The sequence below is a fragment of the Manacus candei genome, unplaced genomic scaffold, assembly GCF_025592945.1.
Source record: "Manacus candei isolate 608988 ecotype Guabito, Panama unplaced genomic scaffold, ASM2559294v1 h1tg000033l, whole genome shotgun sequence".
In the NCBI taxonomy this organism is placed as follows: domain Eukaryota; kingdom Metazoa; phylum Chordata; class Aves; order Passeriformes; family Pipridae; genus Manacus; species Manacus candei.
In genome coordinates this window covers 3,080,967-3,225,145 of record NW_026138081.1, presented here as the reverse complement: position 1 = coordinate 3,225,145, position 144,179 = coordinate 3,080,967, and positions in this window count along the sequence as shown.

The following is a 144,179-nucleotide window of genomic DNA, read 5'->3' as shown; positions in this document are numbered from 1 at the left end:
AGCAAAAACTTCCTTTTTTGGTAGAACTGTTAAAATAATCCAGGTTTTTATATCCTGAAGTAGTATTGAATAGTTCAAATAAATCAGTAGTAGCAGCAAGATTTTTATTTTGGCTGATCTTGCATATGAACTATGTGTGATAGTCCCTTTTATGCCAATGGTAGCTCTGCTCATGGACCAACTGCACAATCTGTTCCCACATGCAGGATGCAAGGGCTGTAGTGAAGGAGATTTTAAAATAGCAAAGTTATTACCTGGTGGAAAACTGGCATTCCTCTAGCTCTGCAAATCTGTAACTGCTACTGCATAAGGCAAAGAGCGAAAGGCAATACATGTGAATCTGTGAGATTTGGGAGAAGTGACAAGGTTTGTAAAGGTGTTTTCTGTTGTTACTCTGGTAAGAAAGCAACTATAGAGAGCTATTATATGTCAGGGCAGACTTCTACTGCTTCATTTTTAGTTTTGTCTGTATCCATATCTTAGGAGTTTCCCATACAAAGTTGAAGGAAAAAAAAAATCCTCCGTAGTGTGAATTATATCTAAGGATTCAGTCCTATGCTCATACAGCATCCTGTTGTAGTCACTTGAAGTCAAGCCTGTAAATAAGGCAAGACTGGCATGTAATCTGCCTTTAAAGAATGTTATTTGTTTCTCTGGAAATTGATTAAAAATAAAATGAAAAATTATGTTTTTTGCCACTGGCACCAGCTTTACAAGGCATCAAAGCAATGAACTGCTTGTAATCTCTAGACATTTCCTGACTGACTGCAAAGGTCATCTTGGAGTGACAGAGGGAATCTGAAAAAGAGTTATCCGAAGGCCAAATAAGGTGAAAGTTTCTGTGGCTAAAGTTCAAGTTTATTTACATAGAATAAAAAAGACAAGTGAAAAGTTTGCTTTTATTTTCTAAAGCTTTGGACCGGTTCACATAAAAAATAAAGTAAACTAAAAATAAAGGGAGTAGAATGTACAGTGACACAATAGAAATAGCAGTTAATAATTATCCCTGGCAACTTTTTGTTTTCCTTATTTATCTTATTCTAACCCAGACAGTGGTATCTGTGATATTGCTGTTATTTTCTAGCTTAGGAAATCGTTGAGGTTGGGACCTTCTATTTTTTTTTTCAGCTTGGAAAAGTTGCCTAGCACAGTCTTGCCACTATGGAAGGAATATAAAATCTATACAAGAAGTGAAAATAAGGAAGTGCAGTTTCATGTAGGTTTATTTCTAGTTTATGTTTATAACATAATTCTGAACAACAAAATAATCTGAGATTCTCCTGCATTCCTCACAGATTTCCACAGACTAGTGACAGCATATTATGGTAGTCTGACCTTGGCTGAATGCCAGGTGCCCACCAAAGCCACTCTATCACTACCCTCCTCAACTGGACAGGGGAGAAAAATATAAAAAAAGTCTCATGGATTCAGATAAGGGCAGGGAGAGATCACTCACCAATTATCGTCATAGGCAAACCAGACATGCCTTGGGCAAATTTATTACCAGTCAAAGTCAGAGCAGGATAATTAGAAGTAAAACAAATCTTAAAAATACCTTGCCCGCACCCCTCCCTCCTTCCTGGGTTTAACTTAATTTCTGATTCTCTACCTTCTCCTACCCAGTGGCACAGGGAGGCAGGGAACTGGGGTCACAGTCAATTCACACATTGTTTCTACTGTTGCTTCCTCCTCAGGAAAAGGAGTCCTTCCCGTGCTCCAGTGTGGAGTCTCTCCCACGAGAGACAGTCCTCCATGAACTTCTCCAATGTGAGTCCTTCCCATGGGTTGCAGTTCCTCACAAACTGCTCCTTGCCATGGGTCCTTCAGGAACAGGCTGCTCCAGTGTGGGTCCAGCCTGGGGTTACAAGTCCTTCCAGCAAATCTGCTCCAGTGTGGGCTCCCCTCTGCATGGGGCCAAAGGTCCTGTCAGGAGCCTGCTCCAGTGCAGACTTCCCACAGGGTCACAGCTGCTTTCTGGCATCTACCTGCTCCATGGGCTGCAGGTGGGCCTCTGCTCCACCATGTACCTCCGTGGGCTGGAGGATGTCAGCCTGCCTCACTATAGTCTTCATCACAGGCTGCAGGGGAATCTGAGCTCTGGCTCCTGGAGCACCTCCTCCCACTCCTTCTCCACAGACCTTGGTGTCTGCAGAGCTGTTCCTCTCACATGTTCTCGGTCCTCTCTTCTCTGGCCGCAATTACTTATACGCAATAATTTTTTTCCCCTTCTTAACCATGTTATCCCAGAGGTGCTGCCACCGTTGCTGATGGGCTTTGTCTTGGCCAGCGCCGGGTCCATCCTGGAGCTGGCTGGCATTGGCTCTGTCAGACATGGGAGAAACTTCTGGCAGCTTCTCACAGAAACCACTCCTGTAGACCCCTCACTACCAAAACCTTGCCATGCCAACAGCCAACACAATACACGTGTGCTGAGTATTTTAGTCTCAAATTCTCTGCTAACTGGCTGATTATCTGCTGTCAACCAGAATACAAAATAGCTGAATTCTACTTACCAGTCTCTCCCAGGGCACTAATTTGAGTCTCTCTCTTCTATTTGCTTTAATGAATTTTGTAAAATTCATCTGTTTTTAAGATGTCCACTCCATGTTCAAACTTTGCTGAAGATGGCCAGAAGGATCAAATGTTCCTGGAATGAGTGCAGATACACAGTATTGATCACTTAGTTGTCCCTTCTCTAGAAGACCAGACTAAAACCAGTTTCAGGTTATTGTTCACTCTGGAGATTACTTGTTAGCTGTGACTATTGACAGAAAAAAAATTCATGAACATTCATCAATCTGTCCTAAACACTAAGCAAATTTCTGTATTTTATTGATTATTTACTTTTTTAAGATAGATCAGTTATAAAGGAGAACAGGTCCTTAGTGTTCCTATATACTTGTTTTGACTACTGTGATAACTACAATTTAAATTGTCACCTTAGGAGAAAACCCATTATGAGTCTTCAGGGAAACAAAGTTCAGTAGTTTGTTTTTACACAGAAAATTACTGTTTTAAGGGATAATATTAGGTAAAAAGAACCTTAATTGCTGTCTAATTCCTATTTCATTATGACTTACTTTGTATGTTTTGGAATTCTGTCTATAAATAATCCTCAAATTTGATGGAAATTTGGTGCCAAAACTGATAAAAAATGACTCCAAAGATAGTTCAGATGGGGTACGCTGGTGAAAACAGTTTACTCTTTAGCGCAGCAGCACAGAGTAATAGTGGCAAAGCTTCCACTGGCATAATCATTAATATATTTGTATGGCAAGTTGGACACGTTAATATCATCAGAGAATATGCTGAGTTGAAGGGAACCACCAGGATCATTGAGCCCAACTCCTTACCCGGCACAGGACCATCCCCAAGAGTCACACCATGTGCCTGAGAGCACTGTCGAAACACTTCTTGAATTCTGTCAGGCTTGGATCTTAGGACTGCCCATATAGCACCAGATATTTGCTAATCTTGCTTAGCTTATTTATATTAATTGATTGATACTGCAGTCTTATAACAGTGTTCAAGAAAAAAAAGTCATAACTGTCAAATCTAAGCAGTTATGCCAGTGTGGATGACATCCTTCCTGGAGTGTAACACAAAGCCCTTCCCTACATGTATGCTTGTGCTCCACTGAGACACCTGTGTTGGCAAAAAAGAAAGCATCGAGGCCGCAAGGGACAAATCTTACCAGACATTCTTTCTCCTGCAGCTTCCTACCCCATTTCCATTAACTGTGATGAACCAGTCCAAACCAGTATCTTTGCACAAATATAATAGGTGACTGGATATTGCTAAGAGATTAAACTCCACTAGTCAAACCCAAACAGGACCACAAGGAGTGCAGAAGGCCTCTTGCTCTGCTGACTGTGATTTCATCCTGAAAACAGCAAGCCTAACATAGATTGTTCAGGTAGTGATTTTAGTCCTGTTTCCTGCTTGCCAGCTTGCCATGAACAGACTGATTTTTCTAAATCTGTGAACTGTTTCAGCTGTTGAACACACACTGCACCCAGTATTAAAGAGAGACTTCTGCTGAGTACTCACCTGTGTGTGGCACCCATGGCTGGTGGGTTGTTTAGGAGCTGTTTATAACTATGAACCACACGAGTTGCAGGTTTGCCTGGCTAAGCTGTAAGGTAGTGGTAATGGAACCTCAGCACTTAGAGTGTATGTCTTGCCCTTACCATATTGACCAAAGAAAAGTGAAGAGAAATATGAAGGAATGACAGAGCTTTTACTTAAGTTTATTCATGTCAGATCATGCCAGGCACAGCTGCCAGACTGTCCTAAAAACTTGGAGAGAGAGACTGGAACTGAGTTATCTGTGGTATTGCATCACTACATGTCTAGGAATGGCAAGCTTTTGAAGTCCAGAAAACCATTTTAGTTACAGTGTTGTTTACAGAGTTGAATAGAAGGATTGGAGGTTCTTCCTTCCTTCCTTCCTAGCTTCTTTTTCAGTCTCTATAGAAAAGAATGTCAAATATCTGGGCGAAGGTGAGGGAAGGTGTTTGGGAATATGCATCAGGAGGAAGTACAAATGGAAGGATATCTTTGATATTATTTCTGTTGATAAAAAGCAGGACCAATTAAATAGAAAGACTAAAAAAAAGAGAGGAGGGAATTAAAAGGTAGATGAAAAAGGAAAAAATCAGATGGAACCCCCCCCAACTAAACAGATGGAGCCCCAACAACAGCGGTCTGTGAAAGGCCCCATGTTTTCTAAAGCTATTTTTGTCAGCATGCTGAACTTGCATCTTATCTTGGTAGTCCTAGCAGTTTTTTGAATTGTTTCTTGGGGATTTGGAGGCTTTCTATAAAGCTCAGTGGGGCCATCAGGGGGATAGATACTAGCTGAAGGCTCTTCCCACATTTTCAAATGTCTGATCACTAGGGTCTAATTCTGAGAGGTCATTGCAGCATGCAAGTGTGCTTTACAGTCCCCTGGTTCCTTACAGGAAGCTTACTGAAATATTATGTGCATGGGCAGAACTTAAGACAGAAACGGGTTAGATCTGTAGTAGGTATTTATTTCTGTATGTCCTTGCTTAAGCTTGTAGTGTGTTGTTGCAAAATCATAGCTTAAATTCATAGAATTCCCTGAGTTAGAAGGAACCCACAAGGAGCATCCACTTCAAATCCTGGCCCTGCACAGGACCATCCCCAAGAGTCACACCATGTGCCTGAGAGTATCATACAAATGCTTCTTGAGCTCTGTCAGGCTTGGTGCTGTGACCACTTCCCTGAGGAGCCTGTTCCAGTGCCCAACCACCCTCTGGGTGAAGAACTTTTTTCTAATATCCAACCTAAACCTCTCCTGACTCAAGTTCAGGCCATTCCCTCGGAATTGCGTATAACATGGTGAGAAAAGCTGTTTCATTGTAGTGCACATAGTAAGAGCAGGACAGCAAAAAAAAAAGCAATCTAGGTGGCAAAGCCCTACCTTAAGCGCTAAAGATATGGAGTGCCTCAAGATCAGGAATGCTGTACTAAATGTCAATATCTATGATATATTAAGTCATTCTGGGGAAACAAAGGAACATCTCTCTAATGGGTACAGATGCAAACACATTCAAAAATCCTTCTTAGTTCTAATAATCCCCTTGATCTTCCCCTCATTCTACGCCAGGGCACCTTATGTCCTCTGAACTGGTGAAAATGGCTTTTCCCCATGGTTCAGTGCAATGAATGCAGAACAGATTGCATCCATTGGCCCAGTTGTGGGCCTTGGTTGCTACTGATCTCTACTTTTTATCATTTATGTTTTTACATTCTTGACTGGCTTGCACAAATTTTGCCCAAGTATTCTTTTTGTTATATAAAATTATAAATAAGGAGAAATCACATCAGGGAGAAAATTTTGCCTAATTTATGTCTAGTTTCCTATACCAAAGACAGAAATGGGAGAAATTAATAAATACTGATGATTTCACATGAGCTCCAGATTGACTAAATTTTTGTGGCTGGCTGTTGCACAGGTGCTGTGTGTGCAGTGAGTGGCAAGAGAAGGGCTAAGTAGTGAGCCTTGAGGGTCCTCAGCTGGCTGCTGTGATTGCTGTGGGGCAGGAGGGAGCTGAGTCTGGTGGGGGCAGTTGCGGCAGTACTTTGAGGGATGAGGTACTGCCTTCAGCGGGGAGGACAGCCACTGCTCAGAAGAGCCTCTCTTGGTAAGTTGGAGTGGGACCTCATTTCTGGGGGAAAGAGGAAGCTTAGCCACACTTGGAAGTCTCCAAGAATATCTCTGTCTTCTGAGGCTCCACTCCACAGCACAGGGTCAGTGGAAAAGTTGCAGTGATGCTTTCACTGAGCCATTGCAGTAGTTTTGCTTATCCCTTGTGTTCACTGGTTGTGAAAAAGTGAAATTTGTTATGTGACTCTCATAGTAGGAGGGAGGTGGACTTCTGTGTAAAAGTGGAGGAATCCAAGCAGTTGCAGTCAGCCCAAATAATTGAACAAAGGGGGAAAGTCATGGGACTTTTATGTCTGGTACTGTTCTGGAGCTGGGATACAGTAACTGCAAGGTACCTCTCACAACTATAGTAATCAGGGAACAGCTGCCTGACCTGCTGCTGCTTGCAGGTGCAACTGGTTCAAGCTCTGCCACATACCCTGCTAGGGGCTCAGCAGAGCTGAAAACAACTGCTATTTGCTTTTCAGGTAGGTGTATGGGGCAAGAAGTCCCAGTCCTGGTTTGAACATGGACTCTGGGAGGGGCAGGAATAGCAAACTACTTTAGAAGAAAAAGGTAAAATTCTGGTAATAAACTTTGGACCCTGATGTTGTCCGTACCTGTGCATGTTTGGCTGTGAATCCACAGGTGTATAGCACAGTGTTAGGAGTGAGTAACTTGGAATACAAGGAATATTTGTGGCTCTCTGTAGGACCAGTATGAATCTTAGTTGCTGATGGCTTTTTCTTTTGGAGTCTTAATTGTGAATCTTTTATCAGATTGATTTTACAGGAGGTGAGCTCACAGTGTGACCAAGTTGAGCTGTATTTCCAAGATGCTCTTGTATGATTTTCTGTCCTAGATATTCTCTCTCAATCATGGAGCAGAGAGCAGAATGGCTGCTGTACAGTAGAGAAACACTGCTGCCCCTGGAGAGAGATTCTCACCTTTTACTCTAGATGTGTTTGTATATAAGGCTGCTGTTTGGTCCTGCCAAAGCTATCTATTGAGCAGACTGGACAAGGATGATTCCCACAGCCTTTCCTCACCGGGCAAGTGCTCCAGCCCCCAACCATCTTGGTGGCTCTCTGCTGAACTTCACACACTTTTTCAGTGTCTTTCATATACTGAGGAGCCCAGAACTGGATGCAGGATCTAGATATTGTCCAATGAGTGCTCTGAGTAGAGAGGGTGATGGCTTCCCTTGCTGTTCCAGCTCTGCTCCTGTGAATAAAGCCCAGATGGTTTTGGCCGACACTGCTGGCTCACGAGCTGCTTGACCCCCCTCCCTGTCCAATGGGTCCTTTTCAGCAGCACTGGTTCCCAGTCAGTCAGTCAGTCACTCCAATGGTGTGAGTCTTTTCCTTCCCAGCTGCAGGTCTTTCCATTTGTTCTCACTGAATTTTATGAAGTTCTGTCAGTCCTTTCTCCAGTCTGCTGAGCTTCTCTGTATGTGGCAGCCCTGCCCTCAAGTGTGTTAACTGATTTCCACTAGTTTGGTGCCATCTGCCAAACTTGCCTGACCTTCTTCATTCCATCGTATCCTCCAGATTGTTGATGAAGATGTTAAAGAGGATGATCCCAGGACAGAACCCTGCTGTTCACCCATCTAAGCCACCCACTTATTCAGACAGTAATGTCCCTACTTGGGCAAAAGAATATTGTGAGGGAGAGTGCTTGAAAACCTTGCTAAAGCTGAGATAACTAATATCCCTTGCTTTCCCTTATCCACAAATTCAGTCATTTTATCATTGAAGACAACCAGATGGGTCAGACATTATTCACCATTAGTAAATTCGTGCCTTTGCCTGTTCACAAGTAGAAGCAGTCATTGCTTGCATGAAATACCCACTTTAAATACCTGAAGGGAGTTTATGTCAATTTTACAAGAGGGGAAAAGCTGCTTTTTTATGTTTTTTAAACAGCTCAGTCACTTCAGTGTTATAATTATCCTGTGATGATTGGTGCATAAAGTTATAAATATTCTGTAGGGAGTTTTTCAGGCTTGCTACAGATTCAGGCAGACACTAATGAATTGGTTACCTGTACTCATATCAGTATGCTGTTAAAAAAACCTTAAAGAAAGTTTGTATTTTTGAGCACAAGTGGAATCAAATGCTAGATAAAATTTTGCCAGAATGCTTCTGAAAACAATGGTTTTACAGCTTTTTCTTTCTTTCTCTCTTTCTTTCTTTTTCTTTTTTCTTTTTTTTTTTTTTTTTTAATGAGTGGAAACAGCTCCTCTTTAAGACATAAAAGATAGTTTTAGTCTTTTTGGGGAAATGGTATGTGAGTGCATGCAAGAGGAAGAGAGGTTTCTTTATGCTATTGCATAACCTGAGAAGCTTTGTAGTTAGATATCCTATTTCTGTTCATAATTAGACTGGAATGTGATGTGCTAACCAGAAAGTAATCATATTCTGCCCAAAGCATTTTCTATGAGCTTGAACTGTGACAATTTACTTCCTTGAGGGTTCTCATCATCCAGGTACCTGTATGCTAAGTGAAGGAAATAGATAATTCACAATTTTTTTGAAGGTCCTCTTCGCCCTTCAACCTTTGAGAGTGTGATTCACCAAAGAAAAGAGAGAATGTGGTGAGAATCACTGAATGGCATCCAGTCAAGGTGCATGAACAGAAGTTAATATCTTTCAGGCCTCATAAAGCATGCCATAGGAATGCTAAACAGCAGAAAGATTTGGGATGTATATACTAAGTAACTTGTCACATGCCTAGAGCAGCCCTACAGTGGTTTTCCCTCTAACCAGTGCTTTATTGAAATCGTCCTTTGCTTTCAGCTTTGTTACTGCCAGCTTGTCTCCTCTTTCCAAACATCAGATTCTGTCAGCTTTAGTGTATCTGCACAATGCTGCAGCAACTTTGATTCCATGCTCTCAACCACAGGCTGCCATCTCATGGTCCCTTCAGTATCCAGCCTGGAGGAACTTATAGAGGAGAAACTGCAAAAAATCCAATAGTTGTAGTGGCAGGAAGCCTGAAGCATCAAGCTGGAATTCTCTCTAGTGAATTTTTGTTGTTGTTGTTGTTGTTTTTTGGTTTTTTTTGTTAACAGGTCTTTAAGTCAAAATACAGGATTGGGTAGAGCTCCTCCTAGAACCTGCCAGTCTTCAGTGGCTGTTATTTACAGATATGTGCATAATCTTTTGAAGTAAAATGGTTTTAAATGAAAATGAAAGTCCAAGGAGGGATTTCTTTAAAAAATGAAGTCTGAAACTTTTCATAATATGGTTGATATTTCCATTATTTTAAAAATGGTTTAATTACAAAAAACCAAAAATAAACCCCAACATTTGATCTTGGGATATATTATGAAAACAACAAGAAAAATAAGTTAAAAGTGTTATGAATGACTGACTTTTTATTATTGGCTTTCCTGTGGCCTGCTTAAAAATTACCAAATCTACCTGTATCAAATCAGCCAGAGAGGTAAATCCTAGATTTAAAGACAAAGAAGGTCTTGGCTTTGGTTTGTTACTACTTGAATCTGAAGGTAGTAGTGAAAATCCAGATAGTGTGGACACATTGCTGTTGGAATACTGCCCTCATTAGTACTGAACAAAACTCTTATATTTATCTTGAATATACAGTGTGTGCTGTAATGTAATGTTAATGTAATATAATGTAAAGATTATGTAATATTGTTCATAATGTTTTTATGAGCAGCAGTCATAATGTTCAGACTTAGACATGAGCAAAAAAAATGCAGTCAAAGCTTAATTTTGAATATTTACATGCTTTTCTACTCCATAGCTTATTTGTTACCTTTTTTTTCTGAGTTCATTTGTAGTCGTGTTTTTTTCACATTATGGCATTCATATCTGTTTAATTGGAGAGTGAAATTTTACATTATTTAATTACAGAAGCTTCAGTAAACAAGATTTATACCTTATTATTTGCTTCTCCTTGATCTTCAACTCTTGTAATAGGTTTTTAATACAAATAAACTAATACTATCCTTATAAATAACGAAGCCAGAAGTCTGTGAAATGGTGGTTGGCGGTATTATTAGGTTAAATCTGCAGCAGCTGTTTTCTGTCTATGTGAAGTTATGGGGTAAGCTGAACTAGCCTTCACCCTGGGATTCTTTCATCTCTGAAATGCAGTCAGGAAGAGAGGTACTGAGAACAGAAAGAATTGTGACAATAAGTAATAACTATTTATTATTACTTGATAATAATTATTAACAAACAATCACATGTGCAGTAAAACAGTATTTATTTTGATACTTTGAATTTCTTTCCTTTTTCTTCATTGCATCTGACAAATGACAGGACAGGTTTGTTGCATGGACTAGTGCCTCCCTCAATAACAGGAAAAAAAACAAAGCTGTATTTTCTTCCTTCTTTCACCTGTTTGTAATCAGAGGGACTGTCTGTCTCTATTCTGCTTAATGAAGCTGTGGTAGACTTGCAGACGTAATTATTGGGCATTATGTTTTCGCAGTTCATTCTCAGCACTTGAGAGACTGCAATACTTCACTCTTTTTAGAATAACAAAGGTGTTATATAATTTTACCTGTTCTTTTGTTTTATCTTGCTAATGTGGAATAAAGTAATCAGTAGAAGTCATAGCAATGAATAGAAAATCAGGTTACAGAACAGTGATTTAACAAAGTACACAAGTCAAAGAGCTGAATCGTGAAAGATTGTTTACTTGACCTATTAGTTCAAGAACTGCCAGTACCCTGCACTAAATAAATAAAACCTGTAGTCTGGACGTGGACGTGATAGTCTGGAAAGGAAAACAGATAATTAGGAGACAGAAGGAGAATTGGTAAGAATCCTGCCTGGAGAGGAAACAAACAGGAAGGAGTATACTTGGGTAATGATTTAAGAGTGTGAACTTATGGTGTGAACAACCAGTAGTGAAATTATTTTTGTGTGTGTGTGTGTCCTGTTGTCTAATTCACTAGTGGAATTTGCCACTAGTTTACCTTGTTTCTCACATGTGAATGTCTCTTTCATAGGTTCAGATTTCCAGTATGATTTTAATTAGCATAGCAAAATTCCAGTGTGGTTTTGAAGCCCATAACTTCAGTACTGTTCACTCCTGCTGTGTTGAACAGCTTAGGTATCATACTGTAATAAAGTTGTATAGGTTACTTACTTAATTTCTTTGTCTTTTGAAGTAGATACCAGTTGCATAGTAGATGAATGTTCAGCATGAGTTGATTGTTTTCGCATTGCAGTAAAAGGGCAAGCCACTGCAACATATTATTAGAATGTACTTCTTAATATTTATCAAAGCAGAATATGATAAAATACTGCATTTAAAATGATAACAAGCTAGGAGTGAAAATTAATGTGTATAATAGACTCTTCAAGCTCTTGATTTTATTTTTGAAAGTTTTTGTAATTTATTCCCTTCTAAAGTGATTTGATCACCCTGACAGAAGTATCCTGAGTTTCCTTGCTTCATGATTTAAAGTGTAGCATAGTCAAGAATATTCCTTCAGTGACATATATACTCTGGGACAGCATATTTAAAAATGTAGTGAAGACATTAAAAAACCCCAAAAACTCTTAAAAAAAAAAAGAAGAAAAAGAGAGAAATTCTTTCTCCTGGCCCAAATCCATGGTAATATTTGCCCTGCAGTACACAGTGAAGCGTCAGCCTATGTAGGTGTAAAATTTGGTGACGTCTTGAACACTGGAATGAATTAGTGTAGTAGGAATGGACATTCCTTTCAGCAGAGAGTGGATAGCAGCCTGGAAAACTTGATGAGTTAAAGGGAAAGCATGTATGGCAACACGTTGTACGTCATAGGAAGTTACAGCCCGTGTTTCTACATATAAGGCCATAGTTCCGGTGGAAGCAGAGCATTTGTAGAAAAGCAACATAAACAAAAAGATAACCCATCGTTGAATCTTTGAGCATTCCCAGATTACATCTGTACATTTTCCAACAATTGGCCTACATGTGTCCCTGAAATATGGAGATTCTTTGGTTGTGCAGTCATGCTTTGGCTGATAGAAGACTTCCTGTGAAATCTGTAAATCATCAGTAGTGAGATAACAAAAAGAAAACCTAAAAAGATTATTTAAGTTAGTGTTCTCCCAAACAGGATATCTCCCTAGAGCATTAATGCATTTATATACAGTATCACAGCTGCTGTACTGGATCAGAAATGATTAGTGACTGAGAAACTGGCAAGAGTAAAAGGACAACAGTAACAGTTTGATGACTGCTTATAAGTAGCAGCTGCATTTCCTATTCCTTCAGTTTTGTGTTGTTTTCCAAATGAAACCTCATATTACTGCAACCTGACCATCCTAAAGATTTTTTTTCTAAAGCTGAGCTAATAAACTGACCTATGCCTAGCTCTCAGTCTGTTCTCAGCTGGAAGTAATTGCTATTCTTCATGTCAGTAAGAACACGGAAGGTAGAATCAGAAGGGGATGACCAAACAGTTGTTGAACTGGCCCCAGAGGCCAAAGTTGTCTGCTTAGAGATGATAAATGCAAGAAGATGCCATGGGTAAACCTTAGTTGTGGTTTGCTATGCTGCCTCTAGAGAGGACTTCAGTCTCCACTGTTGGTATTCTAGAACCTCTTATTAACAATCAATTAAGTAAGAGATTATTCATTCAAAATGGAATTGTGGAGTCCTTTGGATTTAACTGTTTTAGCTGGAGCCAAATTAATGTACTAGCAGTGGAAATAGACTGTGGTAAGTTCTCGGCCACCACATTTGTCACCCTAAATAACACAGGAATAAGTGTGTTGACAGATGAGCCACAGATAATCTTGCTTGGTGGTTTGAAAAATTAAAGCCCAAGTGCTCCTATTGTTGGTCTTTCCATAGTAGGTTCAATGGGAGAGAATGATCTAGTTCTGCAGCTTGGAGGAAATGGTCAGACTTTGTGCAGGGAAGACTGAAACGTGTGCTGATGTTCTGACCCACTGCTTGCTGTGGAAAGAGTACTGCCATGAGGCAGTTTGACAGCATTCGTGTATTAAGACTAAGAAACCCTTTTTGCAATTACTTGGATGTTTGTCATTCTGTGTTAAGGTCTGATCAAGAAAAGAACTGATTAACTCTAGCTAGTACCCAATCCTGTTTGAATCAGTTTTGGTGGTATTGTATATTTAATCAAAGTCACACTGAATCACTTATCTGCCACAGAGATGAAAATTTACTGTTGTATGATATCAATGCTTCAATGCTAGTGACTAAATAAAGTAAAATTATCCTCTGGGTAGCACTGCTGCATTGTTTAACAGTTTTATTGATGTTTTACAATGTAACTTTGCTGGGAAGTTACCCTCTTAAAACAGAAATCTTACCAAATATCCTAAGAATATTATTCAGTTAGTTAATTGAACACAACTTCAAAGCCCTGAAGTGTGGAAGTGTACAGCGGCTCAGGATGCAGCATGACCTTAAGTAGTAAAAACTTTGACTGACCATACTAAGTTTTAAAATATCTGTCTATATCAACCTTGATTTGAGCAAAACATGCTTCTGTCATATAGTTGTGACATGATGAAGAGCTACTTTTCTACTAAAATTTTCTACTAAAAATTATCATCTTCAGGCTGCATTTATCTTTTGTTCTCTAATATTCCATTCCTACAATTTCTGTGTTTCAGAATGGCAGCATGGTGTACAGATTCTACTGATTTGTTCACCAAGTACCTTTGTTGTTTGCATAATGTTGCTAATGTGGAGCTGCTTGATGAAAAAGTTAGTAGTGGTTTATTATAATATGGCTTAATAGTAGTAAAATGCTGTGATAAATAGTGTCTTTTTATTTGCAGCTTTCTTTAGTAGAATATTCTCTTTATGTAATTGATAGACATGGCCACATGACCTAATGAATTCCAGGGTCTGGATTATTACAGCTGTGATTTTAAAGAAACAAAAACCAAAACCTCAAGAAATCCTGTACTGGACGCTAAAGTAATATGCAGACAACATGAACTCAAGAAACCTTTGCTTAATAAATAAATAAAACAACAAGGCAGTGAATTGTCACAAATATCTTTCCCTTGGTTCTGCTTATTAGTACTGACTAACATTAGTAATGAACAGGAAAAAATTTCCCCGTGCATTGTTTAAGCTGTTGAATATGATGACTCATGTGTTTAGAATGCATCATGCCATGACTTATCCCTGTTATAGGTAGATTTATATTTGGGATTCCAGATGCATGAATAATCATTGATGAACTCTTTGTAACTGAAAGTTGTAACTGTGAAAGGAGATATCCCAATTATTGTCTGTAGGACCTGGACTTCACCTGTGAATGACCATATCATAAAAATTTGGGTATAAATAACAAACCTATTTTTGGTAACTGCTTCTTTTTGTACATCTTAAGAGTCCTTTTCATGCTAATGTTCTCAAAGCCATTCCTTTCCTTCCACTGCCTCCTTGCTCCAGGATGGCTTAGTGATAAATCATTTAGTGAGTAGACTGCAGTTACTTTTTTTATTCTAGTGAGATTAACTGCTAGCAGTGTACACAAGATTCCAAGATCATCATCTTTGTGCATACAAAAAGCATTTGTGAGATTTTTGAAGTTACTTGTTTTTTTTTTTTTGCACTTCAGAAAGACCTTGTGTGGTGATATGGGTGTTAAAAATGGCTGACATCCTCTGCAGCCAGGTATATTTACATATCTTCTACTTTGTGCTGTAGCAGATGCTGTATTCAGTTCCCTTCTCTGAAGTGCCTCACATGCTGGCTTATAGTGCACAGCTTGGTTACTGCTGACTTCTCCTTCCACAAACTATACCAATCTTATTTGGCTTGACATCGTGGCAGGTGGTTGTAATGACATCTGAGGCAACTCTTGCTTTTAGATGGATATTCTTGGCTTTGCATGTCTAGTTTTAGTCTGTTGATTAGTTTTCTATAAGATTTACTGAAAAAACTTCTGAAGTCATAGACAAATGCCAGAATTCTTACAGGATTTTTAGTATACTGAAAAGTTTTTTTTATCACATAGAAAATTAGCCTTTCTAACCAGATAGGGGATGGCTAAAACCACTCATTCTTTTGTCTGTGACCTCTAGAAACTGAGGATGTGATAAATAGGTCAAGCTCTTTTCAGTATCCAACTCCTCCTTTTTTCTTGCCTAACAAAAGAGTAAAATAGCTGTTTCCCAGAAGAGAAATGTTCTTTAATCCAGTTATGTGAACGACATTATGATTTCATTGCCTTGTTTAAAAAAAAAAAAATTCCGGGAGCAACTCATTAAAGAAGGTCATCAGAAGAACAGTGCCTTAGCACACTCACTGGAGAACTTGCAGTCCTCTGCTGTTTGTGGCTTGTCGCGGTTGGAGGAGTCTGGCACGCAGATGGTGTGGTGCAGAGCTTTGGCAGACAGATAGTGAGAAGGCCAAGAGAGTCTAGGAAGAATGACAAAGCAGGATGAGCAGACCAAACATCTTAAAGATGTCTCACACATGCTCTCACCGCATGAGATTTTGTCAAATGTTCTGTCATGTGCCTTTACAAATAATTTGGTGGAATGGATTATTTGGAGAGACTCTAGGGGAAAGGTTTCAGTCTATAAAAAGATTCTGGAACTTCAGCCTTAACTCTCCTTCTTCACTTTTTTCATCTTCTGCGTCAGTTCGATTCTTCTGTGTCAGTTTAATTCTTGTGTGTCAAGAGCTTCGACTAAAGGTGATGTGAATACTATTCTTGTGAAAGAGTCCAGTCTTTTCAAAAGTAATGAAAGTCATATTTGCTTTGGTGGCAACAGGCCCGGGCTGTGTTTAGTTCCCTCACATTTTGCAATGTGAGGGAAAAGTTTTCATTTTGCCAGAATTGTTACTAAACCCACATTGATATCAAGGATGTAGGTTGCCTACTATCTAAGGGGTTTAAAAAATTGATAAAAACTTTAGACTGGTAGGAAACCACTGTGGTCTTTTTTTTGTATCAACCTGTGAATTTTGTGAAATTGGTTTTTGAAATGCACAATACAGGAAGCAGGACTTGGGTATCTGAGGAAAGCAGAAAGGCATCTTTTGTGTTGTACTGCATTTTGTATTAAGAAGAAATGATGATATACCTGTTTCTCTTTAACCTTCCATGAGTCTGATGACCTAAATGCAGATTTAAGAGAAGACTTTCACTTCATAAGAGGGTTTGAATTAACTAAGAAATTTTGTCTTTCCAAATTCCATGATAGCAAATGTCTAATAGTCTGGAAAAAAATTTCACTATCTTCCCATTTTGGAAAGTAAACTCATCTATCTGGCATATGGCAGATATATATTTGGGGAATACCAAATGTGTAACTGTGCAGTATGATAGCAGCCAGAAATGCAGTCTTTTATTTCTTGTGTGATTTAGTTATATTATACTGGAAAATCAGTCACTTGATGCAATAAACTGTTTTTTAGTACTATGTTCTTCATGGTTTCTGTTGCATTGCATGCTGTAGCTGGAAGGAGTCCAAAGTCATCTTCCATTCTGGTCACAAGACTTTTGTTTTTTTCATGACATCTTCAACTTCCCTGTCCTTCCCCATCCTACCCCGACAACTTTTTGTTTGCTAAGATTAATTTTGTTCACATTACTAGTCTTACTGCTTTACTGTGTACCTAGCATTCCAGTTCTTCTTGTGTTGTCTCTATAGCAATTATTAATATATATATATTTTATAAGAATCCTTCTTAAATTATGAACATATGGGATGACAAATATTTAATTCCTTTCCATATATTTTTTTCTGTCCCTTTTGTTTTTTCTTCAGGGAATATTAAAATGATACATTAGCAGAAGTGTTTCAGAACTGGATTCCTCTGAAAATTGTCATATAGTAGAGATCATATAAAGAGCAAATACCATTGTAAATCTGTGAAAGGAGCTCTCCTCTTCTAGATTAGATTTGTGGTTTTTTTCCCTATTTATTTATGTTTTATTTATTTATTTAATTAATTTTATGTACTTGCAGTATCATCACAAAGCACGTCTGAAGTATTCAAAGCAATCATTGTCACAACTGGCATGATCTTTTCTATAGTTTTTTAAACTTTTAATTATTTCCGGTATTAAAGTACAAGCCTACTGCATTGCTTTTAAGTCTTTCTGTTTTCATGTTTTTCTCATTTTTCCCCCTTTTTGGGTACTTATGAGATCTCCCTGATTGCATTGAAGATCTGAGTCTTTTTTCACCACAGAGAAGAGATCAGTGCCTGCCCCTCCTCTTCCCCTCACAAAGAGTTGCAGACTGCAATGTGGTCTTCCCTCAGTCTCCTCTTCTCCAGGCTGAACAGACCAAGTGACCTCAGCCTCTCCTCATATGGCTTCCTCTTCACCACCCTTATTGTCCACTTTTGGACACTCTCTAAGAGCTTAATACCTTTCTTATATCGTGGTGTCCAAAATTGCACAAAATATTCAAGGTGAGGCCACACCAGTGCAGAGCAGAGCGGGACAATCCCCTCCCTTGACTGGCTGGCGATGCTTTGCCTGATTCCCCCAGGAATCAGGTTGGCCCTCCTGGCTGCCAGGGCACTGCTGACTCATATTCAACTTGCCATCAACCAGGGCCCCCAGGTCCCTTTCTGTGGCACTGCTCTCCAGCATCTCATTCCCCTGTTGGTACGAACATCCCAGGTGTAGAATCCGGCACTTTTCCTTGCTGCCCCATCCCAGGTGTAGAATCCGGGACTTTTCCTTGCTGAACTTCATGTTGTTGGTGATTGCCCAGTCCTCATTATGCCTGTGACATTAAATGGAAATAGTTACAGTAATGGAGTTGATAAGCCCCTCTCCCTTGTCTGTTACTTGCAAATTAAGAGCCGTACTGCATGCATAGCACCTAGCTGCTTAATCTGTTTTTTATGACCTGGCCACTTGCTCTGTTTTGTGGAACTTCAGGGGAAAAAAGTCATTCACAGGTAATTTGAAATAGAGAAGGAAAAAGAGAGGTTTTTTTATACTAGGGGGTTTTTTATACTTTCTTTCTAGAAACTGTCCAATTAACCTTCCCATCAAATTATTATTTTTAAACCTGTGGTTTCATGTATGCATCCCACTCTGTAAAAGGAATGCAATCTGTTTACATCCTCCTTATTTTTAGAAATGTAAATCTCATCCAGCAACTACTTCTTTGTTTTTCCCTGCTTTATTTTCCTCCTTTTTTGGCAGCAATATTGGACCTGGATTGCAAGTAAGTTTTATACTTTTTTCATGTCAAGCCCTCTACGAAGTATCAAACCAAAACTGCTCTGTGTGTGGGTGGATGGGAGGAAATGCACTGAAGGAAGCTTCAGTCCAGTGTGGGAGTTAGATGACTGGACTAGATGGCCATTTAGCCTTTCTTCTGTTTTCTTGAGAGAATTTTGAATCCTTCATTTAAAGCTGAAGCTTTGGCCATTCTCTCTTTTTGCTACCATTTGCTACTTTGTTTCTGAGGGTAAATATCTTGCTAATTAATCTATTTATTCAGTAGAGATCTGGGGAGGTGGGTTCTGATGTGAAGGGAAGCTAACGGGAGATAAAAAACCAGATTCCTGTTCTGCTTCCCTACTTTATTTCACTTTTCCTAAATTAGTATCTAAAACAAGCTACTGTCATAGGCCAAAGGGGAAATTTGACTCCATTTCACAATTTTGCAGCTCCATTTCCATCCACAGCATTTGGATAGGCAAAGCCCCACCGAATGGAGACTGTTATGTTTTTTTTTCATGGAAAGAAGTTTCAGTCTGTTGGAGGACTAGTACTTAGCGGGACTGTTTGAATCTAGAGTGAGTAGCAATAGAAGAGGTAGCTACTATGTAGATTTAGAAAGATAGCTCTTACAAAATAGCCATTGGGGAGGCATGAGATATAAAAATGTAACAGTAATATCAAATATTTGAATAATGTAAGAATATTTATTTTTAGATGTCTGTTTAAACATAATCACTTTAGAATTTGCTTCTACAGTATGGGTATCTGTGTTGTGTATAGATGTTCAGTGTTTAGTCATACACAGTAAATTGAAAATATGTAATAATGCAGCATGGTGTTGTAAGAATGTGTAGGAAAATTCAGGTTGGAAAGGATCTCCGGTTGTCTCTAGTCTAATCTCTTGCTCAAAGCAGGGTCAACTATGAGGTCAGTAACCAAGTAGTTCAGAGCTTTATCCAAGCTTTCATCTTGAAAACATCTGAGGCTGAAGAGGACACAAACTGTCTGGGCAACCTGCTCCACTGCCCGATTGTCCTCAAGGTAAAGATAATCTTCCTTATATCCAGCCAGGACCTCTCTTACTTCAAATGATGCTTCTTGTCTCTTGTCCTTCCTCGTGTGCCACTATGAAGAGGCAGGCTCTGTTTTCTTGATACCTGGCTCCACCCTTCAGGTACTGGCAGGCTGCTGGAAGGCCTCCCCCAAAACTGTCTCTTGTGCAGGCTGAACAAGCCTGATTCCCTCAGCCTTTCTTCACAGGGCAAGTGCTCCAGTCCCCAACTTCTTGGTGTCTCTCTGCTGAACTCGCTGCCATTTATGAATGTTTTTCTTCTATTGGGAAGCCCAAAAGGTATTACTGTAAGGAGAACAGAAAACTATGCTTTATCAGTTCCTTATGTTTGAATTATGTTTCTTCCTTCTTCTCTACTGCTGCAGGATATAAATTGTTCCTTTTATTTTGTTTCTTTTTCTTTGATTTAATGGATGTTAAAGTTCTTTCTTCTTCATTGTTTGGTTTTGACCAACAAATGAACTAATGGTAAAGCCTTCGAGATGCTGGACTCTCTTTTCCCCTCTACAGTGGATATATTGAGAGGAGGGCTGGGCATGAGATCTGTTATTACCTAATACTTGGTTTACAGATGCCAATGTTTTGTAAGAATGTCCATGACAATACATAGACAGCAATACTCATTTCAGTGTTCTCTCATTGCCCAAAATAGTTTTAGGGCAGTCCATAAAGATTTCACTTGTCCTTTCTCTTAATCTGCAGGATCCACAAACTGATCTGTCCTTTGCTTATAACTGTTTAACAGTAAGGGCATCTTATTGATGTTGTGCACGTCTTGGATTCTTAACTGACCATCATTAATGGGAAAACCTTTGGGGGAATTGAGTAATGTGAGAGACTGGAAAGATGCTATTACTCTTTTGAAACAACTCTGCATAGGGGAGGAGGCAAATGGGGTTCTGCCCAGGTGGAATGGTGCTCTGCTCCGTTAACCTCATAAGCCCACCTCCCTGAGAGCCTCTAGTGCAGCTGTCAGTCTCTGGCCCATGTGAAACCCCACACCAAACTGCTTGGAGGCCCTAACCCAGATCCTGAATGGCTGGCAGACCAGAAGCCCCACCTGGAGGGTGAGTGGCCACAGGAGTCCAGAGCAAATAAAACCAGCACCACGAGGTCTCCATGTTGTCGCAGCCCTATTGTCCTTGGACTTCCAGTAGCTGGTTCTATGCTGAATCTAAGGTGGTAGTTATAATTCTCCCCCCGACCCTCTCCACCTCTTTCTTTGCTACTTCTTCTTCTCCTAATTTCATTTTCTTGATATTTGGGTAACTTAAACCTGTATGGGTTGGAATTTGCTAAGTCAATGCTTTGTGAAATGCTTTATATTAATTGAATATTTGCTTTAAACTTTTGCCAAGTTGCCTTATTTTCCAAATTTTTTCAGTAAAAGTGTGTTATTTTGCCCTCCTGAAAACGTCATCACGTTTCTCCTGTGCACAGCCAATAAATCCATCCATTTTTTGGCCTTATATCTTCTTGACATAAAACCCCTTTTATGAACTTGTGGAGGTCTTACGGGTCTCAGCTTTGTCAGCCTGTGACTTAGCCTGTCCTGAGTCTTTTCATGTGGATCATGCATGTGATGGCATATAATGAAGCCTAACCATGGGACTTGGACCAGCTTTCTGATCCTGCTCAAAATAGGAGACAGCCAATCAACCCTGGCTCATCAAGTGCACTTGTGTTCTAGGGAAGATGCCTCTAAAGCCTTAAGTCAGCTTCCTTGGGAACACAAATGTGTGGTCTAAAGTTGTCCCTACCTCACATTTCCCCACATCAATTTTTTTCTGCCTTTCATCATATCACACCTACATCCAGGTCCGTCTCATTTCTGTTTTGTTGCATTTGTTAAGGTTTATTTCATTTTACCAAAGTAAACACTTCTGCATGATAAAGAACTGTGATACTTCAATTAGAGAAAAACTGTTTAAATCTGGGCTATGATATCCTGGCTGTTTGGAATCTGATTGTCTCTGTGAATATCCCATTCACAGAACAACTGTGTGTTTGCAGTTGGAGTTCACAATTTAGCAGTGCCACTTCCCTCTACTTAGAATTTTCATGATTTTGGCTGTGCTACATGATGTCACATGGAGCTTACCAGAACTCTGGAGAACACAGAGCATAAACTATGGTCTTGTAAAGTGAGGAGATTCATTGGTACTCCTGTTGCTGACCTGCCTAACACTGGGTGAATCCTTGTCCCTATAAATTATCCTTCATGCTCCATGAGCTTTGTTTAGTGAGTAAGTGAGCTTGCTTAACTGCTGTTAGCAGGCTTCAATTTACTGTAACAGTAAACTTTTTTCCTTTATGGAAAAAGGTTGAAGTTTCTAAACCTTAAAAGATTTAAGAGCAAAAGGGTTATAGTATATTCACATAAAAGTATACGTACAAAATCTTGCAGGCTCAGGTTTCATAAGAGACTTGACCTGGAATAAATAATTTCTTTATACTAAATGTAAGCTACTAATTGATTGTTTTGATGCTGCTGTGACCTTGCTTGACTCAATCTAATATGCTATATTTTAGTTGGAGTTTTTTGTGATGTAAAAAAGGGTATGCATATTTCAGTAATGTTGTCATTCAGAAACCTCATGCCTTTATAAGCTGTTCCCTGTTTTTGGCTAAGGGTTTTGTGGAGAACTTGATGATCTACCCAGTACATTCTGTTCTTTGAACAAGAACTGCAAAACCCCTTTCTTTGAGATCAGTTTGAACAACTATCCACATAGATCAAATAGTAGTATGGATATTCCCTTCTGAACCACCTACATGATAAACTTTGAAATAACAGATTTTAAACAAACATTGCACAATGCAGAAGATACAGAAAGGCTTTTGACTTGGAATCTCCGGATGTCCAACATACCTTTGTACATCAATGAAACGTTTAAGATTCTGGAAGTGTTCCTTAGAGTGTACTCCATTTATTTTTTTGGTGGTGGGGAGATATTGACTTCAAATTGAGTGGATGAAATGACCTGAATTCAGCCTGAAATGGTTAAGCTGATATTCTCTATCCATTCTTCAAACATCACAGTCTACAATACTAAGTATCGACATTTCATCTGCCATTCTTGACAAACTTCATGGGCGACAACATAAACTGTAGACTGCTTTCTTGTAGAGAAGGTCTTTTTAGGCTTTCACTGGCACTGAGAAGGATGTCCAGTAGGATGTTAGCAATAGCTTGTTGTACTAATAGCTTAAGTGGTAGCTTAAGGAGACCTGCTTTTCTACTGCCTACAAAATATGTTTTTCTGGAAAGAAATTGATTTTCTACATACCTTTCTTTTTGTTTGTTTGTTTGTTTTTTTTTTCTTTTTTTCTCATCTTAACTGTGCATTAACATATTTCTTTAGGATGTTTAGTAGTGCTTGTGATTTAATTGTGCTTCAGTGTTTAAGCATGAATGTTGCCCTTTAGAGACAAATCTGAGAGAAGCAGTTCCTGGCTGCTCTCCAGCATAAAACTAAAACCATTTCTGAGAAACTCTTGTTGCTATCAGCTAGACTATTTGGACTGCTTTCACCCTCAGCTACTGAGGGTAAAATACAGGAAATTTGGTTCAGATATTGCAGAGGAAAAAAGAAGCACATGCCCAAGAAGTGAAGCAAAGCGAAGTTGTTCTGTGGGTCTTATCCCTGTGCACTGAAAAAAATGAGGCTCACAATTTGCTTGTTGAACTAATGAACTAATAGCAGCAGCAAGTTCCCATGATTTGTGTAAAGCTCTCTGAGTCTTCAGTTCTCCTTTCTGAGGACCTATTGTTGATCATCTCAGTAAAAAGATGAAGACAGTACGAACAAAGAACTGAAAAAGAGTAAAAAGGAGACAAAAGTACTAATTAACACAGAGGTCTTGTGATTCCTTGAAAAATATGTGCATTGTGTGCATTTATAAATTTAATTAAGATTTTCATTTTCCATTTCTGATATCAGCAATACTACAGATGACTTTTAATGTGTATTTGATAGAATCTCTAAATCACAGCTTCAGAATACATAGTATCACACTGTAAAAGAGGGAAAAAAGGACTTTTTCAAAGAACTGTAAACAGAAGACTAGAAAGAGCTGATTAAAGACATCTGGCACTTTCTTGAGATAGAGTGAGTTAACCCTAAGCATACAATAGTCAAAGTAAGAGAATAATTTATGATCATCTACTGGTACCAATCATGAAATGGCATAAGGAATAAGATATTTCCCAAAGATAGTGAAATATAAGAAAATGTGTTCCTTACATGTTTAGCTTTTTTAGACCATAATCTTGCAAGCACGATTCTACAGGCTACTGATGTGGTAGAACTCACTCAGACTTTTCATTTTACTCTGTGCATGTAGATAGGCAAAATTGACTCAGCAGGTATTTCTATTGTTTATGTCTTGGGAAGAACTTGAGACCAAATCTAGATGTAAGTCCTAAATACTGACTGAAGATATAAATTAAAATTATGCAGTAAATATTGTAGAATCATTGCTCAGATGTTTTTGAATTGGAAATATTTAACAGAAGTCATTTAAATATGCTTCTGGTTTTTTCTCCAAAAATTTAATGTATCTTTGACTCAATCAGAAGTATCCAAGGCAGGATTAAATGCCTTCTGACATTGTATGAGGATTTTTTAGGAATTACTTTTCTAAAGGATACATTGTACTTATTTTTTTTTTTTGTCCCATAGATAGAAAACATGGCTTTCTTCTTAAGAGAACAAACTTTTTATTTTTTTTGTGAATTATGGCTTTGGAACTATCCAGGTCACCTTTTTTTATAAAAAACTCCACTCTGCGCTTGACAAAAAAATCTAACTATCTTCCTAGTTTAAAGATTGCTTTTTGAATGAAGGGGTGTCCTGATGAACAGGACACTAGTTAGCTGGTCTTGTTGGTTTATTATTAGCATTTATTAAGAATGCTTCACTGAGACTGGCATGGGTTCTGTTGATGAAAGAAAATCATCACAAAGTATGGTAGAATTAAGACTATCCTATAAACTTTCCACTCCAGATCTCAAATCATGGTTCAAGAATGATAAATTGTTTCTAGTGAGCCTGAATTCAGACATTTGCCTATTTTTTTCATTGTTTGCTGAAATTTCTATTTTCTTTTTTAATGCCCTGTGAATCTTTATGGCAATGAAAAAAATTGTTGCGACATATATGTCTAATGTAATTCTTCAAATTCAACTGCCAGGTGACCCCAGGCTATGTGTACTAAGCTCTTTGACGATCTGGCTGTCCACACATACGAACTGATGTAGGTTAAAATAACCTTGGGAAATAGGGGAGTATGAGGATTGTAGATTTTCACCCAGAAAACCAGTAAGTGCAGTAATCTAAATGTCCATACTCATGGTAAGGAGGTGATTCCTATTTGGAGCAGAGTTTAGCAGGACTGCTAAAACCATCTTCAGCTAGTCGTAGAAAGATGGTCTTCAATCTTGTGGAAACCTGTTACTTAATATTTCTATGCCTTCTCCTATCTTGACATCAATTACTGGACTATTTTCCTCTTAATAGGAACTTATTTTTACTATTAAGAGTAAAACTCTTAATAGGAGTTTTACTCCAAGCAGCCTTTAGCCTTGGGAACTCTTGAGGCCCCTGGTATAACTCTCAGATTAGGAGAAGGGATAGTGCTTTGGGAAAGCCAATGGTTCCAGTGAAAGAAAGTCCACACCACACATTGAAACTCAGGCCATGGGCACTGTGAACCACCAGGACATCCAGCAGAGAAGCTATTCAGGCTCTAAAGTGATTAGCCAGATAGAGCCAGATAGAAGAATATGTCAATATTGTTGATCACTGACAACAGTGGAAAAAACCCCCTGCAAAACAAAAGAACATGTGCACAGCTGAATGTACATCAAGAAATTATCATGTTAAATTAGGTCTGACAGCAGGGAGCAAATGAAAAAATTCTCCACAGATGATGAAATTTAGAGTTAGTGGTGTAAACTGGTACAGCTCCACTGACTTTGCTCCACGTTATACTAGCCAGCTTTACAAACAACTAGGTTAAAAAATGTTAATAGCATAATTAAAATTGAAGCACACTGTCAAGGGAAAATCATAACATCTTTTTTTCTTGTCTTCTCTCTCTTCCTCTAAAATGCTGAGATCTGAAGTCATCTGGTGAAAAATTGAGCACTGTATTTAATTTTAGCACTGTCTATGGACAAGGTTTGATTAAAAGTGTACAGTCCTGCAGAGGCCCAGAGATCGATAAAAGTCAGTGACTGCAGCTTCAGAGATGAGGTTCTGAGGAGCTCTTCAGCCCTGCCTCCAGAGCCAGCCAATTCCAATCACATCAGCCATTTGTTGTAAGTACTGGCATACACCTCGGTGCTCTCAGTGCTCTGCAGCTCTCAGAGTTGGAGTTATCTCAAAAGCATTGCTTCAAGTACAAACTGATCACATAGTGGATTAAAAGTTCTTAGATGTGGCTGTGTTCTCAGCCTTTCAGTGACTTACAAGTACGTTATACCCAAATCAGGCATGGCACCTACATAGTCCATGAAAAAGGACATTGCAGAAGCTCCTGATCATGTTTTTTAGAGGGACTTTATTGAATTGTTTTCCTAGCTTTGTTGTAAAATTAGCCTAATTAAAATCAAATTTAAAACAGTCTTTCCTTACCACTTTAAAAAAAAAAAATCTATTCCTCCATGTTTTTGGAAATGGTACAATAGCTTTGAGGCAGGTCAGGTAGTATTATTTTCACAGCAATATTTTTTATACACAAGAGTGCTTTCCCAATGCTCATGGACAAGGAGAACTAAAAATAAAGAGCCCTTGTTTCATTATTAGCACATGCAACAGACTGTAATCTAACTTTTTCTTATTACACAGAGAAATTTACTCTAAATAATTCAAATAATAATTAAAAAAGTGCATATAATATTTCATGAACCAGCCAGCAAAGTTAACATAGAAAAATTTCAGATAGCCAAATAGCAGTTAGCAGCTAATAATACTATTGCTAGAATAGTACTGAGACTCCCTGCTCTTTTTATAAGTTTATGCCCAATTGAATAATAAAGTACACAATGAGAAGCATAGTGTCTACACACTAAACCACTCTGATCAAATAAAGAATTGCAGGACAAAATGGTGTCAATTGACATTTTATGAAAAGGATAGCCCAAGCCTTGATTCAAACACATGGCTGAAGAAATGGTAGTCTTTACTCGCTTTCAAGGGCTTTCAAGTATGATTTATACAGTTGCAAGGCAAGTGACCATATACGTGTTGCTCCATCATGCCCCAGTGCATCCAGTGCATGACTGGGCCTGTCTTCCTGACTGTACTTAAGGGCAAAAGGAGTACTGATAAATCAAGACAAGCAGCATTTCCTAATTAACTTTTCCAGATGACAAACTGAATGGGCTGTACATACTGCAATTTGCTGAACACTCAGAACATACGTCAGAAACTGAAAGCAGACCAGAGTCACAAAAATGCGTTCTCCCCACCCAAAAAATATTTTTGTTTCCTGTTACTATAGTGGCAATCTGGTTTAATATTCTTGACTAGCTACTATTGATTTTGATTTTTTTTTAACATATTTTTCTAATTTCTCGATCAAGAAGGGAGGCTAACAGTAATAAAATAATAAGTATCTGAGGAACTCAACATATATTTTTATGTATAATTTAGACTGATCCAAAGGTTTATTCAGGGGAGTCTGAGCAGTCTTATGCTTTGGGAGTTTGCAATGTTCATGAGAACTTAATAAAAATCAATGTAAATGGCTACTGGTGAGTACAATTCAGCTTTTGGAAGGAGCAATTTAAAACAATTTAGAGAAGTAGAAATAGAAAATCACATTGCGGACAGAGGGTTCTATTTTTGTGGTCAAGAAGTCATTTATGCCAGTAACATTTGAATTAAGTATTACCATTTTCTTACTCAAGACTTTTTGAGGGATATTCTCCTTTGAAAATATGGGCAAAAAATCCAGACACCACCTCGGGTGATTAGTAGCAAGCAAAAAAAATTAGTTGAGAGTCACTGAACCAGTGACTTAGAGTATAAGGCTTAGAGTATTTGAATTTGGTTATTGCGCTCAGCAGCTGTAAAAATGATTGAACTGAGCTATAATACACTTCATGGTTTATTTTCTTTCTGTGAAAGCACTGAAAGCAAAATATACATCTAAATGATGGCTCAGACCCTGCAAAACGAGTCAGACTTTTTCCTGGAAATAGGCATCTCCTGATGTGGCTGTTACAGGTGACTTCTCCCTCTGCACCCCTAAAGCTTGTCTCAAAGACCCCTTTATAAAGGAGACCACAAGTAATACTGTGAAACATTCCTGCTCTCCAGCTTTCCTGCTTTACAGTCTCTGTAAGCAAACATTAGCTTAAATTAGAGAGTGTGGACACAAGATAACCCCTTCTGCAAACAGTGTATGACTTCTAAAGCTAACACAGCAAATATGTTTCCCTCTCTCTGGACTCTTCACTGGGGTGAAGGGAGTCTACTCATAACTCAGCAGTTAAAGGATTCCTTGATGTGTTTGTGCCTCTGTGCTGAGATGCCTGCTCGGTGACATGGAAGTGTTTAGGAGCTCCAGCTTTATGAGGCTGAAGTGTCAGGTCAGGCTGAGGCATAATTTGGAAAGTTTGCCAAGACCATGTCTGATCTCAGAGTGCCTGTGGAACAACCAAAAAAGTGCATCTGATGTACTGACGTGTACATAACACTGCAATGGCAAGTGTCTTTGATTGCATAAAGGGGTACTTTGCAAACTCCTGTGCCTGTGACTCAGAACAGATACTTTCCAAATGTCTGGGGCTTATTCTTTTAGAAAAATCAAAAAGCAAGAATTTTCCTTTTATGAGTCCAAAGGAACATTTCACAATAAAAAATACTTTTTATTTTTTTAAACCAAATCACACTGATATTTTTAGTATGTCTCTGAGCTCCTGATTAAGAGCCTAATCCAACTTTTACTGAAGGAAGAGGGAGGTGTCTTTAACTGTTTTGAAAAGAAATGCATCTGTATCTATAGAGCTATTTCTAACTCAGAAAATGCAAAATTCTTGAATGATGTATATTCTTTAAAGGGTCCTTATGATTTATTTGTGTATATCCTTGCACTTTACTTCACTGTAGTTCTGTTGCTTGTCTTGTATATAAGAATTTTTTAGGTGTTGGTTCTTTTCTGTTTATTGCTTTCATTCTTAACTAGGATTTTAAATTACAAGGGGATTATGAAAAATCTAGTCCCAAAGTAGGAATCTAAAATTTGGTCCTTTTTCCCGTGTATAAGTTACTTATATAAGACAGGAATGGCCTGATTTTCCCTGTAATACATAAAACAACTAAAATTATGAAGAGAAATGGAGAATTAACCAAATTAAAAAAAAAATCTATTTGTATAAGTAGACAGCTAGGCAACATTTATTCTTGGGTGAGTCTTTTTAAAACCACAATAAGAAGATAATTTGGACTAAGACAAGAAGATCTTAAAGTTGTTGTTAGTGGTATCATCAGAGTCCTCTACCTCTGAGTTAGTCCAGTCAGTAGAGCCCTGGCTACATCACCATTTTTTTACTTACTATGCTCTAAATTCATCAGAGTTTGGGAACTCCAGAGTCCAGATACACCATCATCTAATAATGGTGATTTTAAAGGAGAAGATGAATGAACTGTTCTTTTAAATTGTGTGCAAGTGGTTTGATGTCTGTGAGATTTTTGTGTCAAAGATTATTTTTCCCTCACATAATCACCTAGTATTTCTATCAGACAGTGCTCTGATATTCATCCCAAGTATTCTATTTTCATTAAAAAATAAGGTTTTGATAAAACCAGAGTTTTCACAAGAAGGGTCCATGAATTTGCAGAGTTGAAAATAGAGCATGCCATACATGCAGCCCCTTTATGGCTGGATGTGTAGCTTCCTGGACTAATAGAATTCCTAAACCTGTGTTAATACAGTTCTTGCAGCACATTGCTTTGGAATACATTTCCATGATTGCATTATCTTCGTTGACTTGACCCTGGCAAGGTTTGTGGAACACCTGTTGAGGTAGCTGCAAGTTTTTCAAAGCTTCCACTCAAAGCAGCATTGAGAATGTCAAGGCTCGGCTCAGAGCCTTCATGCTGCAAAAGCAGGCAGTCCTGAGAAAGTGAAACCATACTTAGCAGGTGGTATTGTGTTTATTTCTCAGAGCCAAAAATCTTCTTCAAATCATATCAAATCTGAGATTAAATCAATGCAATTTCCCCACAAAACCACTTTGAAACACACCAGGCTACCGCATTCTAGTAGTTCTGCAAACGACTGAAACTAGCTATGTGGCTTTGATTTTTTTATTTAGAAAATTGCACAAAGCCTTTTTGTTCACTTGGCAACTCTTCCTGAGGAGCTGAGCTCATTTGCTTCAACTCTATGCAGTAGGTGATAGAATGCCCAGCTTAAACATCTTGGGAATTGCTGCATAAATCTGCTTTATCTTCATTTCTTTATCTCAATTCCAGCAAAAAATCAAATGTAAGAACTTCTACACAAGGACAATTTCAGACTCAATCCCTAACAACTGCAGTTATTTCTGCAGAGGCTTTTAGCTATAGACAATATTGGCTAGACAAAATAAAAAGTAGTTTGCTTTTTCTTTAAATAAAAGTAAACTCTAAAAATTTAAAAAGTATTATGAGATCTGACCAAAACTAACAAAATCTAAGTAATTCCAAGATAAGGTTGATTGAATCAGAGCAACTTTGCTCTGTTCATGCTGGTCAGAAGTATGCAAATGTATCATTAGACAGACAGAATTGAATTTGACATAAAAGTTAGAGCTTTGCTTTTTGCTTAAGGTCTTATTTTTATTTTTCAGAGCTTTTGATATTTTGGGGTAAAGGTGTTATGACTAATGCAAAGTAGTTCACATACAATCAACAGAAGGAATAAGAGTTAGCTTCAGTGGTTCTACAAGCTAATGAGGTCTCTATTTATATATATCCATTATTATTTGAAATGTCTTCACTAGCAATTTTCTACACCATTTAAGTACTCTATAATGATGTGATTCTTATATATGACAATATACCACCAAACACTGTGTTATTTTCTGTTCAGTTCTATTGAATTTTTCCATGGGACCCTTGCATTGCAGAAAGGAGAAAGAAAAGTGGACAATTATGGGGGAAAAAAAGTGGAAGTGCACTAGATGACATTTTCAGTGTCACAAATACATTTATGTTTAAGAGCATAATACCTCTTTGTATCTGAAAAACTTTAGTGTGTACTGGTGCTGACTTCATTAGCTTCTGATCAAAAGTAACACATTCAATGCAGAGAATTTGGCTCCAGTATTAGCTAAACCTGGCTTTTGCCAGTTTTCTCCAGCTGGGTATGTTCTCTAAACAGTTTATAGAGCTGACCCATGAAAACTTATGTCAGTTGTTGCAGACTGTGGTGTGGGAATGCTTTTAAGAGTAAAATATTCTTCATATAGAATTGCTACATCTAGTAGTCATATATTGAAATTACAATTGGCATCAATATAAGCTATTTTTTATCCAAGGATGCCCTCACTGTGGAGTTGACTGTGGTTATGACCCAAAGATTTCTTCTAGCATTGGTTTTGTCCTTATGCAACCACTCAAGAGTCTGCATCTCGTAGGAACAGGCTAGCCATTTGGAAACAAAGCTGCTTGGGCTGTAAGTTCGCATTAGAACAGTTTACCAGCACTAACACCATCGTGCAGCCCAGCTCAAGTGAAATTTTGCAGCACGACTTCTCTTGCCTAGCTTACATTAGTATAAAATTGAGTCATATTTGCAGGGAAGAAACACATGCATCTTTCTTGATTAGTTTTTATCTAGGTTTCTCCCTTACCTAGCTCCCATTCACAGGGGAAAAATCCTCTTCCCCAAATAGAGTGATTCTTTAAATTTGGGCTGTCTGGCCTGGTTTGGGATGTAAATTAGAGATTAAATACTAATTTCATATAGGATAATAATTTTCAGTGAAAAAACTGACCAGGACATTACATGCCCATACTGGTCTGTCTGCCTTCCTGCTGCTGTTTTTTTTGAATAGCTGATTTTGGAATGGACTTTTGGAGATCATCTAGTCCAAACCCTTCTGCTGAGATCAAGGTCAACTAGTGAAAGTTGCTCAGGGTTGTGTCTCTTTTGATCTTAATATTTTCAAGGACAGAGGTCTCAGTTTGTGGCCATTCAAATCCTTTCACTGTGGCTCTGTCACCTTTATTACCACCATCAGATATTTGTACACACTGTGATAGGATTCTCTCCTAAGTCTGCTGTTTTCCAGACTGAACATTCCCAGCACTCTCAACCACTCCGTGTATGATGAGATGCCATATGAGAGATTCTTTAAGGTCTTAGAGATATTTGTGGCCCTTTGCTGGACTTGTTTCATGTCCCTCTTGTACTGGACTCAGCACCCCTGATGTGGTCTCACCAGTTCTGGTTACAAGGGAAGGATCACCTCCTTCAGCCTGCTGGAGATGCTGTTCCTAATGCAGCCCAGGAGGCTGTTGCATTCTTCACTGCAAGGACGCCTTGCTGGCTCATATCCAAAAAATGTTGAACATGAGAAATGCTGAAACTTTTACTGAACAAGTTTATTGAAAATTTTAAAGCCACTTGTTTTGCTGAAGGGATGTTCCCAGAAGTTTTACCAGTATTAGGTGGGTTTCAAGTGCATTAATGTGCAGCATAACTACCCGTGCCTTAATTTGGCTACTCCAGTGGTTATCTATCTAACAATCCAGCACTGGAGTCATCAGGATATCTTCTACACTAATGTGTATAAAAGGAGAGGAGGAGCACTCCAGGTGTTCCACGTTACACCTGATTGCAAAACAAAGGCAAACAAAAATAATAAAAAAGAAAGGTTAAGTCTGCTCTTTATCTCACTTTATCCCTTTATCTGTCACTATCTGTTGCTTCCTCTTTGTTCTTCTTGGAGATGAGGCCATGGAAGCAAGAATGGTCCTGTGCTTATAAGGTTCACAACCTTTTAACAGTAAGTCCTATAGAGCCAGATTTTAATATTGTTTACATGCCAGTCTGAGGTTTTAGTATCCAACTAGTGCTAAAAAACTGTGGGAGTTTTTTTGTTTGTTTTGCTTTTCCTCCGTATGCCTCAATTTCTCATCTGTAAAATTCAGGCAAGTCTATGTCCTTACTAGAGGGGAACAAATCAGAAACTATGAAAAGCAATTTTGAACAAAATAGAGAATCTTTTCTGTTTCCACTTTTTGGACTCCATCTTGTTCTGAAATGAAAACTTTGTCAAATAATGCTTCACTCTGCTGCCAGGATTTAATCATATTACTTAAACTCTCTATTGGATTTTAAAGACTTTCTAATTTAAATTTTTCAAAGTTTTCCCTCAGGACAAACTGAATAGGATCTTCAGGATCTAATCCATTATTTTATATTGATATTTCTTAAATCTCTTGAGGGTACTTTGCTCTTAAGTGCATGTTTGTTTTTGTACACTAATACTGCAGAAGGGTTTATCTTTAATTATATTTTTATTAGTCTGTGTGTTTTACAATTTTTTGGTATTTAAAACACCTAATTAATTTACAGAACGGTAGCTCTTTCACCCCTTTTAACAAGTCACTCTGTGTGATAAAGACAGGACTTTATTAGGAAGGAATTAGACTCCTCCTCCCCCTGCTAATTTTCGTTGGGAGGATAACTCCTGAACTTTGAAAAGTTGGGCTCTTTGGGCCTTCTCTCAAGTTCTGTGAAGTCCACATTTTGTTGAGCCCTGAAACTGGAGGTGTAAGTGCTTATCCTGTAGCAATTAAAGAGAAGTCAATCTATCCCATAGGTCAATATTAAATGCTTATCTCTCTGATGTTGATTTTTTAAAATTTGTGTGTGTTTGATTTGACTGATGCTCAGGTTGCTTTTCAGAGTGATCTTTGTAAGAAATGTCAGCAAAAATTGTTTTAATTTCTGTGTATTAAGAACATTCCTCCTAGCTCATTTTCCCCCTTCTTGCACTACCTCCTATGCCGTGTGACATTTTTAGATAATTTTATATCTACTTTTCTTCTTCGTGGGCCAATTAATATCCTCACATTGTTTTACTTCTACGCTCTGCTGTGCTGAACTAACCATTTCTGAGGGTCATTCTACCATCAGTGCACATTTCTAATAAATGATGGCCCTTTTTAATATGTTTGGTTGAATTGATGGTGTATTTTGAAAGAAAGTTACCTCTTTATACTGTTATTGAAATGATTATTTTTTTATTTTTGAATTGTTGGAAGAAATAAATGTTAGCCTGGCCGTGATATTAAATAATTCTTATGTTCCCATAATTATTTTCCAATTTTCATTAGACTAAGCAAACTGAAAGTCTAACATTGCTGAGTTTTGTGTGTGTTTCTCAGGGCAAGGTATTTAATTAGAAGTACTTTGCTTTACCTTAGGCTATTTTACCTAGGAAATTTATTGTTGCAAAATTCCTGATATTGAGCTATCATTCTGTCCATTACTCCAAACCTGAGTATGTTTTTGACAATCAGAACAAAAAAACTAATAGATTCCTTGAATTTTTTGAAGGTATCTATATATACAAGTAGCAATCCTGCAAGGTATTTGCAGCTCCCTTCTTAATTGTTTTACAGAAGATTGTGCCATACCTGCAAGGCAAAATCCATTTGTTTATTTCTCATGGTCCTTAATCTTTCTCTTTTTCTCATGATGTTCTGTCGTAGAGCTCTTTCTGCATCCAGGTAATGTAAAAATGCTTTAAAACATATTCATTTATCCTAGGTGTTCTTTCTATGTGCCATAATCTGCAATTTTGCATTTACAGGTGTAGTAAAATGGGTATATATTAATTTCATAATTATATCTTGTTTCTACAAGATATCAAATCTTCCCAGATTTATGCCTGAGTTACAGATTTTAAAAAAGTGTGATAGACTGTGTATCTATTTTATTCTCTATCTAGATAAGTATATTTACTGTATATTTTTTTCTATATATGCCTAAATTAGATGACAATAATGTTTTCAACAAGACTGAGTTAGTGTAGAACCAGTTATTGAACCAGAGGGTTTTAAGCAAGGAAATGCAAATTCATTAAATAATTCAGTAGACAAAACCTCTGTTAGATCAGATTGTGGAAAAGGCTTATAATATAAAGGTTTGTTTTCTAATGGGCTGCAACTCCTGGATGAAAAATAGCCCCAGTGAAACCAAGAACAATTTGTTTTCATTTCAAGTCATAGAATCATAGAATGGTTTGGATTGGAAGGGACCTTAAAGATCATCTAATTCCAAACCTGCTGCCATGGGCAAGACACCTTCCACTAGACCAGGTTTCTCCAAGACAAAGATGTCATGAGAGACAGTGTCAAATGCTTTGCACAAGTCCAGGTAGATGACATCAGTCACTCTTCCCTTATCTGTCAGTGCTGTAGCACCATCTTAGAAGGCCACAAGATTTGTCAGGCATGATTTTCCCTTACTGAAGCTATGATGCCATGTTGGCTGTCATCAATCACTTCCTTATTGTCCACGTACCTTTACATAATTCCAGAAGGATTTGCTGCATGATCTGGCTGGGCACCAAGGCGAGGCTGACCAGCTTATAGTTCCCTCAGTCTTCCTTTTTCCCTTTATAAAAATAATGGCTATATCATTGTCATAATTTTCTAATGGAACTGAACCCTAACAGAAAACTCTGTCTTCTTCTTAGGTTGGAAAAACAAGTCCTTATTGTCATTTACACTTGAACACCTTTGTATCACTTTAGTGGTCTAATAGAGGTCTAAAGGACCCTGAGTATGGATAGGAAGAAAGGCTTATGGAGATTATAAAAAGTATTAATACTATATAATGCATCACCAAAAAATTAGATATTTTTTTTTTTTTTGCAAAATGAGGAGTATCAAAATAAAGAGAACACTGCGCTTTGCTGAAAGTAATAACTCATTTCAGAGCAATGAAAAGCTGAGTCAGAATAGGCATGCCTTCACTGTACTTAAATAAGGAGTATGTAAGTAAACTCAAGGACACCTGGAAGATTCTCCAGTTTTATCTTTGACAAGAGACTAGAATATTTACACTTTTAAAAATCTATCAAAATCTCCTTTTTAGACTATCTGTCTTTGAGAAATGGAAACAAAACAAAACCAGATTGGTAAATCAGTTAAATAAAATAAAAACCAATAAATAAATTTTCTACTAAAAAAATACTTGCTATCCAATGGCTTCGGGTTTTTTCATAGACTAAACCTCCTGTTTCTGCGATCATGAAATGGCATCATAGCTCTCTAGATCTGCAAGACTAAATATTGCTCAGTGTCAGCATCAGGCCAGAGTTATTTTCTGAGAGAAATTTTGTATTTAGGGGGAAAGTAGAAAGCATTTTTGTGGCATGCTGATGTTTGGAAAACAATGGTAGTTTAGAATTGCTCAGAGGAGTGGAATGTCAGTAGTCTGGAAGAAAATGGATTTCTTGGCAGAAAGCAGGCAAAATGGATGAAGCCATGTGCTAAGTGCAGTTTGTGACATAGCTTTTTTTATTTGTGCTATACCTAGTACTAGTTCACTTGTGGATCTGGTTAATGTGCAGCAATATAGGCTTTACGATTTCAAAATGTACATTTAAAATGTTGATTGTCATAGCCAGCAGCCAGATGTTAAACTGCTGTAACATTATCAGCATATCTAGAAAAGACTCAAACTTTTTGACTAACAGAAAATTTGAATTGTCAATAAACTTGATTTGCAAAATGTTTTTTCAGTACGTTTTTCTGACTTGCACCGTGGAAAGCTGTGGGTTTTGAACTGAATAATATAAACAACACTGAAAGTTCCAGCCTGCATGATTCTTGGTGGGGCTTCAGTGAATGAAATTGGAAATGGATTAGTTCCATGAACCTACATTTGGAAACAGGAATAGGAATACTAAGTGCCACCAGATTGCTAAAGTAAAAATCTAACCACAGTTACATCAGGACAGCACCAGATAAGTGCCATTTGTTTTTCACTTACAAATGCAAGCAAATCTTAGCAGTTTCAGAAAAATTCTTGAGCTTTCAAACCAGAAAGATAGTCAGTAAAGGGAGAGGATTGGGGCACTTTGCTATCTGGTAAAATATTCAGATGGCTTCTTCAATTAGATAACTGGAACAGTGTTTTGTGTGAAGAGTATGATTGCTTAAGAAGGACTTTACTTTATTGTTTAATATCAGAAATTATAATAAAAATTTTGAAAGTATCTGAGGTTTTTTGGTATTATTTTCTTACAATCATGTCTGCTTATGTTTTCATGTGGAAAATCTGCAAAACTTGGAAGAAAAAAAAGAGAGCACTTTTTTATTTCTCATAGTTTAGATTTGATTGAGTCTCAGACTCAAAATAATACCCAGGAAATGTGATGATGTCTTGGTAGAAGTACGACTGAGTTTTATTTGACTCTGAGAAAATGAAAAAAAAAATAGATTGCTCTGCTATGTTAACCAGCATCTGCTACATCACAGTAGATGGATCTGTCTATCTTTGGGGATACTCAGCTTGTTCACTAACTTGGAAAAAATTTAGCTGTGCCCACTTTGTCAGCCCCTTTTTAATACAGCTGCTGTGTTGAATGAAACATGATGCTGCCGTGGAGAATCAGACTATTATTATCTTGCTTCTCTGATTATCTACGTTTTCTCACTAGGTGATAGAGAGAAACAGGCATTGTGTGGCATACAGTGAAAAGAAGCAAATAATACAATAATACTGTAGTGAAGCAAAGTGGTGCTCAGGCTAGTGTATACCCAGGGGTTACCTGGCCCTTGAGTCATTACAAGTGGGGCTTGTGGAACACCCTTTTGCTGCTCTGCAGAAACCACGTCTGAGATTGTAGACTGTCTATGCAGACTTGCTAACACTTCAGTCTTACTTTGCTTTAATTTGATTCACATACCTCTCTTTAATTTGATTTCATAGAATCATAGAATTGTTAAGGTTGGAAAAGACCTTTAAGAGTATCAAGTCCAACCATCAGCCTAGCACCTTCACCCTGTGCACCATTAAACCATCTCCTCAAGAGCCATATCCACACATTTTTTTTAACGCTTCCAGAATGCTTACTCCACCACTTTCCCAGGCAGCCTGTTCAATTGCTTCAGTATTTTCAAAGGCATATGGTGATCCTTTTACACTTTTTTAAAACACCTGATCTATTTTTGTGCAATTTTGAGGGAAGGCTTTGCTAAAGAGTTAGACTTCTTTGTGGTGATGTTGAGATTTCTAGGAATGCAAACATGATCTCACAAAAGCCATAAGCAATTCCAGCATTTTTCCACTTTTTCTTTCACCCTTACTTTTTCAGGCTGACATAGAGAAGGGAAAAGTTCCCTAAACACTCTCCTGACAAAAACACAAAAATAAAACATAAAAATGTGAGGAACAAAATGTGGGCAAGGGATTATTACTGTTCCTACTACCATCATCATCATTGATAACTGAGATTGTATTATTGCTACAGGTTTCTTGCTATTTATTATCAGTAATTAGGTGTGTTGGCTATTTCAATGTAAAAGTTCAATGTTTAAAATCTTAACCTGTTAATGCTCAGAATTTTTCAGCATGCAAATACAGTCACATAACATTTGAAAAACAGCTGCATTTTTGTGATAAGTAAGAGGTCCTGCTTTACCTTTCAATTGCATGAGTACAAATCTCCTATTCATTGAAGCCTGAAGGAATTCTCTTGGGGTGAACCAAAGGCTGGTGAGTCCTGTGATTTCAGAAGTAAGTGCATGGACACAGCTATTTCGAGTAACCCAGGTTTAAGTTCTGAAGAACCTCCAGATAGGTCTTACCTGACTTTCAGAAACCTGGAAATTCATCTGCTTCCTGCAAAGTGCCTTCTCCATAGTCATCAGGTTACCACTCACCGCTCTTCTGCAACTTTTGCACTTTCAAAACTCTTCTCCAGTGTACTTGTTTGTAAGCTAAAACTTCTGTACATGAGAAGAGAAACAGCGGCAGCAGTCTTTAGGTGATCTTAAGTGGCTGTAGGCAACTTCTTGCTTTCTTCAGTTGATTATTTTTTCTTGCTTTTTAAGAATTTTTTTGTTATTCTGTCTCCTACAGCTTTCACTGTCATTGGAGATGCAGTGCCTCTTCAGACCAGCTAACCAGAAAAGCTCTGCCTGCTCTGGATTAACATACTAAGCCTAAATTATTTCAAGACTAGAAGAAAAGGGGGTTTAAGGCATTTGAATCCTTTAAAGAGTTGGAAAGCTATCCCAGAATTCAGATTATGTGATCACTAATAGGTTATCATTCATCAAAAAATGCAAAATTTACATCAGATGAGAAAATTCTAGTCAAGGTCTAAGGGTACATCTCCTCATTTTTCTCTGTTAAGCCAGAATTCCCTATGAAGCTGCATCTCTCACGATGGATTGTAACTATTTTTTCCTATGACAAACTGGTGTTCATAGAGTAGGAGGAGACCCCTTATAGTGCTTGCATCGCAGGCACAGAACAAACAGGCCCGTAAAGGGGAAAGGGAGCCTGAGGTCTGAAATTACAATTTCTACAAAGCATTTTTAAACGGCTATTTCTTTTTATTTAGAACCAAAATTTACTTTCACTGAAAAAAATCTGTCTTGCTTGGCATTTCACGTTAATTCAGTGGTTATATGGTACCTTTCAGGGTGCTGTTCCCCATGCACTGGGGAGCTGGGAGCCACAGGGCATCTCTGTGGGGGAAGCAGGACCTGTTAGCCAGGTCCATTCCATTGCCTTAGCCAGGAGTGGCACAGCAGAGGGAGACCCATTCCCTGATATAGGGTACTTCCCTGGAGGAAGGGATAGCCCAAGCTGGGACAGGAGGTTAGAGTGAGGGTATGATAAGGTCTACATCAATGAGCTACATGCTGCCAGGCTGAGGAATGGCTGTGGTGCAGCTGGAATGGCAGCTTTGGGACCCAACCCTTAACCAGGCACCTACAGTAACTGTTTTACAGAGAATAAGGGCTCAATTGTATTTCTTTTTTAATGAGGCTATTTAAAAATGAGGGTGTAGAATGTGGAATAACCTTCTTTACTCCCTCCTTGCAGGTGTGTGCTTCAACTCCTTCACTTGTAGATGGTTATTACAGTCCTTGTAGGACTATCCCTCTAACAAGAGTTCGTACCAGACTTTTGTTACAAATTTTATAGAATATGTATTTAACACCAATGTAGTCAAAAGCTTTTGAGTTGAATGTACCATTTTGGAGGTGAAGTTGTTAAACAAACACACTATAAATAAAAAATGCAGATCAACTCAAAACCAATATTATATCAACATCATAGGGCACTATACAGATACACCTAGAAAACTACATATACTGTTCTGGCTCAATGGCTTTCATAGGACATTCTTAAACAAAAATGTTGCATTGTAGGAGTGATGTTTATACCAGGTGCAAGAATTTCTTTCATAGATGTTACATTTATAGTGCACATAAAACCCTATTCCATTTATCCTTCTTGACACCCATCTACTTGCACTTCCTTAGAATGAGTTGTTTTCAGCAAAAAATAACTCTTGGCTATAGATATTTTTATTTTTCAGTAATAGTTAATATTTTCTTTGGGAAATAAATCCTTGTCTTCGAGATTACTTTTTTGTCACTCACTGCAAATTACTATGACATGCTAAACCTGCAGATTCTTTGAATGTCCAGCATAGGAGCCAGTGGTTAAAGATCACTTATGTTTTAGCAAATAGGTGTTACTTGGTTCCTACAAGTGTTATAAACACTTTGTTAGCATTTGCTTAGAAGCATAACCTTTATAGAATTATGTATTTTCTTAACACTTGCACTTGGTCTTTCTGATTATAATTTTTTTTTCTGAAAATTGAGGGTAATATAAGTCACTATTCATGAGCTTTTGAAAGATTAATGTTTCAGCTCTGTGTTGTTCATTATGGACTTGCACAGTCACTCATCCATCTAAGTCTAAACACACACACACAAATGCAAGATGCCTGATATTAAAGGAGCAGTATGATATTTGCAAAAGTTAGGGAATGCCAGAATTAAACTTCAGTCTACTTATGAGCAGGCATATGCATATTATTTTTAGTCCTAGGGAAAGAGGTTCTTTAGATGCTTTCATTCACAGTAAAACCTAACTACCCTTTATTTAACAGGAGGATTATTTTTCATTTTTATCATACATTACAATTGGATGGATGGCCTGATGTTATTTTAATGTATGCTATTGAAATTCTCTTCTGTATAGTGAGTGCTTGTTTTCATAGTGGATTTCTTCTTATCTCCACAACTGTAGTCCTGGAATGCCTTGTTGATTTTCACAATATCTCCATAAGAGGAGAGAAGGGAATTATTAGACAAAGGAAATTGAAATGTGGAATCATTAAGATTAGAAGCTTCCACTCATTTTGGGCACAGTATTCAAAAACATGGCATGTGGTTTCATTTTTCTTACAGGTGAATATAGTACTCACTGACAGGAATGGGCGAAAGTAGGTTCTTTGTAAAACAGAGTGGAAATAGAGAAATTTTATATTCCGTCATGTCAATACCACCATTGTTTACAAGCTTTTTGATTATAAGTATGATCAGAAATCAGAGAAACAGCGGTATTCAGAGGCCAGGGTTCCAGTCAGCACCTTGTACAGGAACATCCTCGGAAAGATGTTTGCTCTTCTGTCTGGGTTTTACTAGCTTCAACTCTGCTGCTCATCTCCTTCTTTGTTGCAGTCCTGTCTCTCCCCTACTACAACTCCTTGTCTAGTCCCATTCCTTTCATTTAGTCAGATGCAGTTTCTGCTTTTCAGTTTTTTAATTTCAGCCTCATTCTCTTCATTGTCTTTTCATAGATTTTGCAGCCAAACGCCAAGTCTCTGTTCTGGTTCCAGCCCTTGTGTGGTCACTACTATCCAATTTGTTCTTGTCATGTACTGCCTCCCTCTGAACCACCCAGCTCAGTTTAGTCTTACTTCCAAATTCTTGCCCTGGATTTCTCACCCAGTTTTAATGTTGATTTCTCTTACCAGTTTGCATTCAGACACCATTTAGTGCCAACCAGCTTTGCAGTGTCAAGTCCTGCAGGGTTGAAGGTGTCCAGAGTGCTAAGAGAGTGCTGTATCAGGAAGCATGTCTGCTCAACTATGCATTCCCACTCAGAAAACATGAACCATGTATTTTTATTTTGACCAAATGTGAGTAGATTCTTGCTAGAGATCATCTAATTCTATCCTAAGTCATAATAAAAGGGTCTTCTAAAGTCATAATAAAGGGTCTTCTTGAGAAATGAGAGAGCTTTCAGTTCTCTGGCTCTGCCTTTCTGTGACCTCTCAGGCAGCATAGTTCTACTTTGCTTTTCCTGGTCTAGTAGGGGAGGGGAGGACAAGAAACACCTCCCGCCTTTCACAGATGACAATGTAGTGGAGGAACTGCTGCAATAAGAGAAGCTGGAGTGGGAAGCCATTCCTCTGCACAGGCCTTAATTCCCTGTTGGTCTCTTCTGTAGCAGCTTTTGTTGGCTGCAGCCTGTGAAGACTGCTGGAAGTGCTCCCCTGGGGCTTGTGCAGGGGATACAGATCTGTGAGGAGCATGGCGGTGTTAGTGACCTGACTTTTGCTGTCATGGTAGAGGCATCTACCTCAGCTTGTTCTGCTGTCTGTGTGCTAAGCCAGCCACCCAGCCAGTACCCTCACCACTCCTTTGCCTCGTAAGTCCAGAATGGAGTAATCATGTCAGCTGACAGGAGCAATATGTGGTTTGGGCAGGGGGGGCCAGAGCACCTCATGCTCACCCCATCCTCCAGGGCCCTGGTCCCTTCTCCTTCCCCTTCTCTCTCCTCCCTGTGCCAGCCTGTGCTGCTCCTCTGCTTGCCAAGCCCTTGATCTGGTGGCAGAATCACAACGGGGCAGCCATCAGACCGATGCTGCTGCCGAAGGGTGCCCCGCAGGCGACAGCCTTTCTGCAGATCTCTGTAAGTGTTGGCAGAGTTTGTTTTAAATAAAATGGAAATGCCTCATTTGCACTGCTAATTTTCAAACCATAAGAGGTTCTGAATCTGTTACTGTACAAAGAAGAAAATTTCAAAGTCCTAAAAGAAAGCAAAAGTCAGACAATAATGACAAGGAAGGGGAGAACAATTCCCTGACCAGGAAATCAAAACAAATCAATAAACTGCTATTTTAATTTCTCACAGTTTGGGGATGAAAGATACCAAAACTTCAATAATTACCAGTGTGCAAGCACTTTAAGAGGTGTCTCAAAAAAAAAGGAAGCTTCAGGTGTCTGCTTTTATCAATCATGCAACTTTAAGGTGTTACTCAGTGTTTCTGTTACTGACAGGCCTCTCAGTCATGTGTGCATGCTTGGCTTTCTGAGTGATACAGGTCAAGGGCAAAGTGCCACGCAACAGTTTTAAATTTAGTGACTCCCAAAACACAATTCTGCTGATGAGGTATCCACCATAATCTGTGCTTTGTCATTTTATAGACTAATTCTTAAAAGATTAAAAACTTTTAAAATTTGGAAGAGACAGTAAGACATGAATGTTTGGCAAGAATTTCCTAGATCCATCAGTTAGTCAACCAGACAAATCAATTTTGTTTCCAAGGGCTTTTTGTTTTGTTGTGTATTTTCATTAAGTGTGGCTGAAATATGCTAGATTAACAGCTTTATAGAAACTGGAGTTCTTTATTATTGAACATATGTAGCACCATTCAAGACCCAACAATATAATTCCATTTTTCATTATTGAACTTAACTTCAGTTTAAGAAACTACCCTCAGTTTGACAAGTTTGAGGCGTTGACCTGTGGGGCATTAAATGAATAAATAAAGTATTGCTAAGGTTACCAAACACTGTACTTGAGTAAACAGATGTTTCCAAGCGCTATAACTCAGATACACTTTAAAAGAAGCAGTATTGCTCAAATCATGTGAGTGCTTGATAATCTTAGATTCCTGTTTCAAGTTAAGTACTGTGGTGGACAACTTTCTGAATTGCATATTTTTGCCTATTAATGCTTTATTAAGAAATTAAAGTCTGGAAAACTGATCTGTTTGAGATTAAAGTATTTCCCAATACTTACATAGAGAAACAACATAAATCATAAAATACATTATTTTCTCAAAGGAGGCCTTGGCATATACAGACATCCAGCTTCTTTTGCAATGAATCACACATACAAGCTGAACTGCTCACTCCTATAGTGACTCATTTTAATATACTTCTTTCTCAGACCTCAGCTCATGAAACAAAATTCACCAGCATAAGTTTGTCCCATCTCCACAGTTTATTTCAATCACTGTTGGTTCTTATCATGTCATGTTTTGTGTGATGGGGAGACCCAGATGTCTGAAAATGAACAGAAAGCAATGTGTAGTATGAATGGAAAGAAACCTTTTTTCCTTTTAAACTCATGCACCAGAGCAAAAAACATTTCTTATTGTGTGAAAATTTCAAGGAAATGTTTACCTGGCTTGGTATAAGGAGCACAGGTTGCCCTGTGGAAATGAGCATAAATTGTTTTGACTCTATTTCAGTTCAAAAACACTTTGGTATCTGAAGAAATCTACATCATATGGCCAAAGATAGCATGATTTCTATTTCACTTCATTGTCAGGAAAAAAAGGGGAACGTAACATCATTGGGTCACTGACAAAAGCTCAGGCTCATAATACTTTCTGATGCTGAAATTGACAGTTTGTAGATTGTAGCTATTTGGATATTACTATAATCCAAAAAATGAGAGACTAAGTTAAATATCCAGTCACTTTTTAAATGCTTTCTAAACCAGTATGGTGTCTGTGAATATGCCATTGTTTTCTATTCTGTGCAGGCAGCTTGAGTTGGAGAGTCTGGATATAAATAACTATTTGTATTTACCATCTTTTTTTTTCCTCTTATCTCATTTTTGTGTGTTTATTTGAACATATATGTAGGCAACCTCTGTAAAGGCCATCAGTTTTGCAGTATTTCACATCTAAGATAGTTTTTCATATTAGATAGCTGTCACAAACCAGTCGAACTACCCCTACCTTCCTTTATTTTAGAGAATCCATGAAAAAGAGTATGTTTTCTAATCTAAGACTCCATATTGCTTGTATTTCTCAGATATCTTTCACTGAAATGAGTTCATACCATCTCTGCATGTAGAGCCTTACATGATGTTGTAAATTACACATAAGTTATGTTGGAGTCATTTAATATCATTTTATCCTTATTAGTCTCGTGTAGAAGTGTATCTTATATGAAGTTATCACATTTACTCCTTTTTTTTCTCATTGTAAGATGTCAGTTACTTATCCTTTCAGTGTTTCCCTGTGGAAATGAATGATTTAATCTAAATCTATCTTTTCTGCCACATGAAATGACAGACCACGGGAGAGGCTGGAGGAAGAGCTGCTGACAGAGATGGGAGGGAATAGGGAATCTGGGGTGGCTGATTTCTATGCCAAAAGATTACAGCACAATTTTCTGCTTCAAATATGATACCTTAAACAACAGTTTTGGATCATGCTTACTCCGTGATTGGATTGTATCCCTTTTGTTGTGCAATATGCAAATCTCCAGATAGTGACAATACCTGCCAGAAATAATGTCTAGTTACAGGGCTGTAAATTTGGGGTAATTGGGATAATGAAATACTCCAAAGAATTTCCAGCAAGACCTGTTCATATTTTTGGTTAGTCTGATGAAAATCTGTTTAGTCTAAATTTTATTCATTCTGCTTCCAGACTACAAGGAAGAAACAGTAACTTGCAAGAGGTGAGGGGAGGAACGCAGACATAAGGATTAACCTCTCCAATCAAAAAATATGCTCAGAGTGGGTCTTTCTGTAGGATTGTAGCTGGATTGTTTTGTATATTTCCTGCGAGTTCACTGAATTTGACTTAGTAACACTTGACATAGCTCAGAACTATCCTAAATCAAAATGCAGTTGTGAGTTTGGGGTAGATATCAAAGATTAAATAACTCAGAGAATGAAGTCCATTCTCTTTCTCCAAGATGGTATTTTGCCATATTATGATGTAGGTATATTTTCAGGCATGTGCCTTATACAGAGTTTTGGCCAAATAAAGATCCCTATAAATGTAGTGCTTGTATATGCTGACATTATCTGCATATTACAATAAGGATGAAGCATTGAGGGAAAAGCGTTGTCAAATCATATGTGCCCAGCTGTCCTGACAGTCTCCATTTCCCCTAGTGTACTGATACATACTCCAAAGTTTCATTCTACCTGATGTGTCATTTACTGAATCACTGTACTCTCAGTGTATGAAGAAATTGTGAAGAGGATGTTTGTTTTTCTGATTAGGGAGAGACATATGTGATTTCTCTGAGTTTACTTTGTTAATTTGTCATTCCTTGCTTAAGCTGGCCAGACTCAACATAGCTGAAGGTGACCTGATTTTGATCCTGACAAATTCCATTGACTGTGATAGAAGGAAGTGCTGCAGGAAATATACAGTTGAGTGGCGGGACATAATTACTCCAACCACTCAAGCTAGGTATGCACAATGTCTCATCCTAGAGATAACACAGTTGCCTTATCTTGTTTAGTGATTTTTTTTTCTGCAAGTTTCCAAACTCCTCCATTACGCACAGTAGAATTTGCACAGACTACGCAGGAGTGGTGAGAGTCTATGACTATTTCGCAATATGATTCCATATCCTGTCTAGCCATAATCCTTAAAGTCTTAATTTGAGAGAGTTACTACTAAGACTTCTAATCAGGTATCTGAACATTACATATTTCAAAAATTACGTCAGATGTACTGAGAAAGAATACTGTCTGATTGTAAGTGAGCACTACATTTTTGTTCCTGATCCAGAGTCAACCTTCTGTGAAAAGCAATTGACAGCAACTGATTAGAAGAATGTTAAAAAGAACATGTGCAATTGCTGAGAATTGTTTTATTTAAAGCACTTTTCCCTTCCAAACATTCAGACAAGTTAACTGCAACATTGATTTTTTCAAATCTCATGGGCTTTAGATAGGTTTCCATTTTTAAAAGTAAAAAGTGTGTTATTGGACACATCTTTTCAACTGCCCTTTTGTTTTGAGTGTGCTCAGTTTACAGTTTTTCTCCCTAAAAACAGACCAATTCATTCAAGACTGTGAGAATCACTGTAACTTTGCAGTTTATGCATCATGTTCTGTAGGAAAGCCAAATTTTGTCACCAAAAATGCAAACATTTTAAAAAAATCTCCCATGCTACTTTGCAACATCTTCTAGCTCTGCTTTGTGAGAAACCATCAACCATACATTTTAATTCCAAGAAAAAACCCCTTGAAATTCCCAGAAAAATCTTGAAGAAATGTGAATCACATTCTTGTTTTAGGGTTTAAAAACATTGCCTTCTAAATGATGCACTGCTTTTGTGGAATTCTTTTTTAGTTGCTTAACTCTGCAACACCTTGGAACACAAACTGAACTGCCTTGTTCACAGCTATCAATTCCCTGAGGTGATGGAAAGATAAGCATTGTGACAATGATGCTAAACCCCTTTGTGGATCAGTTCCATGGTAAATAATTCTGTTGATGGTACAGAACAGTGTGCAGAGAATCCTAGTCTTCCTCCAACACTTTTCAACTTTCTGGTACATAATCTAATTCCATAAGTAGCGAAATGTTTGTTCTTGCCCCTTGAGGCAGCTTTTCTTTCTTCATTCTGGAAAACTCTATGCCTTGCTTTTACAATTAGCACCTAGGTGCAGTCTGAAATGCCTGTCAGGTTTTTGAGCTGCGTCATCCTTTTCCTTTATAATCTGTGTTTCAGTTTTTTTCTGTGTTCAGGAGAATTTTTATTTCAAATCCTCTACTGAAAAACAAACAAATCAACCAAAACAAAAGAAGAAATGTGGTTGAAAATATATGATACTTGCACCCTCCTGCCAGAATTTGATTCAAATCAGTGGTTAAGAAAGCAGTTCCTTCCAAGCTCATGGTGCCAGCTGGTAGCTCATCAATGAAACCTTTCTTTTTTAAGGGATTTCAAAATGTAAGATATAGGGAGTGAGGAGGGATTGTAAACTTATTTTGTAGCAACAGTGTATGTCCTTCAGGTAATTCAAAATTCAGTCTTAATAGGGAACAGAGTCTGTATTCAGGAGAGAACTGTCATTCGGTCTAATAAAAGTATATGTAAGTGTTCTCATTAAAACAGAGTGGTTCAAGTCCGTGCTAAAAATAAAGCTTGTCTGTACAAGTTTTACTGAATCAAGAGTGGTTTGCTGGGAGATAACCCCAGTACAGTTGTATCACTGCTATGCAAGTGTTCAGTAGTAGGTAGAAGAGCCCAAGACTTTTATTCCTTTAATTCCCAGACAGATGCAAACTTATCCTCTCACCTGGAGATTGTTTCAACTGGGTTTTTTTCATAAGTTTATTACCCAAAAATGTCTCATCTGTAGCTTCCTGCTGCAAAATTGTTCTTCGTTTTTATACTTAAAATCAGTGTATATACTTCCAAGCATTTCTTTTTATACAAGTGCCAGACCCTATTATAATTAATGATTTGCCCCAGATTGTTATTGGTTTTTAAAATAAGTTAATATTTTTTAATTCTACAGAATTTTAATGCTATACTATACTCTTGTAATATTCATGTTCTCTTCCTGTGAATTTCTGCAAAATTAGAACTTAGCTTTACAATGCTGTAACAAAACAGATTGTTTTACATAATTGTCATGAAATCAAAGGGGTTAAACCTGTCAGAAGAAAATATAATATGTAACTCAGCAGCTGAAATTATGCTAGAGTGAAATAAAATTCAGATCTCACCAACTTAAATCAGATAAGCTGTGGCTGAGTAAATAGAATGATTACAAGCAATATTATCTTTGAGAAGGCTTTTATTTTTTTAATAATATCCATGTATGTTTTAGTTATCTCCTGGGAAATTGCTTAAATAATTGCAGGTAGAATAATGTTAATTTCAATAAAGTGCTGAAGTCATCTTTCTCATGCACATATATATATATATATATATTAATAATAAATTCAGTTTGTTATTCATCTGAAAAGGATACTTCAGACTTGAAGTAACCAAGAAGATTAGTGTCCTCGTTGAATTTATTATTCCAGATTATACAAAATGAGCTGTTAAAATACTTTTAGTTAAAGTTTGAGAAAGAAAAACAAAGTCTTACTTTTATTACTTAGTTGATAAAAAAATGGGTAAATAGTATATATAAAGTGCCTTTACGCACACTTTTCCTGTAAATCCATGTTGCATATCTCAACTTTGGTTTCATTTTGAGCCTCTCCAGGCTGAATGGAAGATCAAAAGTAATGTTAGCAACACATGGTTTATCATAGAGCATAGATACAAGTGTACTGGATAAAACACCAAAAGGATAGAAACAAAATAAAATAAAAAAATTATAGATTTATTCAGGTCCAACTCACTATAGTGTAGTGTAGACCTGCCCTTGAATTCACATATATCTTTGTGCATACAACTGGAAAACACTGGGAGATGGCGGTAATCCACTCCTGTAGGTCAGAAAATTACAGGTGAACTATCTTTTTCAAAACAGTAATTGCTTTTATTAAAGTAACTGAAAATAGTTTAGATATTCATCCCTTGCTTTTTAAGGTACTTCTCAGGGTGAAGAAAAAACATTTCTACAGGTTTAATACAATATTTTTAAAAATAATTTCAAAATCATGGTCAGAGAGATGAAAGGCAGAATTTACCATTAATCTTTTTGTATCCTAACATTCTTAATGCTTTGTTTATCACATCACAGCTCATTCATTAGTTATCCCAAAATCATGTTACTGTGGTGGCAAGCAGTAATTCCATACAACAGCAGGTGAAACCTTTCTTTTATACTTTCATTGTTCTGTTTCATTTAACAGGTGATCTTTCAGTCACATTGAAAAACAAACAAAAAAAATCCCTAAAATCTTTAAAAAATCAGGCACTAGTCTTTCATATACATTAGAAATAGAGCGAGGCATTCAAATGCATAATACCAGGCTGGGATGTCTGGCAAGGGTACCAAATGCAGAACTTCAATTTATGGATGAAAAGCAGAATGAGTGGAACCATAGTATCTGGAGCTCATCAACTTGTGGGAGGCAGCAGCTACTAGAAAACTGGCTCAAAGTAATTGTGGTCTCTGAAGATGTCACAGCCTCATGGAGTGCATGCACCCTCAGTTACTGCTTGGAAAGGTGACTTTGTGAAGGAGCATAACAAGCACTAAATTTAGAAATCAAAATGCGTGTCCAATACACTACCCTTGGAAGAACATGAGCCACTAAGATCCAGAAGGCTGAAGCAGTCACAGAAATTGCTCTTCCAATGTTGGCACAAAGGATTATTTATAGAGACCTTTCATCCCTGCCTTTCCATGCTGTCTGTCTGTCGAATATTCTTAGAAGATCCTGAAGATCACACAGTGAAGTGGAGAACAATATGGCCTCTTTACAAGAGAGAACACCTCTCTAACTCCTTTGCCCTGTAGGATAAATATACATTTTGCTGAAGTATTTGTTAACAATTTAGACATTTTGATTGGAAATAATATAACCTTTTTTTTTTCTGATGTGATTGTATCAAAACAGGTCTACTTCTGCATCTGGTTCTAGATTCTTACAAGGTTTGTGCTGTTTCTTTCCAAATTTTGAGGAATCCTGACATAGTTGAAGTGCTGGAGATGACCTCAAAGCCACTAATTAATACTCCAGAATGTTAACGGCATAGCTTGAGGAGGAAAGTGGGTTACTAAGGAATGGCAGTAATCACTCAGTAACTGAAGTTGTGCCACAACTCTGTTATAAATTTTCATTTTGACACTCTACCACCATCTCCACCCCTGCACCCACAATATTCTGCTGAAAGAGAAATCTTGGCATTCCTGAAATTTAGCACACTCCTTCACAATACCAGAGAAGGTTGTTACAAACTAGGAAAATAGGTTTAAACCTAGGAGGAAGAAGGGATATGAAGTCTCGTTGTTCTTAGGATTGGCAGGATTTGATTAGTGTATATGAAAATTTAGTTGCCTTTGGTTTGCTTATCCTCTCCCCCCAGTGGTAACTGACTGCAAGTGTGGGAAATATAACAAATACAGCAAATCAATTAAAGCTTGAAAGAGAGTATACTGGCCTCTGCAGCACTTCAGCTAAAAGGTAAATGCTCTGTTGGGACTGAACACGCTCAGTATCAACTGAATCCTCGGTGAGGATCTGTTGTATTATTGCAACCTTCTCTTCAGCATCGTGGAATTGATATTAGACTGGTCTTATTCAATTGAAACTTTGCAGACATCAGAATCTCTCAGATGGTAATAACTGAATCATCCTGAAGCAAACATCCAATATTTCAGACAAAACAGTTAATATTTACTGAATTCTGGAAGAATTAAAGAAGGGTGAAATGGTGAGGAATGTTTATTTTGGAAAGTAATTCAAACTTTGACAATCCTAAAAGGACATAGAGAAGTTTGTCTTAGTAATTTCATTCATTAAATGATTACCACAGTACAAAAATTTAATTTTTACTTATGCTAGTAGCTTTTTCTTATTGTCTGTTTGTATATATTACTATGTCCTGGAGGTCTCAACTGAGATTGTAAACTCACTGTACTTGACATAACTGCGACACAAAATAATGATGGGCCCAAAATCTGATGTGGACAATCTATCATCTTTCTCAGTCTGTGGGGTGGAAAGATTGAAGATCCATAAGAACAACATCCTTATATGTTTGCTAAATTACAAAAGTGACCCTATTTCTCCTCAGGCCATTACACTGCTCTTAGCTCAGGACCGTTCTTCTTCCATGATTTCTTTCAGTCATTTTTTTAAGGTATTATCAATGCAAGGCTCATCAGATACCAGGAATTTACAGACAATCCCCAATGTCATCAGAAAGAAAGCAAACTTCCAATAGGTTTGTACACCTCATGTCACTTCAGTCTTAAACTTCCCTGGGAAATTTAGTCAGCAACCAGATTAAAATAAACATTTAAACATTTTGAAAATGTCATTGCAGCTCTGTTTTTTTCAAAATTCTTGTTGTGTTCTTGGCTTATAATATCATTGACATGACTTGGTCATGTTTTGTTAAGTTGACTTAGCCGAGGAGAAATGCAACTTTGGGACAAGGTTAAGAGGCTACAAGGGGTTGTTTTTGAATGTACAAAGATCATCGTTTGTCCTTATAAACAGTGCTAGATTTTAACTGATCCCCTTCTAATTCCGGCTGCTGGGTCATGGAAAAGCTTTGGTTTCCTGGCAGAAGAATCAAGAAAAATGCAGAAGACAGGGTGAGAGTGAGTGTGTTTGGTGAGTAGAACGGAGATTTCTTGAGAGGTCAAATAGTGCAAGGATTACAAGTTGGACAGGATATTGGAAGGCTATGAGAAAATGATGTAGGTATAACTTGTCCCAATATGGTGCAATACAAGGGACAGACCATGTATCTGCCAAGGACCTGTATAGCTGTACTGTTTGATGAGGAAAGGCAAACTCCATAGTGTATTTGTGTCTTCTTTCTGTTCCTTTTGACCTTCATTCTTTCAAAACCATTTTTAGAAAGCTTAGTCATTGTGTGGCGTTAGCAATATAATTTTCTGGGAGTTCTGGGACTTTTTGGGTGTTGCAACCTTAGATATTTCTTAGGAAAGTGTTTTATTTATGAAGCATCTTTAAGTAGTCAAGTCAATGTTCTACGTTGGAGGAAAATCTTCTTTCTTGTCAACGTGAAAGTATTCCTGTAGTATTATGCGATTTTCTCTTCTTGACTGTAAATTTTCTTCATGACGATGGTAACTTGCATATTGTAGAAGAAATAGGTTATATCTCACTAAATGTAATCTCAAAGAAGTGGCAAGAAAAATGTATCAGTCAAGATAAAAACCAAACATGGTTAGAAATTGCTGAGTTTATTTTACTGTAACTGTATGTATGTGTTATGCTTTAAGTCCTCATGATTTGTTATTGGAGGAAAATTGATTTTAAAAAGCTACAAGACCAGAATTTTTGTTATATTCTTTTACAGAGTTCTATCTCCAAATGATTGCTGGGAAAGAGTCAATTTCACACATGTAAGACTATCCAAAATATTCTATATTTATTTATAATTATATAAATATATATTCCACATGTAAGTATGATATTTCCAGGAATTGCCATGGAAAAACCAAAATTAATACCCAATGTTACTTAATTAATGGTAAAAAGTGTTACTTAGGAGCAAAAGCATCAGGAAAGTCCTCTCGAGCACTATCTGCAACACACTTGCCATCTGCGTTTACTGTACCAATAACTGAGTGTTCAGTTTTCAAAACTGAATGTCTACTATGTTTTATGATGTAATGATAAATTACACACAAATGTACTGTGAACAGATGCATAACATTTCAGTGAATCTTGTCTCCTATCCAAATTTTCATCCAGGGAAGAAGAAATTATAGACTAATTTAGTTTAGATGAGGCCATAAGAAAAGTTAAGAAAAGAAATTATATTGGGTTTGTAACTTGATAAAGTACTTTAAGTGAATTTGATGTGAAGGAAAATAAAGAGAAGTCCTGATAGAGTGGCAGCTTAATCATCAGTTAAATGGTTGTGATGGAAAGATCTGGAATATTGATATCTGAAACAGAGGCATCAATGCTGTGTTTACTACACAGACAGCAAAAAATCCTATTTTGTGTTAACTGGAATTGCCAAGTAATTATTGCCATAAGGACAAATCTCAAGTTTTTAACACAGAAGATGCTAACACAATTTTTGAAACATATTGCCATTTATAGAAACTGTATTTTAGACAGTTAAAATTTTCTTTATAGTTCCAATTACAGAAACATTTTTAAATGCTATTTCAAATCTACTTGACAGTATATCTTTAACTGGTTGTGTTTTCTTTGCAGAGGTGACTTTAGATATACAGAACTCCCACTGACTACCAAAAGTTTTGTCTGACGTAAGAAGATAGAAGTAAGGGCAATAATTAAACTTTAGATGTAAAAGTATTTCTGGCACTAAAACAGTTTTCAAAGGCATTCAGAGCTGTGGATTTCTTAGGGGAAAATACATTGCTAGAATAACCCCCTAAATCAAACAGAAGTTCTTTATAAAAGAAAATTTTCTACTAGTGACTTATTTGTTTGTGACTTGTTTGCTCTTACCAAATTCAAGCTACGGCAGTTTTGACTGCCTGGCTGTTTTATGCATTAAAATGATAGCTACCATGTAGCTACCATGTAGCTACCATGAAAGTTTGATACAGTTGTTCCTTAGAAGTGATCACAGATGTATCGTAGCATGTATAAAGCTGCATCTGCACAAAATGAATATTATTCAAAGGGAGATGTTACTGTGTTTGCATTAAACTTCTGAAAGACTGCTTGAAAATATTCTCAGTGAGAGAGAGTTTTGCTTTCTTCCTTGTCTCAGACCTACATAAATAATTGTATGCATTTCAGTACAAGAAGAAGGGAAGACTGACCATGGGGCAATGAAGAGGATCTTAAGCAAGATTTGCTCATGCTGCTATTTTTTTCATTGCAGTTTGTTTGCATTGGGGTGCCAAGAATTTTTAGTATACATTAAGACGAACTGTGTGCCTGCTTACTGTCTGCACAATCAGATCAGACTTGTATGGTTTGTTTATTATAATACAACTGGTCTTCTAAAGTCTGCAGTTGAAATTACTACAAGAAGTGAAATGGTATGTTGCTTTTCACAGCTTCATGCTATATTGCACAGAAACTTTTAAGCTGCTTACAGATTTTATTGAGGTATAGAAGCAAGAACAGATAGATATCTGTTTATTTGCATAAAAGGAGTTAGTCACTTTCTGGAGCCAAAACCTCTTGGTGGGAATTCTTTGGCCTCAATGACTTTAAACTTTCCTGTCAATGTAAAAATGCTATTTGTCTGAATTACCTTTTTTTTTTTTTATTTTGCTATGCTGCTTTTTTAAAATGATACTGACAGCAGTATAAAATAAACAAGACCATGATTGTCAGTACTAAACTAGCAAACATAACTGATTCTTGTTTTGCAGAAAAAATAAAGGTCCAAATAAAGGTTAAAGTTGACTGAGAAAGTCATAATTAGAGAATCTTAGCAAGAAACCTGATTAAATTTTTAGGCCAAGGAAAGTTAAAATCACTCAATATTAGGGTCTTTTCTGTAAGAGGTGAGATATAGATGCATGAATCCATGAGATAGACAAGTTCAGGTATTGTAGCCCTGGATGCTTGACACATGTTTCTGGCAACACACCACTTGCTTTATCCACCTATTGCAAGTGGTGTAGAAACCCTGAAAGAAACATCTCAGTGAGCCTACATGTCTTTCACATATCTTTGTTGTGGAGGTATGTTGAGTCTAATATTTTTTGACTCACAAATATGGACAGGAATGAATGCATCAGTGTTTCTGTGTTAATGGTGGTTACTTCCATGGTCTCCTTCCATGAGATGATGCTTCATGGAGATAGAGTGAGACTGGACGTACAGTTGTGGAGGACTTTGATCTTTTTGCTCAGGTGAACACCATGAAGAAAATGAACCTGGGGAATTTGTACTTAATTTATTGTCCATTAACAGAAATTTCTGATCAATATTTTGTGTATTAAGAAGAAAAGAACATAAACAATTAAACAAATAAACTCTTTTCTTCTTCTTTTCCCAAGCTCAACTCCGGGCAAACACCTTTCCTCCCACTTCTTAGTCTCAAGTTCTCTCATTTTTAGTAAGGGTTACACTTGGTCCGTACAAATTCCTCCAGTGAGGTGAGGAGTGGTGCAGGAAGCTGGTGGTGTGCATGCAGATTTTGGTCTGAAGCTCTGAGCTTCTTACTGGTCTTCTGCTGCTGTTCTTACAATTCTACCCCTACCCTTGTGTATTTTGCCTGTGCACTGCAGCCTCTCAGGGCTGTCTATGGCCAAGTGTGAGTTGCCCATGTACTGCAGCCTCTCAGGGGCAACCCTTGTCTTGGCAAGGCTTGTGGCATTTGGGAACCCACAGGCCAACACACAACACACACACCCCCCACCCCCCCAATGTGTGCTGTTGGAGGTGTTCTTTTCATTTGATGCATAAAATGTTCTTTGAATGTACTTAGGGGATGGCTCCTCAGCCATATTGGAGACTTGTCTGCAAGAAGAGTGACCCAAGTTCTGCTTTGACTAAAATCTAGTTATTTTACTTTACAGATTAGAAGAGCTTTAGCTAAGGAGGCTGAGAGACACTTGGCCTGAGTGATTCCTAAAAGATACTTGAAAGGCAGGAGTCCTTGATCCAGTCTCATCCTTGATGAGTCTGAGACTGAATTCAGACATGAATTCAAACTCGAGACCCTGTATGCAAATATGAGTGATCTGATCCCTAATCTTCCACATCTCGTGTAAATGCTTTCTCATCCAGCTAGTTAACAAAGTGAAGTCAGTCACCACCATGACTGTGTGTCTGCAAGGAGCCTAATCCTGTCATTCAGCATACCTTTAGTTCAACTATTGGATTTAGGTGCCAGGTGGTCTAATCACTGGTTTTCTGGAAATCTCAGGTGGGAGTAATGTCCCTTGCCCAGGTCAGAATATTTCAGGAATGCCAGTAGCACAAGACTATAGTCATGTAGGTACATTTCAAGCCAAGAAAGGATATGCTAGTGTTTTCAGGCACTTTGAACATGAGGTAGATATCTGGGATATTCTGAGATGCTCAGTTGGTCCTAAAGGCTTAAAATCCCATTTTAAGCACAAAGGGCATGAGTTTATACATGGAATTCATATAACAATTTTATGTTAAATAATAAAAGAAATTACAAAAGACTGTGGAAAAATAGGGTCCTTTTGAGAAGGCCTGATGATAAACAAACTGTTCATGGTTCCAGATGTTTCACGATTAGAAGAGCCCTATTATATCCTTTTTTCCTGGTAAGATACTCTATCAATCATGATAGATTAAAATAAGTTGCTGAAGGTTTAAATCATTTCATAACCTGTAGAAATATCTGGCAGAGATTTTTTTGTGGGGGTAAATATGTTCATAGGAGCTGCTTTGCATTTCCTAATCCTTCCAGTTCATAAATGTAACGAGAAGGAGCAATAAAATATCAATGTGATTGTCCAGAACATTGAAACAATTGCAATTCAGTTTGCTGGACCACACACACAATTTCTATCTGTTAAGTTGTCAAGGACATTGTAAATTTTCAATTATGTCTGATATTTTGCAGTGAAATACGTACGTATAATTTAAGTTGTCAGAACCTTTGTTTCTCTCATTTTAACTTAATAAGACAAGAATCCTTTCTTTTTCCCTCATAGAATATTATAGTTCTGACTGAGCTGCACTTAGAAAATACTATCAATTATTTTCAAACCACTCACATCTCACATAAAGAGTACTATGTTGTAGTTACTTTCTATTCTTATGGTAGATACACGCTCAAGGTCATTGTATCCATTGCTCAGTGCTTAAGAGCTTTCTTTAGTGACTACATTTGCAAGTGCTGAATTCTGCTACTGATAGATGTAGGCATGAAACCACTTAATTCCACTGAAATCTATGGGACTACTTGTGTCCTTATGGTTAAGCATGATTCAGTATTTTGCTGGACTGTGGTCAGAAAGCTCAGTGCTTTTTCAACCTGGTTTATTAGGCACTGATCATGCACTTCTAAAATCTTAATTTAAAGCTTAGCTGGACAAGGCTAGATTTCTATCAGGTAATGCAATCTGCTTTTGATCCTCTCTTCAGTTTCCAGTGTAATGTTAACTTGTGTACAGGTAAAAGTGCAACTGGGGCATTTGTGTAGTAAATGAAGGGGTGCCCAAGTCATAGAGTAATGTATTGACAATCCATTTAGCTAACAGATTTAACTCAATTTTTAAGAGTCCTAACTGAATATCGTGTATAGACACAGACATATCTGATACCCATCATGACTCATGTTTACTTATTAATATAATCCTGGAGATAAGGTATTTGACTAGAGCATGCCTTTTTGCATGCTGAAACTAAGATGGTTATATAATACCAGGAGTAGCAAACAACTTTTTCAAAGTCTCATGGAAGCCATTCAGGAGTGGGAACTGAATGCCAATTTCATTATCACCTATAAGGAGCCAAACAATGAGGTATTGTAGCCTCGCAGACTGTGCTCAGAACAGGAAGCTTAAGTGCATCAGCCAGTAGGTAAACTCAACCAGGCTAAATCCTGTCAGATAGAATACATCTGTTAACAGAGCCATTAGGTGTATTTTAAATGTTTTAAAACTTTTGCGAGGAATGTTCATGGGATGAACAAGGGAGAACGCAATGCTCTGGGCAGTTCATAGTAAGAGTGGGTTCATAATAGTATTTTATCCGCTGGCCTCAGGACATTTTGCCATGTAAACAGCCCTTTTAATGTGCATTTTATGGACCTGAAAATGAAGAAGGTAGAGGCTATGCTGAATGGGAACAATAACATTTTAAATTAAGGAAGGAAGATTCTAGAGGGGTAGAGAGGAAGTGATAAAAATGCTTTTTGATTAGTGCTTTTTTGGGGAAAAGAATTCTGATGATTCTAGTTCTGAATAAGTACTGGTGTTGTAATTTACCAAGTTACTAGTTTTATTTCAAAGTATAAAAGTACTGATAAAAATTTATTTCTACAAATCTCTTAGGCATTTATAAGAAAGTTCTGTTCATTCTCAAACAGTTAATTGACCAACTGTGGGAAAAAAAATATCAATGAGTGGGGTCAGTGAAGAAGGATTTTCCCTTTGCTTAGTTAGATCTAGCACTTAAATAACAGTATGAAGCAGCTGGATTTAAGAGATAGAAGAACCAGGATGGATCTATGTAGAAGTCCTACCTTGAAAGAGAAACCTTCTGGAAAAGGTTTTCAATATCCTTCAAAAAATCACAAGAGAAATAGTGTCCTGGTTAATGATAAGGGCTACAACTGTGATAATTCTAATTATAGTAGAACTTTTCTACTGAATACAGAATTAAAATGTTTTGTATGTCATGGTACCCTCTAACTATGCAGAATTTCTGTCAAAAATAATCTGGGAGAAAATGTGTTACATCAGTACCTCCTCCCTTTTGCTTTCTATACCTTCAGATAAAAATTACAAAATACAGACAGCTGTTATTCAAACTCAAACAGTAATTTGAGAAAGGAGTCAGAATTTCAATATTTGGAGTCTCTCTTATGCTGGTGGAATATTTCCTTCAGGCATTTTCTGAAGAAGACAGAGGCAGAGCACTACTGAGTAATACCTGCAGTGCTATTCAGGAAGTTCTGCCAAGAAGCAGCTCCATCTCTCTTCCTGGCCGAGGTGACAAGAAAGATTTTCATCTCGAATTTATTTCCCAGCAGCAGTTAGTGTTCACCTTCCCAACATAGCAGATTGCATTCATTAAAAATCATATTAAAAAATGTTGACAAGGAGAAGGAACTTTGCTGCTGAACTTTTAGAGATGTGCTGATATTCACATGCATCCCTCACACATTGCAAGACTAGCAGTTACATGTAATAAACATCAGATTGTCCCTTAGTGATGTGATTCCAATGTAATTTTTTATACTCATTAAAAGGAATAGTTCTCTAATTTGAATCTAATTGGGGTGAATCATAACACTCTTCACAAGTGAGTAGTCCCATTCTTACAGAAAACAAAACCCAGAAGAATTTGTGATTTGTAGAAGGTATTGCACAGCTGTATGGGATAAAACCACGTGCAGAATTTGATACTCTGACTTTTATTTCTGTATACTGATGCAGCTGTGCTTCACCAGCACCTCCACAAAGCAGAAGAGTGAGAGAAATTGTGGGTGGGGTTGTTCATTTATTTCTAGGCTTTTCCAGTGAAGATTCTGCCATTCAAATATAGGTCTTATCAGTCTTTAAAATAACATCATGTAAGGGAGTTTCCAATATATTTTTGTTTCTGTTTGTTTTATTTTCACAGGTTCTCCAGGGAATTTTTGTCTTTAAAATTCCCAGCATGACCGAAAAAAGTCTGATGACAAGTTATTACAAGAGCCTTCTTTTCCTTAGTAGGAATTCATATATGACAAAGTTTGAAAATATTTTTTGTATTGGAACTCAGACATTGTGGAAGTTCGGAAAGCCTAAAGGGGTCAGGAAAACCCAGCTAACATCCGTTTCACATGAACGGTAGAATCCCATCTCTCATTTTCAGGAACAAGTGAATTTAGATCCAGATTGGGACTGAGATCTAACTGTAGATGTAAACTTTCTCAAATGGTTGTTTGTTATTTCTGTGGATCCATAAATCCCCATTGCTGTGTAAATACAAATGTCAACAATAACAATAACAATAAAACAATAAAATCTGTAGTCCTGTATGGCAAAATGAACACCCTACATAGAGGCCTGAAATAATTTATCCATAAAACTAGAAATGGAACACAAAATTTTTATGCTTCATGTACAGTTTCAGTATTAACACAGCATGTAGCCATTGTGAATACCAGAATTCATATAGTACAGTAGGGAGGGCCAAAAAGTTCATAACTTTAGACTGAATTTAATATTTGAATTGGGCTATAGTAAATTACTTTATAAGATGTCCTCATCTCAAATTGCTTCTAGTGTCATCTGAGTCCCCTTCTTAACTCAGCTAGAATAACCCTTCATGTTTTTATTCCCCGAAGACCTGTCATAATGTGACATGGGACTGAGTTATTTTGCTCAGACTAGCAACAGATGCTAGTATTAGGATCGCTTCTTATCTCCTTGCCACTTTCCCCCACAGATTTCACAGACTTGTGATTCTCAGATTGAACTTTCAGCTTAGATGTTCCAGTCTGTGACCTAGGGAAGACAGAAAATGTAGCTGCTTTAACACAAGCATGCTCTTATTCTGTCACCACTGACTTAAACAAAGCTAATAAATGTTTCTTAAATTGAGTTTTTCTTCTTGAGAAAGATTCAAATTTTATTGTGTAAAGGGAGCTGGATTCATGTTTATTTCTGAGGTACTAATTATGTATTTCAAGGAAAACTAGCAAGCTGTGAAGTGAATCAATCTTTTCAAAATTTGCGTCCTTATGTAGGGTCCTCCTCTGAAAATGTAGTTTATGTGCCTGACCTTTAAAGCCACCTTATTATAGACCTCTGGCTGAAACACTCGTTGTGTAATCAGCCTAGGATTTGGTTTGTTTTTCTTCTGTTAGTCATGAATGGGTTAGGAATGAACTAACATGGTTTGCAATGACAGATTTAATATGTTGTTTTCCTCCAGCTTCTTCACAGAATTCTCTCTGTGTGTGTGTTTATACGTACACATGCTTGCAAGAATCAGAGTCTAGATTTTTCACAGTGAGAAGTCAGTAGTGTCTCTGTTGGAGACTGCTCGTGTTTGTCTTCAGTTGTCAGTGTTTTTGTTTAGCCACAAAACAAAATTAACTGAAAATGCTTGTTGCAATTAAGAATTTTGGCATAGATTGTTAGACCAATTTTCAGGATATCCAGATGAAAAGAAATTTTGGTTTTTGCCCCAGAATTTATTTCCATGCACTTGTTTTCAGAAGGTCAACATAAATCAGGGTTTGCTATACAAGACAGAAGGTTAAAAAGAAGCAACTTTTTAAACACTCCTGCTTGTCTTGGCAAGTCAGTATGGAGCTGACTATCTCTCTCAGTTGTGAACGTTCTCCTGCCACTTTTGTTGTCCTTTGAGCCCAGGTTTTACTGGTGTGATAATATTAACTCTGTATAAATGGTGTCATGCATTTTTTCAAGGTCCGTTGTTAAAACCCAACCCTATATAGGAATGCCCTTTTATTCCTCATGCCAAATTTTTCTTGGGACAGAGGTTCTAAGTACACTTGCTTTACACTTTTAGACTTGAATGCCTCTTTTTATAGCAGATATATCTCCTTTTTTTTACTGTGGTAGCTGTTATTTTATCACAGATCTGTAGGTTGGCAGCAGTTTCTGTCAGCTGCTCACATGATTTTTTTTCATCATTTTGCATGTCTCTGTTTAACTGAAGTTATGTTCTAGTCCAAGCCAAAATTCATTATGCTGACACACACATGGTAGTGTTATGATTATCTCTTGGTATTACTGGGAAAAGGCATCGAATAATGTGTGAAGTGTTGTTTTGAGTTCCTTTCTGTCATAAATTCGGTAAGTAATGTGGCAACTGAAGTAAAGCAAGAACATTTGCAAAGTTGCATAGAAGATAGTCAAAATGTCTTTTTTTTTTGTACTTTCCATATTCCAGAAAGTCGTAATTCATTCTTGCTCATTTTCAACTGTCTCAGATAGTGATGACAAACCAAGAAATTAAGAAAATGGCAGAACTTACATGGTATTTCAAACAGTAAACTTTTCTCTTATCATAGACTTATCTTGCATATGCTGTTTTGCTTCCCATTTCTGTATGCAAATGAAATAGATGAAAATATGTACTGAGTTGGATTCCTTTCTCTGATTGACTTTTGGATGTAAGTTGGGAGGCAGGATGATGACAGGCTGTTGAGCCCTGTGAATTACTTGAATTGCAATCTTATTTTTAGTGGGCAGTTTAGAAACTTCAAAACTGAAAAATGTGCTCAGTTGAAGATGGAGCAACAGAGCAGGTGTCATAACTTTAGTTGTCCCTTCACCAGTAATATTTTTCTCCAGATAGCAGTATGTAGAAGATAGCATGTAGTAGGCTTGATGGGCAGTATGTGGATTGAGTTGGTGGATGTACATTATCATAATTGTTTTCTAAATAATGTCTAAATGTATAGTTATAAGAATACTTTTTAGCTCTCTGATCCGGGAGTGCAGACCCAGCCTATTTTCCAGCCTTCTGTCAAGGCCAGATCCTGTGTCCACCAGTCCTCCTCCCTGTGCCTAGATTTTTGTAGAAATGAAGTTCCATGCATGGGCTGGAAGGGAATTGAGGCTGTATTTCAGCATATCCCTGGTCTGCACAATGGGAGAACCGTATTCCAGGGATCTGGAAGGAACTGTGTATCAATTATTGATGTAGGTATTTCGAAAATTTTCTATGGGTAAAAGCAGACTTGGGAACAGGAAAAGTTCTTTTTCCCTCACGGGAATGTTTGAATGACTTATTGGTGCTTGTAGACCAAAAGTGGGGAGTCAGATGACTGTGGGAAGCATAGATGTCCTTGAAACACATGGGCTTACATTTACAATAAAATCTGCAAAAATATTTATACACTGATGTACCATCTGTTTCGTATTGGTACTTGAATATCTTTGAGGGTCTAGTCCTTAATTGCTGTAGTGGAGGTAAACAGAAACATAAAGAATAAGACAACCTGAGTTTTAAAGAGTCGGAATATTTGCAGTTATTATCAATGTGACAGGAACTGGATGTTTGGTGGCAGGAAAGTGGAGACTAATTTGTACATGCAAGAGAAATCACAGTCTATGTAATAAATTTGTCCATATGAATAATTTCTTCATCCTCAGTGTTTGATGTGATTGTCTGGACATCACCCAATCCTGTCCTTTTTCTTGTGAAGTGAAGGTTATGGAAGAAAATTATTAATAAGATTTTGCTGTTTAGATGTTGATCCAAGGTTGTGATGCAAAGATCTTTAGAATGGAGGAGAATAACAATCTTACCTGAAAGCTGTTTCCACACTTAATTGGTGATGCTTCTTGTTTATTCTCATATTTTTCAGGTGAAGTGTGCACTTTATAATTTGATTAATAAGATTGGAGTTTCCTCCTGAAAGTATTTTAGAGGGCTAGATTTATCCACTTTTCAATGCTTTCCTGATATTTTCAAAATTTTTTAAAATTTGAGACCTCTGCAGTGATGATTCTAAATCAGTACCTACATTTGTCTTCCAAGAAAACCCATCGCTTCTCTATTTCCCTTATTTTTGAAGTCTGTCCATGCTGCTATTCTTATTAGACCATTTTCTTTTTTGCAAGACAACATATAAACTGTTGCTTTTACATATCTGACGCAATAGTAACTTCAGTATCAGCCTCAATGAGCTGGAATTTCCTGAATAGTGGTGTGTGACACTGAAATGGTTTGTGACATAAACATTATTAAAATCACTGAAGGACTTTTGTCCACTGTAGCAAAGAAGAAACTGCTCACAGAAGCACCCTTCCATCCCACTGGTAAAAGTTCTCCATGAACTGCTGCAAAGTGAGTCATTTTCCACAGGGTGCAGTCCTTCAGGCACAGGCTGCTCCAGTGTGGGTCCCCCACAGGGTCACAAGTCCTACCAGGAAACCTGCTCCATCATGGGCTCTTCTCTCCATGAGTCAGCAGGTCCCTGACAGGACCCTGCTTCAGCACGGACATCCCACGGGGTCACAGCCTCCTTCAGACACCCACCAGTATGGGTCTTCTCCACAGGCAGTAGGTGGATCTCTGCACACCCATGGACTTCTGTGGTTGCAGGGGCACAGCTGCCTCACCATGGTCTGCACCACGGGCTGCAGGGGCCTCAGCTCCAGCACCTGGAGCACCTCCTGTCCCTCCTCCTCCACTGACCTTGGTGTCTGCAGAGCTGTTTACATGTTCTCGCTCTGCTATTCTCTGGCTGCAATTTTCATCTCTGCAATAACTTTTTTTCCTTCTTAAATATGTTATCACAGAGGCACTACTATCATTCCTGATTGGCTTGCCCTTGACCAGGGGTGGGTCCATCTGGCATTGGCTGGCATGGCTGGCATTGGCTGGCTGCCAGCTGCCTAGCATTGGCTCTGCTGGAAATGCTGGAAGCTCTGGCAGCTTCTCACAGAAGCCACCCCTGAAGCCCCCCCACTACCAAAACTTGGCCATGCAAACCCAACACAGTTCCTTAAGTGACCAGATAAAACAGAGACTTTCTCAAACTGCTGCTTCTGTTACAGAATAAACACCACTTCCACTATGCAGCCTTTCCCAGGCAGTCTTCAGTATGCTTTTTCAGAGCCAAATTGCCTGAAAGGCTGTCCCTTCAACCTCATGAACATCTCTGCTTCAAAAGATAGACCCATGGTCTCTAGCAGTAACATGAGGTTACATATACACATTTGTGCACTGTCCCATCAGGTCTACCAGATTCTGCCCCTTTACTCTGCCCTTGTGAGACCTGGAGTACTGCATCCAGCTCTGAGGTCCTCAGCACAGGAAAGACATGGACCTAATGGAGCAAGTCCAGAGGAGGGACATGGAGATGATCAGAGGACTGAAGCACTGCTCCTATGGAGATAGGCTGAGAGAACCTGGAGAAGAGAAGGTTCTGGAGACACCTTATTGAGACCTTCTAGCATTTAAAGGAGGCTTATAAAAAAGTGGGAGAATGATTTTTTACATGGGCAGGCAGTGATAGGACAAGGGGGAATGGTTTTAAACTGAAAGGAGGGATTCAGGTTAGATATTAGAATGAAATTCTTTACTGTGAGGGTGGTGAGGCACTGGAACAGGTTGCCCAGAGCAGTTGTGGATGCCCCATCTGTAGAAGTCTTCAGGACCAGGCTGGATAGGGCCCTGAGCAGTCTGATCTAGTGTGTGGTATCCCTGTCCTTGGCAGGGGGTTGGAACTAGATGATTTTTAAGGTCCTTTCCAACTCAAACCATTCCATGATTCTATGATGATCTGAATATTTGCTCTGTTTTATGAAGAGAATGTTGATAGAGAATGCATCCTCTGAGATAACTCCAAACACCAAAGAATACTTTTTCTGTTGCTAAAACTGTCATTGATATCACATCCTTTACAGGGTACTGAAGGAACTGAGGTAAGGCAGAGGTCTGTGGTGGTGCCTGACTTGCTCATCCCTGAAGAAAACAGAACAGTTTGACTCTGTGCTCTTCTGAGTGATCTGCGTTAAGGTCTTACACACCAGTGCTTTAAAAATGTCAGCAGACACGTGGAGTTAAGAAGCTGAGCAGAATAATAAACAGGATTTGCCACACTTCAAGTCACTGTCTTTCTTGTATTATGTGACTAGTGAATGAGAAAGGTAAACTGGAAACACCATTTCATGCACATAGGAAGGAGATGAAGGCAGGGAGATGTGATCTGATGAGGTGATTTTTCAGTTCTGAAGGTAGTGGAAAAGGTCTGTTGTCACATTATAATGATACTTGTCCTTCCAGATGGAAGAATAATGTAAACAAGCCTGTTAAATAGTGCTGCTAACTGCCCCAGCTGTATGATAGAACTGAACATTCTGTTGAGAATGAAGAAATTAAAATAGTGCAGGTTCTGAAGATGATCTTTGGCAGGATCACCACTACAAAAATAAAACTCCTTTCTCGTGTTTCCTGGCATGCATGTAGCTCAGTCAATTCAATAAACCCTTATTTTTGACAGAACTTGAAACAGACATATATATATATATATATATATATATATATATATATATATATATATGCAGATAAGAATAGATAAGAATTATATAAGAATAGATACATGTCTTATGAGTGACACTGAAAATTCCCCTTAATCATGAGAAAACACAAGCAACTCACTTGTAATGGCTCTACAGTCTTAGTAACAAAGACACTTAAATTGTTGTCTTATGGTCTCACAGTGCACAGGTATATAAAATATACTTAGGTCAGTGATTACTGGATGGATGTTTTTCATGAATTAACTTGACATAAAAGGTGACTGAATAGGAAATAGATGCACAACATATTCTTTAGAAAAGTTACTTTGGAAGCAACAATGTCTTTAGTCTTGTGTCCATACCATGCTCTTAAGGTTCATGCTGGATTTCTGAAATTCAGAATGGGATGAAAGAGCTTGAGTCTGCACAACACTGGTGAATTTTTCATAAAGAATTTTTCCGCTAATTATTTCAAGACTAGGCTAATCTAGAGTAATACAACATGTGATAGAAATGGAATACAGATTGTTAACAGATAGAAAGAATTCCAGCATTGCAACAATGCCCTCTGCCTTGCACACTTCACTTCCAAAGTTTTTGAGTGCATGTAATGGTTTCTGCATTATACTTAGCTAGAAATTCCATACCTCTGACAGTGCCAAATCCACTATGAATTGAATTAAATATGTCCTTTATAATAATTTATTGCTTCCAGTCTGTGAATTGCTGCAACAGTTTCAAACATCTGGACCTGTCATATCGTATTATCTCAGAACAATAACCATAAGATGAGAGACTGGTCTATTTATGAGAATGGTATCTGTGCAGGACCACAAAATCACAACCAAGAACATTCATACTTCCCTACTTACTGCTTTATGCTAGAGCAATTTACACTGTACTGTTTTGTGCCTTCATTTTAGATCTTGAGTGGAAATTGATTTAACATACGGGAGTGCTTTGTTTGTGGCTGAATATCTTTGAAACATAGGCATGGACAATTCTTGAGCAGGGCAGGAAAAGTTAGAAAACATTCCTCTACTTAATTATCTGTATGTGTGTGGTGGGTATTATTATTTTTCTGAATTATGAATACCTAAATTCTTTTTACAAATTGTTATTATGATAACAACCTACTGAAGAGTATTGTGGGCATATGGAAACACTGTATAACCCCAAACCTGGAACATGCTGGGTGAGCGTAATGCTGGATTGTGTCCACAGCCCACCTGTAGTTCACTGGCCTCCTTCCTTACTGATGGCAGTATAACTGCTGGATAAAGGGCTTACAGAAGACTGAGGAGGCACTCAGGCATCACATTGGAGTGCATTTTGAAAGATAAATGGGAGCTGTGTAAGCCTTAACTAGGGTTTTCAGAAGTGCTGAATGTTTGTGCTGACGCAGACATATGCAGATAGTTTCTGTGCTCGTGTCTGAACAGACATACATCATGTTGGGCTTTTGTGTGCCAAGGCTGCTTGCCTGTTCTGTACACTAGGTGAAATACAGTGTAATGCTAATGTACCTACCTGGCTTCTGGTCTGAACTAGACTTATGTTTGTCCAGGCAAACATGCTGGGCCATAAACATGCTTGTTTACACCTGCAATGCATGTTCATATTATGTCATACTAATTTTATTGACTGTAAATTTTCAAATTACATATACGTCTCTGAAAATCTCACTCCTAGTAGACTATGAATTTGATTTTGCATTTTCAGTATACAGTAGAGAACACACGTCATCACACAGATGTGATACTGCCTCTGATTAGGTTTTCAGTTGAAAGGTATTTTGATTTGCTTATACTTCATGCTAAAGTAACTAGAAACTTTTCTGTAACTAACTGAAATGTTTCATACGAGTTTGCTTTCAGAAGATAGAGAAGAAGAAAAAGTATAGTTGTACAAAAATGTTTAGGTATCTTTGGTATTGCTTACTCTTCTTTTTTGAATAATTAAAAATGATACCTCTTCCACAGAGTTAACGCTCAGGTGATTACTGAAGCAGGTATATTTGCAGTGTATGGAGCCTGCCTTTTTATTTAGCATCTTTTAGTCAGACAATATAACTTCTTCCTTTTGTTAGTTCTTATGATTTCCTCACATTTCAGTATCACTCAAAGGAAACAGATGACTTAATTAAATTAATTTTATTTTCTAAAATTAGTGATGAAAAACCTTTTGGAGAATAAGAATTAAAGGTACAATCAAGTTGTTCTTAGTTGTTCTCCATGTTCAGATCAGATAAAATCTGAATAAAAATTGTTTGAAACTATGAGAAATCTTCACAACAGCTCTTTCTCAAGCCTTACCCAACCCTGATTGTAAGCTCACGTGCAACTCACCTCACAACTCATCTTTCCTTCCTTCTAGACATGAGCTCTGCAGTTCAGAATATACCAGTAGCCCAAAATAACAAGCTCTCAATGAATGATGTCTTCTTCTGCTTTCACGGGTTGTGGAACCCAAAGAAACATTTCCTGAGACCCCCTTAAGGGCTTTACCTTAAAAATTCTGCACCCTTCCAGAGCCAATGAGTGTGCCCTGTGCTTCAAAACCGGCAGACCATATTCATGCCATACTCCATCCTACTAGTGCTTATATAGAAAAGATTTCTTCATATCTAGCTAATGATGAACTTTACAGAACTTTTTGCCTTAAAGGCCACTTCCTTACCTGAGCTTCAAGTGCAAAACTAGAGACATGAAATAATATTATGTATTGCCAAACAGTCTCAAAGAAAAAGCCACACTTAAAAGTTTTATTTCATGTGTACAGTTCAGCACAGTTTTAAAACTACATAAAATAAGATTCAAATTGTTTTGAGCTCTGTGGCCAGGTTTTGTTGAAAGACTGAATCTCTTCAGCCTGAATTCTGCATTGGGAACAAAGCACAATCTGCCATAGTGTTCCTCACTATTGAAATGCTACAAGGTTGACTGATTCAGCCTTCCCATGTTCATGTGATGAATGACCAGATTAAGACACTTCCTGATTTATGAATGAGGGCTGGTCACCATAAGGGTAAAATGGATGACCACTCATGCTGGAAATGCCCATTCTGTTGTAGGAGAACACCACACTTTTTGGTTGAAGAGTCCACCCATCTTGTGTTTACTAGAGTATACACTTGAATTATGAGAATGAAATATTTTATTTTATTTTTTTTTAATTAGGACATGTAAGACTCTCAAGTGAGACCATCAAATTCTATTTCGTAGCAGAAGTTAAACTGACATCTTAATGACTGTCTGATGTGTTTAGATGAAAAGCACTGAGAGGTCCTAGAAACCACAGTTTGTTACTACCCACAGCAATGGTTCTTAGGTTAGAAAGGATTCCACTGTAGTTTTACCATTTTTTTCATTTTGTATATCAACAACTGTGGTCTGTTGAATGCTACAGAGCAGTCTCACCAATGAAGCCAGATTGCTAAATTTCTGAGAAGAAGCAATGAGATAATTTGTATATTCTTTGTGTCTCCACAAGGAAGCATAGAAGAGTAACAAGGAAGAAATATATTTTATCCAATGAGTATCTCTGTATGTAGCAAAAGTCTCTGTTCTTCTGTGGACAAAGTAGCTTAATTAAAAAGATTTTCCATCCATCTCTGGGTTAAATTTACTCAAATACTACACTAATGCAGGATGAAGAACTGATGCTATACTACTGGCAAACACCACAGTCATAAGCAAATTTTTTTCTTATGCATATGTAGTTGCAAGGCTCCCTACCATCATTTCTGTGAATTCTGGGGAGGGAGAGAGGACTTGGCAAGTGTTTATTCATGCCTTGACAGTGGTCAAACTTCTAGCATAAAAATTAATAATGATAGTTCCAGAAATTAACTGTTAGATATTGTAGCACTGTAGCAGGGTCCAGCTGACTTCAATTTTTTTTCTGTTTTTCAGGAAATAGTTTTACACAGAGCATGTTTAGAAATCTGCTATACTGTGTCACATTAAAAGGCTGTCTTCAAAAATTCTGTTAAGAGCTTCATACTATCTTGCTAGCAAAAATCGGATTTACTTATCTGTTTCATTATTTATATAGCAGATACTACTTTGACAGCTGCTGCCACAAAACACTAAAATGTCTTAAAAATAACACAGTAGTAACATCAATACACTGCATAGAACTTTGCTACAGCTGCTTTGGGATTAAACACAAAACCTCCCAAATAGCTGCAAAAGAAAACAAAACAATATGTGCTGATTTATGTTGCATTCAGAAGGCCAATAAAACTGGGATCTGTCAAGGAGTACAGGAGAGCAAATTCCACAGATAAGTGGTGTTGCCATTGCTGCAGAACTCAACAGCAGAATTTGACAGTAAAAAATGTCCTTACTGGTCTTTAAATATTTAATTAGCCACTAATAGGCAACATGAGAACACAAGAGAGTATTTAGGCTTATGTTGGTGAAAAGCATCTGGTCAAATGGTCAATCCAGTAGGAAATATTTATAGCTTTCAAAGTTATGTCACATCCACAGTATGTGGGTGAACTGTGGAAGACAGATCTCTCTGGGAGCTCCAGCTGCAAAGCGTTGCAGACCTTGGCCTGTATATGTATCATGGAGTCACCTGAGGATAGTCCACTAGGTCCAGTTTGTGTCAGTCGAGATTAACACCTGGATATGTGTTGCAAACAAATAATTATTCCACTTCAGTTAGGAATGAAGACAAAGGATGGCTCACCTCTTGTCCCTGTTTCCTGTCTTCACATGACAAAATACACTCTTTAATGGCCACAGTTCTTGGTGGCCTCAGCAGAAAGGTCAAGGATAGGTTAAGTTCTGAAGTCAGAACTACTTTTTCAAATTTCTTTTAGAAGCGAGGCCTGTGTGACACAATGGAAACATTCAGGAAAGAAAGCTGAAGGAAGTCAATATATCTCCTACATGTAATACTTGGTCTAGGACTAGATAGCAAGTCTGATTTTTGTGCATGGTCAGAGTCAGGTTGGCTATAGCTGTGAAGTGTTCAGGTAGGCTTCACATGCTACACTGGAAGAAACTAACAAGTAGGGAAGCCAAAGGCTTCTTATTTCTCCCCCCAGTAGTAAATCTGATGTTGATCACAGTCATATGGGGGACAAGGGTTGGGAGGAAGCAATTAAAGTATCAATTTTTTGCAATTCTCCAATCCACAGCAGCATCTCTACCTGCACTCTTACATTGATTAAAAAAACCCGAGAAAACATTGTCATGCATTTCCTAGTTTGCAATATTTTAAACTGTAAATAGGATAATGACAAGTGAACACCTGCAGACATGGGAATAGGCTCTTTTCATCACTTGACACTGAACTGTGGGTGTTCCCTTGACAAAGTGCTTTGCCTTGTATTTAAGTTAAATTTGGAATAATCTGTACTCTTGTGGTCGAATTTTATAAATAATTAAGCACAGAAGTAAACATATATTAGGAACACAAACTGATTGTCAGGAACATCAAATATGTAAAGAAAGGTATTTTTAAGTGGCAAATATTTGTAACAATACTTTGAATGAATAAGGTTCTATTTTGATAGAAAATGTGGCAATTGTTGATACATATTTAAAAAGAAGTATCTATATCAAGAAGTAGGACAGTGCAAATCAATCCAAGAATTGGTAATTGGAAAATAGAAAGGGAGGCTAAAATTGCTTGCTAATGTTTCTCTAATTTCAGTGGTGACAAGGCTGCAGACAGTTTATTTTAACCTTATCTAAGAGCTTATCTTGTCTATACGACAAGAGGGCAAAGTAAATAAGTATTATGCTGTAATAGCTGTACACAGAACATTTTGAGCTCAGTTTTTTTTCTTACTATAATTGTTAATTGCTCTTTTAAAGTAATGGCTGCGATTGATATTTTCCTCACATTTGAAGGACTTCAAAATATTGAAATACAAAAGATTGAGATTAATAAAAGGTAAACCTTAGAAAGAAAAAAATCTGAAGTGCACATGGGGAAGTGTGTAAGACAAACATTCTGTGGGAGGAAGCCTTTTAACTGCAGACATTGTTTTGGACAACCCTGTAACCCAGAGTTTGCAATTGGCTATAACATCCCTCACCGCAACAAATCCAAAACGCACATGCACAGACAGAGATGTAACCTGACCCTATGCAAGGAACTGGGGGCCAGCAAGTGGGCTTGTACTCCCTGAGTCCTTACCATTACACTTTTTGAATTTCTGTATTGTTGGCTCTTTGCTTGCGATCAGCTGGGCATTGGAAGAGCTGGGTTCACTGTATTTGCTGGTAAACTGGGCTGTAATAGGTTTTTGTATGCCCAAGAATGTTTGCCTGACCCACAGGAATGATGCAAGTGAGAATTCCGGTGCTTGAGACCCCTCTAACAAGTTCAGGCTGCAACCAGATGTGAGAACATGTTTGCCTGTTGGGCAAGTTGGTATCTGAGGATAGGCTCAGATTCCCACTCCATTAGGAATTTTGACTTGGAGTTTATAGCCTGTGGCTTGTGAACTATTTTTGACTTAAAGCCTAAAGAAGACAATGAAAAAAGAAAAGCAGCCTACTGCTGCTAAGCTTATATTTGCTCCACAGAGCTTGTATTTGCTCCACTTCTGGTCAGTCCCAGAAAGATTTGCAGGCTCTAAAAATTAAAGAAAAACAGAAGAAAACAAAAAAGATTGATTGGCCCGACTTTTCCATGGAGATTGTAATTTAAATGGTGCAGTCAGTAACAGGAAGACATTTGAACTACTTTCAGGGACTTGTAAGAATGATGATTTAAGTACCTGAGAGGAAAAATTCTTTAGGTAAAACATATTAAATTCAATGGGAGCAAGTTCAATCCCAAAACTAAAGAAGATTAAAGAAAATATGGTATTCTAATACATGTTCTGTGAAATAATATATTTATCTATTAATCAGAGAAATTTGAAGATTTTTGGAAAAGATAATTTTAAATTAACAAAAGCCTTAAATACCCCAAAACTAATCAACTGGAAAGAAAAACTTAGTTGTTTTCTGTTGTGAATGGCCAGTGATAAATATGCAATGCAGCTGGGTTTTTTATAGATCACAGCCTGGATTTTTTTTCAGGTGAAAACAGACAGTTGCTTTTTTATGGTACATATTTTTAGTTGTGATTTTGGGAGATTTATGAGGAATCATAATGAACATAATTAAAATAATCCAATTATCCTTCATGTGCATTTTTGCCAGTTGTAGTGTGTTTCATTCTCTGATGCATCTGCCTGTGAATGCACAAGGTTAAATTAGACCCCACAAGATCTAATTATAGGTGTATTTGCCAAGGCAAAAAATAGAGCTTTCTAAACTCTTTTGAAGTGAATTATGTCATTTAAGCCTTTATAAGGTGCATAATAAATGGTGCATATTCCAGATTAGTCAATCACCATATTTTTCAGAGATAATAAAAGTGGTCAGGGAAAATTAGGGCACAGACTTTGCATAAAAGATGTAATGCTCCTCAAAATCAGCAGAGCTTTTGTATTTTGTATTATTCATAAATTACTTTTAAATTTTTAGTTAACCTTTTTTTTTTTTCAAGAGTGGCAAATAGGCTTACAGATAAAATCAAATCAATCACAGTTCTCAATAATCTGTATTCAAAAACTCTGTAAGAAACTTGTGAAGGCTTTCTTTTGTATACCACTGTGTCCAGTTCTGGGCTCCCCAGTTCAAGAGAGACATGGACATACTGGAAAAGTCACAGATATGGGACTGGAGTATCTCCTCTGTGAGCGAAGGCTGTGAGAGCTAGGACTGTTCAGCCTGGAGATGAGATGGCTCAGGGGAATCTTATCAAAGTATCTAAAAACCTGATGGGAGGGTGCAAAGAGATGGAGCAAGAGTCCCTTTGGTGGTGCCCAGTGACATAACAGGAGACACACTGAAACACTGGAGGAGCCATCTGAACATCAGAAAGCACCTTTTCATGGTGAGAGACACTGAACACTGGCAAAGGTTGCCCAGAGACATTCCAGTGGCTTATGGACTGCACCCATCTTTTGGCAGTCTTAATAAGAAGGATTATTATTATAATTCTGTTTATGGTAGTGCATATTGTTCGCCCAAAAATATTCACATATTCAGCAGTGTTCTCAATTGTTAACAAAGGTGTCACTTTAGAGTTGATTGAGGTTTCTCCAGAGAAAAATACAGAGTTTTTTCAGGAACATTTGTTCCCACAAAATGCATTTAATCCCCATTTTCCAAACATAAAGCTAGTTCTTCGAATCTGGGAGGTACTACTTTGACATTTGGCACAGGTAGAAACTAATGATCCCTTGAGATCCATTCTGACCTACATTTTCAGGATTCTTTGGTAGGTCTATTACTCTTTTGATTGAATCAGAAGCTCAGCTTTTGCAGCTCCTTTGGATAGATTCCGCTCATGGAATCATAGTAAGGATACCAGATTTAGACCAGGTTGCGAAATTCTGTTGAGACAACAGGTCGATGTTTTAGTGGCCTTGCCTTGTGTATGTTTTACATACTTTCCGTATAATCCCATATTTTGGTAAATTCTGTCTCAGATGAAATATTTACTATATGACTCAGAAAGAATGTTTGAGAAGAATTTCATCCTGTAACAGCAGCTCACACTGGTTCCTTGAATTTTTTTCTGTTTATTACTTTCCTCCTGTAATTATTAATATATAATTTATCTATTGGCAATTTCAGGGAACTGGATTATTTGTTTTTCTTTGAAAGGATTAAGAAAGGTTGCTTAAACTGTATGAGTTCATTTTTGTATTTTCCTTTTTACTCTGGGGCAGTGGCTTGCAAACATCTGAACACTGGCTAACCCTTGAGGTTAAGCTCTCTATCACCAATCAATTTTGGTTTTAAGTAGAATTGTCTATTTTGAGAGAGACAAGTTGCAGTTAATTGATCTTCTCAGTTATAGATGAAATTATTGAATACTGCCTTATGATAACTATATCGGGTGAGACTAAAATCTTCTCTGCCTAAAATTAGTTCATTCTTGTGTGTGGTTCAGTACTGCAATATCCATGCTCTTAATTTTCATTTAAATCCATTTAAATCCCCTGCACATAGAATTTCATAAGGCTACCATATGTAGGCATTGGAAGGATCTCTGCAGTACCCTAACCTGATAGTTGTGATACATCAGTCCTTGAAGCTGCACATTCTCTGCAGTTCTATGATACAGATCATGATGTTCCACAGAAATACCACTGTGTTGCTGAAAGTGCATGATAACGCACGGTGATTACATACAAAATACCACATCATTCCTGTTTATTATTGATAATTTTGATTAATTCCTCTTTCTCAACTGATAAAGTGCATGGCGATATTTATTTCTGAATGTAAAACATATCCTACAAGGGGGTTTATTTAAAGGGTGACTGTTTCCCTAGTATTTCCATTAATTCATAAATTACATAATATATTAAGATTTTATGAGTGCCAGTAAACATCCTCATTAGACTTCAGACACCTGACACATCATGCACGAAAAATACTACAATGAATTCCTAAACTTAACATATAAGAGAACTTCAACACACATATATTTGTATATTTAAACAATGAGATATTTAGTGTTCCTGTGTCACTTTGCTGAAATCCAATAATGAAGCATCAAGAGGTTGTTACATAAGTAGCAGAACTAGTAATTTATTGTGACATCTGTACTCCTTGATGTAAATGGAAAGTTCTTCAATAATGCATTAATAAGATCTATTCTCTCTATCTATTTGCCTACCCCTGTGAAGCTTGTCTTTACCTCCTGTCAGTTTTGTTAGAAATCAGCTTGGAGAAGTTATTAGGACAGTGTGATAAAGTTAGTCTTGTTTCTTCAGGAAATTATGCTAAATTACTACTTTTATTGACCATCGTAATATAGTGTGTAAGCAGCATTCTATAAACAGTGCCTTTGCTTTTTCTTTAGCTATTTTCAGTATATTATACTATTAAAAACACACAGTTAAGGTACATGAAATAAGATTATTGAAGTGTTTTTCCACTCTAGAAGTGATTTCTTTTTGCTGAAATGCATTATAAATTTCTGTTACTTCTTGTCTGTGTTGTCCAGATACCAGTTTGCCACTAATTTACGTGAGCAGCAAACATCTCTATTGTTTTGCTCTATGAATGGAGATGCAGAAATCACTACAGTTTGTCTCCCAACATTTCAAGAAAAAGATAATAGGTTAGTTAACTACTTTCTAGCAGCTTTTCTGGTAGTTTTTTTGAGCATTTTGCTAAATAAGTAGCAGCAAAGCAGATTACATTCCAATGTCGAACATGTATTCTTTCATTAAGAGAAGAAAGGCTGAGAAGGACTAACACTAAGAAAGGCTGAGGCACTCATATGTCCTGACATTTCCACTAAATGTATCAGTTTTTATGGAAAACTTCCAGCATCTTATACTATACATTATATGGAAAGAAGAAGAATACAGAAGATTAAGAAACAATTTTTCCTAGGCATATTTCAGTAAACAATATTAGTAAAATATGAATTAGAGTTAGTACAGGATAAACACAAAATTGTGAATTTGCCAAACATCTCTAATTTAAAGCAGGACTGAATACAATATCAAATAATTTAGAAATTTCCTTCAAGGAAGTACCCATAAATCCAAATAAAAAGATCTGATCTTGAGTAAGTGTGATTCTTAGAACTGCCTAAAAGATTGATCCATTATGATTTTAGGAAATCTCATAAGAATGTCTTTTCCTCATGGTCTTCTCAGAAAAAGTTAGAGATCCCAGAAGTAGACAAGATGCTTGAAAAATTTTAACACTAATCAAAAAGTCAGTTTGGACATTATTTTATCTAAACTAGTTACCCATTCACCTTGATTTTAGACAAAACTATGCCTAATAGCTAGAATCACAGATGATGAAGTATGATATAATCCCAATCTGTTTTTCTTTCAACTGAGATTCCAGATCAACCTGTAGAGTCCAAGATAATTTCCATTACCACCTCAATTTTACTCATTGCCTGGAGGTTTTAATGCTTTATTTGCAAACTTTTAATACAAGTTAAATCTGAATGTTATTGTATTAATTAGAGAGACATTGTTTTAAATGAGTCATAGATTAAAACTATATACCAGGAACCCAAGTATTAATTAAAAAGAATATACCAGATTCAGTGGCATAAAAATACCATAATGATGAACAATTATAATAGCATAAGATTCTTTTCTGGCAGAAGATACGTTCCTTGGATTTTCATGTCAATGCCTAAAGCAGCAAGAGCTGCATGGTTAGCAGTTGGCAATTTAATCTCAAATTGCACTAGGCTTACCAGATGGAATTTTTAAAACTTCAGAATTCAGAGACTTTGTGTTGCATGTGCATGTAAATCAAACCTATTGGAGCCTTTTACCAAGTCTTAATTGTAGAAAATTCCAGAAAAGGCAAGATAATTTATTTACTCTCTAAAACTGGTAAAACTAGCAAGGATAGTTAAACTATCGTTTTGAAATGAAAATACTTTAATGAATATTTATCACCATTTTCTCCCCCCACCCCCAACACAAAAGTTGCTTTAGCATTCCTTGGCACCAAACATCTCCCTTATTTAAGTAGATAGTCATATTTTCATGTCAAAACAACTTGAGGAAGAAAGAACAGTACGTTCTAGGAGTGTGTCAATTCCAGTTCTAGTCAACAATTCAAACTGTGACAAACTTATATTACGCTTCTTAAAATAGGTGCTTCTTTGTGCAAGTTATTTCCTGTTAGACTATGAAAGAGATTTCTCAATAATTTTCTACATAGTTGAGAGTACCATCATTGAATCAGCCTGCCTTATCTGACCGAAGGCTTTCTACTAATGCCTAGATCCTAATTCTGGAGCCGTATAAATAAGCCATCAAATATTTGAAATTACTGCAGATGTGCCTTTTTTTTGTCTGCAGGATCAAGTTCTCCTTCCATTTAATGGAAAATCTTGCCTTCGTGGGTGTCCTGGTTTCACCCCAGCCAGCAATCAAGCCCCGTGCAGCCACTCGCTCACTCTCCCAACAGCAGGATAGGGGAAGAGAATCAGAAGGGTAAAAGCTAGAAAACTCATGGGCTGAGATAAAGACAGTTTAAAAGGAAAGCAAAAGCCATGCACACAAGCAAAGCAAAACAAGGAATTAATTCACTGCTTCCCATAGGCAGGTAGGGGTTCAGCCGTTTCCAGGAGAGCAGGGACCCATCCATCGCAGGCAATGGCTACTTGAGAAGACGAATGCCTTCACTCCAAATGTCCCCACAGCTTTATATACTGAGCTGCCATATGGTATGGAATATCCCTTTGGTCAGTTTGGGTCACTTGTCCCAACTGTGTCTCCTCCCAACCTCCCACGCACTCCTCACCAGTGTGGCAGTATGAAAAGCAGAAAAGGCCTTGGCTCTGTGTAATCACTGTTCAGCAATAACAAAACCATCACTATATTATCAACCCTGTGTTCAGCACTAGTCCAAAACATAGCTGCATACTAGCTGCTGTGAAGAAAATTAACTCTACCCCAGCCAAAACCAGCACAATGGGATAAAAACCATAGCGTCTCTACCAACAGCAGTAAAGGTCATTACAGGCTATTGGGTTAAATAGAAGATGAAGGGTGCAGTCCAAGACCCAGTATTACCTTTTAATAGTTTATTTTATTTTGTAGTTGACTACTGTTTAATAAACATCTGAGTGTATCCTATTCAGACTGTTTTACAATGTAGAGAGCATCCATTTTGCAAATGATTATAACTAGTAGAGTCAGTCATCCAGATAGTGATGTGAATTTTCACTTAACCTCATGGATACCAGCATTCCCACCTTTCCTTCTCAGGTTTTTGAAAATACTGGTTTGCTCTGAAAAAAATTCCTGTTCTGAAGTGGACATAAAGTTACACTGTTTTGTCTTTTAAAATTCACTCTGTACAAAGAGTGACTCAACCTGCTAAGCTCTAGGACATTGTGGGAGCTAAGGTAGCTCACTGAACCAATCAAAAAACTTAGTTTTTACACCTTTCCTATATCATCCATTTTGGTAGCAGCATTGATGATGACAGGTTACTATTTAGACAACATTCCTGTAGCTAGATTAACTTTGGAAGCTCAATAATAGTGAAAAGTTCCTTCATAATATAGAGCGAAGGACTTTCATTTCTACCATGAACAGGCAGTCTGACATTAAAACAAAGAGGCTGCCTTTTCTGTAAAGACCTCGTGATCTCACCAGTGCACTTGAGCCAGCAATGTGCCTGCCAGCCCAGAGGACCCACAGCACTCAGGGCCTCTATTCACAGGAAGGGAAATAGGAGAGCAAGAGAAGTGCATAACCCCTCTACTCAGAGCTCTTGCTAGACCATATCTAGATCCTGCATCCAGTTCTGGACATCCTCTTCCATGACATACACCTCACCCCCCCAGACAGGAAAGGTGGGTAGACTACAGCAAGTTCAGCAGAGAGCCTCTGTAGATGCTAATGAAAACCAGCCACAACACTCAAGAGAATAACATAGGTTCAGTACTTGCCATCATCCCAAAGGGAACCAGAAGAGGAGGGTGCTCTTACCATGTCACCTAATGTCAGCCTGCCCAGGGCTTTGTTCACAGATGAGGGCAATGTGACTGCAACATGAGGAGGGGTGTATGAGCCAGCTTTGTTTTAATCAGCTTGGATAAAAGTAACAAGGAAGACATGATGGCACAGGCTCTAGTAACTTAGGTAAATGTTCAGGCAAATGCACATGATGGGTGCAAGTCCATGTTTTGTTATCATCAGCTTTACTGTTATCCTACCCAGGTAGAAAACAGCTAGATGAAAATTACCAGAACTGTACATAACAGTAGACATAGCCAAATCTAAATTTAGCAACTTTAGTAGTAATAGCGAAATACAATGGAATTAGTTATTTTATTGTTCCTTGTTTAATAACAATTGTAGATGTTAATATTTGGATGAATGACAACACCAGCAATTCTGAGTATTTGCCAGGATAAGTTCTTGTGCCAAGGACTCTGTAGGCAGTGAACTTTTGGGAGACCTGAGTAGACATAGACTTAATTTCCTTGCCTATTCACACAGAACATTTCAAAACGCCTTCAGAATGCTAGACCTTCCTGTGAATAACAGAGTAAAATGTTTCCTTATTGACTACATTTATTAGCTTTTAGTTCATTTGTATGCCATGGACAAAAGAAAAAAATCAAGGAAGAAATGACTAACTGAAAAATAGTATGTTCATTTTTTTCAGGATTTAATTTTCTCACTTTATCTGTTACAGATAGAGAGTAACTTAGCATCCCATAGTAAGATTAGGTTAATGTTTTAATCTCACTTAAATCTGTTTGAGACACAAGTTGTCTAAAAATATTCTTGAAGGATTGTATTGTGAATGTTAGCTTCCTCAGAAGATGCAGGCAAAATCCAGTGTTGCAGAATATAGAAATCCAGTCTATAATAATTTTGTCAACTGAAAATCCCAAAAGTGATACAGGTGACAAGAATCAGCAGTTTTTCCTTTTGAATCGATGACAAAACTGTTTGGAAATTTTCAAATGGCACAAAACCAAGTAAATGAATCTTGAAATGTGCTGGGCCATGGCACACTGGTATCTTTATCAAAGAATGTACAGCTTTCACATTCATCCCTTGATTCGTTCTAAGAGCATCGTGTTATAACTTCTTTAAACCACTGCAAAATTTCAGGTAATATAGCAAACTACTCAGAAAAAAAAACAAAGTAAAAAATGAGAGTAACATTTAGCGCTCAAAATAATTTGAGAATGAAAACAAAAGCTATAATTGGGCTAGAAGATGACCTACCTTAAAACTGACAGATGCACTCTTTTACAAATTAGGCATGACCAGTTTTGACACATTTATGTCTTCTGCTGTAGTGATGGACAGAAAGATTTGAGGTTAATGGGTATTATCCTCTTTCCACGAGGAGATGTATGGATGGTAGTGCTTAAAAATATTATCTAAGTCTCTTTATCTTTAAGAAGAGCTTTTCTTTAGGTGAAAAAAACAATCCCCAAAACCAATAGAGGAGCTCAGGCCTCACTTATGCTCTTAGATGGAGCTGAAATGACAATGGACTATTTGTAATCTCTATTTGATAGAAGTTGTATACTACAATCAGTACTTTGAATTGGGACAAAGAATGTTAAAATCTTGTCCAGTTAATGAAATTTGAATTGTCTGCTTTGAAGGTGTGTTTGAATGTGATATGTTCTAAGGTTTCCTGTGCCTCTTGGCATTTGCTCACAGAAAGTCAGATCTCTTTTTTTTCTTTCTGAAATTCTTTTTCAATTCTTACATGCTTATGCTGTGTTGAAATTGGCTCCTTTTTCAGTTGGGAATGCAAAAGCAGAAGGAATGCATTGTATCTTTTCTGAAGAAAGGAGTGAGAATTTCAGAACTTGGCCCAGAGACTGGTCTGTAGCCTGTGTACTTAAATGTCATGGGAAGCTTTTCATAATTATTTGAAGTTTTTTTTTAGCCAGAAATACATATGTCCTAACATCTGTAGCATAAAATAAAACCATACATGTATGGTTTGCATGTATTTGTAGGAAAATTCCAAAGCTTTTATCAGTGGCAGTTAGTCTAGCAAGCATTTTATAAGATAATTTTCCATCACTGCAATTTATAAAAAATTTCATACTTTTTACAGCTATAATCAGGGTGAAATAAAGATGTACTATTTAGTTTTCAACAACCAACTATTACCATATATAATATAAAACCCCCCCAAACCCAGGAGAAAGCAACATTCTGATTATGAAGCTTCAATGATTTAAACTGAAAATATGTCTTAAAAATTCTGTTTTCTGGGATGCGATTAAGGGTGCTGGAGAATTGTCTGGATCTGACATTTCTGCAAGGGAAAGCTTTCCCTTGCAGAGACAGAACCATCAGGCCTCAGAGGCAATGCTGTCACTAATGAATCCAAAAGTATGCAAGAATAATTCTGCCTATGAGAGAGAAGCCCAAGAATTGGAAACAACTGTAGAGAAAATGGCTACCAGCTACAGATGATGAAAGGCACTTCAACCAAGCTGTGCCAGAAAGAAAGAAAGAAACTTGCTATTAGACACGGGATGGGCAAATCAGAAGGAAATGCATGATTCCAGAATAGCCTTTAGATATGTCTCACAAATTTCAGTAAGTTCTAATTGTTATTTAAGGGTAGATGTTTTCCACCTATTAGTCTCTTTTCCATTTATTTTGGTTGATCTTTATCCAGTTTTCTCCAACTCAGACTCTAATTTCAGGCAGGTCTAAAGATCAAAGACTTTGTCTATCAGAGGGGTGATTCTCACTATGCTTGTGAAGACTCAGTTATTTCTCAGTCTTCTCAATAGTTTTGCAATACAACCTGCAATAAAATTAGCTAATCAATGGAATGTACATGTAGTGGATGTAGTCATTTATAGTCTGTGGAATTAGACATAACTAGGCAGTTCTGTCCAGCAACGTATAAAGTGTTGAAATACACTCACTGAAGATGGATCAAATGTGGCTGAGCATGTTTTCAGTGAGTCAAAAGAATCTTTCCCTGATTAGTCCAGAAGAAAATCTGACTGAACAAACACATCTGGATTTTAGGTTCGCAGCTGTACCTCCCCAGTGTTCCAATATGAGAAAAAAGAGAGGTGATAATTGGCAAGGCTGGCAATGTTGTAGATGGCTTCTTGAAGGATCGACTAATCAGCTACTCATTGAGGTTATCTGTTCACTGATCTCCTGCTGATGTGCAGTAAAAATCATGGCTGCCAAATACTTTTAAAGCACAGATCTCTCTCTGGATGCCAAGCCTGAAAGGCCTGTTATTTTGATGCAGCTTGCCTGGATATAGAAGGCCTGATTTGGAAATCATTCTCTTTGACAGATGTTGTTTTTGCCTTCGGCTTCATAGGAAAGTGAAGCAAGTAATAAACATAATAAAGTCACAGCACTTAGAAGTAAGCTTTCAAAGCAGTCCAAGAAAAATATTATTTATATAAAGTAGTTCTCAACTGAAATCAACCGTCTCTTTGGACAAATACATAATTGAAACCCATGGCATTGTCTTCTGACTGAACATCATACGAATTTTATGTTTACTTTCTGTACATTTTGGGAAAGATAACTGGTTTTTAACTGAATATTTTAAATCCAACACAATTTGTAAGATATATTTAATGATAAGTTATGACTAACAGCATCTACCATTTCTAGAGCATTTGAGAAACAGAGTTAGACTACAGATGTTGCAATGTTTTCAAAGATCTTATAGTATCTTTGAGCATATCTATCACAGCTTTGTTTTATAAGTTTGAGACTTCTAAATCCTTTCTCTGTGAGTATATTGTATTGAGTTGGCATGGCAAGGTTTTGGTAGTGGGGGGCTGAAGAGGTGGCTTCTGTGGGAAGCTGCTAGAAGCTTCTCCCATGTCCAATAGAGCTGAAGCCAGTCAACTCCAAGATGGACCCACCACTGGGCAAGGCTGAGTCCATACGTGATGGTGGTAGCACCTCCAGGATAACATAGTTGAGAAGGGGCAAAAAGTTACTGCATAAGAGCAATTGTGGCCAGAGAACAGAGGGGTGAGAATAAGTGAGACACGTAGCTTTGCAGCCTATGGAGGTCCATAGTGGAGCAGATACCCACCTGCAGACTGTGGAGGACCCTACGGTGTAACAGGTGGAAGTCTGAAGCAGGCAGTGACGCCACAGGAAGTTCACACTGGAGCAAGTGGAAGCCCAGAGGAGGCTGTGACACCATGGGAGGTGTGCTGGAACAGGCTCCTAGCAGGTTCTGTGAACCTTTATAGAGAGGAGCCCATGCTGGAACAGGTCTGCTGGCAGGACTTCTCACCCTGTGGAGAGAGACCCATGCAGGAGCAGTTCATGTAGAACACAGCCTGTGGGAGGGCTCATGTTAAAGAAGTTTGAGGGGGACTGTCTCCTGTTGGAGGGAGCCTACGCTGGAGTATAGGAAGAGTCTGAGGAGTCCTTCCTCTGACAAGGAAGGAGTAATAGAGACAATGTGTGATGAGGTCACCACAGCCCCTATTTCCTGTCCCCCCATGCTGTTGGAGGGGGAGGAGGTAGAGAAAATTTGAATTGAAGTTGAGCCCAGGAAGAAGGAATGGGTGGGGAAGATTTTTTTTTATTTCTCATTACTCTACTCTTATTTGATTGGCAATAAATGAAGTTAATTTTCTTGTGTTGAGGCTGATGGTAATTGCTGAGTGATCTCTCTCTCCTTATCTCAACCCATGAACCTTTTGTTGTATTTTCTCTCTCCTGTCCAGCTGAAGAGAGGAGTGATAGAGTACCTTTGCTGAACACCTGGCATCTGGCCAGGGTCAACCCACCACAAATATTTGGGAACTTGATTGTTAGGCATTTTTCTATTTGGAGTGCCAGAAATAGAACTTAATGTAAACTCTGAAGATTACAAAAGTTGGCTGATTTTATTTGATACATTCGGGCAGTTTAATATGGTAGGTTTTTGTTGTTTTTTCTTTGGTAATGCTGCTCATTTACACTTAATATGACCTAATTTTTAAAACTCTCTTGCGCAAGCCAATTCAAGCAATGTGACCTAAAAGCATAATCTCTTCCAAAACCATGAATCAATCGAAACAAATGGTTTCCTCTGACACTAGTTTTTCAGGCTACAAATTGTAAACACACACTGAAATTACAGGAAAAATCTCCTTGTTCTTCTTTGGTTTACTTCAAAACCGGTGATGAGGAAAACACACCTGCCATGGACAGACTACCTAGAGAATCTTCTGCTTTATAACTTCAGTTCAGCTAAAACTCAGGACCATGCCGATTTTAAACACAAAGGAAGAGCCTTTGACCTTAGAGATTTAACTCTAGCACTTAAAATTAAGCCAGTTTTTAAGAGGCATGTGGCTTAAGGGCCTAGAGCACAAAGAAAAATGAGACCAATTATTTCCCTTTTAAAACCAGCAGCACTAAGAAAACCTAGCAATATGCATTATTTCCTCTCTGAAGTTTCAGTCTGGTATGCAATTTATTTGTTGTTGGAAGAACAGGCGACACTTGCTGTGCTATTGGAGAGATCATTATATTGCTTATGATGGACAACCTACCCTTCTTCTCTTGCAGATCCACACAGGTGACAGCTAATTCAGGATCACAGGATAATTTCTGTTGGAGGGGATCTTGGAAGATCTCTAGTTCACCCTTTGGCACTGACAGAATCAGCTATGGGTCAAACCAGGTTACTCAGGGCTTTATCAAATTAAGGGTTGAAAACCTTCCAGAGCTAGAGATGGCACAATCTCTTTGGACAAGGTGTTCCTCTGCTTGACTGCTTTCATGATGTCTCCTTATATTGTCTTAAGCTTTTCTTCTTTCCACTCAATGCTTTGTGCGACACTGAGCAGCCTGGTTCCAATTTCTTAATAATGTCCCAGTAGGTACTGGCAAGGCTGCTGTTAGATGTCCCCAAGGCTACATGTTCTCCAGGCTGAACAAGTCCATTTCCCTCAGCAGTCCTCACAGCTTAAATCCTCCAGCCCTCAATCATCTTGATGTCTCTCTGCTGAACTTTTTAATGCATTTTATCAATTTCTTTCCTGTATTGTGGGAGTCCAGAACCGGACATGAGATCTACATGTTGTCTAACATGTGTTAAGTAGAAGGGGTAATCATTTTCCTCACTCACCTGGCTCCCCTCCTGTGAATTCAGCCCTGGAGGCTTTTGGCCTTCTTTGGTGACAGAGCACACTGCTGGCTGATGCACAACTTGTGTCTGCCCATCTACCAGGTCATTTTCAGCTCCTTTTCAGAGCTCTTTCTGAGTCAAATGGTTCCCTCATGGCTATTAGGGGTCTTTCTTCCCAGATGCAGAATGCTTCATTTATCATTGTTGAATTTCATAAAACCTGCCAGTCTATTCCTCCAACCTGTCAAGGTTTCTCGGAATGGCAGCCCTGCCCCAAGGGTCCTTTCTTCCCAACTTGATGTCATTTGCAGACTTGATGAAAGCTCATTCCTTCACCTGCAGCTTGTTGATAAAGATCTATCCCAGGATAGACCTCTTGCAATACCTCACTTCTAACTGGCACAGTAATCACTACCCATAGAACTTAATTATCCAGTTTTAACCTATCTAGTTTTTAACCAAACTGTAACATCCTAATTAAGATGCAAGACCCTTATTTCTGCAGGGTCTATGTGAAGATCTAGTAAATTTCTTTTTGAAGTTTCCTGGTGTTACACAATCTGCACAGCTACTCATGCGGTTCCTTGACTTGGCAACACAGCTCCTCAGCCAGGGCAGGACTCCTGCAAACAAGGACATCTTACCTGCTCCAGCCCAGGCGCTGCCAGTAACCTGGAGAGGTGTGTTGTTCCTCTGGAGCTCTGTTTGTGTCTGCTTACTGCTGCGCTAAGGTAGTCATTCCAGTCATAGTTTTCTCCCTAGAATGTGATGAATGAGTGTTTGACCCTCTTTAACAGTGAGTCAGCTGAAGACAACAGCTCAAAGCTTTTGACAGAGGCTATGAGAAACTGATCAAGTTTACTAGGAGAGGAAGGCTGTAGTAGATACCCGTTCCCAACAGCAGCAGTCTAGAATTAATTCAGAGGCATACAATGTTTTTAATTATAGAGTCTCACTAATAGTGGAAATAAAAGTTTCTTCCTCTGAATCATCTCCAAAGGTCAACAAGAAGTCACCTCTGCTAATAGGTGCTAGGAGTAGGAAAGCTGATGATTTTGAGTCCATGATACATCTTCAGGAACTGACTCAATTTGCTAACTTCAGAGAAGCCTACCTGGAAAATTGAAAATGTGGATAGTTTTATGATGGATGAGTTTGTTCAGTGAAGAGTCAATAAGAAACAGAGCTAAGGATCTATGAGGATCCCGCATGAGAAATGAGGAAGAAAAAGGGAAGAAGTCATAAATGAAGAAAGTCATTTGGCCATGGACAGCTTTTCTAACTTTGTTTGAGCTTGTGTAATTTCATTGGTATGAAATTGCAGTGTGTCAATGGCTCTGCAGAAACTGCTAACTCCTGATCTGAAATAAGGACATGTTCCTCTATTGCTGTCATAAGCTAGGTTGTATGAGATGATACTGACAGACAATTTTTAATTATCAATTAACTATCCTACAGTCTGTGTCCTACAAGCAAGGCCATAGTCTATTTTATCCTTGTAACTTATCTGCCCAGACACTTAGATGCTTAATAATTAAACAGGATTGACAGTTTTGACTTTGGCCTTCATGGGACCAAATGGGGAAAGGAATGCTATATCTACCTTTAATTAAAACTGAGAAGTGTAAATTTGACTTTAACACTAAAATATATGAGAGGAAATCCCTCTTGTAAGGTCTTAGTATTTTCTAATTTCTGTGACTTCACAGGGGAAAGGAGAATAGATGGTAAGTGAACAAAAATACTTGAAAACAACCTTTGTCTCAGGAAAAGCCTTTCTGTAAACTGCAAGGGTGGACAGGAGGAAGGATCACTCTTATTTGTCCTATTTACTGCTAGGTAACGTGATTACAGAATGTACTTTGTGAACACAGAAGAGCAGAGAGGCACAGCAACAGGTGCTGGAACCCCACTAACCTACTCAGAGAAAAGAGCTCCTGCCCAAACCTCTGCTCCTCCCCAGGCTGTCACAAGGGAGCCTCAGTGCCATGGACCAGGGGTGGCCCCCATCCACGAGTCTGTGGCGGAGGTTCTCCAGGTCTTCTTTCACTCTAGGGGTGTTTAACCCGGGGGTAAGGGAGTTATTGTGGGACACAGGGGAACAATGGGTTGCATGGGGTGGGTATCAAAGATGGAGGAAAGGAGAATTCAAGGCAATTTGGGAAGGAACAGGTGTGGAAGACTAGGGGAAAAGGGTGATAAAAGACTTCTGTAAATTGGCATTTGATCAGTACACTTGTCTGGTCATGTTCTGGACCTGGTTAATTCAGTCTGTCCCATCTTCTCATCAAATTCCATTCCAGATTCTTTTTGTTGATGAGGAGCTCTATTCTCTGTTCCACATGTGCATAGAAGGTCCTAAGTGTGGCAGCTGCAGTGGGGGCTGTGGGTCATTGGGGCTCATGCATCTAGGGTGCCAGAAGCTAGAGTGAGGGCGTTGGTCAGCATGTGATCGCCAGCAAATGTCACGCTGAACTCATTGATGAGTAGGTGGTTTGGGAGTCGGGGGTGTGTTTGTGTGCACGTGTGTTTCTGTGAGTGCAATGACTGGAGGCTTTGTGATTGAAATGATCAGGGGATCCAGGCCAAGTGCTGAAGAGACCAAGAGGTCTGAATGCCTGCAATGAGACCTGTTTGTATGTGCACCTGTGTATGTGTGCGAAGGGTTTCTGTGTGTGTGCCTATGAGGGGATGAAGGGATCTTCATTGTACATATGGATATATTTCCTACTAATGGACCTTCAGCCTGATCAGCTGGAGAGGCACCCTGGATTGGAACTGAGGTATGTTGTGTATGACCAGAGGTACATCCTGCTGTTTGCTATTGCATGAATCCTGGGTGTTTCTGTCTGTATTGCTCTGTGTAGCTGGCTGTGTGCATACGTGTGTATGTGTTTACGTGCATTTCTGTGTGTGCCAGTGGGAATACATTCTCAGTCTCATTATTGGTTGGACCTGGAGCATGGAGCTGTGGCAGTCTCGCCTCTTTTGACCTATCAGGTTTGACCATCACCTAACATCAACTACCACTTGTTGCTACTACAACACACTGAGAAAAATGGTTTTTGTTATGACCCAGTACAGCAATCCTGTACAGACAATTAAGGGTGCACTGTAAAATTTCAACAGCCATGCCTAGCAAAAAAAACCCCTAAAAATAATATAATAAATTCCTTCTAAATTTCCTTTATTTCATGTTCTCCTTATCTGATTCTCTACTTTATCCTCCCTACATGATGTCATCTGTTGTTTTCATATCAACTAGCCTTACCTTTACACATTCTTTTATAACATTTTAATTTTACTACTTTCATATTCTTTGAATTCACCTGAGGGAAGAATAATCATCATAAATTTTATAGTTTTTCTACTGAACAATGAAAGAAAAAATCAAGATGATTCAAAGAAAAAATGAAAACTGGTGCAAATTGTGGCTTAACACTTAGTGTATACCTAGCCAAGGTGATGTGAAGTGTGAATTAGCATTTTGTTATTTTTCTTTACTTTCCATAAAAAATCACAACAAAAAAATGGGAAAAAGACATGTAGCTACTTAAATTTCAGTTTATTATTCTTATTACCAAGCCATGTTATAGTAGCATGTACCTATGGACATGAAAAAACACTGATATACATGTTCTAAAGTTACTATTTTATCCGCTTAGTTTGTAGTTTTTAAAGGCTTTTTAAAGTTTCAGAAGGAACCTCTTCCACTTCCTTCATCCACGCATGCAAAAATAACTCTGACCACAGCCACCACATATATATGGCAGGATTCAGTGGAGAAATTAGAGAAAAAGTTCAGCATAAGAAACAAGAAATGCATTGTAACCAGTTTAAATTGTGATGAGACTTTAGATTAACAGATTGCAATTAATAGCAAATTTCAAGCACCTTTATTGTGGAGTCAATAATACTAGGCTGGTCTGTCCACTAGAAGAGTCTGTGGATGGGAATTTAGGACAACAATTGAACTCTAGCAGAAGTTTCATATCCCCAGGAGCATAGGTTTCATGAGTGATGGATTGAATCCTGACTCAAAGGAATATTGTTTCTTTGTTACTTCAGAAAACATGTGAGGTCTCCTGTGCAGCTATTTACTCGCATGCACTAAGCTTGAGATCAGAGAGTATCACAGCCTGAAGTTATATGACTTCAGATTAGAAATGAGTATGAAATTTCTTAGAAGGAGCGAAATGTCTTTGGTTTTGTTTGACTGAGCTGTACATAATCAAAGGCATTGCAATAGCTTGGGGCTGTGTGTTTAAGTTATTTCCCTCATGAATAAGTTGTACAAAATTTAACCGCCTAAGTATTTACATATTTTCTGAGACTTCCTCGTTGTAAATGAGGAACGTTTGTCTTCATAATTGTCCAAACATGCTACTCTTTAATCTGGCATAACATTTACTCTTGTGGTACTGTGTGTCAGGAATTCAGGCTCCGGTTGTAGATGGTATCAAATTTTAGTAAGTGATAATAACATTAGGGAATGTTGCCAGGAGAAACATCTGAACTATGCAAATTAAAAATTGCTGTTCAAGGATTGATTTAAGGTATTTCTGATTCTAATATTAATTTGAAATGCCATTGAAATTCTTATGCCTATTTGTACTCGGCAATGCCTTTTGTAATGCAGTGCAGCATTTTCTTATCTCTGATGTTCAGTTGAAGCACACAGCATAAATCAGCTCCCAAGAGCATTCACCTCTCATTGTTTTACCAGCAAATCCTTTTACATTTCTCCCCACCCCTAGCAAGCATACATAAATACCTGAAGTTCTTAACCTAATTCTGTAAAACACCTATTCAGATGAAAGGGCTAGAGATGAAGATGTAAAGACAGACATTCTTATCTGGATAGAATATAGATGCTGAACTGACAAGTGAGTGGACCATTTTAGAGTATCTGTTCCACTTGATTGGTACAAAGCTTTTCAATGTCATTTTGACTAGCTATGAAATCAAATTATTCCGCATGAAGTACTGTGCAGCACTTCTGCATGCAGTATTGTTCTCAAGCCCATTGGATATTGTGAGTGACTCTTTGTTCATAACTCCTCATTTCTATAACTGTCTTGGACAACTGTTTTATCCTAAGCCACTAAGAATCCAAAATTTCATCCCTGCCTGACCCGGGATGCTCAAGTCCAAAGCCAGTCCATGGAGTGCCCACGGAATCTCAGTGAGTGTCAAATTTCTTTGGCGTGCTTAACACACAGAGGCAGGATCTGATACTTTGCAAATGGCACACGTAGTTACCACTTTTAGTAGATGTCGGTGTAGCAATGATATTAAAGTCTCATCTGCCTAACAGCTAGAGGATTTCAAAACCTTTGGTAGAAGATCCAGTTTTAGCTCTCTCATTAATCTGGACCTCTAATGGGAGTTCTCCATTCAGAGCACTGAGCTGAGTCTGCCCTTTTCAGGCGAGGTTTGGGAACAGTAGGTCCCTGCGCTGGTCTTGCTTATCTGGATTTGAGGCCTGTAGCTACTGCTGTTGTCTGCCATGCGGGAGGGGAGAGTGCTGGGCCAGGTCTGGCTGTTCTGCTTTTCTCAAGGAAAGTGGTGAGATTTTGCTAGTTCTTTATTTTGCTGGCTACTGGGTTTTTCAATTGTGCATATCTGTTTTGTTTTGTCCCTTTTTGTCCCTTTTTTCCTTTTTGTCTCATTTTAATATTATATTTAGAATATGACTGAAAGGAACTTCTTTTGTGATATGGTTGCAGCAGTTTTTGCAAGAAAATTTCTAATCTCATATTGAATTAAATGTGAAATATCCAATAAAAAAATCTATTTGTTAAATCCTGAATGGAACAAAACCCACTGGTCTTACCAAAATTTCTCTGTCTTTATTAACTAAAGCCAAATGAAATTATTTACCTCTAATAACTATATAACCACATAAAAATAAAGAAAATTAATGCAGTTTTTAAAAAACTTGTGTAGCGTTATTTGTATCTGCAGTCAGTATATTCACAGTCAGCTGATCTAAGAGGCTTTAAAATAGAAATGCTGAGATTACAGTGTGAATAGTGCCTCTGCCACAGAACAGAAAATGCATTTTTTCAGTCTGCTCACTGCTCCAGATGGCATGCTGATTTAGAAAAGAGATAGATAATAGTTACCTTCAGGATATGAGATGAACAGAATGAGGGATTGATTGACAAGTTTATTGTACTCTGTTCCTTTTGTCAAATGTAGGATTCTTTAATTCATTGTTTTTCTTCTCAGAAAATCTAGAGTAATAGTAGAGAAGTGCTGATAGTGTAAATAAACTACAGTGAGTCACCTGTAGGTAATACTGATGTGCCCTGTTTCTCACAGGTATCAAATTCTCTAATTACCCTAAAAAATTTCAGCTCAGATATCTTCTGTTTACAAAAGTAATTTTTTCTTTTTTTTGTTCACTCATTCACTCATTCTCCTTTTCAATTCTTTCCCACAAAATATGTGACTCTGGACAGAATTTTAGAAAAAAATCTAATGATTTGAAAAATGTTAGTAACACTTTGTAATCTATGTATTGCAGTGTGTGAATCTATCAGTTGCTGATATCACTTATATTACTGCATGTAAGGGAAATGTTAAAATTTGGTGAGAAGAAGCAACCCACTGAATACTACTCTGTGAGAGTAATTAACATGGATGAATAATAAAATCGTAGTTGTTTGCAGCATTTCTGCTTTCTGCTGAGTTATTCTAGTCATGTCAATAGTCATTGTAAAAAAATACCATGAGTGTAAAACACAAGGTAAGTGAAAGGCTCTGCTATACTGAACCTGGCAAACACCATTCTGAACTGAAAATCATTACTATATCTTATTTACAAGTTTTCCTTTCTGAAATTACATAAAAGCTTCCTTATGTTCTCTCACAGGCAAGTTACTGAATCTGAAAATTGTAGACAAAATTATTCTTGAATACCACCTTCTGGAGAAAACCTGGAGGAGGAGACAGTGGGTATTAAACACATTTGGAGTTAAGGTTATCCATATTTAGCCTATGGCATTCAAAATACATTTTGGCAAATGTCTAGCTTTACCAGTAACTCTAATTCTTTTATAGCTTTTCCAGTGATAAACTGAAGAACTTTCTTCCATTCCAGGACCACAGGTAAAGGTACTTTGGACAAATTTTCTTAGAATTTTTATTTGAATAATAAAATTTCCACATCATCTGCTCTCAAAATTCCTATGAAGCAATTACATATGAAATGCCAAGTTAGAACACTGTCTGAAACAAGAAAAAACCCAGTGCTACAGGTCAAGTCTGGGTGACCACTCTGGGTTTAAAACCACTGCTAGTTTGTGAATCTGCATTACAGCTAGCGGTAACAAGGAATGAAAGGGATTATATTCAGGTATTGGTATCATTCTTACTAATTCTTTCTTCATTTTATGAACCTGATGCTGCTGCTGTCATCATCTGCTTTAGCCTGAGTTGAAGAGAAAAAATTCTTTTGGAAATCCAGTTGTACCCTGGCAATTTTTTTGTCCCAGCTCATCACCATGGACATACCTCTTATTCTGCAGACCTGGCAGACATCGTGTTCTTATTTTAGCTTAGGGACAGTTGGATTGAATAAGTGAAGGGTCAGTGGAGAATTTGGGTGGTTGTTCTCACTTTGAATTTCTGTGGCCTATAATTTAGGAAAGAATAAAAATTAAAAATACTGAAAATATGCAAAAAATCTTCATGCACACTTGCAATCAGATATTTACTTACGAGTAACACTCACTTAAAAACATTTGTAGTACTTACTCTGCCTGTTGATACCTTCCTCTTCCTTGGTAGAAATTTCTAGTGTAATCTTTTTGAGAGTTTTGATTTCCTCTTGACCACTTCCTTCAGATGATTTGAAGCAGAGAGTTCAGAGGATTTCATTCATCAGAGTCAATGATTCTGTATCTTTCAGATACATTATACTTCTAAATTATTTTTTAAATTTACATAGGCTTTTTTTTTTCCCCCAATGGTTGAAATAGGCATAGAATGAAATTATACTAGATCATTTTCCTTAGAGAATTTTGAATCACAGATTTAACATTGCTTTGCTTATTTTTTAACTATCAGTATTTTGTGGAGAAGATACACCATTAGAACCATACAATGGAACTCTCTCACAGTAGTCCTTTTTCTACTGCAAAATGTAGCTTAGGCTGTGATAATTCCTATTTCAGAAAAGTCCCTCTTTAATCAAAAGAGTGGTTTTGCGTGTAATACTGTAAGGAGCAATTGATATGCTTTGAGGCCAAAATTCATTGAATTTTTAGTTTTTCCTTTTATGGTATAAATGAATGGTCATATATTTTTCCCTTTTCAGTAAAAGATAAAGAGCTTAAGCCAACACAGAAATATTTCCACACTGAACCGGTTTGTGCGTATCTTTCCAGCAACATTTAACACTGCTAAACTCATCACTTTTTTTTTCCTATGGTGGATCAAAACCAGAATTTCCAAAAATATTACTACTGTTCCTGGATTGCCTGCTGACCCTATGAAAGAATCAGCTTGAGGTAAACTCCTCGTAGATATAACAGCCAGTTTGGAGACTGGTTGAGCCACATGCTCTTTGGTATCTTCTTAAATGGGAAAGCCAAATTTGCAATTTACTTAAAAAATATGTCTGGGATTTAAATATTTTCAGAACTACTTAGAATGTCAATTTTTGGCATGTTTATTCTCCAACACAGGCATAACAGTCAAGTGATAAAAATGGTGAATGAATTAGACAGGTCTCTTTGGTCATTAAATAGACTTTCAGACTATTTCTGACAAGCTAAGATTATAGATCACGGGGTTTTTTAATCCTTGCTGCAAACAAATTCTTTTTCAAATCCATTATTTTCTTTTTTTCTTTTTTTTTGCTTTATTGTTTGTCTGTAACTGTCTTTGCTATTCTACTGATTTAAGTTTTGAATCATTTGGTTTAATTCTAAACCATAATTTACTAGCAGTAGCCTTGCTGTCCTCAGTTTTATAATTTCCATCGCACACTGGTACAACTTGAGGAATCCAAAAATATATTGACTCACAGTCTAGGTATTTGGTAAATGATCTGCATCTTTCCTTTCAGTTTTTCATTGCCTAGGTATGTGTGACCATTCTTCACATAGCTGTCATTATGCAACAATAAAATCTTCTTTAAAGCATACAAATGAAAACCCAAATGAAAATGAGCAGATGAACAAAGTACTTGGAAAGAAAAGCGTCTATGTGAAATTTTCCTCTATAAAAATTACATTTGTATCAATGGCTCTATTTTATTATTCAAGATAGAGTCACAGAGTATTCTGAGTTGAAAGGGACCCACAAGGATCGAGTCCAACTCTTAAGTGAATGGCCTGTATGGCGACCGTGACCTTGGCATTATAAGCGTCAACTCATGAACAAATTGTCTCTTCTCTTGAAAGACAAATATGTAGAGTAGGGGCAGTGTGTGCCCTCTTAACCTCTACTCTTAGCAAAATGAGCTTTATTCACACTGTATGTGTTTGTTCATTTTGCTCATGTATGTAAACTTCAGTGTTCATGCCAAAACTGAAGACCAAGTATCTTTGAAGGAGAACAGTTGTTTAGAGATGTAGAGTGTCGTGATAAGTTACTGAATTATAATGGAAAGTAAAATAGTTAGGCTGTTGCAGTTCAGCATGGGTGTTGTCTAATTTATTGCTGCGTTAAGGAACCATAGTTCTGTAAGAACATAAAACAGCAAAGGATTTTGTTTATTCTGGTAGAACTAGTGGAGAGATAAAATCTTCCAACAAAGTAGTTACAATGCAAATTATGAATATTTTACCCAGAAGTCCAATTTGAACTAATAATTACATGTTAGCAGGCATTTTAATGGTTTGCTTTTGTTGGTCTTAACAGATGGGACAGTCCTTATTTATTTGGCTTCTAAATTGATATTATCTCCTTGATGTTCTTCCATTACTGCTAGTTAATACTGATCAAACTGAATACTAAAACTTAGCTAAAAATGAATTTACAGTTGTTTGCTTTAAACAATTCCAATAGATGTGTCCACAGGTGACTTTTTTCCTAGGAAGCTTGAGTTACTTTTTGATGGTAGTTCTTTCCAGGTTGGTTCCTTTAGTCAATGGAGGTACTTCAGAAGTGATTTATCCTATTCCAAAATCAGTTCTGAAGAAAAAAGTGTGATGAATTATATGCTGAAGATGTTTATCTTCCTCTGCTGACTGTTGAGAAGACCTAGACCCAGAGAACGCTAATAAAGAGAGAATAAAGGTTCTTTGAGCCTCTAATCCCACTCACTAGTGGAAAGAGGGATGCACATCTAGACAGCACTTACCATACCTATTTTAGATACTATCTTAGAAGATCCTTTTTGTTTTCTGTTTCCTTTACAGTAGTCTAGCTGACAACTGGAAAATAGATGCCTAAGTTCTAGATGGTTAAATTAGGTGAGATGAATCACACCTTAACTTGTATTCTGAGGCACAGTTAAGGATGTAGGTAGAATTTGGCTACCCCTGCTCATTAGCATAGGCCTCTGCTTTTAGTCTGCAAGATTATGAGGTGACTGTTTTCTTTGTAAGCCTGCAAGGAACTATGGTTATTACAAAAGCAACCAAATTAAGATGTATGTTATTCTCTTCCCACAGGCATGAGGAGTAGGGTTTTGATTTTCAGTGATTTAAATATAGTGGTAGGTTAATCCACAGAATTTCAGGTTCTAACCACAAAGATTTCTTTGTGTAAATCTGAACTAGCATGTGTCAGAATGCAATGGTATGGGATCACATAGCCAAGAACAGCTTGTGCCCTAGTGACCAGTACTGGAATGCAAATAGACAAACGGTGTACTGGCAATTATCTGAGGTACTATTACACTCTCTCTGCACAAACAGTCTCCTGGAATGACACTTCCATTAGTTGTAAAGACAGATTCAGGCTGTCTACAGGCACTGGCTGTCTTTTCCTGATATGGTCATTCCTGGTTTGCCTGATTTGGAAAAAGCAGTATGAATTCATGTGCTGTAATGACACTTAAAGCTGGAAAGATGTCCCCACACCTGTAATATGCAAATCATCCTCAACTTAATAAACATTTCCCTATTGCTCAAAGTAGTTTTCAAAGAAGGGTTCAGCTGGCAAAATTTCCCAAGAGATTGTGAACTTTTTAGTTCTGAATAATTTATACTTGGATTTTTTTGGTATTAGATACCATCCTCAGTATACTCATATAGCACTACCTGATAAAAACCAGTAAGATCAGTCTACCCTTGTGATATCCATTTCTTTTTTGTGTTTTAACACTATCTATGGATAGACCCACTGAATACTGTTATTTAATGACCCATGCCAAGTCTTGGTAAAGTGATCAAAAATAAAAAATACTTGAAAGTTGACTGGGCCATAGTGGATCGCTGAAAAAGTTCAGGCAATCTCAGGTATGGGTATGGTACCAGTTTCATCTAGTGACTGATATTTCTTGAATACTACTATGGAAATTAGTAAGCTAACAATGATCTGCTTCTATGGAAAACTATGGCCTTCTGACTTTGCCTGTTTCCTTTTTGTTACTTGGTTACATTGTTTTTACCTAGAGAAAGAAATATTTTTAGGTGTTTTTATTGATTTGTTTTTCTTTCAGACAGAAGTGAGACTATTTCTATTTTTTTATAGCAATGATATCCAGAGGCGTTTGCTCTGAAGTACTCTAAGATTATTTTTAGATTCTACATAAAAAGTCTTAAATAAATTTATAGGTAATATTTTTGGGTTTTTTTGGTTATTAATTCACTACAGTTTTAGACGAACCATACCCTCAAAAAATTTCCAAAATAAAAGTATTTCTTGCAGTAGCCAATAGGGTATCCTGTAAGGGGTGACAAGGGCCAGACAGCAGAGACCATTTGTGAAGTCTGCTTTTATCTGTTAGCTAGAATTCCCAGAGCCTTTTCAAGTTTCCTGAGAACTCTTCAGACTAGAGGCTGATCCAGGATTGACACCAGATGTTTACTGAGTACACTCTGATTCAAGGAATCCACGTGTCTAGGATTCATGCCAGAATCTCTGCTTCTGCTTAATCCCTAACTCCTCCACTTGTGGAGGAAATTACACTGCTTTCATAGTCTTAGAATTCCTCAGAATAGTAGAAAATAGACTTCCTCTCCTCTAGGCATTGATTACAAATCTCTACACATTAATTGAGAAAACCATTTCTCAATTGAAAATATTTTATGATTTCTTGAAGTTCTTTTTTAATTTTGAAAACATACTAAAATAATTTTAATACAATATGTAATTATTCTATATTTAGTAACTATTAATAAATTTAAATATTATTTATAGATATAGAGAACATATTACACATTATCTATGTATGAATGTACCTGCATTCAATTTGAAGTCCATAACGAACTCTTAGATTGGGATTTGCAGTGTTTCAGATGTAATTATTATACAGAGGCACTTTGGATAAGGATACTATATAGTTTTTATAGTATGCTGATACTAGTTGGTGTTTTTGAATGAATTCTCAAGTAAAAATACTTTCAAAAAAAAAAAAAGAGAAAAAATTGTCAAAACTGGTGACAAAGTATGACTTGTGTTGTTATAGATTTCACGTCTTCCAAAATTTTGCCTTTCACAATTAAAATAAACTGCTTCTTCTCCACACTGATATTTTATGTTACAAGATGTTGTATTTCACTAAAAAGAAACTCATCTTCTTGCCTTCTTGGAAAAAAATATATTCTTTCAGGCTACTATGCTACATATTAGCAACCAAAGCATAGTCTTTGTGTACAATGGCTGTTACTGGTTCCAAAGTTGAATCAAAGTTCTTTGGTAACTTGATAATCAGAGAGTACATGGAACATTCCAGGAGCTGTAAAATTTTCTCTTTCCATACTTCACAATCACCATGTCTCTACGTTATTTATCAGTCTCCTTTTAAAGAAAATCCAAACTGGATTGTAAAATTGTTTGCAATGTTTCAACTAAAAAAAAAAGCTAATAGATATTTCAAAATGTATTCTGTGGTTGGCATAGACAGGCAACAATCAAGTCTTTGCTTGGTATGTGTATCAGAAGGGAAAGACCAGAACCACAGTGAAAAACAAGAGATCTCAACATCTCTTTGATGCAAATTTTATATTTTTTTCTCTTCAGACTTTGTACCCTTTCTGCAACAAAAAAAATTTAAAGAAACAGAAAAGTAAACAATTCAATACCTACATAAAAGCAACTTTTTGTGTGCTCTGCAACAGCAGGAAAGTATAATTGTTCAAGCTTTCTCCTAGCCCTTGTCTTGTCGATGTATCTCATCAGGCTACATTTGTCAATGGAATTAGTACTAAAATGGCAATCTTCAAAGTATGCATTTAGGATTTCATCACAATACTTTTGTGTGTTCAGGTTTTGATTTCTTCGTTTCACTTACGTATTATGAGTTGGTGAAGCACATTTTTTGTAGTCGTTCAAAGTACAGAAGGAAAAAGACAGAACAAGTATACATAGAGTAAAAAGATATCAGAAAGACAAATTAAACCAACAGCACACCTTTCCACATGGAGCCCTTGAATCAACTCTTTTTGGCTTCTGAAAGGTCTGACTTTCTTATTTCAAAAACTTTCTTAAGAGCCTTCCCACAATACCATAGAAGTCTGTTTTATTGGTTGCTGAAGTCATTCCAGTCTTCACACAAACACTGACCTGGCATTTAGCTGCACAGTACCTAGTAATGGAGCTAAGTAAGCTGTTAATATGTCATGACTGATGGTCACTAGTTCGTTATCAATAGATGTTCAAGTTCTAATGCTGCTAAAACTAACGTACTATGGAAAGACTTTTCCTAAGAACTGCAAACAACTAATTTGGTGTGTCTTAGAGCCTTTTGCAGGAGATTTTATCTTGCTCAGTAGAAAATTAGATCTAATTGAACCTATGAAAAATGGTTTTTTGTGTGGTTACAGAACACCATTTGTAAATATCAGCATAAATATATCTCCTCATAGTTTTTCATACATAATACTAACCCCTATGAAGATCTAGTCATAATAGTTTTTATGGATCTCTACATATTTTATTGCCCTTGTGGCAATAAACTCTGAGTTTACAGCTCTTTACCTTTCTGTGTAGATTTTTGTGCTTACAGGAACAACAGAAAATATTCTCAGAAATGTCTCATGGCATGTGCATGTGTTAATTTGGACTAAGTAGAACCAAGTCCCATGTAACTATTCCTCATTCAGTGCTTGTTCTTATCATCTCTACTTATATGGTGCACTCTTCATCTTCTGATCATCCCATTTTTCTTTCTTTTGCTTTTATACTTAAAATGAATTTTTCTTAAAGAAGAATGGTAAAACTGTGCAGGATTGCAGCTCAGGTACATTTCTTTCTATTCTGTAAACATCTCCCACATTGCAACACACTAACAATCTTATTCTGTTATTGAATAGTGCACTGTTTCTTTACGTCTTTAGCAACTGCTGATTTCTTAGCTTATAGAATAAATTCCTTTTATTTATGATTGTATTCAGGACCCTTCATTTTTTGATGTTGAGTTTATACCATTTCTGTTATTCCAGTCCAGGAGGTCATCCCTTCCTCTGCATTTATGATGGCTCATAACCTTGTGCCAGACTTTTTCTGCCAACATCACAGATGAGACACTGGACTTAAACAGTCCTTAAGGAGCAACTTTAGGAACCTCCCTTGCACTGCCTATTCCCCCTCCACACCTTTTAAATGCTACTCAGCTTAGAAAAATTATAATTAAATGTGTAATTGTCTTAAATGCTTTACTGAGACCTGAAGTATTAAATCTAAACCTAAAGATATCAGGTCTACTCCATTTGCTTAGAAAATTAAATACACAGTTTTCCATCTGAGCTAATGAATGTACTTCTATCCAATGCTATACTGAGATCTAATGAGACATGATCTACTTAATTTGCAGAGAAAATAATTTCAAGGAAAGGCTCAGTTTTAAGTCTGGTCTATTCTACCTTTGGTGAGTACATATTTCAGTCAATTCTATCTTCTGTTTTCATCACATGTGTTGATATATCTTTCTTTCAGAATTTGTAGCTTTGGTCGCATCTGACACTAAATACAATTTTTGTCAACAAAACACAGCAACTATATTATGTAGTCCTATAAATATGACTACCCATCTCAAGTTTTAGAATTACTGGGGTTTATTCTGTACCTGTAAATTACTTCTGCCTATGGATGGCCTCTTTCCTCAAATTCTGAAAGTGTTGAAAACTTCATCAATTATTAATTTAAAATGGTGAAATTTCTTGCAATGAAGAATTGTGCAGTGAAGGAAGACAGGTAAGCAAGTACATATTTTCATCTGTAATTTCAGTGAATTAGAGTCACTTTTAAAGTCACTAAGGACCATAACTGATTAACTATATCCTGCAAGGAAAATTTCTAGAATTCAAATTCAAATTCTTAAATTTTCACTGCCTTATGTATTTGAACTTTAATTCATATATTGAATCAAAGATTCAGTTTTTCATCCTGCAAACTAGAAGAAAAATTTTCTTTACATATATTTTCTTTACATAAATCAACTGATGATTGAATGACTAAGATTGCATTTCTAACATAGTGACCAGCAGTGTTTTAAAGTGAACTGTATCTGCAATTTCTTGGAATTAATGGTAAGATATTTGTGATAAAAGGCGTTATGACACATAACAGTGCAACATTTTGAAACAGTCATAAGATAATTGAAATGATTCCTCAGGTCTGACTGGAAAACTCATAGGTTATTCATTCTCTTGAAATACCCTGTTTGTGCAAAACAAGTCCACATCACCAAACTTAAAAAATTAATTTGTAGTTTGGTTCTCTTTATCTTACAATCTGCCATCTCTGATAGTGAAACTGTGGTGTTAAATTTTCTTTTACAAAGTTCCTCAAGCCTTTGAGAGGATAGACTGGGTCACTAGTTATCTCTTTACAAAGGACCCCATATGTAGTACTGAAGTAGCACTGATATGCATCTGGAAGTGAAGACCCATGTTTGTGGAAACCTGACATAGAGGGATCTTATGGACCATTTTCTAATGCTTCAGGAACAAAAAAAAAAAGGCCATATTTCCCACTGATTAGCAGGAGTTCCCTTTCAGACAGCTTAGACAATGGCCACATTTCCCAAACTGCTCAGTGTCCAGCAGTTTCTAGAGTGAATACCAAGGGCTACTTATTGAAAATCTGGCATTACCTGCTCCAGAGCTGCACTACTTCAATTTTTTCCAGGCTGCATTGTCATACACACAGAACAGTGATTACAGCACCACAGGCATCAGGCATAAATCTGTGTCATGGTTTAACCTGGCAGGTAGTTAAACACCTCATAGCCAGTTGTTCACTTCACCCATTTCAGTGGGATGGGGAAGAGAACTGGGATGAAAAAGTAAAATTCATGGATTGATACATAGAAAATTTAATAAGAAAGAAATTGAACAGAATATTATAATAATAGAATACACAAAACAAGTGATGCCCAATGCAGTTACTCATCACCCACCTATCAATGCCCAACCAGTTCCTGAGCAGTGGTTCCTGGCCCATTTTCTCCCCAGTTTATCTGCTATGCATGACACCATGTGGTATGGAATATCCCTTTGGTCAGTTTGGAACAGCTGTCTTGGCTGTGCCCCCTCCCAGTTTCTTGTGCCGCCCCCAGCCTCATCTCTGGTGGGGTAGGGTGGGAAGCTGAAAGTCCTTGATTTAATATAAACGTTACTTAGCAATAACTAAAACAGCAGGGTGTTATCAACATTATTCTCATCCTAAATCCAAAACACAGCACTGTACCAGCTACTAGGAAGAAAATTATCTCTATTCCAGCAGAAACAAGAAGAGTCAGGTGATCAGCATTCAAAACTTTACACACTCTTGGATTATTACTGTCTAAGATTTTGCTAAAGAAAGTCCAAAGAATGAAGTAACTACCTACATGGCAAATTCTATGGGGAAATGCCTTTGGCACGCTGTGTGCTGTCACAAACCTTTTGTGCAAGATATGAAAGTTAGAGAGTCCTAAGTGATTAGCAAAGGCCCCAAGGTACTATTTGCTACAACACAAGTATTAGGCTTCAAAACTGAGCTACAGTGCAATATAGTCAATTATCACTTAAAAGTCTCCAGGGCTTTCAGTTAAAAGAAGAATTTGGGTCCCTTTCCTACTCCACACAGCCCTCCAAAACATAGCCTAGTCTCTCCATCTCCCCACAGTAGTAGCTGCATTTCAGTAGTGAGCAATATACAAACTCTAGAGAACAATACAGTGCTATGCTGAATACTGGTCAGTACTAATCGTTGGGGTCCTCTGGCTCTATAAATGGTACGAACACCACATACCATCAGGTAAAGTTTACATGGAAAACAATGAGACTAGATATTCATTTCGGTTTGTTAAAGTTAAATTTGTTAAATGTCTGTCTGCTTGTAGAAAATGCCTGGATTCTGCCAGAATTTAGCTTTTCATTTTTGATTTCCACAGGGAAACATAAACCAGTGATGATTTTTTTTCCCAATGCTAAAGTTGTTAGATCCTAAATTTCCAGCTGGTCATACTGACACCTTGTCAGGGACTCTATGTGAACAATTTAATAGTTTCTTTCAGCAGAAAAACTGACTCCATTAGAGTGCAGTGGCCCAGAGGACCAAGAGCAGCTGTTAAAGTGCAATCACTGTTGAGGTCATATAAATTGTTATAAAAGTTCTTTCACTGTTTCTGCATTTAAACTTGCTAAAGTAAATGCAACCAACCTCTCCTTTAGATGCTTGCTTCTACAAGGGTTATGAAAGAAGTCCTCTCAGTAGCAGTCTTTGTGTTAGTCTTTTATCCTTGGTAATGTTCCAACCTCTCTGAAAATGGCAATTATTAATTCACTGTGAAAAAAGCACCACTTCTATCCCAATATTCTGATTCATTTTATTCCAGTTCTAACCTGCTGTTTCTGGCAAAAGCCTTTTTGATAAAGTGAAAGCTGAGTACTTTTGAGGCAGGCTTTGACAAAATTAGGTGCCATATGTGACAAGTTTCAGTTGGTGTTTATTTAAGCTAGGGGGTAGACCACAAGGACTCCATTTGGTAGCTCAGAGCTAGATTGACAAAAGAATATTTAGCTACTTGACTCTTCTCTAGGGACTAATCACCGCTGGGAGTTTGGCACCTCATATCTCCACAGAGCAAGCCAACACATACACTAGCACTGTGCTCATCTGACTGAAATCACAAAACAGGGCTGGCAAGTGCTTAAGAGGTTCCTGACAAATGCAAGCTATTGCCCAAAACTGAAAGTTTGTTCCTCTCATCAGGCTTTCCAAGACTGTAGAAACTTCAGTTACAGCCTGACCACGTGGATAGTTTGCAAAACTGTGAGATGAGTTGAGAATTAAGTCAGCTGCCTAAGGAAAAGGGTTTTTTTGTTAAGACTTATTCTAGGCTAAATTTGAAATAGCTTATGCTTCCCTTGCTGGGCAGGTGAGCTACCTGGAATTGCCTGGTATTTACCTGAGGCTAAGAAACACAGCTGGTTGCTGGAAAGGTGCTGACACATAGTAACTGGTTTGTATACTCAGGATTGCAATTGTCATCTATTCATTTGGAGCTAGACCAAAACCAACATAAAACTATTTTCACAGAAAGCAATGGGTTTCCTTCAAGTCAGATGATAATAAAGAAGATCCATTTCTTAGGCATCAATGTGGACTTGGGATATCCTAATTCCAGCATCCTCTAGGCCCTAAAGTAATCTTAGGCAGTGTTTTTCTCAGATCCTCAAGTGAACACAACACTGATTTTGTGTGTGTATTTAAAGGGCTTTGAAAAATCTGACCAGAATGCCTCTGTGCCCAGTGCCAACTCTGTTGAATGGGTTATTAGTAAAATCTTATGTTATAGTAGTGCTGGAGGACAAATAAAGTCCTGTGTTGCTGAGAGCCCTATGAATAGCAAAGAAAGATAACAAAGATACATTATTGCTCAACCGAGAAGTATTTAAAGGGAAAGTTTCCTTGTCATTTAGAAAATCCCAGAGTGAATCCAACTGGTAAAAGAATTCTGAAATACTTCAAGTTTCCCTTCTTAATACCTTTTCAGATTCAGGTTCTTAGTTGTATCCAACCTCAATTTTTGATAAAGTGGATTATGAGACCCTACCTGTTTCACAACTGCCTGATTGTATTGAATGGTGATGGTGAATTCTGTGTGCCTCTGCTCAGGTTCAGAAAGCTGTTCCATTGCTGCCTTCTCATATGCACAGGGTGCAGTATTCTTATCATGGTATTTTTTTTTGCTTGCAGGTAAAGGGAAACTTTTATACTTGTATCCTGAGTTTTACTGATATCTCCAGTAAGGCAGAGGGCATTCCTGTATATAACTTAGTTCAAAAACAATTGCATATCAGTCCTTCTGACACCTGTGGGGATTGAGTTAGATCAAAGCTCAGAACAGATTCTGTTCTTCATTGTTGTTTCACTTAGTAAGAAATAATTTGTAAAAGACCTTTAGGGTACTGTCAGTGGAGCATAACTGCATTGATTGGAGAGATATGCATACCTTTATGAGCATACTTGTGTAGATTTCAAAGTGTAAGGTATTCAGACCAAGGTTTTCCTGGAATAAGACCAGTGAACGACGTGGGTGTACATATTCGTGTATACCTGGAGAGACATCTATGGCTGTGAGCATAGTTAAGACAGAAAAGCTGTCAATACTGTAAGTGGAAAATAAAAGAGAAGTGTGTTGAAAGTCTTTCATCAAGCCTGCTAGGGCTGCATTTAGTGGGTAACCAGGAGGGTACAGGACAGGACAGGACATTTCCTTTCTTCTCTATTGATCCTGATCAGTGCTGGCTTAAACAGTGAATATTCTCAGAAGAGAAAGTAAAGGATTGGTAACAGTGTGTCTGACAGTCTGTCTATTTCAGTAATAGAAATCCATGGTTAGGTGAAGAGATTCCAGAATTTCCTCATTTGTTAAAGTGTTGCAGTACACCTAGAAGAGCTGGCGGTGAAAATTAAGAGACTGGCAGACACCATTTATTTCACCCAGCAATGTGCACAGTTGCCATTGAAAAAAGGGAGCTAATATATCAACTTTATTAAAGGAGGGAAATCTTCTGCAAAACTCATCAGCTTTTGAGTTTTGGTGTTGGAAAGGCAAGAGATACTTTTTAAGGGATGTAAAATCAATTTGTCATTGTGTAGCTATTTTTTACTTATGAAAGATATGACTTATAATGATAACTATGTACCCAGAGCTTGGGGTGAGCAATTAAAAAGACTCTAAAGAGTGACACAATTAAATTTACCCTTTTCCCAATAGAAACAGTGTCCAATAAAATAAAATTATGATTGTGATATAAAGCATTGTTGGTAAAAAATTCTGAGTCACAACACAGGAAAACTAAACGAGAAGTCTGAGTAGTAAAAAAATTATATTTTTCACAGGACTTCCTCAAATATGAGAATGCTTGATTTACTACTCCAGCACATTTGATGTACATGATGTTCATTTTAGAAACTTCGGATTTCCTTAGCAAATGGAAATTTAATGTAAACAAAGCAGTCAGATCATAGGCAATGATAGCTAGAAATAACATTCTAAGTACTTTAATATTGACATTCCAGAGATGCTTACCTTTGTGAAGATGAGCAGAATATATATACAAAAAAACCCCCCAAAACCCAAAAAAGAATGAACAGCAATCTGCATTCCATCATTAAAATGAACTTTACAGATGACTTGCTCTTGGACTCTAAGACCAGTTCTTTTTTTAGAGCACAGTCTGCAGAACCAGAAAATTAAGACAAAACCAACCTTTTTGCAACCTCTCAGGACCAAAAAACACTCGGTCTGTGTTTTTGTATTTAAATGCTTAGTTTGGTTATTGGAACACCACTTCTTTGTTCTCCTTCTCAAGTGTTCTACATCAGCTCTGTGGTTTAAAGTGACACTTAAAATGTCTGTAACTTCATTCCAGCTACAGAGAATTCATATCAAAAGCCTTTTGCATATGTATATTATGTCTACTGTATGTGTCTCTTTTATACCACTGCTTCATGATAAAGAGAAAGTAAGACACTCTTGAAGTATCTGCATTATCATTCTCAGATGCTACTTTCATGCATCCGATCCATCACTGTAATGTTTACACATCTGGGCTGTCATACCCAGAGCTAGTTAACCTGATTTCCCTTGGCATTTAGGCCCCTTTTATTAAGTTTGCTGAGAACAGAGTCTAACATAGCTATAAAATTTTTATCAATAAGTGTTTCAAGAACCCCAGAGTTTGGGAAAGTAATGTTCAGAGGACCTAAGCCTGGACAATGTTCATTTCAAAGTTTTAACATGTCAGGGAAAACCAAAGTCAGCAAAAGTAACGTGTAAATGAATAGGTGGTGATTATCAGACTCTCATAGCTCCAGCAATCTTCTAGGTGAGATATAAGACTGAATCGCTGATTAGTGATCATTAGGCAAGTATCTACACCATGCTGGAGAGCAGCTGTAAGTGTAGCATTGACACCAAAATTGTTTGCTCATGTAAAGGACCACCATACTAGAGTGACATGGGGCTGATTTGGTCATAACTGAAGATTTTCTCCAGGGAAATGGAAAGTCTGCCAAGTGCTCCAGAGATCTTCCCCTCACAGTACAGGTGAAGCCCAGTAGCCTCCAGCAATGCCTTCTGGCTGAGCCAGGAAAAGGCTGCAGGGAACACCTTGAGACCTTGTTAAAAAGAATTCTGTTACCTGTTTCAAGGAGCCAGCATCCACAGGGAACCTGAATTCAGGTTGAGTTTAAGCAATCAGTTTCTTGTGTGTCTTGTTGACACTTTCAGATATAAGATGCTTTGCTCTTTGATTCAATAGCTAAAGAATTATCATCAATACCTATATTTTACCATGAAGAGAAGCTAATTTAGACCAAATACAGAACACTGCTTTTTCATCTAGCCAAAAGCAAGGAGAGACATACATAGAGCTTCAGTGGTCTTCTGTGTTACACTTCAGCACAAAGAAGCAGAAAAAAAAAGGGATTTGACATGAAAATATGGTAAAATTTAATAATATAGTATCCTTTAAGAGTGTCCTAAATACTATAATAATGTATTTCTTTCTATTTTTTAAATGTTTTTGTTTGCTTGTTTGTTTGGCTTTTTTTAGCTGACCACTTTGGGAAGGAGACTATGAATTCTCGCATTGGTTTGTTAGTGACAAAAGAGTACAATACATCAAAATTGTGGAATTCAAACTAGCCTGTCCTCTGGGAGACATCTGTCTGCTCCCTTGCTTGGGCACACAGTGTGCATACCAGCAGGCTGTGGTCCTCAGTGGCTTTGGATTATTACTTTCACTAAAATAACATGCTTTAGGTATTAATGGGTCACTTTAGCCAACTTCAGTAAATGAAAGAATGGAACTTGTTATGTTCCAAAATAAAACTGAAATTCTTTGAAGTGCTGGCAATACTGGAAATAAGTGAAGTTCATACAAGTACATATATCCAAAACCCATACAAAGACAGGCTCTGTGACATGCCCAATTGCATTTTCAGGTAATAATATTGTTACAGTGTTTATTGCTTTAAGTATCCTTGTCCTGCCTGGTCTCTCATCTATGAGTCACTCACGGGTCTATACCCAAACTCCTGAAGGTGCTCAAAGGCACTCATCTTTCCAGCTCTTGTGTTTGTGCCTTTGACCTTCCTCATTACTTACTGTTGCCTTTCTCCATTTGTGTTTGTGTATGTCAGTCTGTGTGTGTGTTTACATGCACAGACATAAGCAGTCTGGGGGATAACTAGCACGTGCTGTTATGTGGAGGTTTCATCTGTAAGGGCCAGTGTACGAAGCGTACCAAGTGAGCATGTTCCAGTTTTCAATGGCCAAGCATTAGCCAACCCTAACTGTTCAACTTTTTCTGTAGTTTCCACCTCCTGAGATGATATACAATGGAAACACAGACTATACATTAAGAATTTAAGCCTCTTCAAATAGACTCTCTCTTTTTTTACTTCACACTCTCAGGAATAGTCCACAACCACAAACAGATAACCATGTGCTACATATAGAAAAACTGTAAAAAACAAGTCCTTAAAGCAGTGTTGTATCCATCATATACAGATATGAGTGGGACAGGGTTTTTTTAGAGAAGGGTAATATATTTTACAAGATCCATTTGTACTGTAAAGAAAACAGAAATACTGAGAGTGCACAAGCCTCAAAATTAAGTACAATCTGGGAATACTTGCTGTGAGTTTAATTTAATTATGAGAGTAATCAATTAGAAAAATCTGGGTATTATTTGTCATCAGAATGAGATATTAATTATGCAGGATTAGCAAAGTTGTTACCTGTTGAGAGATGAGAAAGAAAAGTTATTGCTTGTGGAAATCTGAGAGTTTATATCGTAATTGGTCTTCATGTATTTAGAATTTCCTCGACAAATTTTCTGCTGATTTGTCTAAGTATATTTTCCTCCTGACACTATAGCAGAAGATCATGTTTTGTTCACTTAGGAGGATTAAATGGGAAGTGCTTTAAGCACACAATTAAATTCTACATAGAATCTTATGTGACAATATAGGTAGCTTAAGAAAAAGTTAATAATTTTGACAGATTCATTTTTTTTTGTTTTTATTTATTTTGCATTATGACATAGAATTTGCACATTCTCAACTGCATCTGAATCCGATTTCTGATTCATTCAGGTCTGCATTATTAATTAAAGTCCATTATTAAAACAAAGCATTAATAAAGGAGATTATAGTACGGTGACCCCTAGAACAAGAATAACTTTCTACGATTTATGCATCTTCTGTTCTAAGTTACTTTTTTTCTGATTATTATGCAAAAACTTTCTCTTAATTTTTTTGTTCTGTGTAAGCTCAAATTTCACTTTTGCTTTTCAAGATTCTCACTATGGGACCATTTTGTACTGTAATTTGGCAGAGGTTCTCTCTGAGTAGGAGGTTTGGACTTGTTTTCAGGATAACTGAGATATTCTTTTTCTTTGCTTTTGCTAAATTTTGGTATTTTGCTAACCTTTTTGATGAGTACATAGGGACCTTCAAGAATCGTTTTTCTCATGGAAATGGAAAAAATTTCTGTTCTCTGCCATACATGGGAGTGTGAAGGGGAGAAAATTATTCTCTTCAAAAAACACAAAGTGAACAAATGAATTTATAGAACTATCTGGAATTCATATCCCTGAAAAGTAGTTGATTGTACTTTTATGAACTTCTCAGATACTTCTTATTTTTCTAAACCATGTTCAGTCATTCCTAGAAGAGAATAAAACTCTCTAGTAATTGAGAAATTTGCTATAGCATAACCATGAATTAAAAACTAAACTGTGAGTAGAGTACAGTTCTGATGTGATTTCATTATTATTTTTAATGCATATACTAACAAATATCTCCAAAACAAGGAAATAAATTTATAAAAATATATAGATGGGTATATCTACTCATTGGATGCTCTTTTCCTTGTTAAGTCAGAGGTTAGGTTCTCAGCTTCCATTCCATTCCTTGACAGTGTTATCCTAGTATGACTTTAGAGATTTCTTGTCTTCCAGTTGGCTCACTTGAAAAACGCCTGTTGAGGGAGCAAAAGTGACAAAAATTATTTTGTAAACTGTATTGGAATATTTCTATAAAAAGTTAAGTTTATGAAACATCAGTCTGTGGTACAATAAGTCAATTAAGAGAAAGTATTTCAGCTGGACAACAGAATGAAAATATTACATTTGGTGATGGGGTCAATATAAAATAACCTTTGCTCATACACAAATTCCCTATCCAAGTATTTGCACTCTCCTTAAGCTTGTAGTGCTGGCATCATTGGAAGGTCTTTTCTCAAAAGCTCAGAAAAATATAGAACTGCTCTAAGACCTTGTGAAGGGTGAATTTTTTATTTTTGACAGTTTGATTTGCCTCAGATATAAGGAGCAGAGATTATTCTCCTTCACTGCCCAAGACTTGCTAGATGGGGTTCCAAATTCAGCAGGCAATAATAGACTGACTTTTCAGGTATGCCTCTTATTTTGGAATTAAGAATATTACTTTTAACTGTCATATTAATTATCATCATTCCCAGAAGAGTAGGGTATATCAAACTTTTCCTTTATTCAGTTTCCAGATAACTCCTTAAAGAAATACCTCTGTCATTCTGCATGTTTTCTGTGTGTTCCTGACTCACAAGTTCCTGGAATTCACAAAAGACAATTTTAACTTAGAATTTGTAGATTGTTCAAATTCATATAAATTGAAATGTATTTAAAGTGCCTTCTAAAAATTCTTAAGATATCTGACTTTACTTTTGCAGGAACAATAAAATACTTGAATAGTACTGATCAGAACTGAGGCACTCCACTCTTGAGGCAGTGGAGCATCAAGACCTTGATCTACAGTTAAAATACCTACCTTAAACAGCTTTAGCATAAAGTAAACATATTTTCTAATATAGTTTCTTGATTTGCAGCAAAACTACCCTAGAGATGCTTTAATTTCAATGTAACTTTTAAAAAGTAATTTAAATCAGGACATCAGGGTTATTCCAACATTCCCATAGAAAGTGTAATGAAATCATTAATATCCAGATAGATATCTGAGGCAGTGACAGTACATTTCATTGAATACATAGCAAGAAACAGAAGATTTGGATTTTCTTTCATTTACACTGGTAGAAACTAGATTTTCTATGTGATGAAGAAGAAATAATGACAATATAACTTCAAAGAGAATAAAACAAATAATTTCTAATAGACAAACACCTGTTCTGGAAAAAGCAAAAGTTTTTGATGTTTAATTGAGGCTGATATATGGAAGCAAAACTGTAGTTCTGTAAATACTATAATACTCCAATCTAACTTCAGTACTGTGTCTGGGAGAATGCATGTGGTTTATAATAAGACAATAAATATAGACAACATCATGTTCAACACAATGCTAAATATGTAAACCTTTCTCTATGATGGAGTGGAGCATTTTTAAAACATCAGGATGACTAAGTTCTAAAATCACCTTCATGTATTTATGCCTGGATTCATCCTTTACTGGCTATTAAAGTATGTGTTATTGACTGTTTTCTAAATACGATCAAGGTCTTTGTTTCAAGGTCTTTGAAATTTGTCTTGAAAACTGTTCTGTGTAGCACACCGCATTGTCATCTGGGAGCACAGTGACTGCTGCCTGCTACCCGAGTAGCAGGGTACTGCTCTGTTTTGGTACAGCAAAGTTTTCTATACTCCCATCCTTCTTTTTGTTTAATTGTGAGAAGATTTTTCTACCTGGCTTATAATGGTAGAGCTAGGAAAAATCTTTGTGGTACTTAAGTGTTTCCAGTCATTTGACATCTTAGTGAAAGATGTTTGCAAATTTTTGTCAACATCGCTACTTAATTATAAAGAAAAAAAATTAATTGAGTTGCAAGAGCCTGTGTGTTTTAAAATATTGTCTTCTAAGGTTGTTTTGTGATTTTGCCCAAAATGTATTGCTTAGCACAAACTCATATCATTGCCTTTTCTCTTTTCTGGAGTTACTTGTTCATGTATAGTCATGAAAATAAGTTCTATTATGGAGCAATGACTTCCCACTTGGCAGACTCAGATGGGATGTGAGAGATGTTCTTGTGAACTATGATGTATTTCAGGAATGCTGGCTACCACAAAATGTGTTCACCTTGGAGCTGGATGTTTTCTGCAGAACACACCAATAAAACAATCTTTTAATGGCCACCTGTTCCAGCACCCAGGTGTGCTGTATATACATCCTGTTTCTCACACACTGGAATACTTTCAAGTATCAGGGTTTTTTATTGAAATCATAGCCAACCATATTAAGATATGATTTCAGGTAATTATAAATGGAAATAATATTTATAAAATACTTGCTTGACTAAAGATCACACTGCTGTACAAAATCCATGTTTTCCTAGGAGATCAGTCAACTCCTTTGATTTAATAAACCATTTGTTGGCAGATTTGTAAAGCGATACTGTACCGCAGGTCCTAGTAGTTTTCCACCGAGTAAATAATTTTGCTGTTTCAGATTACAAGTGCTAAAACAAGTGTTATTTGTAAATGTCAGCCTTATGAAGTTTACTGCATTTTGCTTGAAATGCATCTACTGTACACACTTTATTTACATTGGGGTGTGACAGCTCTCTCCTGCTCTGTCTTTTGCAGCTGGCCTTGTCTGTGATCAGTGACCAAGGATGTGTCTGAAGGACATCCTGTGAATGGGTCAGGGCAAACCCTGATATCAATACAGACTGGGTGATGAAGGGATTAAGAGCAGCCCTGGCAAGAAGGACTTGGGGATACTGGTGGTTGAGAGGCTGGACATGAGCTGGAAATGTGGGCTTGAAGCCCAGAAAGCCAGTTGTATCCTGACCTGCATCAAAAGCAGCATGGCCAGCAGGGTAAGGGAAGGGATTCTGCACCTCTACTCCAGTCTTGTGAAACCCCACCTGGAGTACTGCAACCAGCTCTGGTGTCCTCAGCACAGGAAGGGTATGGACCTCTTGGAGTGGGTCCAGAAGAGGGCCACAAAGAGAAAGAGAGCTGGAGCACTTCTCCTCTAAGGAAAGGCTGAGAGAATTGGGGTCACTTAGCTTGGACAAGTCTCCTGGGACACCTTATACCTTTTGGTACTTAAAGGATGCTTATAACAAAGACAAGTGTGGACTTTTTATCAGGACCTATTGTGATAGACAAGGGGTAATGGTTTCAAACTAAAAGAGGATAAATTCACACTAGACTGAAGGAAGAAATTTTTCAAAGTGAGGGTGATAAAACACTGGAACAGGTTGCCCAGAGAGGTGGTGAATGCCCCATCCCTGGAACAATTCAAGATCAGGTTAGATGGGTCTCTAAGCAACCTGATCTAATTGAAGATGCCCCTGTTCATTGCAGGGAAGTTGGACTAGATGGCCTTTAAAGGGCCCTTCTAACCAAAACTATTCTATGATTTTATAAGTCTATGATTCTATGAAAGGTATCTGTTTGGCCGATAGTAAATTGAGCTGGAACACTTTCTGAATCAGCATTTGATTTTAGATAACCCTCAAAATATTATTTTAGTGAGCCTGTATTCTGAAGAAGTATTGGTTGAACTGAGAACTCTTGTTCATGCTTAAACTTGAAGCAGATTTTGTCCCTGCAATACTGTGCCCTTGAGTTTAGCATCACAAGAAAAAAAAACCAAAAAGCCAACAACTTTGGACCACTATGACTCTCTTTGAGAGTTTTGAGTCATTGGCAGCCTAATTTTGTTTAGAAAAGGAAAAATGAAGCTCTTGATGTGGTTTCTAATTTTTCCACTGAAACACTGGGTCGGATAAGGGGAAAGATTGAAAATTTTCCAGTAAGGTAGAGTGGCCTAATTAACCATCACTCTAAAACTAGGACATGAAAGCAATACCAGAGAATGGTAGCTCTAAAGTGTGTACTATTTTCAAATATTGTCTTAGGATTCATGGTAGAATATTCCTCTGTGACAAGCATGACCAGCCATCATGTGTACAAACATGTTCACTGGGCAGGGAGTGACATCTCTCTGCTCAGCAGAAGCATTAGGACCAGAGGAAGTGAGTCATGACTCGCTTTCCAAGGATCAGCATGAAACAAACAGGCCAGCAAGTGGGGTTGACAGATGCAGCTATTAGTGTCAAGGAACCCAGAAAAGTCATCTGGTTCCCAGGATGGCACATTGCTTGTGTTTTTTTTCTGGTTGTGATGACTCATATCTTTGTCTTCTGATGCTTACAGAGTATTTGATAGAGCCTAGCCACAAAACAAATGTTTCAAAGCAGCTGGAAAAGTGAAGATATGTCCTAGATTTAATTTTGCTGACACTTACAATTACTTGGTAAGGAAAGCAAAATTAGCCAAAGACACACCTAATTGTACAGTCACAGAAGAAAATCCTGTCCTCTGGCAAAACCACAGCATACCAAAACCAACCCTCCTGACTGTCTGCTTTCTACAGTGTTGCAGCCTGTTAGACATGTGTGAAAAGCTGAACTTCAGTACCATACACAGTCCTAAATTTTCTATATTTTGTTACTGCCAAATAAGGTTGAAGGAATGAATTTGAGCTTTTTGTGTCTTAAGAAAGTTGTTCAAAAATATTTAGTTTCAGTTCTGTTAAAATTATTATTATTTTTATCTTGTCATTTTAACTTGTACATTTGTAATCTTTTGAAGGAAAGAAATTATAAATAGGAGATGATTAGCCCTGTAGAAATTGATTTTTTACTTTGGTCAAAATAATATATTTTTTTCTCCTTGGATCTAGTTATTACACTAATTTCCTTTAATAAATGAACAAAATTTATCCAGCTTGTGGTACGTTTGGATATTCTGGCAGTGTGACCGTTCAGTGTTACCACTGGCTTGGCACCCAGCAAGCAGAGGACCTCCCTGCCTCCACAGAATAGAAGAGGGAAGAAAAGCCCGTGTTGGGGCAGGAGGACATCATACTCTGGAGGGAGGCAAAGTAGAAGAGCCATGGAGACTCCTTCAGTTGAGCTGTTTGACAAGAAAATCCTTAATTGTAGTATGTGACACATCTTAATATGGAACTCTGTTATTAGAAGCATTTGAACCCTTTGGAAGCCTCTGCTATGGCTTTGGTGGTGATATCTCTTTTCACTGAGACCACGATGACCCCAGTTCATGGGCAGGCCTCGAAGTGGACTGAGATCCCATAGCGCTTGCAGAGACAGCCTACAGCACAGCTGGTGATTAGGGAGAGAGAATGGAGAGAACCACTACCATGTCTTCAGAAAATTTCTATTAATTTCTTGTGATCAGATGTTTTTTTCACAGATGACTTCTTTGAACTTTATCTAACATTAGGTGGATATTTTAGAAATGAAGCCTTCTGAAAAAAATACAACCAAAAAACCAAAACAATCAACCACACAACCAAACCAACCAACCAACCAACCAAAAATTACAAAAAAAGCCCTACAAAAAAAAAAACCCTATAAAGTTTTAAGCCCTTACATTTGTAAAGAGTATGAAATGGCTGTAATTGATATAGCACTACTTTCCTGAGTTGCTTGGCTGCTGCAGTTCTTGGTACATGTGCCAGAAGATATTTTTTCATCTATTTAACTTTGACATAATATTCCCATAACTTTGTTAATATTACTAGTCTTTTTGAACAGCATTCCCAAATATGGTTATTTGGAAAATCCACACTCTTCACAGCAATATGAAAATCTCTGGATCCAGATTATTTCTCTAGATTTCTGTTTTGCGTAATCAGCCTAGGTAGTTAGTTGACTTTTACCAGCAAAAACCCTAAATTATCAGGGTTCATTCTGTAAATAAAGATTTAATTAAAACTTTCAAGTGCTTCCACCAACCATGTATCTCAGGAAATATTTCGATTAAAACATCTGGGATGTTTGATTTGGATTTTTATTCAAATGAATGAATCTATTCATTTGGGATTCATTTTCAAGTCTTCATATTTCCTTTGATTGCAATGGCCCGGTAACAATCTATAATGATGGTTTTAGTTATAGGCATACAAAATTAACATCTTCATGCCATCATAGCATTGAAGAGTAAAGCACACAAAAATTTGAGTTTTTTTTCAAAGACATTATTTACTGAATGGAGTGGACATCCTGACTTAGTCCTAGAGCAGATGAGGGTGTAGGATTCTGAGAGTTGTTTTCATGTCTGCTACTGGCTGTTTTAAAAGCCACTTCTATTCGTCCTGCAGATATTAAGCTATAACAGGGGATTTTTTGGTCCCTATTAATTATTTTTTTCCCCAGCCTAATTAAAAATGTTAGAATATAGGGAAGACAGAGTAAAAACTGTTGAAAACATTTCTGTAAAAATTCTGCAAAGAAACAAGTTTGAAATGTCAGGATTTACCAAAGTTTGGTATGTACAATTTAAAGTATTTCTGAAGTCCTGCAGGCAAAGAGGGAGTATAGCATTTCTTGCGCATCCTTTTCCTCTCTGGCATCTCCTGTCCCTCTTGTTTGTATCCTTTGCTTCCAGGTTAATTTTCATGTGCAGCAACACAAAGGCGGCATTAATCAATTAATTTCAGTTCTTTCTATGCTTTTTTGAGCTTGGGAAGCTAATTATGGGCTTGTCTACATTTTGCACCACTATGCAGCAAAAACTGTCTGCTCCCTGAGAGCTGGAGACCTGGCAATTGCACCTGGAGTGCAATACCACAGCTAACTGGGCAGGGATTCAGTGACCTTTTCCACCACCACCAGCAAGAAAGTAGGGAAGACCCAGAGGTGGCAGCCAGCTCCAGCCTAGAGCCTGGATCATCTGGCAAATGGGTAGTAACAGGGTAGGTCCAAAATCTGGAAGCCAAGAAACCAAGCAGCAGGTAAGAGTGAGAATCAGGGCTGGTGGTCACCAGATGGATCCACGGTATTGAGGCGGGTTTGAAGTCAAGCAGTGTGCCAGACTATGGGTCAGACCATTAGGTCTGTGGTTGAGCACGCCAGGGCTGTGGGAAGCTGGAGCCCAGCACTGCTAAGGCATCACTGGAGCAGGGATTGATGGCCATAGGGGGGTGAAAAGGGATCCTGGACTGTGGGCAGTCCAGAGAAGGAACCAATAAATCTTTCAGATTTATTGGTCCCAGGGGTCCAGCCAGGGCAGGTTAGCTGTCCAGATGTCCTCCAGACACTGACATCACATGCCTTAGCAGAATATGGTAGAAAGAGGAATGAAAAGTATAATGAATCAGAAACTTCTGTAAATGTCTTTTAAAGGCAATAAAGAAAAAATGGTTTTGGACTGTTAGTGAGGAAGCACTTCTTTCTCACCAAGCTTGGAAGAGAAGAAGAGTGTGGGGAAATAAGTGAGGATTTTTCCAAGCCCTTTCCTTTCCTGGGACCTTGTAGGCATGCTGATCTTTGGCAACCAAGTTTGCCATAAGGTTTACTCATTGCCCAGTGTTTAATAACAGGTCAGGTGAGGATAGTACAGAAAATCTGTGACTTTTCAGTTTGGAGAGGAGATAAATGAAAGGGTCACCTGGAAAAGTTTCACAGAATTATGAAAATAATGAAGATATGACAGTGTTGGTCACTGATATGTACAAACTAGACGCCTCTCAAAGGAACAGTAGGAGACTGGTTTAAAGTAAGCAAAAAGACAAATACTTCTTCACACTGTAGGTACTAATTTCCTGGCTACTGCCACCAACAAACAGTTGTGGATACAGAGTGCTTTTGCTGGTTCAACAGGGGTTAAATAAATCTGTAGATGACCAGTTCATACATGGAATATGAAGAGGAGTGACAGAGGGTTCATCCCTGTCTTTTCTGCTCTGGATGCTGGGAGATTGCACAGGAAATGCACCTCAAAAAGTGGCAGAGTCACATCCCTTCCATATGTACTCACTCCCTCAGCCATTGCTGAGGAGACACTTCTGTGCTTTGTCCCACAAGGCACTTCTTATGGACTGATGGTTTTGACTCCTCTCCTTAACTCTTTTCCTTTACAACAAATCTGAAAGATTTATTGGTCCATTCTCTGGATTTAAACTCATCAGGGAAGTCAAAGAGAGTATGCACATATGTAGATTATCATAGAGTTATAGAACGATCAGGCTTGAGAGAAGCCTTAAATATCATCTAGTTTCAACACCTTTGCCATGGGCAGGAGCATCTTCTACTAGGGCAGGAAATGTTCCACTAGGAGGGTATTATTATGTGACCAACTGTTCACACTGAAACATTGTATTATGACCAACTGTCACTGCTCTTAAATCTCCTTAGGTGCATATCATGACTGCTAAAACTTACAGTGACCTGCTGGAGCTGTATTCTGGGTCAGTACTTCAAATCTATTGACATATCCATAATTGTGTGAGACAAATATTCATGACAGACAATGGATAACAGGGATGAAGGCAGGAAAAAAAAGGCATCAAAGGAAGAGTTGTAAACTGCAGCAAAAGAGAAGGCAAAAGGAACAGAGTTCATAAAAAGTACAGTCAAGGCAAATAAGAATTATGAAGCAGGCAATATTCCCCCCACTTCTACCTGAGAAGACTTTTTCTTCCTAATGTCATTTCCCTACATATTCTGGCTCTCCATAGTGGAAGCTTTACTCTTTTCTGTCTTCTCATCTTGAATTTGTGGGATGTAGGATTAGAAAGTGGGCATAATATACGGACAAAGCAGTCCTGAGGTATGAACAGGACCTATCTCCAGTATTTGTTCTTTTCATTATGACATGTGGCAAGTTAAAAAAGTACACCTTCTGCTATTATACAGTAAATTAAGACAGAGTAAAATGGAACCTGATGAAGCAGCTATTATCTTCTTAAAGGAGAGTTGGTTTTATAGGTTTCAGAAAAGAATAATAATTTTGTCTAATTATTTTATACAGAGTACAAATAGTGCAGCACCCTTTATTGGGAAAAAGAATCGCACCACAAACCAATCCCAAAACCACAAAGAAACAGAAAAAAGGAAAGCCTTTTAAAGAAGTTTTGTATTTAATATGGATATAGCTTTTATCTTATTTGAAACCATTTTACATTTACATTGCATGTTTATTGATTGGACAAAGGAAAATTTGATGAGTTTGTTTTCTTAATTCTTAATTAATTCTACATTCTTAATTACTCAGATGTGTAAGTCAATGAGTGAACAAGTAATATGGCTTCTTGCTTCCTCAATCTGTCTTCAATAATGGGCCAAAGTGGGCTTACTTTTGGCTCAGGGAAAATATTTGCACAACAAATAAGTGGACCATCACTGTATGTAATACCAGAAGTCAACCATCTGGATTTAGCATTGGGTGCTCAAAGGAAAAACAGAAAAGCTCTTTGTCCTACATAAATGTCCAGAGCAAGTTTTAATCCAGATCCTTGGTCAGATGTTTCTTTGGATGCCACTGAAAGCTTACATTCAGTTGTTTGTTAGTGTTGTCTGCTTCTGGATTTGCAATGATCCTGACATTCTGTTCCTATGGTTGGAGTGTTTGTTTTCTCTCCATTTGTCAAATCAACAACGCCAGAGGAAATACTAACCTTCAGTGACCTACAGACATCTTTATATCTTTTCTGTCAAGCCATACAGAATCTCAGAGAACAAAGAACGCTCTTTTCAGTTCAGTACCTTTGCCAGAATATTTCTATGTTTTCTGGGAGGGACCAGCAAGATATTCAAGGAGAAACTGCCAGATAAGACAAGATGTCACTTAACACAGATCTTACTGATTCAATCAGGAGGAAGGATTTCTTTTGTGTCAGGTGGAACTGCTGCTTTCAAACCAGAAGTTTTAGTCTGATTTCATCAGGAGCTACGGTGCAGGAACCATCCACTGAGATGGGGACAGTCCACTAAATCATTAATGATACTGGACTGTCTGCCCATCATTCTGCAGGCACTGATGGGCCACGTGGTACAATAAAGTTCAAGCACTATAACAGAGAATCCTTACTAGGACCACAACCCAAAAGTATTTTTTTTTTCTAATAATATATTACTAGAAATAGATGACCTGTTATTTTTATCCTTTTTTTTAATGCCTCTAAAATTATACAAAACCTCTCTTACTTGCAGAGATGAGCCTTAAAGTCTAATTGTTGTCTTTTTCCAAATACAGTTTACAGAAATTACCAGTATAACTAGGAAGTACAGGTAGTGCCTGTTTCTTGAGAGGGCCTGCACACTTTTTTAAAATTACTAATTTACTTTCAGAGACACAACGCCACATAAGGCAAATAAACTGATTGGGAGCCAAGTTTTATGCAAACCCATGCATTGCTTAATCAGAGAGCAGACATCCCTACAGGTTTTGCACATCTGTGTGCAAATCCGTTTTCACATGTTAGATCAAGCGGTACCTCAAGATGTTATATGTATAGATATATGCGCTTACATGTTTATTAGTACTGTTTTGCTTTCCAAACTGATAATTTTCCCAGAATGTAATTGAGAACACTCTTGCTACTGCAGCCCTAATATGATCTTGAAATTTAATAGATTGTATATTGTTCTCATGAATCCAACCACAACAGATATAGGACTGTGCATTTGCATTCTCATGTACAGCTTGAAATCTGGCTGCTTTTCTGGAGGAGGAGTATAGCTATACAAGAAGAAACATCATTTCTCAAGGACCTGAGTTAAATGTTATCTGTGAAATGTATTGTATGAAAAGAAATATTTTCATTTATGTAATATATCTCACATCTCTTTGGCATAGTGCCAATGCATATGCCTCCCTTAAAAAAAGCCATCAATCTGGACATCTGTTAGAAATCTCTTTCCTGAATTATTTACATAGCTGAAGAGGTAATTTTCTTTTTTTAGATGGGTACCTGCATTATCAGTGTTTATAAATGTAATTCAGGGCTGGCACAATTGAGTTTTCCATAAGTAATTACTTGGTAGTACAGTAAAAAGCATGTGGTTTATGTAATGATGATATTCTGTAAATTAATCTTAAAATGGAAACTGCAGTCCATCTTTAGAAAGGCATCATATGCTGCCACTGAAGGAAGACAAAATGGTTTTCATGCCATCTTTGTACTGTAAATTTATTTTATCTCAGCTAACTGAGATTTCTTTACCATTCTGTTTCCATCTATGAGTTGCAGAGCAATCCAGTTTTCATACATGAATAATTGAAATACATTGATTTAATAATCCAATTCTCTACATATGAAATATCATTTGATCCCTTGTTGCAATGCTGTTTCCAATAGTTTCCAGTAGCAGGTAGTCAGTGAAAGATATGATATAGAAAGTTTTGTAAGCATATTTCTTCACATGATGATTTCTCAGAAAGATCAAATGTGCCAGATGTTAAACAAATATTCATTGAACTATTTCCTTTTTGAGAACACTTAAAAGATTATGCTGCAGAAATAATTTACATTTCCTGTAATATAATTTGCAATGTATAAAGTAGTGCTAAAAGCTTACTTTGAGCTGAACACCCAGAAGCAAAACTTTATTGCGGTATGTTTTCAGGTCAACCAAGGATGAAAGAATAAGGAAAGCATGCTCCTAGAAATAATGTTCAATACTGGGCAGGTCCCATCTTGTAGCTTTCTTCCCTCAAACTAACTTACAAGCAGTTGAGGGAAGTGAGACGAGAGTTTTACCTGTGTTTGTTTCTTGGAATTACTGTAGTGTGGTTTGCTACTCTGCAACAGGAATATACTGTCCTTCCTGACTTTCTCCTGAGCTGACATTTTGTGGAAGGATGAGTTCTCTGCCATGAGCACTGAGTTCTGAAAATGTGACAAACAACATATGACACATTAATTTTGGAAATTACTATCTATAATAAATAAATATAATTTCTTGTTCTACATGCATTATCTTGTTCTATATTCATGTTAGTGAAGTAGACAATGTCAGCCACTGCAGCTTCAGTGATGTTTTGGAATTACTGATACCTAACTACATAAATTTCCTCATACAGCATTTCCCTGAACTCTGTCACTATGTGCCACATTTGGAGGTTGACAAATAACTGGTTGCTTGACAATAACCACAATTGACTGGTTGCTTGACAATAACCACAATTGAAAACCATAGGCAAAGAAACACACCTTTAGTGGGTCAGAATACGTGGAATTTCTTCAGCATGACTTAGTTATTTTAGAAAAACTGCAGCATGAATTGTAGTTTTTATTTTCTATTTATTTCTGGCTCCCGTTCTCTTGTAAGCTCATAACGAGTAAATAACTTGTTCTGGGAAGATGCTAACACACCCTTCTCCTCCCAAATCCCCCAAATACAACATACACATGAAGAAATTGAAAAAATGCTTTAAAGTCACAGAGATAGAAATTTCAGGTTGCTGAAAATTAAACAGTTTAAAATATTACCCAAAAATACCTACAGTGTTTCAAAACACTTACAAGGAAATATTTGTCCATGAGAACTCAGTGGATGTCTCTTTTTTCCTCCTTGTGTCCCCTCTAAGTTAGGCAAAGACAATATGGAGGAGGAAGATATATGTTGTAGAAGCTGAAGCAGGCAGAGGCTGGTAAGATTTTGGCAGTAAATTGATGCCTGGGTATTAGCTGGCCAAGAAGTCTAGGCCTATGAATTACTGGATGAAATGTAAGAATGGAATGATGTGGGTCCTGGAACCTGGAAGTGACTGGGTGAACACACCCATGATCAGTGTAAGATAAAGAAAGTGGGAGAAAAAGAGGACAAAACAAATGAAAGTCAGAACTGAGTTGCAGGGGAAGAAATGTCATTGATGGGGTTGATAAGCAAGTCCTATAAATCTCTATTTGTTCTAAATCCAGTGGTCGACTGTTTTTCTGATAAATTATTATATAAATTTGAGTTGTGCTAGGCTAAGGAAATGCTTAGAAATACAGCTTCTGGTTTTTTGACTAAGCATCCTAGATGTTATAGCCTTTTAGAGAGCATAAGCACTACTGTATAGATTAGGTATCTCCTGAGTGGGACAAGTCAAGCAGACAAGTAGGTTTCTGGGCTATGAATCCCAATTTCAGGGAGCCATCTCATCCAAAAAGGAAAGAAGTGCAGACCACTTTATTTCTATTCTGCATGTCTGGTGCTGTGATACATGCTCCTAGCTGGCTCAGGCTCCCTATTTTACAGAATTTGGAGGAAAAATGGGGACATAACTTATATTTTCTCTCCTCAGGCCACATGCCTAACTTATAGTCTTTTTAGTGTCCGCAGTAATATCTACATCTCATCTGAACCTTAGCACTTGCATGTAAACGTTACTCAGCAACTTTTTGGCAGAGGCAGGGATAGAAATCCGTTTTCCTGGGGAACATGTTAGCTCCCTCAGTCACAAGACTTTATTTTGTTAATCTCAACACTTCTGGTTCCTTTCCCTGTGCTATTTCTTGTTGATGACAAATGATGCAGAGGGCCCTGCGTATGACATGCCTTCACTTGTGACACTTTGATTCTCCTCCTTCCCTCATCCCCCCACAAAAAGAAAGCAGGATTCTTCTATGGGTAAAAGATATCGGAGAAAAAATTGTGTGATCTTGTAAGCAAAGTCTGAATCTTAATATATGGTAACAAATTAAAATTGTACAGGCAGATTTTTAATGTTTTAAATATGGGTTTATAACATGAATTATATTATCTTAACCTATTTTATGTGTTATGTGTAATGCTTGTGAATATTTACATTGGTTTTTATACTAGTTTTCTACCCACCTCCCTTTCTCCCCATTTACTTATAAACTCTATATCATGCAAGCATATAGCATAAATGCTTTTGGGTAAATTCCTTCAAAAATAAATTAAATTTGGATTTAAGTAATTCATTCTAAACCTAAATGACCAGAGAAAAATAAATTTTTTCCTCGGATTTCAAAAATTCATCAGCAGAGCACCTTCATTTGCTTAATCAATTTGAACATTGGAAATGCTGTCCAATGAAGACAGAGGTGACAGGATTTTTATGCCTATTTTCCTGGGTTTACTTATAATTATTTTGTATCACTGGGACTTTAGTAGTAGTAATTTAAAAGTAACTCTAGCTTGGCCAGACTACATGCTCCTTGTGTCATAATTTTATGATGTCAGTGTGTGTTTCACCTACACAGAAGTGATCTATCAGCCTTGCTGGCTGTGTGTCTAAGAAAAAAGCTACTTAATCCTAGCACTGCCTCAGTTGTACTGATGGAATGATAACTGCTCTTGTATACTTTTAAAGAGGCATTTATCTTGTAAAGAAGCATACACACTAAAGCATACAGCAGGCAGTTGTCAGATTTGCATGCCAATTGTGACCTTTTCTAAATCATGCTCTTCCTAGGAATCTTGCCGCATTTGCCACAGTTTCCTTGGAATGAGACCACACATGCTTTGAATTGATACAAAATTATTTGAGAAGGTTGTTGTAGCTGTCATAGGGAACCAAAAATAACTTCTTCAAACAGAACGCCTGTTCTTTTCAAGAGTTTTCACTGAACAGATGTGGCTTCAACCACAGTTTGAATTTGCACTTCACCTTCAAAGTTCAGGAACTTTTCAAAAGAGTTTTCCCATACACTCCTCTCCACTTATGTCTTATGGTTGCAATTCAAAAGATAATCAGTCTCTCTTTGTATTTTAATGCTATTCATCAGAGAAGAGAGGGACTGAGGAGCCTGCTAAATCTCACCAATTTCTCTACTGTGAAGGCAAGGCTGTATGCAAAGCCACCATGACACTGGTGGCATAGCACAGATCTGGAGCCTGTTCCCAGCTCAGCTGCCAGTCCTTGGGCTGATCCTTGACAGCTGATTTGCACAGTACTAGTCTTCTTGTTTTGCACCTGCAAAAGGGCAGTAAAGATCCTGACTTCCATTATGCATATTGTTATTTGTTATTATATCCATGCTTGGCTGCTGGTGTCTATTCCTACATTTTGTGTGTTCTTCAATGAAGAGCATCAGCTGTTGTGACTGAGGTCTTTGGGATGTCTTATGTACTTATGGTAACAACACTATGAGACAGCAAGATTTTGCATGTGTTTGGTGTCCTTTTATGAGCGGATACCTGTTGATCATGTCCTAACTCATAGGGCAGTCTTGTGGTGTAAGAGCTACAGTAGAAGACACTATGTCAAGGTGTCATTTTCTTTGTCAAGGCATACTATGGGGAAAAGAAAGTAGAAGACAGTAGTAATTTTTTTACTTGTTTTCTATGTACTTGGGTTTGGTGAAAAGGCTGAGATTTGGAGAAAACCCCCAAAATGCTGGTACAAACCTTAATACATACCTAGTATTGAATCTAAATACTTGTGTCTATTTATATAAGCCCTTGTGTTGAAGAATGACCAAAAGAACCCTCAAAACCAAAAAATACACCCAAATTACCTTCAGCATTTTTCTGCAGTCAGCTACATCCCTGATCCTACAAACCAATCATGCCCTGATGAGGTTTATCTGGTGTTAATAGTGAAAAATAACCAAATGGTAATTGTGAAATGATACGGATTGCATCTACCAATGTGCAGTTCAGATATAAATGCAAACAGGTAACTGTTCACAGAAAAATGTTCATTGTGAACTGTGTCATTTTAATTCAGTGGGTTTGGTTTTTTTTAATGGCAACTCTTTGATGCTATTTACATTCCTTTAAAATAGTTTTATTACCCAGAATTGTTTTCTTTATAATGCATTATCTTTTCCATTTAAAAAAATGTAAAACAAACATTCTGCTTATCATCTAGTTTTTACTGCAACTTAGAAAATACTAGAAGGCTATTGTATTGTTCTCACGCATGTCCCCTTCTCATTTTCCTACAGCATATTGGAAATGTATCAGAGGCTCTGTCTTTGGCTGACCTTCAGGAAAACTCCAATAATGTATTCTGGTATGGAAAGATGAAATATATCTGCGAGATGAATGAACCAGTAGTGAGGTAAAACCCTGAATACTTAGCGAGAACAGAAGTCAAAGAAACTTGTTCTATCTGAACTGTAAGACATCCTCTAACAGTCTCGATGCTTGAGTTATATGAACATATCATAGAGAGTTGCAAATGTCCTGATTATTTTTATTATTTTTAATGAGTGCTCCACATACAAGAGAATGAGCACCCATGTCCCACCACACAGATATTAACAACTCCTTAAATGCATCCTCTATTTGCAAAGATTCTGAATGCACAGTGTGTTCTTAAGAGTTCAATTAAAGAGCTTGCCTGTAAATCAAGAATGAAACCAACACATAAAGCACAACTCAGCTTCTGTGGAGGTATGCGGTAGCCAGCAATAAATGTGGAAAAAGCCATTAAAATGGTTATGGAGCCAAATAAAGGCTCAGGGTTATTTGACTGTTTGCACTGGCTGTACATACAGTTTCAACAAAATCAGTGCCTACATCAAACATGTTACAGTTAGGCCTCAAACAGTGTTTGATTACAAAATAGGTGAAAAACCAGTAAATTTCAGTGCACTGTTATTAGCATGCATTTTCAATTTCTTTGCTTGGAAAAGTAAAGCTTGTACAGCTCCTGATTTAATTATGGCTAAATTATTTTAACTCTTTGCCCAGGATTACACAAAAATTCTAGTATCCACCTTTTCTTTTCTCCAAATATGCCTTTTTGACTTTTTGGTTTCTTGCCTTCTTTAAAGAGACTGAACTGCTGTGATTAATGACTGAGAGATTCGACCAGCTGCTTTAAGAGACTGGACTATTGGTGCTCATGGCTCAATCAGCAGTGTGCTTTCCTAACTGTGCAGAGTTGCCCCCCCCCCCCCGCCACGGGCCAGGGGCTGAAGGCTGCACATCCAACACCCCAGGCTACAAGTTGGGTGTTGTTTCTTTGTCCTTACACAAATGACTCAGCTGTGATAACTCCCCTCCCAGGAAGCCCGAGGACAATTCACACACGGCCTGAAGATATTCATCTCTGCTGATGGGCCATAGTAGAATCACCTGTGCTGATCTAACAGGCAGCTGTAACTAAAATCTTGGAAGGTGTCAAACACTCCAGAAATGTCCCCTGATCCAGTGTTACATTGTCCAGTGTAGAACTCACTGCCCCAGCGGAGGTACTGGGCGTGTTCCCACCTGGCCTAAGCCCAGTAAAAGACCACACTTGGACTTCTCACAATACTGGGTTTTCCTCCCTCACCACAGGACTTTCCTCACTACTTGTGGCTTCCACCACCACCATCACATCAACGGATCTGGACTGTGACCACCACTCCAACAGGACTACAACCACCACTTTCACCAACAAAGATTGAAATTGCAACAACCAAGTCTCATCACTGGATCCAGTGGGTGTCTTGGGTGTCTTTCCAATCCCCTGGGGTGTCCGTAGCCCTGCTCTGACTGCCTGTATCAGCACCGCAGCCTCACTCCAGTGCCACGCGAGCATCTGCCAGTATCAAATCCCAGCCTATCAGCAATTTCCTGCCAGCACTAACTCTCTAACTTTTTCTGACAGATTTTCAGGGCTTGGGGGAGGTGAACAATGTGGAAGAGCAGCTGTCCTGTCTCTCTCTTGTGGCCACATGTGTTTTTTCCAGGTGGGGGAAGACAGCTGCCATCTCAATTTGGTCCGGTGGGCAGGGCTTGGGAAATCTCTCCTCATCAGTTGGTTTAACCCAATTTTATCAGTATTGTAATTAGCATTTCTTCTTGGTAAAGAGCTATTTTTCCACTTTCATCCAGGTGTATCTGGTCTCTCTCTCTGCATTGGAGAAACCAGGGATATTGAATCTGAGGGAGGAGACTTCTGTCCGAGGTCTCCACCTCTCCAAATTTTCTCAAACAGGACACTCTTAAAACTAGGTTTTAATTCTGAATCCACATTTTTACATTTAGAGGCTATTTTCTGTAAACACTTGTTTAAATATGCTTACACTGCTTGTTTTTCCTGTCAATAAAAAACTTAGCTATGATACTGAGCAAAAATGATGATGCCTGATCAAAGGGAGCCTATTGATGAAGCCTATTGATGAAGCCTTCTCCAGTTACTGGAGATATTCTGCTCACAGGCTCTTGTTCTGGTGGGGGACTTCAACCACTCCAATATCTGTTGGGAAAGTATGGCAAATTGTAGGTAATCCAAGATACTCCTGGAAAAAAATGGAGGATAACTTCTTGAGGATAACTAATAGGCAGTACTACCAGAGGGGATGTGATACTGGATCTATTGGTGACCAGTGCAAGTGACCTAATTGGGGATGCCAAGATTGGAGGCAGCCTGGGCTGCAGTGATCACACACCAGTGGAGTTGACAGTCCTGAGGAATATGGATCAAGCAGGAGAGTAAAATTAGGCCCCTGAACTTTAGTAAAGCAGAATTCCATCTCTTCAGAGAAATAGACCATGGGATCTCCTGGGAGACCGCCCTTGGGGACAAGGGAGTGTAACAGAGCTCGCAGATCTTAAAGGAAGCCTTCTATAGAGTGCAAGAGCTAGCAATCCCCAGGAGAAAGAATTTGGGAAGGAAGGCTAGGGACTGGCATGGCTGAGTAGGGAATGGATAGTCAATCTAACAGGCAAGAAGCAAATGCACAGGCAGTGGAAACAAGGGCAGGTAATCTGGAGTTCAGTTGTGTAGGGATGGGGTGAGAAAGGCCAAGGCAAAGCTGGAACTGAACCTGGCAAGAGATGCAAACAAGGAAGGACTTCTACAGGTATGTTAACCAGAAAAAGAAGGTCAAAAAAGATGTGCTCCCCCACCCCCCAACCTCCCCCAATAAACAATGCTGGAAAACAGGTAACAATGGATGAGGAGAAGGCTGAGGTACTCAACAACTTTTTTCCTCAGTCTTCAATGGCGATCTCCCTTCCCAAACCTCTCAAGTGGATGGACAGCAAGATCGGGACTGGTGGAGCAAACTGTTTCCCTTCTGTAAGTAAAGATCAGGTTCATGACCACTTGAGGAACCTGAGATGCACAAGTCTATGGGATCCGATGAGATGCATCTCAGAGTGCTGACAGAACTGGCTGATGTAGTTGCCAAGCCATTTTCCATGATATTTGAAAAGTCATGGCAGTCAGGTGAAGTCCCAGGTGACTGGAAAAGGGGAAACGTTGCACTCATCTTTAAAAAGGGTAGAAAGAAGGCCTCTGGGAACTACTGGCCTGTCAGCCTCACCTCTTTGTCTGGGAAGATCATGGAACAGATCCTCCTAGAGGTTTTGCTAGGGCACATGGAGGACAGGGAGATGATTTGAGACAGCCAGCACAGCTTCACCAGGGGCAAATCCTGCCTGACCAACCTATTGGCCTTCTGTGAGGGAGTGACTCCATCAGTGGAGAAGGCAAGGGTTACAGATTCATTTAGCTGGACTTAGTCAAAGCCTTTGACACAGTCCCTTACAGCATCCTTCTCTCTACATTAGAGAAAGATGGATTCAGTTAGTGGACTTTTATGTGGATATTGGACTCATAGTCCTGACTGAGATCTGAATCAAAGGACTCTAGGCAGGCACAGACAGTCTGGCAGCATTCCCCTCTGGGAATGGGAGGGTGGGGAAGTATGCCTGAACAGTGCACTCAGTGACAAATTCTTGAAGATGAAATGCATTGACATTGCTAGACATTTGCACCTCTTTCATTTTGCAGCAATTTTATTGGACACTTACAGATGTGTGACTACCTTCAGCAGGGTTTTATGTGGCAGCTCTCTATAAAGTGTAATCCTCCATCTCTACTCAATTCTTCAAGACCTTTCATAATGTCAGTAGTACACTCAGCTCAGGTTTCTAGCAGACATAACAATGAGGTAAAAAAAAAAGAAAAAGGTTATTTGAGACAAACCCCAGTTGATTTACCTCAAAAGGTTTTCTCTTATCCAGGAGATAGCATATCTAAGAGAAAATGACATGAGTGCTGAGTCAACCTGATGGTTTTTCAGTTCATCACAGTCTGTTATTGATGCTGTAACATCTCTGCTTAGTAAATGATCTTTTGGATACCTCAAGAATTTAAGACACTTGTTTCATGTGTTTTGCAAATCCCATTTGTAGCAGAGGACTCTTCAGATTCAAAAAGCTTTACACATTAACTTTTTGGCTTCAGACAGGAGCTCACTTTTGTATTCTTTTGCACTGAATAGTGGCTTTTACAGTGTAAATGTGCCCTTATCTAATTCATAGGGTTACTTCCCGCCAGCCAATACAACTGCACCTAACTGTGCAGTTGTTAAGCAGCTATTTTATTTCATCTTGAACAGGTTGGGGTTTTTTCTTTATTTTTCTTTCCCATCAGGGAAAGCTGAAGGAAGGCTGGAGGCACAGGGTATTTGAAAACTCAGTTTACTAAGGTCTCTCTTTTATGTGAATCCTTACATTGCCAAAACTCTTACATTAGATCTTATAACATCTTTGTTCCTGATTTTGGCCTGATTTTCTTGCTAATGATTGATTATAAACTTCTCATTCAGAAAGACTGCAATGAACTATTTTATCTATGTAAAAGCTCTCAGTTTAGGCACACAATTGAATGCAGACTTTTACTGAATGTTGTGGTTATTCTGCAGCACTGAATTCCCTGCTCCCTTTGCTCCACTGCTCTTTTCTCCTTGCCCAGCCACATAGGACACTTTCTCACTTCCATCAGCTCTGCCTTACAATGGATCCCCATTGAAAAAACTTGTCCAGTAAAAGAATGAACCTTTTTTTTTAACTGGTTTTGTGAGCTGAACTGACTCAACAATAAGTCGGAGTTGGCACAGAGAATAGGGCAGGACACTGCACCTACAGACAGGTCTTAACCAGATGGAGCCAGAGCAAGGAGATGAAGAAGCTGAACCACCCCTCTGGGAGGTGTTTTGATTGCACAAGTGTTTTAGATGAGCTCAGCTGTTTAACTGCAGACAGAGGTTAATAAACGGCAATTTTCTGAGCTGGACTTGTCTTGGACCAGGGTTCAGAGACTTGTCTTGGATCAGAGTTCATATGCCCTTTAATGCAAGCAGACACGTGTGCAGCTTCTGCTGTCCTTAAACGTGAGACAGATTCACTAACACTGCTTCTTGGTAAAGTGTTCAGGGCTATGTAACACCTTGGCTTAAATGAGAAATTATCAATAACAACCCCTCCTGCATCAATCTACTTAAAAATAATTAAGATCTTCATTGCTGTTACTGACAAATCTATCGATAAGATGTGCTGAGAAAAAAGCTCAATGTGATATAGATGTAAATAGTATATTATATTGGTTGTATTTTTCGGACTCCATCTGAATGGAAAGATCAACAAGAATGTCACCTGGACAGGGTAGTGAATCACTCCAATAGTAAGGTCTGCCTCATCCGTTGCCCCATTTCCACTGTGCAGAGAACAATGTAAACAGAGAGAAAGAAAGCAGTAAAAGGAGCGTATTTCTGTAGGCTAATGGTTAGGCTGCTCATCTAAGAGAGTGCCCTGGGCTTTGGTTCCTGCTCGCTAATCTGTTGATGCAGATGGATACCAAGGATCAGCTGTACGTAGAAGCCTCAGGCACAGAACCTACAGTGTTGAACTCCTCAACCTTGTCAGTGGCCGCACTGGATTGCAAATTCTTCATTCTTGGCTGCCTGCAAGCCCAAGTTCATTAGTGATTTTGGAGAGTCCTCACTTTGCCTGGCTCAGCCCAGCTCAGCCTACTGTCTGAAGATGAGCACACTATCCAGGCAGTGTAGGCTTGGATGCCCTTGGGCAAAAGATTCCAGCGTTTGCCACCTGGGTTGTTGCAAGTCAGTGAATGGTATTTGGGACAAAGTGAATTCATTGCAAAGTGTCTCTGACAAGGATTGTGTAGCAATCTGCTTCTTCCTGCCACCCCTGTTTTCTGTCTTATCATCTGTCTGTGGTTCTCTAGCTGTCTTCTTTTCCTGGTCTGAGACTTTTGTGACAATAATCATGAGAGTATTTTGCCTAAAATATGTTCAAAAGAGACACCCTTTTATGATTGGCCTGATCTCTCTATACGCTGTGTATATGATGCCCAGCAGTGCCCTTCATTCTTCCTTAAACATGGGGTTATTTTTGCCTCTGGGTGTTTATTTTAACAGCACCCTCTCTACCTCACCTTTTAATAATTAGTATATCTAATAATATACATATACATGATATACATACAAACTATTAAGCTCTGTGGTTACAGACCTTCTTATGGGAAATATAGAGACAGAAATACAGCACTCTTAGTTGAGACCATTTATGTCCAGAGGAGAAAATTCAGGACTCAGAGGCATGATAAAGTCACTGTGACATAAGAGGTCAGTACCTGCCAAGTTTGGGTATGTAGATTCTGGTATCTGTCTCTATGAATGCTCTCAGCCAACCTCTTACATGTCAGACCCTACACGAGAAAGACTCAAGCTGTGCTGCATCATGCTACTGCCAAACTGTCAGAGTTTCTGAACAGGGATAATTGTTTTGCCTTACCTCACAGATGGCAACTGGATAATCTACAGTCTAGGCCCTGACCAAGGAACTCTTATAGCACTCTGCAGGACCCATCTTTTTTATAAATATCTAGGATTTGAAAGGCTGTGTGTTCATAACCCCTTGCGACTAGCTTGTCTTAGTAATTAGGGAGCACTTTTCTTCTGAACTTGAATAAGAATATAGTGCAATTCAGTGAACTTCATTGAAGTACTTCTGGATTTACTTTAGTATAGCTGACAGCAGAATTTGGCTCTATATGTGTTGGCATGTACTCTATGGGACATTGTAAGAAAAAAACAACAAAGTTATCCTTCTTAAACCATGTTTCAGCTTGCTGGCGGATCTGAGCTTTAAACACTACGCTCTAGTCTAATGCCAGAAATTTTACCTGCTTTCAGATCTTCCCATTTTAAACTGTTTGCCAAGGCTTGAAAACTGTAGGTGTAAAATACAGTTAAGGAGTTTTATGCTCTGAGACTTGCCAAACAAAGTCAAGTCCAAGTCTCTCTTGTATTAATGACTTATATTGTAGCATGTCTGGAAAACTAGGACTTCGATTAGCAAAAAATTTAGAAAACACTTGAAAACATAACCAGTGGTGGTACATTAGAGCTACTACTTAGAATTATAAGTTTGAAAAGGTTTAGTTTACTCTTACCAATGGAAAAAAGTTGGTGTAGTATCTCGTTGAAAGTTTTGATTCCTTTTGGTTAGCTAGAGAACAGATATATGCACAAGCAAGATTTCACATGATGTAGCTGTGCACATAAATACCTTACCTGAAAGGCTTGTACTATTTGTCAGCTGAAGACTGTGTACTGGCCTGTATCAATAGGAGCATAGCCATAGGAATTGATTATACTCTTTTAGTCAACACTCATTAGATCACATATGGAACAGTTCATCCAGTTACAGGCCTCCAATGCAAGAAAGACACTGGTAAACTGCAGCAAGTCCTGAAGAGAGGTGCCAAGATGACTGGAGACTGGAGTGTTGACCCAGTGAGGAGAGGCTGAGGGGACTGGGCTGGTTCAGCCTGCACAGCTGCCTTCTCACCTACAAGGAGATTACTGTGAAGACAGAGCAAGGCTGAACTGAGGAACCATGATCCTCATGGCAAATCAAAACAGGGAGATTCCAGTTAGTTATAAGGAAAAATTTTAGTTATAAGGACAACTTTTTATTGGAACTGGTAAACTAGAGGGGCTGTGGAACTGAGCAATCTGATTTGAATACAGTGTTGACCCTGCTTTGAGAAGGAGACTGCCCTAGAAACCTCTCTCAGGTCATTGCCAACCTGAATGAGCGAGTCTATGATGTTGACATCTTATGGAGTCATTTGCATCAGTGAAAGAGAATGTAGCAAGCTACCAAAAGAAAGTAGACCTTTATTTTGTCTGGGTGCATATTCAAATCCACTGTGCAATTTAAAACAATAGCAAATATCTAGATATCATCTTCACTTAGCTTTCTCTTCTCTGTACCAATCGAGTTTGTCACAAAGTCATTAATGTCAAGCCAAACTAAATGAGAGTAGACTTAGTCCATTAAGTTACTTCTGATTTACTAAGTGAATAGCTGTATGAGCTTAAACAAAGTTATACTGTCAAGTGAAAGAAAACTATTAAAAAACTCAAATACACAAGAGTGAAGAGAGCAGAAAAAAAGAAAAATGAAGAGCCAAATTGTCTTTTTTATTTTCCATGATGTTTCAATATATTTTGGACAAATAAGTGGTTTTCTCCTTCTTTTTTTGGGCCACATTCAACCTCCACTCCATTGCTGCAATATGAATTTCAGGATGCTTGGTAGACCTAGAAGCAGGTGTCTGGGACAACAGTCTGTATTCAGGCTCAGCTCAGATTTTCTGAAATGTAGGTAATGCCAGAGTTTAGAATGGAATCTAAGTGTTCTGTGGGGCATAACCATCCTTAGCACTTCTGCTTGAGCTTATCATTGCAAAGGCTGATGGAACAGCTGGAAGCTGTGTTTTGACAGGGCTGCAATTTAGCTTGTGGTTTTCCTACATTCTTTCTGGAACATAAGCACAGTCTACCTTGAGTAAGGCAAGCATCATACAAAGACATTTATTTCAGTCTTTGATCCACCCCTCAGAACAGTTTACAAAGCAAAGTAGATGCAGCAGTTTAGACAACAGTTAGTGTTTGATATTCTTGTGACAAAATCTTCCGTCTTGTAGTATTAATATGTGATGGGCCAATTGCACAAGTAAATGTACATTTGATTCAAGTTGTCTTCACATTTAATTGCCAAAACCAGTCTGATATTCTTTTAAAGTTTGCTTAGTCTAATTTCAAATGCTTATATATATCCTGACTATAAAGCACCACAGAGAAATCTAAACAAGAATTAAAAACTGACCCTGAAATCTCCAGCTGTGTACAAGTGCTTTACAGGGATGCCACCTCTAATTCTGAGGGGGGAAAGTAGCTATGACTCACTGTTAATCTTGTTAAGAACAGCAATGTATAAATGGTTGGGTTAACACAAATTTCCAAGATGGAACCTTCATTTAACTTGGCTGACGTGGCAATTATTTTAAAAACAGCTAGATAAACCCCCCTATTAATCTACTTTCCTTCAGTATTTTCAAACATGCTACAACATAAAATGCCTGATAAAATTATTAAGGTTATTTATTTCACAGTCTCATTGCCTTTACATGTCTGAATGGCACCCAGCCAGAGGTCTACTCAAAGTAGTGCAGGAAGAAAAAAAAAAGGCATTTTTTAAATTAACTTGCTAGAGTGTTCTGGTCTGTGTGTTAAGAATTCTCATACAAGGTAAATGCACATATTTCTAGGCAATTCAATGAGAAAGAAAAACAAAATAATTAAAAAAATAATCCAAGACTGTTTTCTTTTTGATTTTGTAAAATCTTGATAGGTAATGTTTTTCTTTAGGTACACCCTGCTATCATCCTGTAATCTAAAGATGCAGAAAAGAAGTGAGGGAAACTGACTTTTGAAACCTAGTTATTTTGGTGAAAGGTAGCAGTCCTGAATCAAAACAGAAACAAACTGCTTACATTCCCCCAAATATGAGCTGCTATAGTGTAAAGCTGACGAGGCAAGATTTTACTTCTTTCACTTAGTGGGTCCTTTTCAGCCCAGTTTTGCCACTCTGGCTCAAACTGAGCTTTGCCTTTCTCCTCAAGGCATACCTTTGATTCTAGTTGCTCTATCTAGACTCTACTCAGGATAACTAAAACTTCCAGAATCTGACTTCATGTGTTATATTTAACATTTTGAAGATAACTGCAGGCTTGATTTTGGTTGCCAAGACTTTATAGCAAGTAAATTTTGTAACCAAGAAACCAGAAGATAAACCACAGATACAACCACAACAATTTCTTAATTAACAGAAAACACCCTCAAGTTGTGTTTTTAAACTAAAAGGTGTTCTCTTTCTTCCCATTTTCACCATTGTGGCTGCTTTAAATCTCCATGTTCTCATTACCATAGGGTATTTGGCCTGAAACATACAAATCAGTCTCCGTATTGGTGCTAGTAATTAAATCATAGTACATAGTACAGGTTGTGATTCTACAACCCTTGTGTTGTGAATCCATGTATCTAGGCTATAACACAGTAGAATTGATTTAATTACTTTGGTTTAGGATACCAGGGGCTATGGTATAGTTTTTGTATGTTTTTTGTACGGTATAGATTTTGTACAGTTTCTCAGAGACCTTCAATATTTTCAAGAGGCCCAATATTATAAAATGTAGATATCTATATTGCTCTGTAAGATTTATATCACTTCCTCCAAATGGGAGTCACAGGGGTCAACAGACTAAGTGGAAGCAGTTTTAATAGACCATAGGAGATGTTGAAGAGAAGAATATATCTTAGCTCATTGAATCATATAGTAATTTACTTTGGAATCTCTCTCTGAAGGTCAGCTAGTCCAACCTGCTTCTCAAATTAACTCAAAACTTATTAGGGCAGACAGATTGTCCAGTGCCATATACAGCTGAACTTTGAAGGTGTCAAAGGGTAGAGATTCCACAATCACCTGAGCAACCTGTTTCAATGGTTTATCACCTTCACTGTGAAAACTTTTTTTTGCCTGACCATATAGATAATTTCCTGTGCTGCAATTTGTGTTTGTTGCATCTCATTTTTCCACATCTGAGAAAAATTTGGCTCCATCTTCCCTATAACCTTTCTATTCCCCTGCAAGTGGAATACAACAAGTAGATTTCCCCTTTGATCTCTTCTTTGGGCTGAACAAAAGTTGCCTCTGTTTCTCTCTAAACTTCTCAGATCTTAGTGATAATCTTAGTGGTTCTGCTGGGGTTACTTTAATATCTACAAGGAAGATCATAACTGGACATAGCACCTCAAACACAATTTCAGGTGTGCTAAATGAAGGGGAATAATCACTTTACCTGAATAGTGCATATTCTTGCTACTAATTCCAGGGTGGTGTTGATCTGCTGCTGGCTCTCATTCAGCTTGTCATCCATGGTGCCTGGTGATTGTTTCCTTACTGTACTGGTTTCAGCTGGGGTGGAGTTAATTTTGTTCACAGTGGCTAGTATGGGGCTGTGTTTTGGATTTGTGCTGAACACAGGGTTGTTAATATAGAGATGTTTTTGTTATTGCTGAGCAGGGCTTACTCAGAGCCAAGGCCTTTTCTGCTTTTCGTACTGCCACACTGGAGAGGAAGTTGGGGGTGCATGGGAGGTTAGGAGGAGACACAACAAGGACAGGTCTGACCAAAGGGATATTCCAGTCCACATGACATCATGCTCAGTGTATAAAGTGGGAGGAAGAAAAAATAGGGGGGATCTTTGGAGTGATAATGTTTATCTTTCCAAGTAATTGTTACACGTGAGTGGTCCCAGCTCTCCTGGGGACGGTTGAACATCTACCTGCCCACAGCAAACAGTGAATTAATTCCCTCTTTTGCTTTGATTGTGTGTGCAGCTTTTGCTTTGCCTATTAAACTGTCTTTATCTCAACCACAAGTTTTCTAGCTTTTACCCTTCTTATTCTCTCCTAAACCTGCTGGTGGGGGAGTGAGTAAATGGCTGCGTGGGGCTTGATTTTTCTGACTGGGAGGAAAACACAACACTCGTCCAATCTATATCTCTCTAAAAGAGAACTATGGGAGACTGTCTATTATAAAGCCCTTATAGAATCACTACTTTACCTACACCAAAACCAGTGCTCACTCAAGGGTTCCCTATTCAGCTGAGCATTCATTCACTACTAACATGCCTTCCTGGAGTCTTGCAGAATGGTATGAACTGCTCTTGTGCTTTCAGGAAGTTATCTTTGAAAGCCAACCAACTTTTCTAGGCCCTTTTGCTCTTCAGAGAACCCTGCTTAAGCTGAAATCAGTTATCATGGAGCCTGGGGTCGTTATTCTGTTACTTGCTGTTCTTATTTCCTCCGAGTTCTTAAGCTCCACCATGTCATTGTCACTGCAGCCAATGACTCCACAAACCTTCATACCAACTCTTCCTTATTGGCGAACAATGGATTCCCCTAGCTGGTTTTCTTGATGCTCTCCAAATATCTCCCAGATTACTTGTGCCTCCTAACATTTCCTTTCCCACAAATGTCGGGGTGGATAGATTTCTCTACAGGACCCTGGGTCTGTCATCATTAGTCTTCTCCCAGTTGTTTATAAAAGACTTCATATAATTCCTTCCATACACTGGCAGGTCTGCAGCAGACACCCACTGCAAAGCCCCTTTTGTTAGCCTTCCATGTAATGATACATAAGTGACTAAATGTCATGGAAACACATTTCAGAAAGGGACTCACAACTTGAAACTGTCTCCCAGATTAAGATGCTTGCAGGAATGTCTCAACAGGGTGCTAACCAATCTCAGTGAGTTCACACTTGCACAAGATTCACCTCCTACTACCTGTGGATATAGATATAGTCTTGATCATATCCCCCCATATAGATATGGCCTTGATCATGTGCTCTCAATTTACAGCAGACTCTAAAGATGTGTGCATAACTGGATTCAGCTTTTTCCTCTTCCTGTCACCTCTTCATCAGCTATGGTGTTTTATGAATCATGAATCATGATGGTACTGATTTATGTAATTTTACATGCAAATGAGTTACCTCTTTTACATACAAGTATCCAAGAATTGTCCCTGGATGTTAAGCTTTGTCACACTGTCTTAAGTTTCAGTCATACAATAAAGCTGTACATCTTACAGTCCTTGACTAGCCAAAACCTGGACATCTGTAGACCATGGATGCTCATGGGGCTACATAGAGTTTTAGATAACTTCACTCTTATGTTCAATGCCTCAGTTCTATATAAACTCCCCTCCAGACACTCTGTGGATTTTAACCCTGCCTTTTAATCCTTAGAAATAGTAGATAAAGATACAGATTTTTTTTTGCAGGGCCAACATATTTCTTATAGTGATGTGTTCTACACAAGGATGGCATTGTGAGGCAAAATTTGTACATATTTGTAAATAATTTACATATTTGTAAATAAGCCTTAGCCCAAGGGTACTTTTCTGCCAACTCAAGATCTCTTTTCTGTAAAGCAATACCAGCACTAATGGTAACAAATATGGGACATTTGATTTCACTGCTCTGCCATCCTATTGCTTTTAATCATTGTGCCTTAAACTCAAACATGGAGCAAGAAGAAAGGAACTGTCATCTCCATATTAACATTGTAGTGCTAATTGAAACTAAGTGTAGTCAGATACTGCTTTTGTCTGTGGATGAAGAAGATCAGATGCTGAATGCAGACAGAGAACTATTCTGATGACTAAGAAGCTGCTTTTTATATACAGTCATGTCTCATAGACAAGGTTCGTTTAAAGGAGTAGCTTTGTACCAATGGCTGACACTGAGTTACCAGAAAATTATGTATGTCTCAGTGTGGTGATGAGATTGTCATGCACCGTTTTTTGTCAGTGTTGAGGTGTTGGATTTCTGGACATGACTCACCCATGCCATTCTCTTTCTGGAATGCATTTGGTAGATTACTTTACAATTTTCATTGTAACTGGAGATGCAGCATATGATTGTGTGAAATTATGAGGGTTTTTTTTTCAACTTAACTATATTTTTGAAATTTTTGGTTTGATACGTGTATAAGATGTAACAGTAGTTTCTGACAGGTTATTGTATTTGCAGGCACTATTGGTGTAGCTACTATATCCAAGGACTTCAGCAAGATAAGATTTTTAGGTAGTGATAATACCTCTGATTAGTAGAGAAACTGAAACAGTTAGAAACGAGGCACACAAGCCACAAATCTAATCTAAACAAAAGTAGCAAATGTCAAAACTAAGTACATGTTCAACTAAATTTGTATCAATGAGACAATTTTGGAAAAAGAAAGACAGGTGGTTTTATCTTTCAGACAGAAACTGCCTATCTCTTTTTCTCCTCTCGTCCATATGACTATGATGTTGTTCTCCAGGATGAGGTTCTGGAAAAAGGAAAATTGAAAATTTTCTTATTAAAGGTTGTTGATTGTCATCAACTACATAATGAAGAAAGCTACATAATGAACTATAGAGAAACACAGTGCACATAGACCAAGTCAAAGATATTTTAGCAGTAACCAGAAATGAGAAGTTCTCTCTCAAAACATAGAAAATATCAAGCAGAGACTTAGAGTACAACATTCTTATACTTCTCGATAAACTAAACCCACCTAGAGAACACATTGTATACACTACCTGGCTTCCCTGTTGTGTATAGCAACCCTGTGGTGAATTGTGCAGGGCGTTTTTTTGTCTAGAAATGAGACTATGTGATGTAATCTTTTTACAGTAGATGCCAAATTGCCATTGTTTGGCTAAAATTATCTTCCAGTGACTAAGAGGTTTTGAAGACAAATCTTAACAGTTTAATAATCCTGCTGTTCTATTTAACTAAAAGGAAAGGTTAAGACACTTGGATAGTTGATGAAGAAATTACATCTTTGCCATCAAAACAGGTAAAGAGATGGTGAATAGTACACTTACCATTAATTTGCCAACTCAACATATTAATGTGATTTCGGTCAAGTTAGTGGTTGCTCAGCCAAGCATTTATGGCTTCACAAAACCCTGGGAGTAGTAGGAGAAATCGAAGAAGCTTGTAATAAAGTTTAGTTTGGCAAAGAAGTGAAGGACCAAATAAAAGGAGAACTCTAGGAGGAGACCTTCTCTGTCAGCTTAAGATGACAGGGAGAGTGAGCAGGAGAGTTAGCTTATGGCATGTCAGGAAATCATCAAGGGACAATGGTGAGCCACAGTGGGAAAGCTCAGAGGCAGGAAACAGGGAAGACTGTGAGTTGACCTCCTGTTTTCAGACTTCTTTCATGAGCTCATAGGCCAATATCCTCATAGGTCTGTAATGGTGAAAGACAGAAGTGTTTGTTTCTCAGGTTATGGGCTCTAGCTTCTTTCATGTGGGTTCAACATTTTTATCAGCCTTCAGGAAAGTTTCATTCATAAGAGATGAAGAGAGCTGGATCTCCCTCAGATTCTCTCTATAATCAGAAACATATAACTATGTTTCGGTTAAGGACAGAGAGACAGAGTGTTCCATGTTGTGTCTTGCTGCTTGTTCAGCCAATTACTTTTCCGGTAATTTGAAGTGGTTAAACTTAAAAAAGAAAAGGAACTACTGCAAAAGGCAGTGGGTATGCTGTAGCGCTGATATCGGTAATGACTATTTGTGTTCTTCTCTAGATGCATTTCAGACTGACAACATGTAAAATTTCCACTCTTCATAAGCAATAGAGATGAGCTGGTGATGGAATACAGGTGGGTTGTGCTAGCATGCCCTTGAGTATTTCTATTAGTCCTATTCCTTTTAGGATATCAGAAAGTATGTTTGGCACATCCTGCCCTTGAATTTGTCCCCTACAATAATAGTGAAAAGGAGTGTCCTGTGTTGCCTGAAACAGCATCCTGGTACTGTATGCTGACAGTAACCATAGTTTCAATATTGTTTAATGTTAACTGACCAATTCATTTGATCAGAACAGAGTTATTTACTGTACTTCCCCCTTCCTGCTTATCTTCAGGTACACTGAGGCCATTAAAGAGCCAATTTATATAGGAGCTTCCTACAGACATAGTGAGAGGTTTCACAGACAACTGAATGCATTATTAAAATTTGCAGGTGAAATTTTAAACACTGTTTAATATTAACTGTAAAATAAATGTACAGTAAACCTCTATTCCTAGTTCTTTCCAGCTGTGACAAAGCTAAAAGGTCCTGCAGAACTTGAGCTAGTCACACTAAGATAGAATATTGTTATGGTTTCAGCTCTAAACTGAAAAGATTTTTTTCTTTTAAACTAACAATCAAAACATATATATAATGGTGGTGCAACAGATTTCATTAGGCAGTAATTTAGCATGCATTACTATTTATTTATATGGAAAAAAATACAGGTCACAAGCATTCTTTCCCCCCCCCTCATTTAAAAGTGCTCTTTCTCTCATAGGTCTTCTAAAGAATGGGAAAACAGACAAAATAACAGGTCTGTTTTCCAAACATCTTTTTCTTTCTGTTCAACCTAAAGTTGGCAGAGGTAAAGCCTTTATTTCTGTGAAAAATATTGTCAGTGCAAAACCTTAGACAGCATAGGCTTTGTGATTCTGATTTGGTACAGAACCTGGAGTAGATAGACATCTAACCAAACTGAAATCTTTCTGCTACTCTGGTGCAACATCTGTTGTCTCCCTGTGGCTGACAAGGCATGTATGTCTTGAGACTAGGAGGTGTCTCTGTAAATATGTCTGTTAGATAAGGGAAGATGCTGTTCTTTTTAAGAAAAGCAAAGAAACAAGCTTCAGAAGGCATGTCCAGGCCTGTCCCTTCAAATTAAATCTTGGCTCTCAGGAATCCTGCAGCAGAGGAATTCTTCACCTTTATGGAGACCAGTCTTTATGGAGCTAGCTAACTATTTTTACTGTGGCTTTTAACAAAATCATCATTAAGTGTTTTTCCTAAAAGAAAAAATGTCCATCCATACGGAAGGTGTTTCATTAGGGTGAGGAGCTGGAGACTGCAAATTTTGGAGGGTGTTATTACATTTCTTTGCCTACAAAAGCGACAAAGACCTTACCAACTGCACTACTGTCTTATAATTAGTTTTTATGACCTGTATTACACTACTTCCTAACCCCATTGGGCCAGCTGATGCAGAAATGGATAAAATCCAGGTTTTGTTTAGCTGAGCCCCTTTAGTATTTCTTGATGGAGCATTCTCAAACATGAGAACCATTTGCATAGAAAAAAGGTTGTTGTATTTCTTTGACAACAACCTGATTTGCAAAGAAAAAAATACTTTAGCTGGAACTAGGAGTGATTTTACCTTAGACAACCTCAACATCCAACAGTCTGAGTCAACAGGAAAACTGCTTAAGAGTTCTACACACACTAGAACAATAAAGGCAGATTAGTCTCCAAAGAAATGTAGTAATAAGGCTGTTCACCTGATCAACCCTCATAACTTTCCCATTGACTTCTGAGCAACCAGTATTTCATTAACAACTCCTAGAGCTATTCCTGCCCTACTATCTCCCTCTCTGGAGTCAATGGAGAACACCTGTGCAATTGCTGATGTTTAGAATCAATGCATTTGATAAAATATTCAAGAGATTTTAATTCTATTCTGGTCAGAAATTTTTATGTCAGCTTTCACAGATTGTTGGGTGTTTTTTTGAATGTTGACTGTAGCATAGTAGATGTGCCTGTATGCTGGATAATTTTTCAGTAATTTGGTAAACGTTACTACTGGAGAAGGAGTTGGATGACCCTCTTCCTACATGAGGAAAATTATACCATCTTAGCCTTTCAAAATCACCAGATTAACATGAGAGAGAAGAGAACCAAGCAATATTCTTACTATAAGCATAAGAGTTCTACTCTTCTACCATAGTTTTATTTTAATAACAATTTTATTGGATACTATATGTCTTCCTGTTCACACACACACACACACACACACACACACACACACACAGAGGAGTCACAAATTCAAGCTAATGCTCTCCTTGAACCTCTTTAGGAATTGATATCCTATTTACTTTGATGTCACATATGATTTCTGATTAATGCCAATGCTGGTATCCCAGACTTTAAAATAGGTAAGACAACAGTCCTTCAGGGAAGAGGTCAGTTTCTTTTAACTTTCCTTTAATATCCACTGCCCCAAGAAACTCCATGTGTTCACACCTCTCCTCTCTCTAGTGTACAGAAAATTTATTATAACAATGGCTGGAATAAGAAACAAAAGAATTCAGCTAAGCCTTACAGTCATAACCTTTAGGTATTTTTGAAATCTCAGAAAAGGAGCATGTTTATCAGCTTGTAACTGTAAATGTTTAAGTGATGCAGAGCCTTCTGTAGTGTTCAGCCAGATCCTGAAGCCCTTCTTCCCATGACTTCTACTGAATACAGTCCTTAGAAGTATTGAATGCCTTCAACTGACCTGGAAAAGGTGACTCAGCTTTGTCCAGGAATAATGTAGCTTGAGAAAAGATTATGTCAAGCAAACATCAGAAACTCAATGTTTATGAGACTTCCAATATTTAGGAACAAAACCCGGTGAAATGGATTTCTGGTGTTTCATTGTTAGAAAATAAAGAAAATATATGAACTTGTCCAAAGATGTTGTGGCAGTTTAGTAATCAGTAGGCAGACAGGGGAAGTGCAATTTCTGTGATACTGTCTCTTCTGAAAGTTTATGGTTTTATCTAGCTGACTGTCTGGCCTGAACTTGGCTAGATGACAAAAAAAGGACATCTAATTTTTTGGCCTATGGTATTTAAGAAATTGTTAAGCAGAAACATGAAAGATTGAACTGGAAAGCAAGAGGATGTGTAATAAATAGGAGTCAAGAAAGTGACTGGGGAATACATTTTCCATTACAGCAATTCAAAGCAGAAAACTCAACC